Below are 121,896 nucleotides of genomic sequence, written 5' to 3'. Positions count from 1 at the left end.
TGCGGCTTCTTGTTTATGATCGGGGACTTAACACAGTTGAAATTTGATATTTGCTAATAAAAAAAGTGTACAAATATTTGCGCTTTCATTCGTATAATGCACCAGCCTGCAAATATAACAGAAGAATTGCCGAGCACATCAGAAACAGCAATTGGAGTTGAGGTAAGTGGTGAGGTACAAAAATGCTAGACGACGCCACAAAAAAAACTAGCCTTTGTCATGTGTGTGTGTTTGTGGTACTTCTAGGTCAAAAAGCCGGAGACGCAAACAGATAAAATATACTCACGTTGTCAAACAATTGTATCTACCGAAGACGATTATAAATTAACTGTTGCAGACGCTTATGAAAAACAATTGCAGAATTTACGTAAAGAATTGAATTATATAAGTGAAACAGATTGGTTGTATGAAGCTGTGGATAGGAAGGCGCTATAACTAATTAAACAAAAATTGTATTTGGTGTTGTAATAAGAATCAAAGTTTTGAAATTTAGCAGCAAGATGTTATCGTTTCTCAAGAATCTGTGGGATTCCATGGATGCAGAGAAGCAAAAGCGACTCTATGCGGAAAAACTAGAAGAAGAACAGCGACGTTTGGATGTAGAAATTGAAAAGGAAGAAATTGATAAAGTAAAAACTGGAGATAACTCAGGCATGCAAAATGTGTTGCGTGCAATTAACGGTTCAACAAATGATAACGGACAAACGCAAGGGCAGGAAGATGACAAGTGTTTCGAAAGGCGTGGTAAGTACAATGGATGGCAGTGTACATTTAAAATATTGAGAATTGCTCATTTCCAGGCGTTATAACAACATTGAAAAGCAATCACGGTACTATTGACCATTCTATATTTTTTGACATAAGCGCAGCTGGTGGCCTTGCTAGCGAATTAAAAATTGGTTGTCATGTAAAATATTTAGCATATCAGCAAATGCATAGTGATCATATTAAAGTGGTGCAAATTAAAGAAGTATCGGAATTATTCTGGGATGATTCTGCCCCAACCACCGAAAAGGTAAGAAATCCTTAGCATAAATATTGTAACGAATTAACTGAAATTCCTCTTATTTGCCACCTTCTGCTAACGTTCGAAAAACTAAACTGTTGAATAAATAACTCCACTATTCAATAATGCAAAATAGCCTTTATTCAAGTCCTTCATAATAACACTACTACTTCTCGACAGATAGCGTGCTTAAATCAAACTGATACTGTTTGGTTTCCTCGTTGGCATATTTCTAAGCGTTTCTATTTCTAGAATTTACTAGATAGTTCCCAGCTATAACTACGTTTATAGCTTCTCATATGCGCGTGTATATGTGAGTGATACTTGCACAAATTATTGGTTACTTTTGGGAGTATCTCAGATATATGCAAGTGTTTTTGCGTTGCTCTCCGCTGCTTGTATGGACATATGTATAGATATAATGATTGATTTATTAATGTCCATACAATTCACTGCTTAGTATTGGCCTAGAGATGATAGTATCCCTTAATGTTGCTGATATTCGTCACAATATTTTATGTGCTCGAATTTTTATTTCAGCCAAATGTCTTCCGTAATAACCACATAAGCTAACTTGAATATTTCTTCAGTTTTCACTGCAAACGTTGTATCAATAAAGAAAATAGAAAGACAAGCAAGCCGTAGTGCTCAGTTTGCAGTCGCCTCTATTGGTTTAAATAATATGTCTCAAGTAATATAGTATTGTAACGAATTTACTGCAATTCCGCTTATTTCAAATCTTCTACTAAGGTTCGAATCACTAAACTGTTGAATAAATAACTCCAATATTCGATAATGCAAAATGGTCTTTATTAGACTACTTTCAAAATAACACTTCTATTGCTCGACAGATAGCGTGCTTAATCAAAACTGATTCTCGCGCCTCTACTGTTGTCGCCTTTTATACTGTCTGATTTCCTCGTTGCATACTTCTAGGCTTTTCCATTCCAGAACTTACTAGTTGGTTATCAGCTACAAAATCACCAGCCACAACTACGTTTATAGTTTCACATATGCGCCTGAGTAACACTTGCACAAATTATTGCCCTCTCTTGTGAGCACTTTAGATAAGATATATGCATGTGTTTGTCCGTTGCTTCCCGCTGCGTGTACTCACATATGTGTAGACATAATGATTGAATTATTTATGTGCATCAAGTGACTGCTTAGCATCGGCTTAGAGATGATAGTATCCCTTAGTGCTGCTAATATTTGTTACAGTATGTAAGGTAATTTAATTTCAATATATCAACTCCTCAGAGAAACTTTCTCCAAAAATAAATACGGGAAACTAACTTCACTTTAGTGTCACTATGTTCAAACGACATAGATGAACTTTATGACGAGCTTTAAACATACGTTTCGGCTACGCAACATTTAGTTCTGCTGGAAAAATTATGGCTGTAAATAAATCCCGAAAGCTGCCAGTTAGAATTTATGCCTTAAAAAGAGTTGAATCAAATTTGAGAAAAACCCCCAAAAAACAGCCCCAAACAGTTATAACAACTGAATGGCTTCCGAAAACAATGTCCAAGCTATTGATCCGGTTAGCCCGCGATGATTTTAGTTTAATATGCCCCACCAGACCACATGTTTTTATTTGTGACCCAAATTCATCGATCTATAGGGACCAAATCTCAAAAAAAGCACGAAATGCTTTTTTTGTGGTATGCAATAATGTAAAATGGATTTAAAAAATGAACTATATCATAAAAAATAAACTGTTATATAATACTAACTGGGTCCCGGCGTTGCTCCGGTTGGGCAGATACTAATCTAAATAAGAAAGTGTATTTTAATGCATTCCTTCCGTTACTCAAAGTCAAAGTAAGGTTTTATTGATATTCTTCAAAATGTATCTCCCAATTTTTCTCATTCTTACCTTTTATAATTTCCTTATCTCCCCCTCTTCTTTTTTTACACCCTCTACCTCTCTTTTTCTTAGATTCCCCTAATTTCTCATTCTTTGCTTTATTTTTCAAATTTTATTTTGCCACACACATACTCAAAATCTCATACCTTAATCAAAATATTTTAGCTGCATAATTTTTGTCTATCATCTCATAGACAGCTATTTTTACATTGGAATGCTTAAATTTAATAAAAACTTTTAAATCACTCAATTCAATCGCTTAAACTTTCAATGCTAAGACCAAACAAATTTTCTGCACTTAAGTACGTACATGGCGTATGAGTAACTTTTGCTGGCACACAAAATTTGTCGCACCACCCCGTGGGGCACGTGAAATTGAAAAAAAAAATTTATGTAAAATTCTTAGTTCTGAAAAACTTTCGTCTTGATCGAAGGAACCTATGGCCAAAATTTGGTGATGATTGAAGTGTGGGAAATACGTTTCCATAGGGAACACACACAGAGAATTTCATTTTTATAGATGTATGTAGATAGACTGAAGCTAACAAATTTTTTTAACGGCGGCAGATTACTAAACGTCCAAAAGGAATAACAGCAAACTCAACAATGCAGTCAAACTTTAGGTGTTAAAATAACCTAAGTTTGTACGGCAGCCATAGTTCTGAAAAATCCCAATTGCAGGGAAGATGCCACGTCCCTTTTTTCCCACTTCCACATTTTACTGGAGGTGTTAGGACTTAACGTCATATAGCTGCTTACCAATTTTCATTAACCAACCATGACTACATCCAGAGATATGCAGTATGATATATTCCATTTGTATGGGAGGTGCCACGGTCCCCTTTTTCCTAATTCCACATTTTCTTGATTGTGTTAGGGATTGACCTCATATAACTCCTTACTGAATTTCCGTGTTCTGGCATGTATACCTTCAGAGTTATACAGTACCAAAGATTCCATTTGTAAGGGAGGTGCCACGCCTCTTTTATATATCGAAATTACTTTTAGCCTAAAACCTTCGTAAACCTTCGTGTTGATCGAAGGAACCTATAGCCAAAATTTGGTGATGATTGAAGTGTGGGAAATACGTTTTCATAGCGAACACACACACATACACACAGAGTTTGAATTATATATATATAGATATTATTATTTTTTATTTAAATAGTTAAAAAGCCTAAATTTTATCGTTTGAGTGAAAATAGTTTTCGATAAGTGATCGTATGTTACGATTCCATAGCAGTTTTACATTGTTCAATGTGTTTGGGACACTTATTTTGCTTATTCTCCGTGACAAATCTATAATTTTTCGAACACATATTGATGATATCTTTTTGAAAACAAACCGGTAACTCGGCGATTAGAAATCGATTTAATAAAAATTCATTGTTTTATATTTATTAATTTATTTAATTTAGTTTAACTTAATTTAATTTAGTTTAATTAAATTTCATTTAATTTATTCAGACCGTTTAAATAAAGATTACTCGTTCAATTGTATTTGTATTTGTATTTATTAGGCAATTCATCCCAGCACAACAATTTGGCAAAAATTATTTTATAGTGCTAGTCGGTAAAAGGCATAAAATAGGAACAATTTAAAGTTGAAACTTAAAGCTAATGACTATGGCTAAGAAAAGGTTACAATAAATAATATATTTAATAAATAATAAATAAATAAATAAACGAATGATAGAGTATATTTGCTTAGAAGAAATCAGTATTTTAATTGTCTAGGTTATTATAGAAACTTGTTAATTCTTTATTGAAGAGCAGAGCATTGCTTATAAGCCTAAGTCTAGAAGGGAGCGAGTTCCAAAGACGTATGGAAGTAATGAAGAACTGGCGATCAGATATTAGCATACGATGTCTGAAGTGGGTAAGGAGAACAGATCTAGACGACTGGAGAAAATTTAGCCTCCGATACAGATAGTCAGGTTCCTTCCTATATATTTATTTATGTAGCGTAGTGAGCGTTTTAAGTTTAATAAGGTTATCGAAAGAAATGTTTAGCAACCTGTAAGCATGATGAGAGACGTGGTCAAGTCTTTTCAACCCATAGACGTATCTAGCAATGTTGTTATAAACAACATTAATAAGTTTCCTATTACATACATAGTCACAATTAGAGTAAACCTCACAACCATAAAGGAGCGTAGGTATTAAGTACGCTTTTGCTATTAGTAGACGAATATGTAACGGAGTAAAATATTGATTACTTAAAAAAAAAAATTATTTTTTACGATTATTGAAAAAAATCGAAAGTAACCAAAAAATGCGCTCACGATATACCATTACATCCATCAATGTACTTGTATTTGCAAAACAATCAGTGCATAGCCATAACGTAATCCAAAATAGTGGAGTTATTTATTTTATGGATATAACAAAATTGGCTAGACTTAAGGAAGAAACCACAAAGAATGATTGGTAAATGAAAGCTTTTGGACGCCAGCCTATGAATCTAACATTTTTAAGGTATTGCATAGATTTTATCGCGGGCTTGGCGACTAAATCAAAAAAAACCCGTAACGGATATTTGTCAAAAAAGGTTCGAAAATGTTCGAAAAGGTTCGAAAAGGTTCGAAAAAGTTCGGTGTTAGCAACAAGCCAAATACATAAAATTGGATCTCTATCATAAAGTTAAAGTTAAAGTGAATGTTAAAGTTACAGTGAAAGTTAAAGTTAAAGTTAAGGTTAAAGTTAAAGTCAAAGTTAAAGTGGAAGTTAAAGTTAAAGTGGAAGTTAAAGTTAAAGTTAAAGTGAATGTTAAAGTTACAGTTAAAGTTAAGGATAAGGTTAAAGTTAAGGTTAAAGTTAAAATTAAAGTTAAAGTTAAAGTTAAAGTCAATGTTAAAGTTAAAGTTAAGGTTAAGGTTAAAGCTAAAGTTAAAACTAAAGTTAAAGTTAAAGTGGAAGTTAAAGTTAAAGTTAAAGTTAAAGTGAATGTTAATGTGAAAGTTAAAGTTAAAAATAAAGTTAAAGTTAAGGTTAAAGTTAAAGTGGAAGTTAAAGTTAAAGTCAATGTTAAAGTTAAAGTTAAAGTTAAAGTTAAAATTAAAGTTAAAGTTAAAGTGAAAGTTAAAATTAAAGTGAATGTTAAAGTTAAAAATATAGTTAAAGTTAAAGTGAAAGTTAAAGTTAAGGTTTTTTTTTTTTGTGCTTCTGCTCAGGTTTAGGTTGCCTTGGATATAAACAATCACTATTGAATTGAGATTTTGGCCTTTGCAACAGCGAGTGCCGTTCTGAAAATGCTGCATGCTCCAGATCCAGGGACATGATCGAGCTTCTGTGTATTGCACAGGTAACATTTTGGAGCTGCGGTACAGGCCGAAGCTTTGGGGCGGCTTTGCCCACACTTCCAGCAGGCGTTAATCCTGTCTGGACCCTTGCATTCAGCCTTCCGGTGTCCATAGCCGAGACACCTAAAGCAGCGTTGCACTTCTGCTCGCTGTCTGATTCGGCACTGTATCCATCCGATAGAAATTTTACCTCTTCTGAGTAGAGCGTTGCCAATATTCTCGTCCACTTCGACGACCGCCATTTTCTGTTCTCTTTGGTTTGCTGCGAACACAGAGACACGGAGAGGTCTAGTGATTTCTTTTTCTCCGACCTCGCTTCTTATTGCGTCTTGGATTTCTGTTTCAGTTGTGAGACAGTCACTTCCAACTTCATCCGCTTGGAAAGCTGTTGTGCTTCACCGACCTCTCCTACTGCACTACCTATAGCTGCTCTGAAGGCCGTCTGGTCACTGCAGCGCGCCGTTTCAATCAGTACGTTACCAGATTTGGTTTTTCGTACTGACCGTACCACCGTACCTGTGTCGTTAGGGCGGAGCTGGCCGCGTATGGCCCCTAGTACCTGGGCATAGCTTTTGCCTTCCACAGGTTTTACCACAAAAGTTGCTGCTTGTCTCCTCTTTCTCGCCCGTGTTTGAGCTTAAGGAGCTTGGACGGGGGTTGCCTGCTTGGCTGGCTTGGCCCGCTGTTTTAGCCTCCGGCGCGCTACATTGGACCAAGACTCACCTTGTGAAAGCGTATTTTCTTTCATCTCGTTTCTTTTTGGCTTCCAAGTCCTCTGAATGGGAATCTTGTTTTTTCGGCCTGATTCTCTGCTCTCATCTACCTTTTGGGCCCTTAACGATCCCATGCAGCTTAACGCTTCTTCGAGAAGAGCCATATCGGTTTTGATGTCCTTGGACACGGTCTTCTGCTTGAGAGCGGTTTCCTGCATCTCGCGCAGCACTGATACCGCGTACTCCAGCAGCTCGTCTTGGCTCTTCCCTTCGAGGCTTGTGTATGAGAGTGAGCCTCTTGGCGGAGTCGCACGTTTCTCCTTCCCAACAGCGCGCTGTGCAACGACACTGGGTGAGCTGACCCACGCTTTTTCCCTTGCATTAGCAGGTGTTCACTGGCTGGGGTTGTCGCGCAGCTGTGTTTTCGTCGCCTGTGTCTTTTCCGCCGATTCGATGCCTTGTGTGGGCATTACCGAAAAGGTCGCTTTAGCGGGGGTTGTTAAAACCGGCGATCTCAGCACTTTAGTGCTCTTTTTGAACACCACTTCATTGCCCTTTCTTTTTCGCTTTCTCTACTTTTATCTGCGTTTGTTGTTTTTATTTTGTTGTTCATTTTTTCTATTGGGTCTCCGCTTCATGCCGCTATCTCCGCACGATGTGCAGTCGCCGTCTTCAATTCCCGTGGTTATCTTTGCAAAAGCAGGGAGGCCACGCGTGGGTTGACACAGGTCCTTATGGGAGTCTGTGTACAGAGCCAGAATACAGCGTTAGTCAGGAGTCGTCTCAACTGAGCCTGCACTACCAACTTAATGGCGACGTGCTTCGAACGTACTTGAAGACCTGCCAAGGTTTTTACGAGACGGAGACGTTGCCGATATTAACCTACCAGCCGTTTCGGCAAGGTGTCACCCTTGCTTATTAAGGTTGTTGTTGTTGTTGTGCCTATCGTCATCTCCAGCCTGTAGGAATCATTTCATAATCATATTTCCAGTTCTGGTCAACAGGATCTTACTGGTCTCGATCCTGTGGATGCTTGATGGGGTATTTTAGGGCTGCATCCTATCGCCCTTCCACCGGAACTTTGGGATGTGTTGCCCTTAGAGCAACACATTCCCATTTTTCCACTGGATTGCTCGTTTTGGTTTGCCCTGAGTAATTCACTCAGTACCTCCCGTCTTGTGGGAAGCGTTCCTCTATCCACCACCTGAGGAGGCGCCCGGTAGGGGACCGATACCCCCGCGGGTAAAGTTAAAGTTAAAAATAAAGTTAAAGTCAATATTAACTTCTCATTTATTCAATAAAATTAAAAAATTTGTTTTCTTATCGGTCACCACGCTTAAAAAGTGTAACTTGAATTAATATCAAAGACAAAACTTGAATTAATATCAAAGAAAACAAAATGTTGCATAAATATTATAATTGCATAAGTTGATAATATGCAATAGCTTTACCGCGGCAGTCCCCGAGTGCCACACGTCCTTTTTTTTACATATTGCCTTGGCAATTAAAAAAATCGCCGTTTTCGATCCCTCATTATTTTATATAATGAGTGTAGCAAATTATGCGCATGTGTATATACTTATCTGAGAATATGTTTAAATCAACCATCCAACTCGCCCTATATGTTGCATGTTTCTATACGCCTAGATAAACGCTTACGATTTACTATTGCATCCTAAAATGTACTTGTATGTAGATATTATCCCGTGAACGCAACAAAGGAGACTTTTTTAAGCAAGCGGAAGAATAAAAAAAATCAAATATTTATAATAAAGACTTTTGTTTACTATTGACCATATTTGATTTTTTTGCAATAATCGGAAAAAATCATTGTTTTTTTCTAATAGTAATCAATTAGTAATTACTTTTTTCAGGAAATAATTGAAGTATTCCTTGTCCATTAATATAGGCATCTAATTAATTGACTACTAATGCTAATGCAAATTATACATGACTGAATTTATTTTAGTTCAATTTAATTTCAATTAACTTAATTTAATATAAATTTGCTTAGTTTAATTTAAGTTGAAGAAATTAATTTAATAAAACTTTGTTTTATTTTATTTCATTTTTTATATTTTGTAATTTTATTTTATTATATAAATACAAGTTAAATATCTTAATATCTTAAGAACTATGGCTATGGTGATCGTAAGCTAATTTCAATTGTACGTATGTACATATTTACATTTCATTTTGTAATTTAGAATTTAGTGTTGTAAATATTTATTGTGTTATTTATTTTTATTTTTTTTATTTGAAAATAAAGTCCTGTATTTATTAGGAATTTTATTACTGATTCTATATTTATTATTGAGGGGTTATTAAGGAAGTGGGTTGGATTAAGACAGTGGGATCCCCTTGTTTCTAGAATAGTGAAAGGATGGGCATTCGAAGAAGATATGTTATTGTGGGTGGGGTTTGAAATACATTTTTTTTTTATTTCATGTTATTTTATATAATTCTGTTGCCTTTTTTTTTGTTTTTATTTTTTTGGTTAATTTGTTTTATTTCTTTTAAATTTTTATTTTGTCTTTGTGCAATTATGTACAAATAAGTTACAACTAACAAAACTCTAAAAAGAAACGAATCTCACGTTGGATTTTGTACACATCTATCAGCCTCTCAACGATTTTGAGCAGAAATGATGTTAATCAGAACAACATAACAGTGGGAAAGGAAAAAGGGAGCTTAAGTTAGCGATAATTATTTATTGATTAATTCAATTTATATATCATACAAAAATATATTAAAGTAATCTTCTGAGAAAAAAATAAAAATGTGTGCGGTAAAAAAAAATTAAAGATGATTAAAAAGAACTCACTAGAGATGAGTAGTTCACCATTAGAATGTATAATGGTGTGTTCACAGTTTCTGGTAAATTATATGTATTCTTTCACCGCCTCTTAATTTAATAGAAACTGTTTTCCTTTTTTTTTTCTTTTTAGCAATTATATAACAATTTGAATTATACAACTCCATTAAAATGTTTGACAAACGTTAAGACAAAATTCAAGAGAAATAAAACATCAAATGAAATTCAAATTTTTTCGATGTTGAATAAATAAATTTCCGCCGAGTCCCTTTGTCATGATGTCCGCAACTTGTTTTTCTGTTGGTTTGTATTCGAGTTGAGCCTCCCTACTTGCAATGGCTTCGCGAATAAAATTGTATTTTATGTCCAAATGTTTCAACCGGTTTCTTTCTTTTGGCTCGTTAGCGATTTTTATACACGATTGGTTGTCATCGTATATTATTGTTGGCTGTTCGTGTTTAATGCTTAACTCCAAAAATAACTTTCGAATCCATCTGAGTTCACAAATTGCTTCAGCCAATGCTATATACTCGGCTTCCGTTGACGATAAGCTGACAGTTGCTTGTTTGCGTGATGCCCAGCTGACCGTGTTTCCAAACAATTTAAACACGTATCCCGATGTTGATTTTCCATCATTTTTATCGCCTCCCTAGTCTGAGTCGCTGTAGCCTACCACCGTTGGCACAGTTTCATTTTTAGTGTATACTAATTTCAGATCCACGTACATATGTACCGTAGAATGCGTTTTGCATGATTGAAATGAGTTTCATTGAAACAGTTTTGAAACCGACTGAAGTATCCTGGGGTAGCACACAAATCAGGTCTGGTGGTAACAGTCGCATAAATTAAGCAACCAATTAGTTCCCTATACGGGTGGCTTGTGCAATTTTTATCGCCTGGTTCCAAATGTAAAATTTTCTTTATTGGCGTTGCCTTCGGCTTACAATCTTGCATATTGAACTTTCACAAGACTTTCTTTAAGTAATTTAACTGGCTCAAAATGATCATTCCATTTTCTATACTTTGTTCAATACTCATGCCCAAAAATGTATCTGCCTTTCCCATATCGGTCATTTCAAATTCCTTTAACATCAATTTTTTACGACATCGATTGTTTTCAAATCGCTGCAAAACACCAGTATGTCATCGACATATAGTAAAATTATAACCAAAATTTCATTTTTCCTTTTGACATAAACACAGTGATCCGATTCACACTGCTTGAATCCAATTCGAATCATAAATTTTTTGAACCTTTCATTCCAGGCACGCGATGCTTGTTTTAATCCGTAAAGTGCACGATTCAATTTGCATACTTTGTTTGCTTGTTTGTATCCATCTGGAAGTTCCATAAAAATTTCTTCTTCTAACTCCCCGTTCAAAAACGCACTTTTCACGTCCATTTGATGAATGTGCATGTCCATTTGATTCGCAATTGAAAGTAAAATTCTGAATGTCACCAACTTTGCAACTGGGGCAAAAGTTTTTGCATATAATCAAATCCGTATTTTTGCGTAAAACCACGCGCTACAAGACGCGCTTTATATTTATCGATCGAGCTATCAGATTTTCGTTTTATCTTGAAAACCCACTTGTTTGTGATTGCCTTTCGATTCTTTGGTAAGTCACAAACTGTCCAAGCACCATTTTTTATTAAGGATACGTACTCACCATGCATGGCCTCTTTCCATTTATCACCAACATTACGCTTAATAGCATCGTTAACTGAAATCGGATCATCATCAACAAATTGTTCAGCTGATAGTGCAAAGTGAGCTGTCTCAGCCCATTCACCGTTTCTATCTGGTGCTCGTCGTTTAGGTTCGCTTCTTTGTGGAGTCTCGCTATCTGTATTTTGGATCCAATCACTTTGGATATTTTCGTTATTACAAGCATTGACGACATCCATTCCATCAAAATCCAAAACATCGTTTTTCGCTTCATCGCGACCATAAGCATCAAGCAACTTGTCGTTTTTCAAATCTTCCATAGACGATGTCGATTCAATGTCATCTCGTTCCAGTTTGCTTCTAAAATTCATCTTATTCGGTGCCCCCTCTGAAATTTGCAATTCCACCAATTTAATTTGATTTAACACAGAGGCCTCATTAAACGTTACGTGGCGTCCAAAGACTAGTGTGTTTTTTTCGTATCCCAAAGCCGACATGTGCCCAATAATGCACCATAACCAAATATTATGTATTTAGTTGTCTTTGGACTGAACTTTGAACGGTGTCTTGATGATACATGATTATAACATTCTGAACCAAATATGCGTGTGACAAATTCGCTTTTTGTTTGAACCAAATTTCAGCTGGTGTCTTTAAATAAAACTGCTTACCAATTACCATCGTTATGGATCGATTTTTAAGATAATTCGCCGTCAAATTGCTCCATTCCAGAATTTTTCATCCAGATTACTTGCCAATAACATGGTTCAAGCTTTTTCTTGAAGTGTTTGATTTAGCCTTTCCGAAATGGAATTCATTTCAGGATTATATGGTACAGTTGATTTCATTTGAACACCTTTTCTCTTCAGATATTGCTTAGATTCGTTGGAAATGTATTCACCACCATTATCAGTGGTAAACTTTGCAATTTCTACGCCATGAAAAGCTTCAGCCATTGCTTGAAATTCCTTGAATTTTTCAAGCGCTTCACTTTTCCTCCGAATCGAATAAATCATTGATACCCTAGAAAAATCATCGATATAAAGTACCTGGAACTATCGTACGCTGTTACTGGCATCGGGCCACACTCGTCACTGTGAATCAATTCCAAGATGCGGTGTGAACGCGCATGCTTGTTCTTTGGAAACGGCATTCGAGTTTGTTTCCCAGAAAACGCATGATTCGCAAAATTTCGATTCTGTGTCAATACTTATCTCATTTAGGCCTTCAACCATTTTACGCGCAACCATTTTCTTCATATCATATGCGTTCAGGTGCCCCATTCTAAAATGCTATAAATTTTGTGAAAATTTGTTTAAATTCTTTTCACCTGTTACTCCAGCAAACATATTACGATCAATATGTAATACTACTTCATACAGATTTCCATTCAGGTATGCAACAAACATTGTTTTGCCGTTTTTCGATACGAACGCTTTTTCTCCCTTGAATACAACACAATACCTCTTCTTCGCTAAACATCGGATTGACATTAAGTTGCAGTGCAAATCTCTAACATACAAAACGTTTTCCATTACTTTTGTAGATGAATCATCGTCATTGAACGTCTTTACAGAAATTTTACCAGAGTCAAGCGTGAACTTAATGTCACCCATTGATCGCCGACTTTTGCTTCTTGAGCTGCATGCACAACTAACTGTGAATTGCACGAAACTCTGTGATCATTCTTGGCTGCACATAATGTAGTATGATTCACACAGAATGCTTTGTTCGCGCTGCTCGGACGTGTATGTTCCTTCTTTTTCGAATAACCGTTGGATTTTATTGAAATCGGTTGAGTCATTCCGTAGTTATCACAGTTTAAAAGTAGCTATTACCGTCATTTTTCACGTATTTTTCACAACTTTTGACACCTTGTCACTCCCACAATTTTTCAAAAATGCATTTTCTAAAAATGAGGTTGTGTTTTATAGGTAAATGGTACCCGTATGCAAAATTTCATCAAAATCTGAGCGGGTCGGGTTCAATGCATATCATTTTCCACAGAATACTACATTTTCCTAACTTTTACTGACTCAAGTCAAATCGTGCTTGTAAATTATATTCAATCTTATTAATTAACTTTTTATTTTACAAATTGCAGATCGAGCAACAAATTGCAGAGTTACGAAACGAAAAGCCAACATTCTTTAACACACATCAACGTAACATACTTGGTCTCATCATGGAACGTAAACCGGATGCTATTGTTGTTGATACAGAAAATAAATTTATGACCATTAAATTAGACACAGTTGAAATTGACTTCATACCACAGGCTGGCGATCGTGTCTTTATATGTTGTAACGTACAAAGTGATGAGCATTTTGTTAACCGTGAAGGTGAGGTATTGCAAGAGCAGAGTGTACATCCAGCTCGCATGCTTAAGAATGAAAAATGCGAAGTGCGTCGCTTGAACACTGATTGGGGTGTATTAAATGATGATTGCTATTTTACTTTTGATATTATGCCCAATACATGTAAACTTGATATTGGAGATATTGTGATGGCAGATCTAATTGAATGTGAACGGGTAAGTGGTATATTTGAATAAGCAGCTCGCCAAATTTATTAAATAAATAAAGTAAATGTAAGATGCGATAACCTCCGAAGAGATTATAGGCCGAACTTCTCTTCCAATTTGCGTCGTGCTCCTTTAAATGTTTTCCTAGAAATTGGCCGGACGGGACCTACATGTTTTATGAACGACTCCGAACGGCATCTGCAAAGCATGATGAGAAACTTTTCATAACAGAAACACATCGGAGTGTAATGTTCATTCATAAGCTTATTATTGGCGAGATTGATTCCCCTGACCTGGTCAGTCGACTAAATTTTGTTCTCGTTACAATGACGTGTACAACTCCTCTACTTTACTGTGTATTAGAGCTGGATTCGATTCGATTTTTTGGGGAAACGATTTTTTCGATTCGATTATCAAAAAAAAATCGATTTAATCGATTAAATCGGGCTTGAAAAAAGTTGATTGCTGCTCAATTGTTTACCAAGGGTGTACCGCTACATAAAGCTCGCCAGTTTCTTTATCTTCTTCGACTGAAGCTCTTTGGCAACATCAATGAGTGCCACAGGGCACAACATCACTTGTTCCTCCTATCGGAGTGAGATTGATAGTGTAGTCGATACATGCTTTCTGTGTTTTATTTAAATTTTGTGCGCAGATATTTCTTCAGCCTTCTCTGCAATATTAGCTTAGAAATCTAAATGAGAACAACTTTTGGCTATAAACCTCAATTAATCTCTGATCATAGCTGCCGTATCGAGAGTCGATGGCATGGCTCTTTGAGTTGTTCAAGAGAAAAGTCATGTCGATGAATTATGGTCATCTCCGTTGAACCAGCAGATAGCTCTTGTTATGGGAATGCATGAAGAAGTTTCGACACAGCAAGTATTCCTATCGGCACCCGTATTTGGAAACAGACGAAGCGGAAGACCTCTATTTTATTTGGTCTATGAATATGCGCCAATAAAGCTCAATTTATAAAAAATTACAAAAAAAAATTATTTTCTGCACGTTTTTATCCAAACTTCGAAGGCTAAAAAATCGAGCGATGCTATGAAGAAAATCGATTCTTCATTTCTTAAAAAAAGATCGATTGAATCGATTAAAAATCGAATCAAATCCAGCTCTACTGTGCATAATATTTTAATATTGTTAATTTTAATACGAGGATTGCTATTTATATTTTGAGCCTTGGCAACACTAATTGTTTGCCGGCGCCATCTGACGTTTTCAATTGAAAGTTTGACGTTTTTAAGCATAACCTTCTTCAAAAAACTTTAACATTTGAGCACAACTTGTGTTGTTTACAGTGACTTAAAAATTGTATCTCAGCGAAAAAATGGAATTAACTCGTGAACATTTTCGTGCGATGATTTTTTACGTCTTTCGACGTGGATTATCAAGACAAGAGTGCTTTGAACAAATTACTTCCACTTTTGGTGATGAAGCCCCATCCTTTGCCACTGTGAAACGCTGGTATATATTGCAAGATCGTCATATGACTTTTTGTGAGATTGAGGCATCCCTGGGCATTAGTATGACGAGCATCAATAAGATATTGCATGAACATTTAGCTGTGAAAAAAAATTTGTTCGCGTTGGATCCCGCATAATTTGACCAAAGCTCAATTCTCAATACCTCAATCGGAGTGGGAAAAGTGCTACGAAAATTGGTTTGAACGCATGCAAAAGTGTATTGATTATGGAGAATACTCCGAAAAACAATAAAGCCATTTTCGATAATAAATTAGTCTCTTTTCATTATTAGGCTCAAAATATAAATAGCAACCCTCGTATTGTTACTTGTTGGCTAATATGTTATTTTTAACACGCTTATATTTGCTTCATTTGTATGTATGCTTGTTTGTAACTCTAGGCTAGGCGCGCAAAGGAGAGTTAGACCCATCTAGCGGCAATTATTGAAGTCTGGCGTGTTTAAATAACCCGCTACAAAACGTGTTGTGCTTAATAGCGGAGACACGAACCTCTGTGCTACAGTGATATCAACATCAAATATCTAAGTGGATTTTAGATACTAAAACGGCACCATATTTGGGTGTTTTATAGTTTTTTTAAACTATATTTATATTCTTATGTACTTGATTTTAATTCTTTATTTAAGTTTTGGCTTTGTAATCATATATATGTTCACTGCGGGGGGCCGACGCCGCTTAGAAAAAATTTCTTCCAATTGAAAAAGCTTGTTTCTAAAATTTTGATGTTGCTTTGGCGGCCGTCAAATTTATTACCCTATATAATTCTTTTTTACTGTAATACGTCTTTGGAACTCCCTACCTACAAGTCTCCGACTCTTAAGTAATGATATGGACTTCAAAAAAGAGCTAACATCATTTTTTAATGTCTCTTAAACTGGATCACAACTTGTTGTTGTTAAACTGTACATTTCTAACTCCCTTTTCCTTTCTCTGTGTCTTCTTTGCTTCTTTATTTGTTAAATACTATCTATCTTTAATCACCCAATGGTTATTATCACTACTGCTGTCTTTTATTATTTATTAATTACTTTTCTTTAGTTTTAAGATTTAGATATACCTACATACATATTTACTTATTATTTGTTTAATTTAATTTATTATTATTGTCACGAATATTAGCATCACTAAGCTGCTACTAAATAAATGCACAACAAGGCCTGAAGGTTCAATGTGGCCATATAAATCGTTCCCGAGATGGTCGGGCCAGCACCTTAATGGTGCTGTGTTACCGGAGCGTATCGGATCTGTATCCGACAAAGGACCATCACATCGATAACACTCCCCAAAGCCTTCGGGGAGTAACCTAATCGCTACAACAACAACAACAATAAAGCAGCCACTCTTATGTAGAAGCCGACGAAGGCATATCTCACACACACAAATATGTAGTCATCAGCCGAAGTAGTTACTCACACATACCCACGCATATGGCTATGGGAGAGGCGTGGACTGCAGATATACATGTATATAGCTGGTAACTAACCAAGCATGAGCTACAACTGTTCGCGAAATTACTAGACCTTAGCAGATGCGGGTGAACGAGGAATCCGAGAGTATAAAATCAGCACAAATTGAGTAATAATCAATCAGTTTTGATATAAACACCCTATTGTTTGTGAAGTATAATTGTGAAGTACTACTCCCAAAGTAATCTCAATAAAGACCAGTTTGCACGTTAGCAGAAGGTTTCAAATAAGCGGAATTTCCCTTAATTCGTTACATTATTAATGTTAAATTTTTATAGCTCATGCTATTCTAGACTAGCACTGTTAAATAATTTTCGAATTGTTGTGCTAGGAACTAATTTTGAAATAAATACAAATACAAATATAAATAGAAAATTGCTTAGTCAAAAATGTATGGGACACCCCTTTTTGGTTAGCCTGCGGCAAAGAGTTGTGACAACCGAAACGATGAACAGATTTGGATGAAACTTGGAACACATAAAGCTACTAGGTCAGGAATAAGTTTTAATAAATTTCGAAGTACTTGGGTATTGTTTTGGCATCATATCGGATCAACTGCGGAATAATTTAAGGGCTCTCTTGCATTATTTCGGACACTATCCTGATCATTTGTTACTTTTTGGGGATAATAATTCAGGAGTTTATACAGGCCATTTTCGGAACTAACTTCGAATAATTTTAACAGGGTTTGTTTCCGGATCACTTCGGGGCAAATTACGTTACTTAGGCTATTCATTCGAATAGACTCTAGCGTGTTCAAAAAAAGTTCCTGCTGTTTGCTTTGTTCTAATTAAGGTTTGACGTACCTATTCGGTCATATATTTGTCGTTGTAGATTGATTGATGTGTAAACTCTTGAAATTAGAAGGACGATTTCTATGCTAATATTCGTACATGGCCTACTCAATGGTAATATTGATTGCCCTCCCTTGTTAGAACATAAAGCTTAATGTTCCAGATCCTTACGTCAATCTGGTCTTTTTCATATTGAATGTTGTAGGCGCATTTATACTCACCAATGCTACAAGGCTAACTGCCTTTAACTCATTATGTAATAACAATATTCATGTTTGACTATTCTCCAGTTTGTCTATTGTTAGTCTCCGCTTGTTTCAAGTTTTTTTTTTATAATTGTAAGTTTAATTTTTTATTGTATTGTATAATTTATTGTACTGTATAATACTGTAACGAATTTAGTAGGGGGAATCATGAAAGCATATAAACTTATAAGGTGTAAAATTATATTCATTTACACACGCTGTTATATGAACGCACCTAGTAATACTCTTGATAAACTTGATTGTTTATCAGCTGTATAATTCCAAACAAAATTTTTTTGATTGTTGTACAAATTAAAAAATGCCAAGATCAAGTGAAAAATCAAAACTAAAACGCCTTTACTTGCTGATATTGGAGATTTCTGATGAAAATGCATGCTGTAATGTCTGCAACGTTGCATTGCTTTGAGTTTACCGCGTTTACACAATGAAATATGCGCGTAAATTTATACAAACTGTGTAAATGATTTTTCATACAAAATTTGACAGCTCGTTTACGCACTAGATAAATTTATACGTTTACACACTTTATAAGGCATTTATACGGTTATATGAGTCCCCCTAGTGATACTCCGCTTATTTTACACCTTCTACTAACGTTCGTATCGCTAAAATGTTGAATAAATAACTCTAATATTCAATAATGCAAAATGGTCTTTATTAAAGTACTTCACAATAACACTGATACTTCACAACTGATAGCTTGCTTATTTTGTTTTGTTGATTTTCCGACAGGGTGGATAAATGATGTATATTGGAACGATTTTCCGTCATCCCTTGTCAAATTTGGTTTCGAGACAAACCGGTTTCGGCGTTGTGCAATCATCAGTGTCGGTTACGAACGAAAAATCGTTCCAATATACATCACTGATAGCTTGCTTAAATCAAACTGATTCGCATACTTCTAGGCGTTTCTTCTTCTAGAATTCACTACTTGTTTACCAGCTATAAACTACTAGCTTCTCGCATATCCATATGCGCGTGTATATGTGAGTGATACTTCCACCGATGATTGCATTCTTTTATGAGTATCTCAGATATATGCATGTGTTTGTGCATATCTCTCCGCTTCTTGTATGTACATATGTGTAGACATAATGATTGATTTGTTTATGTAGATACAAGTAACTGCTTAGCATCGGCTTAGAGATGATAGTATGCCTTAGTGTTGCTAATATTCGTCACACTGTCCTCCACCTAAGTCTGATCGTCCCGATCAGACAAATTTCTTGATCTAAACGCTGCTAGCATCTCCAAATGAACCACCCTTCTATTTCTTGGTTTCCCAATGGTTTGTATGCGGTAGATGGTATAACTGATCTTCTTCACAACTTTGTACGGGCCTTCCCAACTGGACCAAAATTTGTATGGAACACCTTTCCGCGGTGAGGGTTATATAGCAGTACCAAATCTCCCTCCAAGAAACCTTCCGAATTATTGTCTTGTCATACCTGTTTTTCATCCTAGTACTCATTATCCTGATTCGTCCCCCCACACTCTGTTGTTTGGCCAATGAACTACTTCGTAGAGCTTGCGCTTGACGGATTGGCTTTGCATAATCAGTATCGTTCCCACGTTTCACAACAGTAGTGCGCCCTGGCTTGGAACTACCCTCGCATTCTTTCTGGGAAATTCTTTCCTTCGTTTTTGTGGGTCCATTTGGTTTTGTCAATGCTAGTGTTTCTTTCGCAGGTAACTTTGATTCCGCTTTATTTGGCCCATTCGATCCATCAACCTTTGCCCGCCTTACTTTCTTTGACTTTTGTGGTCTCTGTTTAATCTTCCTCCACCAGCACTCGCTTACTGCTGAACCCTTTCTCAAAACTGAAGTTGAGTGGTACATCCTGGTTCTTATAACGCATAACTCTTCTCTGCATATCGATCCTGATGTCATGGTCAACTAAGAAGTCCACTCCCAATATGAATTCATCAACAATCCCCGCCACAACGAATTCGTGTAGAACCATGACCTTCCCAACTAAGATTTCACAAATCACTTCTCCCCGGTCTTGGTTATACTCGCCAGTGACTGTACGCAACCTCCAGGTAATGGCTTTACTCTCCTGTTGACCAAATCAGATCGGATCAAGGAATGAGATGCGCCCGTATCTACAGTCAGTACACGTTCTTTGCCATCCACATTCCCTCTGACGGTAAGACTGCTTGATTTCCCTCCCATTTGCGACACAGATATCACAGCACATTCAATAGCTGGAGCTAGCTCTCGATCTCTACATCTTACTCGCTCTTGCTCATCCCCTCCAGCTTTGTTATTAAGACCACCCATGCTGTTGAAACCACTAGGATCAAGATCGCAATGACGTGCAATGTGACCGGGCTTCCCGCATTTGAAAATTCTTTCACTCCGCTTTTGCGATTCTTTCAGCGCCTCCAATATTGTTTTCACCCAGTCTGGCCTTTCTACCTCCACACGGCGTGCTTTGAACACTTGCTTACACAGAAGCGATGCTGTTTCCTGAATCAGAGCATGTGATACCGTTTCTGTGAATGTAGGTTTTGGGTTTGCGTATGTCGCTCGCTTCGCTTCGATATCCCGTATTCCATTAATAAAGCTCTGGATTTTTACCCTTTCGGTATATTCCACGGGTGCGTCCGCCTAGATGGGCCAGCCTTTCAACATCCGACGCAAACTCCTGCAAAGTCTCATTCGGTTTTTGGTAGCGGTTTTGCAACTCAATTTGATGCTTCATAACTGTTCCGTGCGTACTCTGGAATAGTCTGTAAGATTTCGGCAGCTCGTCCTTTCAGTGCTACGAAAAGTGCAGCAACTTTATCTTCCACATTCCAATTGTTCACTGCTGACGTCTTCTCAAATTGAAGCTTAAAGACCTGGAAAGGAACAGAACCGTCAAAGGATGGTGTTTTTACCTTTGGATTACTCGCTGAAACTACTTGGCGATTTAGTTGCTCCATACGACCTTTTAAATCGTCGACTTCTGCCTGAAATTGAGCGATTTTTGCATCCTGCGCTTCCAGTTTTGATGATACCCTTGCTTCCTGTTCTGACAGCTGCGAAGATATGCGAGCCTCTTGTGCTTTCAACTGCTCGGCCATATATGTCTTCTGTTCTTCTAGCTGTGTTTCCATCTTGGATGTTACGCGTGTCTCCTGCGATTCCAGTTGGCATGCCATATATGTTTTCTGTTCTTCCAGTTGAGATGACCTACATGTCTTCTGTTCTTCCAGTTGAGTTTACATCTTGGATGTTACTGTCGACGTTTGTGCAGATATTGCAGCCAATATCATGCTCGTAACTGTCTGCGATGTTTCATTTTTCTCTTCAGTTTTTGTTGTTGTCGTTGAAAGACATACTCCTCCACATTGATGCCTTCCGACTCCATAAACTGTCGTAGCCGTGCTTGAAGTTCGATCTTATTGACGGTTGTATTCAATCCACAGTTCTCCAACTCCTTTTTCAGTTGCTGGATCCTTAATTCACTTAACTTCGCCATGTCCTTGTTGTTGTTGTTGTAGCAGTGCTTCGCCCCACCTAACAGACGCGACCGATCACAAACTGTCATCAATAGCCTCTAACGGGAGTCCAAGGAAACTTGCTGTTTCAACACGGGTGGACCATAGGGAAAGGGGTGTTAGAGGCGTTGGTTCCACATTACAATTAAAGAGATGGTTGGTGTCATGTGGGGACACATTGCAAGCGGGGCATACATTTTGTATGTCGGGGTTGATTCTGGATAGGTAAGAGTTTAACCTGTTACAGTATCCAGAACGAAGTTGAGCCAGAGTGACATGCGTTTCCCTGGGGAGTATGCGTTCCTCTTCCGCAAGTTTTGGATACTTTACTTTGAGTACTGGGTTCACCGGGCAATTCCCGGCATAAAGGTCCGACGCCTGTTTGTGGAGTTCACCAAGGACCTGCCTGTGTTTTTTCGCTTCATACGGCTGTGTTCTCAGATGCCGTATTTCCTCAAAATACTTACGGAGATGACTCCTTAAGCCCCTAGGCGGTGCTGGCTCGTCAATCAGATGTCTGTTGGGATGCCCAGGTTTCTGGGTATTCAACAGGAACTGTTTGGTCAGCATCTCGTTTCTTTCCCTGATGGGGAGTATTCTCGCCTCATTATGTAGATGGTGTTCTGGGGACATAAGAAGACAGCCCGTGGCAATTCTGAGAGCAGTATTTTGGCAGGCCTGTAGCTTCTTCCAGTGGGTAATTTTTAGGCTTGGCGACCATATGGGTGACGCGTAGCACGTAATCGGCTGGCTAATTGCTTTGTATGTAGTCATGAGCGTTTCTTTATCTTTTCCCCAGGTACTGCCAGCAAGGGATTTGAGGATTTTGTTACGGCTCTGAATTCTCGGAACAATTGCGGCTGCGTGCTCACCAAAATGTAGATCCTGATCAAACGTCACACCCAAGATTTTGGGGTGTAAGACAGTCGGTAGCGTAGAGCCATCGACGTGGATGTTCAAAATGGTCGACATTTGGGACGTCCATGTTGTAAATAAGGTCGCGGAAGATTTAGTCGGTGATAATGCCAGGTTTCGCGAGGCGAAAAAACTGGAGAGATCAGGGAGGTAGCCGTTTATTTTATTGCATAGCTCATCGATCTGTGGGGCCTGTGGCCATTACTGTGCAGTCATCGGCGTAGGAAACGATTGTGACTCCTTCCGGTGGTGAAGGTAGCTTAGATATGTAGAAATTAAACAAAAGTGGGGATAGGACACCACCCTGTGGCACCCCTTGTTTAATTCTCCTTGGCTTTGATGTTTCGTTTCTAAATAGCACCGATGCCTGCCGACCACCCAGATAATTTGCGGTCCACCTTTTAAGACATGGGGGAAGGGTAGACCCTTCCAGGTCTTGCAGTAACGAGCCATGGTTGACCGTATCAAAAGCTTTTGATAGGTCTAGCGCTACGAGTACTGTTCTATGGTGGGGGTTTTGATTTAAACCGCAATTTATCTGGGTGCTAATGGCATTTAGCGCGGAGGTAGTGCTATGGAGTTTTCTGAAGCCATGCTGATGGGAGGCTAGTTGCAAATTTGCTTGGAAATAAGGGAGCAAAATGGCTTCGAGCGTCTTTGCTACTGGCGATAGGAGAGATATCGGACGATACGACTCTCCTATGTTAGCTGGTTTACCAGGCTTTAGTAGCGGGACCACCTTGGCCATTTTCCATTTCTCGGGTATGACAAAGGTGGAAAGAGACAGGTTGAAGACCTGCGCTAAATATTTGAAACCATCTTTCCCTAGGCTTTTAAGCTGTCTTCTTATGTCCCCAGAACACCATCTGCATAATGAGGCGAGAATACTCCCCATCAGGGAGAGAAATGAGATGCTGACCAAACAGTTTCTGTTGAATACCCAGAAACATGGGCATCCCAACAGACATCTGATTGACGAACCAGCACCGCCTAGGGGCCTAAGGAGTCATCTCCGTAAGCATTTTGAGGAAATACGGCACCTGAGAACCCAGCCGTATGAAGCGGAAAAACACAAGCAGGTCCTTGGTGAACTCCATAGACAGGCGTCGGACCTTTATGTCGGGGATTGCCCGGTGAATCCAGTACTTGAAGAAAAATATCCAGAACTCGCAGAAGAGGAACGCATACTCCCCAGGGAAACGCGTGTCACTCTTGCTCAACTTCGTTCTGGATACTGTAACAGGTTAAACTCTTACCTATCCAAAATCAACCCCGACATACAAAATGTATGCCCTGCTTGCAATGTGTCCCCACATGACACCAACCATCTCTTTAATTGTAATGTGGAACCAACGCCTCTAACACCCCTTTCCTTATGGTCCACCCCTGTTGAAACGGCAAGTTTCCTTGGACTCCCGTTAGAGGATATTGATGACAATTTGTGATCGGTCGCGGCTATTAGGTGGGGCGAGCATTGCTACAACAACAACAGGCTTTTAAGCATCGGCACGGCTATGCCGTCTGGGCCCACTGCTTTGGATGGTTTAGCGCGACCAATGGCGTCCTCAACCTCTTTAGCGGTGATGGTGATTGGTGACGCGCTGAATTTGTGTTTATGTGCGTGTCTGTTGGCCCCCCGTCTAACTTTGTCGACCGTAGAATGCATTATATATTGTCGGCAGAAAGCGCTCGCGCATTTTTTCGCATCCGACAGCACTTTGTCGCCAAAGGCGATGGAAACTTTGTCTTTGTGCTTAGTCGGATTCGATAGGGACTTTACGTTGGACCAAAGTTTACCCACACCGGTAGAGAGGTTACAACCTCTTAGGTGCTCCTCCCATTTCGCCCGCTTGTGTTCATCCACAAGCAATCTGATGCGTTGGTTTATATCCCTTATTTGGGGGTCGCCTGGATCAAGCTGCCTTATAAGGTCACGTTCTCTCGCTAAGTTTGCGGCCTCTGCCGGGAAGTGGGGCCGGATTTCGGGAATTCTCCCGGCGGGAATGAAACGTGCCGAGGCGGATTCAATGACCTTGCGGAAGGCACGCTCCCCTTGGCGGGCATCAGTCGGGATAGGGAGGGCAGCAAAGAGGTTGTCTGTAAAGGATTTATATTCTTCCCACTTTCCTTTTTTAAAGTTTATGAAAGTGCGTCTTTCGGTGACGATGAAGTCGGCGGTACGCTCGAACGAAACAAGTATAGGCAGGTGGTCGGATGCCAATGATACCATCGGCTGCCAGTTGACGCAGTTTACGAGTTCTGCGCTCACGATTGAGATATCTGTGACAGCTTCCTACCATACGTGTGGGGGCGTCTCCGTTTATAGTGCAGAACGTCGTTTCTTCTATTTGATCCGCCAACATCTCGCCCCTACTGTCCGCCCGCAAATTTGAATGCCATAGATCATGATGGGCATTGAAGTCGCCTAAAATAATGCGATTGTTTCCAGTGAGTAAGGCTCTGATATTATGGCGGTATCCACCGGGGCAACAGGTGGCAGGGGGATGTAGATGTTGATGATTTCTAGGTTTGCATCGCCTGACCGGACAGATAGGCCTTGACGTTCTAAGACGTTGTCCCTGCGGTCGATGCCAGGATCAAATATGTGATATTGCACAGAGTGGTGTATTATAAACGCGAGGCCGCCTCCATTTCCGCTCTCGCGATCTTTTCCGTGGACATTATACCCAGAGCAGGTCTGCAATGCAGATCGTGCTGTGAGTTTAGTCTCTTGAATCGCAGCAATGCGGATGTTGTGCCGCTTCATGAAATTGACTATCTCCGTAATCTTCCCAGTTAGTCCATTACAGTTTAACTGCAGAATTCTGAAGTGCATGAGGGGAGACGTCGCCACTCTGGGGGTAAGTGACGGGTGACTACGCCTGGGTTGAGGAAGGCCAGGACGCAATTGCTGTTGTGGCCCTGGGACTGGGCGTCCTTGGGCAAGCATTGGGGTACCCGGATGATTTGGGTTTGCGATCTGGCAACATGGCGCGATGAAACCCGTCGAGGGCTTGCCGTCGCGGAGACCAGAACATCTAGGAAAGTGGCACCACCCAAGGCAGGAGCTGCATTGGGCGGATGTCGCAAACATATATATTCTGTGCTGGCAAACGGTGCAAACGGAGGTAGGGACTAAGAGTCTGTTTCCCTGACCTACACGATTGCTGCCGGAAAAGAGGGGGGAGAAGACGGGGGCAGGGGCTGTTGCTCAGCATTGCATCCGACTCTACTACGAAGATTGTAGTTATGAGTGGTAGCAGCTGTTTGAGTTGTTGGCGCCGTAAGGCGCGAGCAGCAGCGGGTACTTGTTGTGGCTTGCTGAGCAGCGGGGCTGCTGGAAGGTAATTGGGGGGCGCTTAGACGTAGACTACGGGGCGCCCTTGGGCGTGAACAGCAAGGAGCCACAAAAGATTTATAAAAGTTACGTGGACGTCGGGTTTTGGGATCAAGCCCAGAACAACCTGTCCGATGCAACCATCCTTTACACGAGACACACTGAACAGAGTATGACCGTCCTAAAAAGATTCTTTTCCGGCAGATGCAGCAAAACCATTTCTCAGGACCGGGGTCAGGAGACGGACCCGGATTGGATTCGATACCTTCCCGGAGCAAGAGAATATGGAGCAGTCCTGCTGCAAGGAGCTGCTGGGAGGATGACAATTTGTGGGAGGGACGAAACAAATTAAATGGGGTTACACTGAAATGACAGTCCTTGGTCGGGAAAAATCCCGAGTCGCTCCGGTACATAGAACCGACTGCCTTGGGAAGCGATGTCCTTGTTGTGCTCTGCAACTCTGGAATTTATTCAATTCCTCTTCTGACACCAATTGTAACGAATTTAGTGAAACTCCGCTTATTTTACACCTTCTACTAGCGTTCGTATCGCTAAACTGTTGAATAAATAACTCCAATACTCAATAATGCAAAATGGCCTTTATTAAAGTACTTCACAATAACACTGATACTTCGCAACTAATAGCGTGCTTAAATGAAACTGATTCTGCTTACTCAGCATTTGCTCCTTTTATACTCTCTGCTGTGTCGTTCGCATACTTCTAGGCGTTTCTTGTTCTAGAATTTACTACTTGTTTACCAGCTATAAACTACAGATGCACGTTTATAGCTTCTCGCATAGCCATATGCGCGTGTATATGTGAGTGATACTTCCACCGATGATTACATACTTTTGTGAGTATCTCAGATATATGCATGTGTTTGTGCATATCTCTCCGCTTCTTGTATGTACATATGTGTAGACATAATGATTGATTTGTTTATGTAGATACAAGTGACTGCTTAGTATCGGTTTAGAGATGATAGTATGCATTAGTGTTGCTAATATTCGTCGCAATACATTGGTAATTAGTATGTAAGATCTGTAATACCATAGCCTAAATAAATAACGGAATTGCTTTAGAGATAATTTCGAGACCATTTTCGTTTTGTTCTAATTATTTTTCGGGATAGTTTTTGGCATAGTTTCGGAATACTGCTGAATCATTTGGAGACTATTAGGATAGGCATTTCGGGTTTACTTCAAAACCATTCCGGGATTGTTTCCGACCATATCAGCACTGTTGCAAATATCATCAAGCATTTATAACTCATTAAAATTTACAAATGCATAATACCGTTTTCACACAGAAACTTAGTCGAATCACAATTCTGTTTAATGAAATAATTAAGTTTCTCTCTTCATACAGGGTCTTTTGTTTCATTAAGCGAACATCTGTCAGCAGCCCCAAACAGATATTTCGTTTTTACAAAAAATAGTTAAAATTGAAAGCAGCCGTTTTCTTCTTAACTATAAATACAATCAAAATAAAACAAGTAAGAAGGCTAAGTTCGGGTGTAACCGAACATTACATACTCAGCTGAGAGCTTTGGAGACAAAATAAGGGAAAATAATCATGTAGGAAAATGAACCTAGGGTAACCCTGGAATGTGTTTGTATGACATGGGTATGAAATGGAAGTTTATTAAAGAGTATTTTAAGAGGAAGTTGGCCACAGTTCTATTGGTGGACGCCTTTTCGAGATATAGCCATAAAGGTGGACCTGGGGTGACTCTAGAATGTGTTTGTATGACATGGGTATCAAATGAAAGGTGTTAATGAGTATTTTAAAAGGGAGTAGCCCTAAGCTGTATATGTGAATGCGTTTTCGAGATATCGACCAAAATGTGGACCAGGGTGACCCAGAACATCTTCTGTCGGGTATCGCTAATTTACTTATATATTTAATACCACGAACAGTATTCCTGCCATGATTCCAAGGGCTTTTGATTTCGCCCTGCAGAACTTTTCCATTTTCTTCTACTTAATATGGTAGGTGTCACACCCATTTTTCAAAGTTTTTTCCAAAGTTATATTTTGCGTCAAAAAACCAATCCAATCACCATTTTTCATCCCTTTTTTCGTATTTGGTATAGAATAATGGAATTTTTTCATTTTTCGAAATTTTCGATATCGAAAAAGTGGGCGTGGTCATAGTCGGATTTCGCCCATTTTTATTACCAAGATAAAGTGAGTTCAGATAAGTACGTGAACTAAGTTTAGTAAAGATATATCGATGTTTGCTCAAGTTATCGTGTTAACGGCCGAGCGGAGGGACATACGGTCGACTGTGTATACAAACTGGGCGTGGCTTCAACCGATTTAGCCCCTTTTCACAGAAAACAGTTATCGCCGTAGAAGCTATGCCCTTACCAAATATCACAAGGATTGGTAAACTATTGTTCGACTTATGGCATTAAAAGTATTCTAGACAAATTAAATGAAAATGGTCGGAGCCACGCCCTTTTTGAAATTTTCTTTTATTTTCTAATTTTGTTGCACCATATCATTACTGGAGATGAATGTTGACATAATTTACTTATATACTGTAAAGATATTCAATTTTTTGTTAAAATTTTTTTTTAAGTGGGCGTGTTCGTCATCCGGTTTTGCAAATTTTTATTTAGCACACATATAGTAATAGGAGTAACGTTCCTGCCAAATTTCATCATGATATCTTCGACGACTGCCAAATTACAGCTTGCAAAACTTTTAAATTACCTTCTTTTAAAAGTAGGCGGTGCCACGCCCATTGTCCAAAATTTTACTAATTTTCTATTCTGCGTCAAAAGGTCAACCCACCTACCAAGTTTCATCGCTTTATCCGTCTTTGGTAATGAATTATCGCACTTTTTCGAAATTTTCGATATCGAAAAAGTGGGCGTGGTTATAGTTCGATTTCGTTCATTTTAAATAGCGATCTGAGATGAGTGCCCAGGAACCTACATACCAAATTTCATTAAGATACCTCAAAATTTACTCAAGTTATCGTGTTTGGACAGACGGGCGGACGGACGGACATGGCTAAATGAATTTCTTTCTTGGCCCAGATCATTTTGATATATAAAATTCTATATCTATCTCGATTAGTTTATGTCGTTACGGGGTACCGTTATGCGAACAAAGTTAATATACTCTGTGAGCTCTGCTCAGCTGAGTATAATGAATGCGCATCTACCCATAGATGTTGCACCGAACCAAATATGTGCCTATTTTCGAAAAAGCCATATTACCTTTCGCAACAAATGCAGCAAAAATTAAGTTTTGAATTTTGTCGTGTTTTTCTATTTTTCGTAAATTGTTGAAAATAATTTTTTTGATTGTCATTTGTTACATTGACAATAAAATTCGAAGCACCCAGCAAAACTGACTGGATTTTTCACTCGATTAGGCATTCAATAAAGCAATGATGAGATAATTAAGAATTTGTATTTTGTATGGAGGGCTGAGTTCAATTAGGGCTTTAATGTAGAAAACTTGACTAATTATTGCATTAAGCCTCTGTGTGAAATTTGCATAAGATAAAATACGCTTAAAATTTAAAATCATAAAACATTCAAATTAACTCTTCAATTAAATTGTAAAAATGTTATAAAAACTTGCAGGATCCCTACATATGGCGTTGTATTAAATTATCTGTAGTGGAACGCATAATGCAGCCTTCAATTACATCACCATCCATACCAGACACTCCAACACCAACTTCCAATAACGTCAAACGTTCCACGCCAAAATCACGTGAAAGTAATCATGCTATTACTGTAACCGAAGATCAACGTGTCGTCTTTGCTGGCACTTTTAAGACTCAAACCCTTGAAATGATCATAAAAAATAATGTGGAACGTGTTATGCGTGTACAATCCATTGAATTTTTGGGACGTCGACGCGATTCACAAGCCAAACTTGTTGATCCAGCAAAAGAAGATTGCTGTTTTGAGTTACCCGGAAATGGTAGTCGTACATTACGTTTTGAAATCGAATCAAAACTCTATGGGGAATCGCGTGATGTTTTTGTTATAAAATTCGAAAATTTTCGTGTAAAGCGTTCGATTTTGGTTGTGGTATGTGAAACCGAAGAAGAAGCCGACATTGCACGCTCTCAACCAAATCAACTAAATGCAGCATCCAATAATGGCTTGCATAATCTACGACAACGTTCACGACATTATGCAAATCAAGTTTGGTCGAATAAAGGCGAGGTTATACCGGGTGTAGCATTAGCAACAAAAAGGCGATTTTTAGCGCATAGAATTGCTTTTTATGAAGTACCAGAACGTTTGCGTACTGCATATTTGACGGCATCAAGTCGACAAGAAATGATAGATAATGTGGAAAGTATGTTTCCGTGTTTGAAGGAAGAACTTACCATAAGAAATTATGCAATACGTTTTCAAACACTCGTTTATCTGGAAGAAATTGAATATTTTATGAATTTTCGAAATTATGATCGAGAGCGCGCACATTTTACGCGTGATGGTGAGTTCTTATCGCTTACCATTGAAAATCTATCCGAGCGTCGACCATCACTCGTTATTGGCGATACTGTGCGTGCCGTTAATCCATGGAGTGACGAGAATGATAAAAGAAGCTACGATGGCGTCATACACAAAGTACTTTTCAATCGTATATTACTCAAATTTAATGAAGGTTTCCAATCCAAATATAATGGTGAAGATTTTCGCTTAGAATTTTATTATTCACGTTTTGCATTTCGCAAACAACACTATGCAGTTAATCGTATCATCAAACATGTTGGTGAACAATTTCTATTTCCATCGCGTGTTTATACGCGTGACGAACCACAACTGGAAATTGAATTGGATAGCAATGAGAATCTTATGTTACAAGATACGTTATGTCCTTGGTTTAATTCTATGTTGAATTCTATACAAAAACGTGCCATACGTAACATTTTACGTGGTGAAGCACAAAATATGCCCTACGTAATATTTGGTCCACCAGGAACGGGTAAAACAATGACATTGGTTGAAACTATGATACAATTGATAAAGCTTTTGCCAAGTTCACGTTTACTAATTGGCACACCGTCTAACGGTTCGGCTGATTTGATCGCAACGCGTTTGATAGATAGTGGGCAATTACAGCCTGGAGATTTTGTGCGTTTGGTATCACAAAATCAAATTGAAAAAGAATTGATACCAGAACATTTGATGCCGTATTGTGCTACGGTCGACATGGCAGCCGATGGCACTTGTGACGATTCGGTTTGTATTAAATTAAATTTAGGTATATGTGTTGTACATATGTATAGCGGGCGTTGTGGTAAAGCTTATATCGGCTGTCCGATGGAAGACTATTTCTGGCTTTTTCTATTCGTTTTTGTGGTAGACGATGGGTGGGCTTGTTAGTAAATAAAAAAAATGTAAGGCGCGATTAGGCCGAGCTTCTCTTCCAATTTGCGTCGTGCTCCTCTTGGTTTTTCCTACAAATTGGCCGGACGGGACCTACATGTTTTATGCGGACTCCGAACGGCATCTGCAAAGCAGATGAGTTTTCACTGAGAGCTTTTCATGGCAGAAATACACTCGGAGCGCTTGCCAAACACTGCCGAGGGGCGACCCAGCTTAGAAAAATTTTCTTCTAATTGAAAAACCTTATTTCTAAAATTTTGGGGTGTGAACCCAGGGCATAAAATGTGGTAGGCGGAGCACGCTACCATAACACCACGGTGGCCGCCGCAGCTTGTTAGTACCTACTGTTAAGCAAATAATCGCTGTCGGCGATGAGGTTTTCAAAAAATCTTTAATGATATAATACGCAACGTTGAATTTTTAAAGATAATTCCTACCAAATATTTGTCGACATACAGTTTTTTAATGTTAATAAAAATCTTTAAATAAAAAATTTTAATTATTGATATTAGAGAAAAATAGCAAAGTTTACAAACGGTAGGCCAAGCGCAATTTCTATTCTCATATATTTTACAGGTTTTTAACTTGGTTGCCACTCTTACAACTTTAACAATTCCCCATTAAAAAAAAAAAGACGTGTGGCACTCGGGGACTGCCGCGGTAAAGCTATTGCATATTATCAACTTATGCAATTATAATATTTATGCACCATTTTGTTTTCTTTGATATTAATTCAAGTTACACTTTTTAAGCGTGGTGACCGATAAGAAAACAAATTTTTTACTTTTATTGAATAAATGAAAAGTTAATATTGGTTAAGAAAATTGTATTATTATCTTACAAGATATGTACATACGTAGGTTATTCTGGAATATTTATAATTGAAATTATACATAGGTTTATGGTAACTGAAATAGGAAACATACGTTTGAGACTTGATATCCTCTAAATATCTTGAAAATACCGCGTCAATGGTGGTCCCATATTTTGTTGTGAATTCTTTTGGATCATTATTTATTTTCAAATTGAATTTTTCAAAAAGAAAACTTGTCAACCGCTCTGATTTTTTTCAGCGAAATTGATGTTGAAATCGCCGGCCAAGATAACTAATGAAACTTTAACTTTAACTTTATTATTAACTTTAACTTTCACTTTAACTTTAACTTAATTTTTAACTTTAACTTTAACATTCACTTTAACTTTAACTTCCGCGTTAACTTTAACTTTCACTTTAACTTTATTTTTAACTTTAACTTTATCATTCACTTTAACTTTAACTTTATCATTCACTTTAACTTTAACTTTCACTTTAACTTTAACATTCACTTTAACTTTAACTTCCACTTTAACTTTAACTTTCACTTTAACCTTAACATTCACTTTAACTTTCACTTTAACTTTAACATTCACTTTAACTTTATTTTTAACTTTAACTTTCACTTTAACTTTAACATTCACTTTAACTTTAACTTTCACTTTAACTTTAACTTTATTTTTAACTTTAACTTTAACATTCACTTTAACTTTAACTTCCTCTTTAACTTTAACCTTAACTTTAACTTTAATTTAGCTTTCACTTTAACTTTAACATTCACTTTAACTTTAACTTTCACTTTAACTTTATTTTTAACTTTAACTTTCACTTTAACATTAACTTTAACTTTAACATTAACTTTAACTTCCACTTTAACTTTAACCTTAACTTCCACTTTAACTTTAACCTTAACTTTAACTTTCACTTTAACATTCACTTTAACTTTAACTTTCACTTTAACTTTAACCTTAACTTCCACTTTAACTTTGACTTTAACTTTAACCTTAACTTTAACTTTCACTTTAACTTTAACATTCACTTTAACTTTTACTTTAACTTTCACTTTAACTTTAACATTCACTTTAACTTTAACTTTCACTTTAACTTTAACATTCACTTTAACTTTAACTTCCACTTTAACTTTAACTTTGACTTTAACTTTAACTTTCCCTTTAACTTTAACTTTATTTTTAACTTTAACTTTACCTTTAACTTTAACTCACTTTAACTTTAACTTTATTTTTAACTTTTACTTTAACTTTCACTTTAACTTTAACATTCACTTTAACTTTTACTTTAACTTTCACTTTAACTTTAACATTCACTTTAACATTCACTTTAACTTCCACTTTAACTTTAACTTTCACTTTAACTTTAACATTCACTTTAACTTTAACTTCCACTTTAACTTTAACTTTGACTTTAACTTTAACTTTCCCTTTAACTTTAACTTTCCCTTTAACTTTAACTTTAAGTTTAACTTTAACTTTAACATTAACTTTAACATTAACTTTAACTTTGACTTTGACTTTAACTTTAACTTTATTATTAACTTTAACTTTATTTTTAACTTTAACTTTCACTTTAACTTTAACATTAACATTCACTTTAACTTTAACCTTAACTTTAATTTTAACTTTAACTTTAACTTTAACATTCACTTTATCTTTAACTTTAACTTCCACTTTAACTTTAACTTTGACTTTAACCCTAACTTTAACTTTAAATTTAACTTTCACTTTAACTTTATGATGGAGATCCAATTTTATGTATTTGGCCTGTTCCTAACACCGAACCTTTTTCGAACCTTTTTGACAAATATCCGTTACGGTTTTTTTTTATTTAGTCGCCAAGCCCGCGATAAAATCTATGCAATAGCTTAAAAATTTTCATAACTTGCCATCTTAATATTATAAGAACGCTACTCGCTGCCGGTCTGTCGTAATTGTGATATTTTGCGGAAATATTCTGAAATTTTAATAAAATATTCCAAAATCAAATTTGAATGATTTAACTAAACAAAATTTGAATAATATTGATAGACTGTCGTGTGAGCTCATCGAAAAAAGTACTTGAATCAACACCGAATGGCCCTTAACATCTCTCTCAAACTTTTATTTTTAAATTTACATATTTCCTCTTACAGATGATTGTCACAGAATCTGGCATGAAATTGCGTTGTCAAATGAAATATTTAGGACGCCATCGCATCACCATCAGCACATGCACTACACTTGGCAATTTTCTACAAATGGGTTTTCCACCTAATCATTTCACGCACATATTAATCGATGAGTCTGGCCAATGTACCGAACCCGAAGTTATGGTACCTATTTGTTTGGTTTCTCAAAAGCGTGGCCAAATAATTTTAGCTGGTGATCCGCATCAATTGCAAGCAATTGTCATAAATCGTTTTGCGTCTGAGAGTGGTTTATCGATTTCCCTGTTGGAACGCATCTTATTGCGCACACCTTATTTGCGCGATACGATACGTTTCCCTGAAACGTCAGGTTTTGATCCACGTTTAGTTACAAAATTACTTTATAATTATCGTTCATTGCCATCCATATTGAATGTGTACAGCGAGCTTTTCTATGATTCGGAACTGCGTCCAATGGTAAGTGAAAAAGATTCGCGTGAAGTTGAAATGCTGCTGAAACTGGATGCATTGTTGCCACCATCCGACAAGCGCCCCAAAACACATGGCATATTCTTCTATGGCACACGCAGCGAAAATAAACAGGAATCAGATTCACCTTCATGGTTTAATCCGCTGGAAGCAAGAAATGTAAGCAAACCTATTTTTTAAATTTATTATCCTTGTTATTAAAGCGTTTTTTTTATGAAATAATAACCCATAAATATTTTAATGCATCCTTCAGGTATTTTTAATGACTATAAAATTGTATCGTCAAGGCATCGAACCAGAAAATATCGGCATTATTACACCATATATGAAGCAAGTAAAACATTTACGTACATTATTCATAGAGGCAGATATTGCTATGCCAAAAATTGGATCTGTAGAAGAGTTTCAAGGACAGGTTTGTAAAATTCATACATATATACATGTTCAAAACTTTTTGAGAAGGAAGTTTAAAACAATTTATCATTCGCTATCAATAGAATAGTCTTATGGGTGTACCACAAGGTAGCATCCTTGGGCCTATTTTGTTCTTAATGTTTATTAATGATGATGGCTCATGCATAAACAATTCAAATTATTTGCTTTATGCCGACGACTTAAAAACTCTTTCGGAGGATCTCCTGTACCTCTGATGCATTACGTCTACAAGAAGATCTAAATGCTATTAACAACAAAATAATCTACGACTCAATATTAGTAAATGCTGTCATACAATGCCTTAGTGCGTTCAAAGCTAGAGTATGCTTCAGTCATCTGCAATCCGATATACTCTTCACACTCGTTAAAAATTGAAAGAATTCACCGCAAGCTCATACGATTTGCTCTTCAACCTCTACACTTTGATAATCCCCTGCCATCCTACAATGCTAGATGCATGCTTATCAATGTATTGCCACTTGAAGTTAGGCGTTTTGTTCAAAACGTAATGTTTATTTTTGACATAATATCCTGTGTCATTGATTGTTCAGAACTACTTGGGCAGTTTACTTTCAATGTCCCTAACAGAGCTCTCCGGTTCCACAGTACATTCCGCTTTGAAGTGCTGCGTTCGAATTACTTCAATTTCGAACCTCTTCTAAGAGGTATTGTAGAATTTAATCGCCTATCCAGATCTAGATCTGGACTTTGCCATGCCAAGGTCTCTGTTTAAGGCACGCATTGAGTCTTATTATTTATCTCCGTAAACCTCATTTTAAAATTGTTAAACTAGCACTAAGTTAGCCTGTAATCTAGTCAGTAAGGTTGGTACCATTTGACTTAATAAATATATGTGACCCGGCCTATGAAAAGGTGGCTTACGACTCAAAAAAGAAATTGCGGGAAACAGCTGTTAAAGATAAACAATTCATTTCTTCAGTTTCTTAGTAGTTTTTCTTTTGCATTATGAACAGTCATGCCCAAAAGGCAACCAAAAAGGGCAAAATAGCATAAATGAGATAAGTTCGTGTGTGTATATAAAGAGCGATTTTTTTTCAATGCAAAGCACAAACCAGTTTCTGACCGAAAAAAAACGTGTGAGTGCTCGGATTTAAAAGCAATGCTGAACGAGTAGGGCGTGTGTCGCTTGTGAATAATGTCTGTCGAAGAAGAATTTAGCGAGGTTTTTCAAACATATTTCTGTGAAAACGAGGAGAATGATGATGATTCTTTCGATGATGTTGGTATCAATTACGAGGACGAACTACAAGCATTGTTTCAAGCTAAAGGTCATATGGAATAGAGATATACACCGCCGATAAACGCTGCTGCCGCCGCCGATTTTCGTCGTTTTTTTGCACGCCCCCGCCGAATGTCAAAAATATCGGCGCGGCGGCGGCGGCGTTCGGCGCGTTACTATATTCTCTACTCGTTTAAGACTGTTTAAGGCATTTATTGTTCATGTCGAAAATTGGTCCGATATGGTCGAAAGGGGTATCAACGGATGCGCATCACTGCTAGTTATAAGAATCCAATTGCGAAATTTAACTCTTTCGCCCATTCAAAAGTTATGCCAGCTTAACACGGATTGTGCATCACCCAATTCAGCAAGTTATATATTAAAACAAAGAACTAAAAGAAACGTTATATAAAAAATTTAAATGCTTACCTTGCATAATTTTTTCAAAAAATTAATAAGGTACAATGAATTGAAATAAAATGACCCAATTCGAGCATGTTTTCAAATTGTCCTTAAGTTGTTAAAAAGCAAGTTACCCGAAAAAAGTGCAGATTTTTTCACGTCATCATTCAACACCCAAGTCTCCTGGTTTGCCATTTCCTCAAGTTGGCGGCCCTATCCCCAACTAGTCCCTTGGAGTCAATCACATTGTTTATAGCTTACCAACAAAGTTTAAATATAACCTACGCGTTACGGCTCCTGTTACATGTTACATATGTGAATACGTAGGCACATATATTTACCAGGTGAGGCTTTGTCCTTCGCAAGAACACTCAAATTGGTGAAGCAAAGGCTTTGCCAAGACAGTCAAACTAATAACCGTGTGTGCTACTACCCTAACGTATTGAACAGACGAACGAGGCTGAAAACTGAAGCTACGCGGTTATTTATAATGAATTCTTATATCAAAAGGCATGAAAACAATAGTTTGGACTGAGCCTAACATTAACATCTTTCAACTTAAAATCGGTCGACTTTCATTCTTAAATATCGTTTTGGTTTAACGAAGATTACTGAAATCAATGTTTCGAACACAAACGTCTGCAAATTTTGGTCTACATTTAAAAAAAATTATCCATGTCTTTGTTAAATTTATTACGTAGGATTATACTATTTGCTCCTATAAGTTACGCAATAATATCCACTTTGACTGCTTATGATTTCGAGGGCGGCATCCTTGGCCGAATAGTTACTCCCTAATGTTGTAAGGGTTTTCTCTGGTAGTGCTCGGCATCATAAATAAACAAATGTAAGGCGCGATAACCTCCGAAGAGATTTTAGGCCAATTTGCGAAGTGCTTTTAATTTTTCTTACAAATTGGCGGGACGGGACCTACTCCGAACGGCATCTGCTTCTTCGGTGTGGTAGGCACGCTACCACGACACCACCTCGACAGCATAGCGCGGCAAAAAAAAACAGTTAGAAAGTCTTCGGTGTTACACCTAGAGCTCCTAGGAAAGTGACGTCGACGAAGGTATGAGTTCGAAGTCGCAGTCCTATAGCTTCTGTGCTGGCATGTGGTGTGAGGGCCAGGAGGCGTGGTAGTGACTGGTGGTGGACAGGATTACTACTGTTCGCACATCGGGAATTATAGCTCTTAAAACAGCCGAAAAAACTAGAGGCGCCCTTTGCCGCGATCAACAATAGTCCAGCGTTGGTGTTAATCGTTGAAACTGTGCCAAGAGACATGAGTATTAAAAGGCCATTAATAGCAACCGCAAGTGCGTGACCAGAAAGGGGCCACAAATAATTTAAAGAAATCGTGTGTACAACGAGTATTAGGAGTTATACAAGAACATCTCCTTTGGTGAAACTACGCTTTGTACGAGACATACCGACAAAAGTGTGACCATTTTAAGTATTTAAATTTTTTTCGACAGACGCAGCAGTACCAGTGCCTTAGGGTTAGGTTCGAAGCCTCCCTGGAATGCAGGACATTCCCTCCGTAAGGAGCAGAATGATCCACGAGACTTTGAGAGCAAACCGTAGGATCTTTCCGAAATGGCCAAAACGTTGATTTCCTTAAATACATACAAACATAACCTTTCCTAAATATTATTTTTTATAGAGAAAAATCAAGCTTTTAAAGTAAGAACACCGGCGTAGGCCGGCGCGCCGCCCACGTTGTCGCCGCCGGTATATAATAGTGCCTACGCCGCCGCCGCCGATATAGTAAACCTCTAAAATGGAAGTGGATGAAAATATCATCTCCAGAACACTTCTAAGCAAGTTAGGACTTTCTAGTTTTCACCACGTGAAAGAGTGTCTAAACTATCGAAACCAGAAAAAAAGTGGACAATTTTTTTGAGTCATAAGCCGGGTCACATATATGAAATATGAAAAATATATATGAAAATATATGTACATAAAACCCAAAAAATGTCTCGTATAACTCTTTCCAACATTTTATTTTTATTACACAGGAACGCGACATTATACTCATCTCCACAGTGCGTTCTTCCAAAAAGCTGATTGGCAGCGATTTGCGTCATGCACTCGGCTTTGTACAAAGCGCCAAACGAATGAATGTTGCTATTTCACGTGCCCGCTATCTAATGTTCATATTTGGAAATCCACATTTACTCTATTTAGATCATTGTTGGCGTAGTTGCATCAAATATTGTGTTGACAATGAAGCTTATTTGGGTTGCGATTTGCCAGAAGATTTCGAGACTAGACCTGAATTAGATGAGCAGCAATTGCTTGACGAAAGTGAAGACATCACTGATAATTCGCCGGAAAAAGCACACATTGTAAAAGAGTGAACAAAGGGAAACAACAACTACCAAGCAAATATGTAGCAACTTTCATGATATTATTAAGTTTTGAATTTCATTGATTTTTTAATCCATTCTTTTACATTAAGCATATACGTTTTAATTTAGATGCGGTTATCGCTTGGGGTTAAATTTTTGTGAGAAATTGATCATAAGCCCATAGACTTAACCAATTTTCAAATGATGATTATACATTTTGTTAGATTTAGAGAACTAAAAGTTAGATGACCAAGCATTGCTGTAAAAATTTTATAATTTATATTCAATTACATTAAGACTTTGAATTGATTATCATTCACGAAATATTAAGGGTAATCACAGTTGCATGGTAAAGTTATTGTGTGGCATCTTAAGCAAAATTATATGCACTGCTTACGTCCCCATAGGTAATATAAAATTGCAAAAGACCGTCCCTAAGTTTGAAGCTTATGCTGGAAGGTTTGTTTGTTTCCTTGCAAATACAGCAGAAACTGATTTTATATGAAATCCGATTTTTAAAATTGTTGTTGTTGTTGTTGTTGTTGTAACAGTGCTTCACCCCATCCAATAGGTGCGACCGATCACAAATTGTCATCAGTATCCTCTAACGGGAGTCCAAGGAAACTTGCTGTTTCAACATGGGTGGACCATAATGAGAGGGGTGTTAGAGGCATTGATTCCACATTACAATTAAAGAGATGGTTGCTGTCATGTTGGGACACATTGCAAGCGGGGCATACATTTTGTATGTTGTTGTTGTAGCAGTGTTTTTACACTGAAATGAGTCCTTGGTCGGGAAAAATCTCGAGTCGCTCCGGTACATAGAACCAACTGTCTTGGGAAGCGTACACAAGTCTGAAATTACAGAAGGGTTGAAGAAACTGATTGAAATTTGAGCAATTATATAAAAAACATTTTGTATGTCGGGGTCGATTCTGGATAGGTAACCTGTTACAGTATCCAGAACGAAGTTGAGCTAGAGTGACTCGCGTTTCCCTGGGGAGTATGCGTTCCTCTTCCGCAAGTTTTGGGTACTGTTCTTTGAGTACTGGATTCACCGGGCAATTCCCGGAAAAAAGGTCCGACGCCTGTTTGTGGAGTTCACTGAGGACCTGCTTGTGTTTTTTGTGCTCATATGTCATTATAATAATGACCTTTAGAGAAGAAAAATTAGTTGGTGTGTTTTCTACGTAACAACAGTTTTAGATCCCCATACTTAACAAACTTCCACCTTTCAAAAGCTCTGCGAATAAACACAATCAAAAAAATAAAGCCATGAGAAAATTTTTAACGCGCCATAAATGCCGTCCGTCCTATCAGCAACAGTGTGCCCGTAAACGTATAGATAGAACCGTCGCCCCCTGGACCAGTATCACATTGCTTCAATGTTATTTCTACAAAGTTGCTGATTTGTTGTCACTTTGAACCGCTCGGCATTTTCGCTGTAAAGCTAGAGAGAGTGAATTGGCCAACCTTTCTCTTGAGCATTTGTCGATTCTGGCTCCATCGCAAGCATATAAAGGTGTGTTCAGGACTGTTTTTATCTGCTTCCCCGTAGTCGCATTTTTAATTTTACTTTTTATGTACAAGTATTTTTTGAAGTAGCCATGTTCAAAGAGTATTGGGGTAACGGTGTTTACCTCACCAAAACTTCTAGTGCTCAATACTTGAGAGATGTGTTATAATTTTCGCAGTCCATATGCCTTGACATAGCGTTAACCTTTCCTTCCTGCTTCTTTGGCTAACAACTCTCATTCCCTCTTGATCCGTCTGCTTTTATGCTACGCTTAACCTTTCAGTGCTGTAAGGTCGATGGAGATGGGGTGTCCATCAGGACCCACGTTTGACTTTCTGCGCGGGTTCTTCTTAGCCGGAAGTCTAATCTTACGCCTAAATTGAATAACTTCTTTTAGGTTATTACATATCAGGACAAGGTTTCAAATGCAAGTTCTGGCGGTTTGTGCCTTTTCCTGTCGGCATAAATTTCAATACCATCGTAGCTGACGTTACATAAGTAAGGACCGACAATTGATCCCTGTGCTACTCAGCACTTGAGTTTCATTGTCCGATCTCTTAAATGGCTGTTGCTGACGGGCTTCAGGTAGCATGTGATTTGGAATGGTTACTTCTATGTGTACTTATCTCGCGCTGTTGAATAGTCGCTTGGATTTGGTGTTACTTCGCTGTGTTAATTCAACGCTGGCGAGAACGTATTTTCCAAGCTTAAAGACGTGTTGCCGGATGATAGACCTCCAAACTGTTCTGTGTTCGGCAAAACGTGGCTTTGGGTCCCTTGCCAATTACCATCGTCACGTAGGCATCTGATGGTTTTCCGTTGTTGTTGTTGTTGTAGCGATAAGTTTGTTCCCCGAAGGCTTTGGGGAGTGTTATCGATGTGATGGTCCTTTGCCGGATACAGATCCGGTACCACAGCACCATTAAGGTGCTAGCCCGACCATCTCAGGAACGATTTATGTGGCCACATTAAACCTTCAGGCCATCCCCTCCCTCCCCAACCCCAAGTTCCACGAGGAGCTTAGGGTCGCCAGAGCCTCGTCTGTTAGTGAAACAGGATTCGCCGCGGATAGGTGAGGTTGACAATTGGGTTTGGAGAAGCTATATATTGCGGTGGCAACCTGAAGGGTTGCGCTACACAGCCCCTTGAATTTGGTATTTTAGTCGCCTCTTAGGACAGGCATATCTACCGCGGGTATATTCTGACCCCCTAACCCGCTGAGGGCTTTATTGTATTTTAGGCTTCTTGCTGCAGAATTTAACTATGCTGTCAAACTGTGAGTACCCGAACTTTGGTTTACTTTCGACACTATTCAATGCATATTAAGAATATTGAGTTAGGAGATTTATCAAATACGCCTGACCAATTTTGAAGATTTTTTTTTTTTTTATTGAAAATATTTGTTTGAGTCGTACCACATCCAATCGGCTTAATCGACGATATTTCAAAGTAAACTCAAAAAACTGGAGGAAATTTAAATTTATACTTTTTGTTAAAAGAAAACGTGATAAACATTCACCAGAATCGTTAGATTAAGCTTCCAGCTTTGGCAATTCGATGTGGAATGACGCCTATACAATCAATAATAACACTTTAGCAGCATACTACAATATTTGTTTGTACTGCTAAAACAGGAGCGAATTATCAGCTCCTATGAGAGCTGTATTCAGCAATGATTACATAAACTTGCGGTTTTAGTCCGTGCAACGCTTAAAGCAGCATTTCTAGTGTGATGTGAGAATGGTTAGTGCCATTCAAATTTTTTAAATCAAAGATCCCACTTAATCTGATCAAATTTTATTCGAAAGCAGGCAACAATTGTTACCGCTTTCTTTTCTTTCTTAACTGTAAGTCTTTGTATTTTATTGAAGAAACACGATACCGAACCGCTTAGTCTAATGGCTTAGCTGTTATAAAAAATACATAATTAAGCAACAATTTTTAAATAATATCAGAATATTGTGAAATGTAAGTTTAAATACTCGACCTGTAATAACTGATTAAGTACTCAAAGAAGAGCATTCAAGTTAGAACTTTGTACTTTCCTAGTGGAAAGTTTAGTTAATAAACTTGACGCAACTTGAAAATTTATGAAATTTTATAAAAAAGGTGAATAAGTTTTCTTCTTAAACTACTTCGCTTAAAGTCCCTATTTCTCCTTGTTTTATTTTTTAGTTTTACTTATAATCTTTAATATATCTTTTCAAATCCTTCAGGTATTTATAGCAATGTTTGTGTCTAATCGCCAATAAAGAGCGTTTGGAAATGTTTAAATTAGGGTAACCATAGTTGTATGCGAAATTCAACTTGTGGCATCTTTACCCATATAATACACTATCTGTGAGCGATAGATCTAAACAAGAGGAGGTACTTGGCATCAAAGAAAGAATCGACACTTTCTCACATTGGCAGCAATATGACTTTTGACGCATATAAATTCAAGACTATGAAGATCTTCGCCCATCTAGAAACCGACATACAATGTCAGCTTTTAAATCAAACGGTGCATCACTTTTGGCAACAAATGCTACTTGGACTGAGTAAGCAATTGAAAAGAAAAGTCATCTCTCGGTAAACCAAAGTTATGATGATATGTTCCCAAATCGTCCATATTTCTTCTTGCTATATAATTAAATGCACGTACAAATGTGTTTAATCAAGTTCTGATTGGATTAAAACTACAAATTTAAGATGTAAACATGCATTCATCTGTAATTGATTATATTCATTAAAATAAACTATACAAATATTTTTAAAATAAAATTTCGTACTGCATTTATTGAAAATTTTAGCATAAACAGAGTGTTGTGGAACAAAATGTTAAATGTAAAGAATGCGCGAACATCGACTTTTAAAACCGAACCAAACTCGTATTTAATACTTGTTACATCTAACATATAGTTAGAAAATTATACATATAAAAAAAATTATTTTTGAAATATGAGAATATCCAAAGCTGTAGCGCGGGGTCGACATTCGCGCATTCTCTTATGAAATGCATACAAAACCGTACTAAGAATACGTAACACATAAAATATAAATATAATTTTCTGCATTAAAAGAAAGCTAAAACATGTCGGCGACAAAACGACAGTAGCAAACAAATAAAAGAATAACACGCTGTATTCACAGCTTTATTTTAAGATAAGTTCAGGTAGATTATTCTCGAATAATTTTACTGGCACTGTTATACGTTCGTTTTCCATCGAAACCTGCAAGATAAGAATAGCACAGAATATATTTACAGCGTTATAATGCGTTAAGCATCACACTTCACATACCGTTACTTGTAGCGGTTCCTGCCCATTACCCCACGTCAATTTGTCCGACAACAAATTCACTTCCACCTCTAAATGTCCGCCATCTGGTTCAACATAGCCTTCCGAAGGCGTTAGGCGCAATACATTTCTACGATTTGAACTTACTTCAAAATATTGTCGTGATTTAAATGAATTACAAATAAAAAGAGATGAGCATAATTTACGTCTTTCACCATTTAAATAAAATGTCAAAGAATTGGGAATAACTGACCAACAGCAAGCTTCACCACGTGATGATGAATTATCACTACTATGCGTTTGCTCAATTTCCTCCTCAGTCAATTCATCCACACGATCTAAAACTTGCGCTAAACCATCAACATTGCTTGGTGATGGACTGCACACAGTACGAAATAGCACAGTTTCATCCTCATCAGGAAAATAAAATGAAGATGTTGACTTTATTGTCTCGTCCAAATAATCATCATTAATTGTGAGCGCCACCTCGTGTATGCGCATATGTGTTAGTAAATCGAATGTTATTGTTGGTGATTCTTTAAATAACTGCAAATCCTCAATAACCTTTTCGCCGGGAAGTTCCTCCCACAAAGCTTCTAATGATTTTGATGATGTTACATTCGAACGTTCTTCAGGTGACATGCGAGCTACCAAGTGGCGCATGCGCTGTCTGTTCGCCTCGTCACCTGATATCAAACGCAAATTTCCTAGGGTTAATACAGATTTTGTTTGACGCGTAATTTTTCGCACATCTTCGCGCTGTGGACGAAATACTACACGTAATGTTGCTGAAGTACCAGGTGGAATTAGCATAGCGGCAGGTTGTATTTCGAAAGCATTACTTAAACGCGGTAGACACAGACCAACCGAATCGATTGAAGCCAAAGCGAAGCCAAGTAATGGCCCTTTATTATAAATCCGTATTGTACGTTGTATGGGTTGTGAGAGTTCATGCAGATAACCCATTTGCAGGAAAGCTATACCAACAGGTGGTATATGCACTTCCTGCGCAACTATACTGCAATGACCACCATATCCATACAGTGGGATATCCAAAAATGAAGACATGCTTGAGGTAGAGGCACTGTTATGCGCTACACATGGTGCATAAAATGATAACTTTCCTACGGCTGCACCAATAACAGTAGGACAAAAGCTTACACAAATCGTTCGACATTCCATCGACTGTAACGTTAAACTATTATTGCCTTGCATATTGACCAGCTGATAACCGGGACCATGTACATCTATACGTAGCGTAAGCTTTTTATTAGCAGTATTCTTTACTTGCATTGACTTATGTGCGGAATTCCTTAAGCGTGTACTACCCCAAGATAACTCGAGAGCTGTTACTTTTAAAGGAATTAAGTTTCCATCTCTATTACTAAATTCGCTACTACTGGAACAACGTGATGCACTGCGAATAACGCCGCCGGGGTTGCCAGTATTACTGTTGCTGCTTTTCAACGAGAATCCACTAAGTGTACGCTTTGGTAGACCACTTTTGGCACTACTGGCCTCACTTGCCGATGGGGAGGATGGCATTCGTTGTAATATAGCGTTAGTTGTGGTAGTTTGAGTTTTGACACGCATTTGTGGTGAACAATTTTCACAAAGCCGACGTGTATTATTATCATTATCCTCTGGATTACTAGCTGTTGGCGATGCAGGTGGACTTTGTAAACCAGCAGACAGGTTGCCGTATGGACTGCCATTAGCTAATAGGGTACGTTCAGCTGTATTATTTTTGGATGGAGTTGCAGATTTGGATACATTTTGGGATATGACAGCAAGATCACATTCACTTTTCTGGTCATCAAATCGCGTAGAGCTTAACGGCCTTTGTAAATCTAATGAAGGGCTCAGTGAAGTTGGTGAGCCATTATTACTACTGATTTTATTAACTGTTTTTGTTTCACTACGATTTGATGATTTTCTCGATTCATTTTGCATATATAATTTTGTAGAAGAACTATTACGGTTTGGCGAATTAGTTTGATATTCAATTTCATTTTCGATTTCATTCCGTGTGAGTCGTAAATTAGGTATGTTCAAAGGACTTAGAGGTGAACGTGGTTGTGCTATGCTGTGTTGTAACTCCTTCAAATCGCTTGAATTCAACAGCGAATCGGTGAAACTCATTGTTTCAGCTTGAGATTCCCTACCGCGAATTTTTTGTGGATCCCAATTCTCCTTGTTCTCTGATAGCAGTTCCTCGAGTGTAGTTAGACTGTTTGTATACTGCTCGACTGAGTGACGCATGCTCGCATTTGTAGCCAGTTCTTTAGCTGTCATTGGCATATTTTTTGGCGATAATGATTGATTTTGTACCGCATCACTTTGTTTGCGATTTTGTGGCGATTTGTTCTTTTTTGATTTTTTTAATAAGTCGATAAGATCCACAGACGAAATGTTTTTATCAATGTTTTGGACTACACAAAATATATATACATATATTAAAAATTGCTAGATTCCCCCCCCCCCCCCCCCTTGATTGTACTTACTAAATGCCTTCTTTATTTGAGACAGCGACAGTAGATAAGAATCATCTTCTTCTTTAGTACCATTGCCAGAGTCCTTACTCTCATGTTTATCCCCGTTTTGACCTTGATAAGCGACAACGATATGCTGCAGAATATTCGGTGCTTTACTATAGGTTCTGTTATCTATATGAGGTGTAACATCATCGTCGCTTGTTAGCTCACTTATCTTTTTATTGCCTTTAGGGGTACTAACTCCAATACTGCTTTGTGTATCGTCCACTAAGGCGATTGGTTTACGCAAGCGTTCCGGGCTCAAAGAACGAACTATATTTTGTAAATTTTCAGAACGCTGATTGAAGAATCGCCCCATTGAGAAATTCGGATCACGAGCAAATACTGAGCTATAAATAAAAAATTGGTAGCTTGAAAGGGTGCACAGAAAAACCAAGGATAGAACTTTGAAGGATAGATATAAAATATAAGAACTACAAATTTATGATACCCTCCTCGCATTCAAAACAAGTTATTCAGGCAGACTTCCCTTCCCCAATTGGTTGTTCTAGCGATAAAAGACTATCGCGGCTGATTAGGGGGCTTTGAATATACCTGCGGCAGGTTTGTCTGTCGTAAGAGTCGACTAAAATACCAAATTGATTCAAGGGTTTTGCAGCGCACGCAACCCTTTCAAAGTTTTTTTTTTTTTTGTATTTATTTATTTATTTAAAGTCGACACAAAAAGAAAACGGTCAACTGGTAAAGTATAAAATTTGAACAAAAAGTATTAAACCATAGAATATCAGACCATGAAACGATTTGCTTCAAAATGTCCGTTCAAGAAAGACACAAAATGAGAATATATGAAAATCGCGTATGCTGGGAAAATTATTCAAAGGAAAGTCTGATTGCTCTCCTTACGAATTACAGTATATCGGAACTGAATAAATGTGATATAGGACTTAAAGTTCAAACTATTAACACTATCTTAGGGGATATAATGGCAACGCTTACCTATGAGAAACGTTTGCAAATTAAATTAGTAAATAAATGGTATGACCGAGAGCTTACGAGAGCTTAAACAAATTAAAATATGAGCTCTACAAAATAGCACAGAGTACAAATGAGTGGGATAGTTATAGTTATGCAAAACGTAAATATAAAAAACTTGTAAAAATAAAAAAGAAGCAATACATGGAAAATAAAATAGCGCTTAATTACAACAATCAAAGACTAATGTGGAAATGTCTTAAAGATGCCATAAACATGAGTAACAGCCCAAGTAAAACGTATAGTAATAAATAATACAGCCATTGAAGGAGACTCCGATATCGCGGCCCAATTGAATCAGTTCTTTATCGATAGCATCACAACAATATGTAATACCATTGAACAAGCTGCAACAGATGAAGCCGCAGAGGATATTAGGGGAAGTGTTTTTGAACTGAAGCAAATAAATGTGGAACAGCTCTTGCGAATATCATCTAACTTAAAAAATAAGTTTGGAGGAAAACAACTGGTATCAGAAAGTGTATATAAAGACAGTATGGAATATTTAGCTTCTCCAAACCCAATTGTCAACCTCACCTATTCGCGGCGAATCCTGTTTCACTAACAGACGAGGCTCTGGCGACCCCAAACTCCTCATGGAAATTGGGTGTGGGGAGGGAGGTGATGGCCTGAAAGTTTAATGTGGCCACATAAATCGTTCCCGAGATGGTCGGGCTAGCACCTTAATGGTGCTGTGGTACCAGAGCGTACCGGATCTGTATCCGGCAAAGAACCATTACATCGATAACACTCCCCCAAAGCCTTCGTGGAGCAACCTTATCGCTACAACAACAACAACGATGAGGTGAAAGACACTTTTTATGAACAATTAGAACGCACATACGAGCGGTGCCCCCGTCATGATATAAAAGTCGTGCTTGGCGACTTTAACGCCAGGGTGGGCAAAGAAGGTGTTTTTGGCCCTACAGTCGGAAAGTTCAGCCTACACAATGAAACTTCTCCTAACGGACTGAGGCTGATTGACTTTGCCGGTGCTCGAAACATGGTCACATCCAGCACGAGGTTCATGCATAAAAAGATACATCAAGCTAATTGGCTATCTCCTGATCGAAATACTCGCAATCAGATCGATCACGTTGCGATCACAGTGTTTTAGATGTGCGCACGATCCGAGGACCTAACATCGACTCGGACCATTATCTCGTTGCAGCCAAAATACTCACCCGCCTCAACGCGGCTAAAACCAAGGAACAAAAAACAAAAGGAAAGCTAGACGTCGAAAAGCTTCAATCACAACAGACTGCAAATGATTTCGCAACTCGACTCTCACACCTGCTCTCTGAGAGCACAACTCATACTGAAGGAATACAGGAGCAGTGGGAGCATATCTCCAAAGCACTTCGTACTGCCGCCGAGGATAAAATTGGTTACCGGCGGCCACGAAAAAACAACTTGTACGATGAAGAATGCCGCGTCGCAACCGAAAGAAAAGACGCTGCCTATAGGGCTACGTTAAAAGCGAGCGCGACAAGAGGAGTATGTGAACGCTATCGTGAGCTGAAAAGGGAAGCGAGACGCCTTTTCAGGAAGAAAAAAGCAGAAGCAGAAAGGCGTGAGTGCGAGGAGCTTGAGCTGCTATCCACCAGGTATAACACCCGAAAATTTTACCAAAAAATACGGCGACAGACGGAAGGTTTTAAGACCGGGGCAAACTCCTGTAGGAACGAAAACGGCGACCTTGTAACTGATGTCCAGAGAGTGCTAAGATTATGGAGGGAACATTTCTCTGCTCTCCTAAATGTAGGCAGCAATTCACCGCGCAGAGATGAAGAACCCGATCCCGCAATCGATGATGATGGAATATATGTCCCCCCCCCGCCCGATTTTGACGAAGTTAGAATAGCAATAACCAGATTGAAAAACAACAAGGCCGTGGGCGCTGATGGATTGCCTGCGGAGCTATTCAAGTACGGCGGCGAGGAGTTGGTAAGGCGCATGCAGCAGCTTCTTAGCAAAATATGGGCGGACGAGTGCATGCCCGACGGTTGGAATCTAAGTGTTCTTTGCCCAGTCCACAAGAGGGGGGATACTGCAAAATGCACCAACTATCGTGGAATCAGCCTTCTTAATATCGCATATAAGGTCTTTTCAAGTGTATTGTGCGAAAGATTGAAGCCCACCGTGAACCGGCTGATTGGACCTTATCAATGCGGCTTCAGACCTGGTAAATCTACCATCGACCAGATTTTCACAATGCGCCAAATCTTGGAAAAACCCGTGAAAAGAGAATCTACACACATTACATCTTCGTCGACTTTAAAGCCGCCTTCGACAGCACGAAAAGGAGCTGCCTATATGCCGCTATGTCTGAATTTGGTTTCCCCCTAAAACTTATACGGCTGTGCAAAATGACGTTGAGCAACACCATCAGCTCAGTCAGAATAGAGGGACCTCTCCGAGCCGTTCGAAACTGAACGAGGTTTCAGATAGGGTGACCCCCTATCGTGCGATTTCTTTAATTTGATGCTGGAGAAAATTATACTAGCTGCAGAACTTAACCGCACTGGAACAATATAACATAAAAGCGTGCAATTACTGACTGGAAAAAGAACCGGTAGAGATGGGTTTGATGGTGAATGAGGACAAAACGAAGTACCTGCTGTCATCCAGCAAAGAGTCAGCGCATACGCGCCTTGGCAACCACGCTGCTGTTAGCAGCCATAATTTCGAAATAGTAAAAGGCTTCGTTTATTTGGGAACCAGCATCAACACTAGCAACAACATCAGCACTGAAATACAGCGAAGAATCAATCTTGGCAATAAATAATACTTTGGACTAGGTAGGCAATTGAAAAGTAAAGTCCTCTCTCGGCGAACGAAAATCATACTCTACAAGTCACTTATCGTACCCGGCCTGCTATATGGGGCAGAAGCATGGACCATGACAACAGCAGATGAAGCGGCCTTGGGAGTGTTCGAGAGAAAAGTTCTTCGAAAGATTTATGGACCTCTACGCGTTGGCGATGACGAGTACCGAAGAAGATTTAATGATGAGCTGTACGAGCTATACGCAGACATCAACATAGTCCAGCGAATTAAAACGCAGCGGATGCGCTGGCTAGGCCATGTTATGCGAATGAAAGATGATGCTCCGACCAAGAAAGTGTTTCTGTCGCAACCCGACTATGGAAGCAGAGGTAGAGGGCGGCCCCACTCCGTTGGAAGGACCAGGTGGAAAACGATTTAAACTCCCTTGGTGTGACCAATTGGCGCCGGTTGGCGGAGCGAAGGAGCGACTGGCGTGCCTTGTTGGACGGCCATAACCGTTTAGACGGTTAAGCGCCAATTAAGTAAGTAAGATACCAGTTGAAAAAGTTAAAGGGACTGAAAAACCAGAGGAAATACGGCCTATTAATACGTTGCCTAGTGATGAAAACATGGTAGGAAGCTGTCATAGCTCGCCAGATATCTCAATCGTGAGCGCAGAACTCGTAAACTGCGTCAACTTGCAGCCGATGGTAACATTGGCATCCGACCACCTGCCCATACTTATTTCGTTCGAGCGTACCGCCGACTTCATCGTCACCGAAAAACGCACTTTCATAAACTTCAAAAAAGGAAAGTTGGAAGAATATAAATCTGCAACAGACAGCAGCTTTGCTGCCCTCCCTATCCCGACTGATGCCCGCCAAGGGGAGCGTGCCTTCCGTAAGGTCATTGAATCCGCCTCGGCACATTTCATTCCCGCCGGGAGAATTCCCGAAATCCGGCCCCACTTCCCGGCGGAGGCCGCGAGCTTAGCGAGGGAACGCGACCTTATAAGACAGCTTGATCCAGGCGACCCCCAAATAAGGGATATAAACCAACGCATCAGATTGCTTGTGGACGAACACAAGCGGGCGAAATGGGAAGAGCACCTAAGAGGTTGTAACCTCTACCGGTGTAGGTAAACTTTGGTCCACCGTAAAGTCCCTATCGAATCCGACTAAGCACAAAGACAAAGTTTCCATCGCATTTGCCGATAAGGTGCTGTCGGATGCGAAAAAATGAGCGAGCGCTTTCTGCCGACAATATATAATGCATCCTACGGTCGACAAAGATAGACGGAGAGCCAATAGACACGCACATAAACACAAACTCAGCGCGTCACCAATCACCATCACCACTAGAGAGGTTGAGGACGCCATTGGTCGCGCTAAACCATCCAAAGCAGTGGGCCCAGACGGCATAGCCATGCCGATGCTTAAAAACCTAGGGAAAGAGGGTTTCAAATATTTAGCGCATGTCTTCAACCTGTCTCTTTCCACCTTTGTCATACCCGAGAAATGGAAAATGGCCAAGGTGGTCCCGCTACTAAATCCTGGGAAACCAGCTAACGTAGGTGAGTCATATCGTCCGATATCTCTCCTATCGCCAGTGGCAAAGACGCTTGAAGCCATTTTGCTCCCTTATTTCCAAGCACATTTGCAGCTAGCCCCTCATCAGCATGGCTTCAGAAAACTCCATAGCACTACCTCCGCGCTAAATGTCATTAGCACCCAGATAAATTGCGGTTTGAATCAATATCCCCACCATAGAACAGTACTCGTAGCGTTAGACCTATCAAAAGCTTTTGATACGGTCAACCATGGCTCGTTACTGCAAGACCTGGAAGGGTCCACCCTTCCCCCATGTCTTAAAAGGTGGACCGCAAATTATCTGTGTGGTCGGCAGGCATCGGTGCAATTCAGAAACGAAACATCAAAACAAAGGAGAATTAAACAAGGGGTGCCACAGGGTGGTGTCCTATCCCCGCTTTTGTTTAATTTCTACATATCTAAGCTACCTTCACCACCGGAAGGAGTCACAATCGTTTCCTACGCCGATGACTGCACAATAATGGCCACAGGCCCAGGCCCAAAGATCGATGAGCTATGCAATAAAATAAACGGCTATCTCCCTGATCTCTCCAGTTTTTTCGCCTCGCGAAACCTGGCATTGTCACCGACTAAATCTTCCGCGACCTTATTTACAACATGGACGCCCCAAATGTCGACCATATTGAACATCCACGTCGATGGCACTACGCTACCGACTGTCCTACACCCCAAAATCTTGGGTGTGACGTTTGATCAGGATCTACATTTTGGTGCGCACGCAACCGCAATTGTTCCAAGAATTCAGAGCCGTAATAAAATCCTCAAATCCCTTGCTGGCAGTACCTGGGGAAAAGATAAATAAACGCTCATGACCACATACAAAGCAATTAGCCAGCCGATTACGTGCTACGCGTCACTCATATGGTCGCCAAGCCTAAAAACCACCCACTGGAAGAAACTACAGGCCTGCCAAAATACTGCTCTCAGAATCGCCACGGGCTGTCTTCTTATGTCCCCAGAACACCATCTGCATAATGAGGGGAGAATACTCCCCATCAGGGAGAGAAATGAGATGCTGACCAAACAGTTTCTGTTGAATACCCAGAAACCTGGGCATCTCAACAGACATCTGATTGACGAACCAGCACCGCCTAGGGGCCTAAGGAGTCATCTCCGTAAGCATTTTGAGGAAATACGGCACCTGAGAACCCAGCCGAATGAAGCGGAAAAACACAAGCAGGTCCTTGGTGAACTCCATAGACAGGCGTCGGACCTTTATGTCGGGAATTGCCCGGTGAATCCAGTACTTGAAGAAAAATATCCAGAACTCGCAGAAGAGGAACGCATACTCCCCAGGGAAACGCGTGTCACTCTTGCTCAACTTCGTTCTGGATACTGTAACAGGTTAAACTCTTACCTATCCAGAATCAACCCCGACATACAAAATGTATGCCCTGCTTGCAATGTGTCCCCACATGACACCAACCATCTCTTTAATTGTAATGTGGAACCAACGCCTCTAACAACCCTTTCCTTATGGTCCACCCCTGTTGAAACGGCAAGTTTCCTTGGACTCCCGTTAGAGGATATTGATGACAATTTGTGATCGATCGCGGCTATTAGGTGGGGCGAGCATTGCTACAACAACAACAACAACATGAAAACGTTATAGAGAAAATCGTAAAAGACCAGCTTCTCGATTACCTGAATAAAAATGAAATTATCATATGTGAACAATCAGGGTTCAGAACCAAATACTCTTGTGAAACCGCGCTAAACCTGGTTATAGCAGAATGGAAAGAAAGCCTGTCAAACTAGTTAGTAACAGTGTCGGTCTTCCTGGACCTAAAAAGGGCATTTGAAACCATCGATAGAGTCATCCTACTGAGGAAACTGCATAACATTGGGGTACGTAATACAGCACTGCAGTGGTTTAAAAGCTACCCTACTGGCAGAAAACAGAAAACCGTAATTAGAAGCGCATCGTCACCGGAAGTTGATGTTCACATAGGTCTTCCACAAGGATCTGTTCTTGCTGCAATATTATTCATTGTATATAAAAACGATATAAGGAACTGTCTTAGCCACTGCAAGATACGACTCTTCGCGGATTATGCATTATTGACAATTAGTTGTTCTGCATTGCAGACCTGCTCTGGTTATAATGTCCACAGGAAAGACCGCGAGAGCGGAAATGGAGGCGGCCTCGCGTTTATTATACACCACTCTGTGCAATATCATATATTTGATCCTGGCATCGACCGCAGTGACAATGTCTTAGAACGTCAAGGCCTATCTGTCCGGTCAGGCGATGCAAATCTAGAAATCATCAACATCTACATCCCTCCTGTCACCTGTTGCCCCAGTGGATACCGTCCTAATATCGAGGCCTTACTCACTGGCAACAATCGCATTATCTTAGGCGATTTCAATGCCCATCACGACCTATGGCATTCAAACTTGCGGGCGGACAGTAGGGGTGAGATGTTGGCGGATCAAATAGACGAAACGACGTTCTGCACAATAAACGGAGACGCCCCCACACGTATGGTAGGAAGCTGTCATAGCTCGCCAGATATCTCAATCGTGAGCGCAGAACTCGTAAACTGCGTCAACTGGCAGCCGATGGTAACATTGGCATCCGACCACCTGCCCATACTTATTTCGTTCGAGCGTACCGCCGACTTCATCGTCACCGAAAAACGCACTTTCATAAACTTCAAAAAAGGAAAGTGGGAAGAATATAAATCTGCAACAGACAGCAGCTTTGCTGCCCTCCCTATCCCGACTGATGCCCGCCAAGGGGAGCGTGCCTTCCGTAAGGTCATTGAATCCGCCTCGGCACATTTCATTCCAGCCGGGAGAATTCCCGAAATCTGGCCCCACTTCCCGGCGGAGGCCGCGAGCTTAGCGAGGGAACGCGACCTTATAAGACAGCATTATCCAGGCGACCCCCAAATAAGGGATATAAACCAACGCATCAGATTGCTTGTGGACGAACACAAGCGGGCGAAATGGGAAGAGCACCTAAGAGGTTGTAACCTCTACCGGTGTAGGTAAACTTTGGTCCACCGTAAAGTCCCTATCGAATCCGACTAAGCACAAAGACAAAGTTTCCATCGCATTTGCCGATAAGGTGCTGTCGGATGCGAAAAAATGAGCGAGCGCTTTCTGCCGACAATATATAATGAATCCTACGGTCGACAAAGATAGACGGAGCGCCAATAGACACGCACATAAACACAAACTCAGCGCGTCACCAATCACCATCACCACTAGAGAGGTTGAGGACGCCATTGGTCGCGCTAAACCATCCAAAGCAGTGGGCCCAGACGGCATAGCCATGCCGATGCTTAAAAACCTAGGGAAAGAGGGTTTCAAATATTTAGCGCATGTCTTCAACCTGTCTCTTTCCACCTTTGTCATACCCGAGAAATGGAAAACGGCCAAGGTGGTCCCGCTACTAAAGCCTGGGAAACCAGCTAACGTAGGTGAGTCATATCGTCCGATATCTCTCCTATCGCCAGTGGCAAAGACGCTTGAAGCCATTTTGCTCCCTTATTTCCAAGCACATTTGCAGCTAGCCCCTCATCAGCATGGCTTCAGAAAACTCCATAGCACTACCTCCGCGCTAAATGTCATTAGCACCCAGATAAATTGCGGTTTGAATCAATATCCCCACCATAGAACAGTACTCGTAGCGTTAGACCTATCAAAAGCTTTTGATACGGTCATCCATGGCTCGTTACTGCAAGACCTGGAAGGGTCTACCCTTCCCCCATGTCTTAAAAGGTGGACCGCAAATTATCTGGGTGGTCGGCAGGCATCGGTGCAATTCAGAAACGAAACATCAAAACAAAGGAGAATTAAACAAGGGGTGCCACAGGGTGGTGTCCTATCCCCGCTTTTGTTTAATTTCTACATATCTAAGCTACCTTCACCAACGGAAGGAGTCACAATCGTTCCCTACGCCGATGACTGCACAGTAATGGCCACAGGCCCAGGCCCACAGATCGATGAGCTATGCAATAAAATAAACGGCTACCTCCCTGATCTCTCCAGTTTTTTCGCCTCGCGAAACCTGGCATTGTCACCGACTAAATCTTCCGCGACCTTATTTACAACATGGACGCCCCAAATGTCGACCATATTGAACATCCACGTCGATGGCACTACGCTACCGACTGTCCTACACCCCAAAATCTTGGGTGTGACGTTTGATCAGGATCTACATTTTGGTGCGCACGCAACCGCAATTGTTCCAAGAATTCAGAGCCGTAATAAAATCCTCAAATCCCTTGCTGGCAGTACCTGGGGAAAAGATAAAGAAACGCTCTTGACCACATACAAAGCAATTAGCCAGCCGATTACGTGCTACGCGTCACCCATATGGTCGCCAAGCCTAAAAACCACCCACTGGAAGAAACTACAGGCCTGCCAAAATACTGCTCTCAGAATCGCCACGGGCTGTCTTCTTATGTCCCCAGAACACCATCTGCATAATGAGGCGAGAATACTCCCCATCAGGGAGAGAAATGAGATGCTGACCAAACAGTTTCTGTTGAATACCCAGAAACCTGGGCATCTGATTGACGAACCAGCACCGCCTAGGGGCCTAAGGAGTCATCTCCGTAAGCATTTTGAGGAAATACGGCACCTGAGAACCCAGCCGTATGAAGCGGAAAAACACAAGCAGGTCCTTGGTGAACTCCATAGACAGGCGTCGGACCTTTATGTCGGGAATTGCCCGGTGAATCCAGTACTTGAAGAAAAATATCCAGAACTCGCAGAAGAGGAACGCATACTCCCCAGGGAAACGCGTGTCACTCTTGCTCAACTTCGTTCTGGATACTGTAACAGGTTAAACTCTTACCTATCCAGAATCAACCCCGACATACAAAATGTATGCCCTGCTTGCAATGTGTCCCCACATGACACCAACCATCTCTTTAATTGTAATGTGGAACCAACGCCTCTAACACCCCTTTCCTTATGGTCCACCCCTGTTGAAACTGCAAGTTTCCTTGGACTCCCGTTAGAGGATATTGATGACAATTTGTGATCGGTCGCGGCTATTAGGTGGGGCGAGCATTGCTACAACAACAACAACAACAGTTGTTCGTCGGAGATAGAAGCTATGTCTAAAAAGCAAGCGGACTTGAATGCTGTATATAACTGGTTGTGTCAAAATAAGCTTAAAATAAATATTGAAAAAACGTAATGGATGATCATGAGAAGAAAGAATGCAGAAGAAAATAATATAGCCTTGAAAATAGCAAATAGTACCATACAACAAGTCAAAGAAATCAAATAACTAAAAATCATAATTGATGACAAACTTAAGTTCGATGAGCATCTTAAATATGTAGTACAAAAATTAAAACAAAAATTGGATTTATGTTCCGGACATGCAAGCACGTCAGCAAATATTATAGAATTATGGTTTATAGGTCCATTATAGAACCTCATTTCATATACTGCCCTACGATATTATTCATGCTAGCCGACTCGAACATTGCAAAGCTAAAGGTGAAGCAAAATAAAGCAATGCGGTTTATTCTTAGAAAACGATATATCCCAGTACATGAAATGCTAGAAAGTTTGAAGTGGCTGAGTGTAAAGCAACTCATTGTATACTACTATTACAAATCACTACCATTTAGATAATATCTCATACATACATGTACCTAATTTAGGTCTACAAGACCGTAAATAAATAAATAAATTATAAGAGTAACATTAAATAAAAGTAAACTTATGCATTTAACAATTCGAATTAATTCAGAGAGAATATTAAACTATAAAATATCAGGTCAAATTAGAAAGTATCAGGCAATTTAATGCAGGAAGCGAACATTCGATACTTATACATTTATACAGCTCATTGTAGTGCGCACACCAAATCCGCAGAGGGTCACTTTTTGCAAAGTTTATGCGACATAGCGGCAAAAGAAAAGGTACATAGTGTCTCGACGTCCTAGCGGGAACAGCGAAATTAAGCCGAGCTAGCAATTCAGAAGAGTCAATCTCACCGATGACCAACTTATGGATGAACAACACCAGATTGATGAGAAGAAGCCTACTTCTGTAAGGTAGAAGATGAATGCTAGAATCCCAATTAAGACCGCGACGTGCAAATATTAAAAATTGTTTCTGCACAGACCCAATCCGCGTTATATGATTTTTTTGTCCAGGACACCAGACACACGAGCAATATTCAAGTACCGGGTGGACCAAGGAAGTGTATAGGATCTTCGTGAGATAAGGATCTTTAAACTCTTTCGCCCAACGTTTAACAAAGCCAAGTATACCCGTTGCTTTATTTACAATGGATGAAATATTCGTATTAAAATGTGGTTTTGGGTCGAAAAGTACACCTAAATCATTAACGGAAGATAATCGCTCCAGAGGTGTAGAATTTAGAGTATATAGTGTCAAAAATGGTGAAAAGTCATAAGCTTGCATTTTGTGCAGTTTAAAACGAGAAGGTTCGCTGTGCACCAGCTCTGAAATGAATCCAAATCAACTTGAAGGAGGTTCCCCACTAAACAAGTCCGAGGGCAAGTATGTATGGCAAAGTTTTACATCATCTGCATACATAAGAGTCCGGGAATGTTTAAGTAATAATGGTAAATCATTTATGAAAAGGGTAAAAAGCAATGGGCCCAGATGGCTACCTTGAGGTATGCCAGATATTACATTAATTATCTTAGATGCAATATTTTTATACAGAACATACTGAGTCCTGTTTATAAGGTAGCTTGCGAGCCATAATAATAATCGCTTCGGAAAACCTACTAGGTCAAGCTTGTGAATCAGTAGCTTATGGTTGACAGAGTCGAAAGCTTTACTAAAATCGGTGTATATTACATTTGTTTGTTGTTAATACAGGAAGCCGTCCCTTACTATGGAAGTAAACTCCAGTAAGTTGGATTCACCTTCGGCCCACAAAACTGTGTTGGCAGGAAGATAATAAAGATTTGCACATATGTTAAAGCTGGCAAGTAACTATATACTTGCGGCCCACTGTACAGAGAACGGACACCAACCAGATTTTATGTATGTATGGAAGAATTGTATCCCAATTGTACTCAGTTTTATATGTGAATATTTGTTTGTTATTGTTATAGCCCCTGAAGACGATCTCCGAAGGAGATTGAAATATATTGGGAAATATTTAAAAACATGTTTTATTACATTGGACCTTGAGCCGGCAAAAATCACAGTTTAATAAAGTCAAAGTAAAAAGGTCGCTACAATCATATTTTATTTAAAAATAATTTCACTTTAAACTTATTAATATTTTCACAATCTTTTATCTCAGTAGGTAGTTCATTGTACATTTTGTACCCAGTGTATTCTAAAGTCTTCTTTGCGAACTCTGTTCTTACTTTAGGCAGTCTTATATTATTGCAGTATCTAGTTCCATAACTATGGATCTCGTGATTATATAATATTTTATCGCACAGGTAACTCGGTAGCATTCCTAATCTTACATGATGTATAATTTTCAAAGTGAAGTAACTTATTGACTGTTTTATACTAAGCCAGTTTAACCGATTCAGCATTATAGTTTTTGATGTTCTTGGGAGACATTTTAATATAAATCGCATTGCCTTGTTTTGTTGTATTTGTAGTCTTTTAATTTGCATATCACTCGCTATCAGCAGAATTGTAGGACAGTATATAAAGTGCGGCTCAATAATTGAACGATACACCATTATTTTATGACGTTGACTAATATGTTTGCATGTTCTGTACATGAATCCTATTTTCTGCGCAATTTTTCTTTTAAGATAATTTATATGTTCTCCAAAATTCAGGTTTTCATCAATTAAAACTCCTAGGTACTTCATTTCTTTTACTCTTTGAATTAAATTGTTTTTTTATCTTCAGGGTTATATTGTTTAAATCGTTATTACGTATGATGTTCTGGTTTTTGCAAAATGCCATGAACTTAGTCTTATCTATATTTAACTTCAATTTTTTAAGGCACAACCAGTTGTATAGAGTCAAGATCTTCTTGAGCTTTCTGCACTGCACAGTTGGCATATTTCTTTGTTGATTATGGAAGTGAAAGTTTGAACTAGCAACTAAATATTTTCATTAATCTTCAGATGCCCCAGATCTCTTAAAACGCTTATAAAGTCTACATTTAATGTTTTTTAGTCTCACAAGGTTCCCTGAGAACCAAGGTAGCTTATTAGTTTCGACGCTAGCATAGTGAACAGGAACACAGTGTGTAAAGAAGCTGTTGAGCGATCTGTAGAAAATAGACGTTGCAGACACGATGTCATTACATGCATAGATTAGATTAGATTAGCGAAATTGGTCTTATGAAAGCACCTTGAGCGAATACGAGTTATTCTTCTAGCTTTAGCAGTCATCTTAGGCTGAACAATGTCAAATGCTATCTCGAGTGTAGTGTGATGAGGATCCTTAGGAAGAGATAACGGGGAAACACGACTTATGGAAAAACCCTTAGGTTCGCCACAAACAGAACTGAATCCAACAACTTGTTGTTACAGTTTACCACATTGTTTATCTGTAGGAGAGGCATATCAAGCAATGAATGAACAAAATCATGATGAACGGTGGGAGTCAAGAATATCGACTCGCTAGAATTAATCCAGCGCAAAATATAGCTATTTCAACCCAACTGTCAACCTAACATACCTGTAGCGAATCCTGTTACTTTAACAGCCGAGGCTCTGGCAACCCAAAGTTATCGATATGTTATCGATGTGACGGTCCTTTGCTGGATACAGATCCGGTAACACAGCACCAGTAAGGTGCTAGCCAGACTATCTCGGAAACGATTTATATGGCCATATTAAACCTTCAGGCCATCCCTGCCTCCCCACCCCGAAGTTCCATGAGGAGCTTGGGGTCGCTAGAACCTCATCTGTTAGTGAAACGGGATTCGCCGCTCGAAGGTGAGGTTGACAATTGGGTTTGGAGAAGCTAAAAATTGCACTGACAACCCGAAAAGTTTGCGCTACACAACCGCTTGAATCTGGTATTTTAGTCGTCTCTTACGACAGGCATACCTACCGCGAGTTATTCTAACCCCCTAACCCGCTGGGGGTACATATATGTTCTCTATATGTGCTATGTAAATTCTAGAAACCACACAAAGAGTGACATGAAAGTAAAATCCCACCTACTTTTATGAATATGTATTTAATCTAGGTCTACAAAACCGTATATAAATAAATAAACACAATTTTATGGATGACAGTAACATCGCCACAATCACGCAAGAATTTGCGTTTGTAAATATTGAGGAACTTTATACTTAACAATTGAAACTTATTTTGCATGGCCCATTCACATACAAAATTTTGCAAAGCACTGTACTGTTATAACCATCCTCACTATACAATAAACATATTTTATGGATGACAGTAACATCGCCACAATCACGCAAGAATTTGCGTTTGTAAATATTGAGGAACTTTATACTTAACAATTGAAACTTATTTTGCATGGCCCATTCACATACAAAATTTTGCAAAGCACTGTACTGTTATAACCATCCTCACTATACAATAAACATATGTAGTCATATTTTGTCTCCTATTCTTTCGTTAAAATGCAGTTTTTAGTCACAGACGTAAAGCTATAGAGAATCGCCACCGACGGACAGCAATAGAAATTGCTAAACTGGCGGTAGGTAAATCATATTACCTACTTGAAGATTAGCAAAAAACGCGGTGTTTTCATCAAAATTTCAAAAAAGTTATTAAAAACGTTAAAAAATAGTTAAATGTGATTATTATATCAAAATAAATTGATTCTAGCGTTGGAATTGAGGAATTGCATGCCACATTTCCCCAATGGTGAAATACGTACCCGCGATTTGATGGTTTACTGTTTCGTTCTGTTGGCGGTTTTTATTAAAAATGGGGTCACAAAATAATATTGAGATACCTTACAAAATGTTTGGAAAATAGTACCTGTTGGGATTAGATTGTACATCAAAATCATTTTCTTTTACATTTTTGATTTGCGCCGCTGTTGGAATAGTGGCAAATTCTTGCGCCCAAGCAATTTCATCCATCAACAATTTGGACTGCATATTTTCTGCTGGCTCAAATTCATCAGAGTTTACTCCTGTACAATTTGTGGAAGTGAATGATGAAAACTTGCCCATCACTGCTTTACCAAATGTGGTATCCGAATTACTAAGTGACATATCAGCTGTTCGTAGTAAAATATTGGAGTTATTTAGACTACCTAAGGTAGAGCTTGCTACAGATGCACGCTCTCCCAAGGCACCGCTAAGATTTCGCGCTTTTGGCGCAAATGATGTAGCAAGTATATCTCCAACCGATAGTCGACAATTATTTTTTGCTGCCATTTGTTGCGATTTGCGTTCTGTACAATGCGTTGATCGCCCAGTTATTTCTGAGGGATCAAAAGAAACTTTTGTATTGCTGTTGGTCGAACATGTGCTCTTATAATTTAAATTAATGCTTTCATCAGTTATTAATTCGGATATATTAATGGAGTTCGGTCGATGGTATGGTACATATTCGGTGCGATTCAGATCTGAAATAAAGCTAATTTAACTTGAGTCTAACTATACAATAAACACCTTACTTGATGTATTGGTTAATATTGCGGTTTCGGGTACTTTTAAATAATCTTTCTTAATAAAATTTTGTTGTATAATTTTATTTACATCAGATTTAATCGATTTGTTCGCCTTCTCTAATGTTTCCAAAGCCCGTAAACGCTCCTTCTAATAAAAGTATAGTTTCAAAGCAAAGCCTGTATGATTCATAAATCGTATGAAGGTATACTTACATTTAAGCGTTCATTGACTGACTTGCTGCTGATAGTCGAGGTATTTGTATTATCGCCAAAAACTGTTAATTCGAAAAAAAATTGATAATATGTAGTTATAAGATGCATATTATATTGATTTGTTTACCGTTCAATCCATCTAAATTCAAAACACCAAGTGAATCGGTTAAATTATTTAATTCTGTGGCACGTTCATCCATGATGTCCTGCGCGCAATAACAAACATTAAATTCCTTTAGATATGCAGATAGACTTCCCTTTTAACCTTCCACTGCACCGACTTTTTTTTTGTTGGCAACTAATTATAATAATAGCGGTTTGGTTTGTTTAAGATAAGTTTTGTAATTATTTGTCCAATTTTTACTTGTATTTACCAAGAAAAATTAAAGAGTCTGATTAAATCTGAAGTTGGCGCAAATCGGGTTTCAAATTAAAATGGTGGATAATTGAGCTGTCGTTTCTTCAGTGTTGCATTTTAGAATAGGGTGAACCCAATTTCGTAAACTTGAATGTGCTTAGTCAAATAAGAATCGTTTTTACGGTAGAAAATTTTGAATTAGGTGCCTCGATTGTCCAATTTTTTTGTTTGTAGGGGCGGGGGGTCCTAAAAATGACAAAATAATAATTCGGAACTCTAGGAAAATCTTAGTTTATGAAAAAAAAGCTTTTAAATTTGGTAATATTACAACTTAAGTTTTGCACTGGAAATTCGCTTCAAACTTGTCGAAAGTGGTACCCAAAGAGCGCAATTTTGCCAAGATTCCGAATCCGCAAGAAGAAATGATATTTTACAACTCGTTTAAAAGTTATTGGCAAAAACACGGTCGGTACTATAGTCGCTTTCTTCGTTGTTGCAATTAAATAAAGCAAGGCGAATTCATTACAGGTGGTGTTATCCCATCAGCTGATTGCTTCTTCTTGATTATTTTCCATACAGCGCCTTGACCTTTAATATTCAACCAATTCGCTGTGCGGAAGAATGTCAAGTCAAAAGAAAATTTTCATTGATTTCGATTAACTGACATGTTGTAGTACAAGGCACTGTATGGAAAATTATCAAGAAGAAGCAATCAGCTGATGGGATAACACCACCTTTAATGAATTCGCCTTGGTTACAAGCAAAGCATAAGAAGAAGAATGTGACATTTGTTTTGGTTAAGGGTTGACACACTTTGCAAGTGAAATTATTTTTCCCACTGGTTGGTAAATTTTCTAACATTTTTCGCAGGTAAAAACTGTAATATAACAAATGAATACGACACAAAATATGTTAGCAAGTATCTTTGTTGCAGGCATGCTTAACCAACGAACCGATATCATCTCGTTACGACAATTAACGTTAATAAACGAAACAAAGTCATTTCGTTTCGTTTATTAACGTTAAGATCGTCAAATTAACGAAATGATTTTGTTTCGTTTTCTGCCATATCAAAACCAAATCAAATCGTTTATGTTGATTATTGATTTTAAACTATGCTGGCAAAGCAAATTGATGGCGGAGTCATTAAAGGTAAAAGCATTAGCCAAGCTGATTGCAACTTTTCTCATGAATTTTGACAGTACGAACATTTCTCAGAGTATTTTTGACATTACCACCAACGAATTACAAATTACATGGAGTTTGTGTGTATGTCCGCTCGCTGTTACCACCTTACGGCTTCACCATGGCTATAGCATTTCCAGCACAATTCAAACATAAAGTATCACGTTTTTGTTAATGTTTTTAACGTTAACGAAAGTGTTATGGAATCGCATTTACCGTGGAAGCAGTAAGGAAGGCGGTCGGCATGATGTGTTGGTGCACAGTGGCTAGTCATTTTCGGCTGGGGCGGGTCCTTGCCAACCTTACTGTTCCTGCGCCATAAACAGAAAAAAATTCCTATCATGCCTATCAAAACTCAACTGTCAAAAAGCGCCGAGACGACTCAAAACGCTTATAATTCAAAATAAAACAACATCCGGCCGAACCGGATGTCACGGACAGACCGTTAACATTCAAAACTTTAAATTCAAATTCAAAAAGAAGAAACTCAAAAAAAAAATCTAACGCAAAAGGAGACAAAGCTAACCGAACCGGAAATGACCGGTTACTAACTGATAAAATTTTAAAATCAAAAAAAACGCTGAAAATAAAATTTAAAAAAAAGCTGAAAAGGGAAAATAAACAAAAAGGGCCGAATATACATGGAGGCGCCGCGGGTGGTGTTGCGACGCCCGGTGCTTATGTCCCACCCTCAAAAAACCATGGCCACCGACGCACCTATAATTTCGGTGGCCCCTTACCTGATAACCCTACGTGCCTTCTAAATGAGCCAGAACACCAGCATTCCCATTTTAATTACAAAGTTTATTCAAATTTCATTATTATTAACGTATGTATGCTACAAAAAAATTTTACGGTAGTACAGGTTTCTTAACCAAGGCTACCGCCCAGGCTCCAAAGCCAAAACAAGGCTGCTTATAGCATCGTCCAAAGACAACTTCAGAACAAAAAAAAAATTTTTGAACTACGAGCAGCTATTTACGCTATGAAAATGTATGTAAGTGCGTGTAGCATATAAAGGAAGAAAAAAAAATTATCCAACAGTTTCCCACTTTATTGGGCCGAAAGTGAAAATGAAATCTAATTTGAATATTTAAGTCTGGCTAAGTTTGTCCTGTTGGGGGTTCCTTTCTTTTCTCTTACTTTTGCTCGTAATATTTCAAGCTATACCTATATTTATGTCACCCCCTTTTTTTTTTTTTTGATAAGGGTTATAAACGCTTGGTGTGAGAAAAAAAATGTAATTAAATGTGCTTATGGATAGTAAATATACTACATACAAAGTAAAAATTTGGTTTAATGCCCTTTTTTTGTTATTCAAAAAATATATTTTAGGGCTATAAAGTTTGGATACAAATTCCTATAATTGGGGCCCCCTTACAAAATTATTATGCTGTTGTAGTAGAACTTATTTTGAGTTTAACAAAATATCAAATTGGTATAACGCATAGTATAATGACACTAATATGTAATATGTACTAAGAAAATTTGTTATAAAGCAATTAACGGAATCGTTTTACATGCTCAGGTAAAACGTGAACTTTTAAATTTATAGTAAAATTAACGAAATCGTTTTACATGTTCAAGTAAAACGTAAACTGTTTTGCATTGACCAGTCAGTGCTGGTATTGTTTTGTTTTTTTTTTTTCTTGGGTCTAAGTTAATTAAACCTCTTTAACTTAACATTATGTTACGTCTACTTTTTTAACTTTACTACAAGTGGATGCTGCTTGCTCTCTTTAACTTAGGTATATGCATGTATGTATGTATTACATGTTAAGATTCTATACTAGGGTTGTAGCCTTAAATTTGAATATGTTTGTATATTAATACTATATGTTGTTGCAGAGTCATAAAAAAAATGAAAGAACAAGGTTGAGGCTACAAATACGTATATTTAGTCAGTATCGGAACAAACTTACCGCTTAAACCGCTGATATTCGTTGTCGTAATCGGGATGGCCGCAGGCCTAGGTTCGCTGCCCTGCGGTTGTTGTTGTGGCTGGTATTGTTACGCTGGTATCGTTGTAGCCTGAATGGTCGTAGCTGATAAGGTTGCAGCTAGTATTGTTGTAGCCGGTACGATCGTAGCTGATAATGTTGCGGCTAGTATTGTTGTAGCCGGTATGGTCGTAGCTGATAAGGTTGCGGCTAGTATTGTTGTCGGTGGTACCGCCTGCTATTGGTGTTAACATTAGTGGCCGCAGGCCTATGGTCGCGGCCCCGCTACGTGCGTTGCAACTGGTGGTGGCGGTACGTCTGGTGGTTGTTGCGCCCGTGGCTGGCGCTAATGAAGGGGTTGGGGGAGGTACTACCGATGGTGATGCCCGTGGTAATAGTAGGCGCAGTTGGTGGTGGTTGACGCTTTGGTCCGAGGTAACCGAATAACCCGGGTGGCGATAAAGCTCCGTGCTGGCCTTTACGAGCCGGATGACTTGGCCATTTTGACGTTAGTTGTATTACGCGGCAGCGTACTGTTGGCCCTGGAGGCGGAGTTCGTGTCGGACGCTTTTCCGCAGGTGATAGTGTTCTTCGTAAACGTAGAGGTAGGGGTTTATCTCACTAGGTGTGACTGTGAACGCCGACCTACTCCAACTGGATCTTGGGTCAACACAACACAACCGGTGTAAGGTTTATTACCACCCAAAATTAGACGCTTAGAAGCGAGGTTTGTCGGAATGAACGGTTTCGGTACTTTGCGCTATCGAATCCTTCCTAGTTTCTGGGCATTTACCTGAGTATTTGAGTATCGTTGGGGAGGCGCAGTTGAAGTGAGCAATAAAGTTACTGACACAGTATATTAACTGAGCTTGACGCCTTTGCTGTTGAAGTTGTGTCCCTAACTGTTATATGATCCCTTATATATAATTGCAGGGCCGCCAAAAATTTTGCTCAAGCAATTTACCAACCTTCCTCCTTTTTTTCTTGCCGGAAACTCATGGCAATTTTCGCTAGTGATCGCCGGTCTGTTTTTTTCTTGTTTTCGATACTTTTGTATCGCAACTTTCGCCCCATCACTAGGTGTGTTCGCGCGAACACGCTCCCAAGTGGACCGTAACCGTAGACCGTAGCAGCAGACCCTAACAAAAGCTTTTCGTTTCGGTTAAAAACGAGGTAAAATTTATCTTGATAATTCCTTTATGGATAATATTTCGAAGTGTTTCAACGGAAACGGTGGACATTTATTGATAATCGATTAGCTTAACGTTAAGGTGCATCCCTGCTTTGTTGTAAGGGGATAATGTTTATACCAGTGCTTCGCGAAATTTTGTATGTGAATGGGCAAGGCGTAATAAAATTCAATTGCTACGTCTGAAGTTCCTTCATATTTACAAACGCAACATCTTGGTTATCTATATGAAAAATGCCATTATGGCACCGCCTTTAATGTATCTTGTTTTTGTAATTCTCTGAATAATATGTAATTAATGTATTTAATTTAATCAAACGCAAGATTTTAAATTAAACATTTAAATTTTTTATAAGAAATTAAAAAATTTAAATTTTTTATGATAAGAATTTGGAAAAGGGGTATTTTTATTTGTTGTACAGTTGCGCCGCATGCGAAAATTTTTTCATAAAAAATTGCGCGATTTTGTATTCGAAATTTGCTTGTTTTTTTTTATCATACGAATTTAAAAATAAGGTAATAGTCTAGTTGAGGGGTCGACTGCTAATACGCTACCAAATATTAAGAGAGGTGTCAAACAACGCGTCTTGACATCAGTATTAATAATCCGAAGGCGGAAAATAAAAATATTAACTCGTTCAAAAGATATTAATGAAAAACCGAAAAGACCCTCGGGTACCTCCGAAACCGGGGGTGGGATCCATAGTATTTTTGCGCAGAACACCGTTCTGAGTTTGCGGCCTTCGGCCGCGCTTATAAAAAATAACCCTGGGCTACGCCATGCCCAGTCCGGGTGTGTGGTATAACCGTGGCTACCGCCACGGTGATGCACAATTTTTTTTGTGGGTACAAACACAACAACAACCACATGAAAATCGCCAACTTCAACTGCAAATATCTCCGGACATAGATAAAATTTTTCTTTTCCGACATCGGATTATTGTTCTCGAGATTAATACGCGTCTTTTGACACCTCTCTCGATATTTTTGGTAGCGTATTAGCAGTCGACCCCTCAGCTAGACTATTACCAAAAATAAAATGTTTTTGAATGTGTTGAACAAAAGCGCCGCAGGCGAAAGTGAAGACAAGACAAGTCAATACAAGACAAGACAAGTCAAGACAAATCAATACAAGACAAGAGAAGAGAAGAAAAGTTAATTTTTTAGTGACATTAATTGGTCAAAACAGTGAATGAATCAATTATGGTTTACCGCGAATAACTTTTAAACGAGATAAAAAATATATTTCGGATTCTGACTCTTGACGAAAATACTCGTCTTTACCCACAAAAAAAATTGTGAACATAAGTGTTTTGCGCGGATATAGTTTTGGTCTTCAAACCGGTGTTGGACACAACCCAGCGGGTTAGGAGGTCAGACTATTCCCGCGGTAGGTATGCCTGTCGTAAGAGGCGACTAAAATACCAGATTCAAGGGGCTGTGTAGCGCAACCCTTCAGGTTGCCAGCGCAATATATAGCTTCTCCAAACCCAATTGTCAACCTCACCTATCCGCGGGAATCCTGTTTCACTAACAGACGAGGCTCTGGCGACCCCAAGCTCCTCATGGAACTTGGGGGTGGGGAGGGAGGGGAAGGCCTGAAGGTTTAATGTAGCCCATAAATCGTACCCGAGATGGTCGGCTAGCACCTTAATGGTGCTGTGGTACCGGATCTGTATCCGGCAAAGGACAATTACATCGATAACACTCCCCAAAGCCTTCGGGAGCAACCTTATCGCTACAACAACAACAACAACAATAGAGGTGTGGGTTCCACCTTACAATTGAAGAGATGGTTGGTGTCATGTTTGGACACGTTACATGCAGGACATATGTTTTGTATGTCGGGGTGGATTCTGGATAGGTAAGAGTTTAACCTGTTACAGTATCCAAATCGAAGTTGAGCTAGAGTGACTCGCGTTTCCCTGGGGAGTATGCCCTCCTCTTACGCAAGTTTTGGGTACTGTTCTTTCAGTACTGGATTCACCGGGCAATTCCTGGCATAAAGGTCCGACGCCTGTTTGTGGAGTTCATTGAGGACCTGTTTGTGTTTTTTTGCTTCAATCGGCCGAGTTCTCAGGTGGCATGTTTCTTCATAATGCTTACGGAGATTACTCCTTAAGCCCCTGGGCGGTGTTGGACCATCACTGCTAAACCGCTACCAGATGTCTGTTGGGATGCCCAGGTTTCTGGGTATTCACAGGAACTGTTTGGTTAGCATCTCATTTCTCTCCCTGATGGGGAGTATTCTCGCCTCATTATGTACATGGTGTTCTGGGGACATAAGAAGACAGCCCGTAGTGGCTCTGAGAGCAGTATTTTGGCAGGCCTGTAGCTTCTTCCAGCGGCGGCCACCGTGGTGTGATGGTAGCGTGCTCCGCCTACCACACGGTACGCCCTGGGTTCGCACCCCGGGCAAAGCAACATCAAAATTTTTGAAATAAGCTTTTTAAATTAGAAGAAAATTTTTCTATGCGGGGTCGCCCCTCGGCAGTGTTTGGCAAGCGCTCCGGGTGTATTTCTGCCATGAAAAGCTCTCAGTGAAAACTCATCTGCCTTGCAGATGCTGTTCGGAGTCGGCATAAAACATGTAGGTCCCGTCCGGCCAATTTGTAGGGAAAATCAAGAGGAGCACGACGCAAATTGGAGAGAAGCTCGGCCTCAGATTTCTTCGGAGGTTATCGCGCCTTACATTTTGGCCATAACCGTTTAGACGGTTAAGCGCCAATTAAGTAAGTAAGTAGCTTCTTCCAGTGAGTGGTCTTTAGGCTTGGCGACCATATCGGGGACGCGTAGCATACAATCGGCTGTGTCCCTGACCTACGCTATTGCTGCCGGAAAAGGTGGGGGGGGGGGGGGGGGGGGGGGAAAGACGGGGCGGGGGCTGATGCTCGGCATTGCTCCCAGCTGTGCTACGGAGATTGTAGCTGTTAGTGGGTGCGGCCGTGGAAGCTGATGGCGCCGTGCGGCGTGAGCAGCAGCGGTAACCCCATTTAGATTGCATCGTCGCGTGAAACTGCTGTATAAATGGCGGATGCACGTCCTTCCGTTCCAGAGTCCACCAATCGATTGTGACAAAGAAACATTGCGCGTTGATATGAAGTATGCGATTAGAACCAGCACCCAAACGATTTTGTGGATTTCGTTTGAAGAGAGCGCAGAGGAGTGACTGTGGTTCAGGTGATAGATTTTCTGGCATACCTAACTTGGAACGCAATATTTGATTCAATATCTCATGTCGTGTTTGCCCATGAAATGGTAAATTGCATCGTACATAAGCAGACCAAAGGACCACCAGTCTGCAGCAAAATCGTGTCCTTTACGATTAACTATCTCAGGCGCCATTTACTCGACGGCTCCACAAAAACTATGTTTTTGACCCATCCAATGGTTGTCAAATGTGATGATGTTCTAAGCTGCTTGTAATGCTGTTTGTTGCAGTTGTTGTTGCTGTGCCTGCTGTCTGAGTTGCGAATAACGTTACTGTGGTACTGTGGTCACACGCCACTCTCTTACTGTGGGTGTATGTCCATTGGCGTTACGGCTGGGCTACTACATCCCGACGATGTGATGTGCACACGTTGACACAGCTGTTGTTGCATTGTTAGGCATGCCATTGGCATTTTCCAAATGGGCGTTAGCTCCTCCAGCAGCAGCAATGCCAACACCTAGCTATTGCTGGCGTAAATCTTTAAATCGGCCAGAAACGCGCGTTCGCGTATTTTATTTATTTTTTTTTGTGTGGATATGTACGTATTCATATGAATACATCTGGTTGGTCAAGGTGTTTGTAAGGTACACCTTATACACCATGTTGCAAAACTGTTGTAGGGTTGCTTATGTTGCCAAAATCCTCCATTGGACGTTTTTGGAGTGGATTTACAATATTTTTTTATTACTGTATATATTTATTACTGTATATATATATATTACTCTAACTTATATACTAACTAATTTTAACATATTTTCTTAAATTCTACTTAAAATATACATTTATCTTGTGTATATATTTATTTACATTTGTATGTGTTTTTATTTAATTGGAGGATAACGAGAAAAAGAAACATCTAAAAGATTAAAAAATAAAGCGTTCTAAAAAATATTTACCAAAAGTGGTGGGGACACCTTATAGCTTTTTATCCAGCTGTGCCTCATGAATAAATTGTATGAGTTCTTCACACTTCTTAGTATTTTTAGATTTCAATAATTCAATTAACGATGTGGAATTCTTAAATATGTTAAAATTGTTTCGCAATGTTTCGAAATTCGTGCATTCAAATATACGATGGTCTGGCGTTTCAATGGAGTTGCAGAAAGAGCATAGATTAGACATATTCCGCCTGAAACTGCATAAATATTGTTTGGAATATGTATGCCCTGTGATCAGCCTATGTATAAGCTTGATGTCCATTAAAATTTGTTTATTAATATACCATGGTTTTTGGTGAATATCAGAAACTATTGCTGCAAAATGAATACCTTTATTATTGCCTATTATTTGAAATTCATTGTTTCATTCATTTGCTCTAACTTTATTTATTTTTATTAGAGCTTCCTGTGGTGTGAGGGCAGTTTCTATAACTGCCCCTCTTGTAGCAGCTTCCTTGGCAGCAAAGTCCGCCTTCTCATTGAATGGAATTCCTACATGACTTGGCGTCCAAATAATGAGAACTTTATCAAAGCCTGGGTTCTGTAATGTATTGTGAATGCTTGCTACTATGAAGTTATTTGTAGTTTTCTTTTTCAGGGCATTAATAGAGGATAAGCTCTCTGTGAAAATGGCAAGTTTTTTGCATTTTTCTCTAGATGCAATTTTTATTGCTTGTTTAATCGCTGTCATTTCGCCAAACATGGACGAGTATTTGTCATTGAGCTTATACATGTAAGATATATTTTTCTGAATGTCATGTATACTGCAACCTGTGCTGCTGTCTGACACAGATGCATCTGTTGCAAGTAGGAAAAAGTCTTTTTTGTTTAGGTCATCTATTCTTTCATTATATATTGCTTTTAGTTGTTCCTTAGAGTATTGATTTTTTGACTTTACAAGGTTGGTACCTAATAGGTATAACTTTTTATGTCTTCGGAAGATGATATTCGTATTAATTTTGTCAAAAATCTCTTTGAATTTGTTATATATGAAGCTATAACTCGAGTTTATCTTAGGGGAACTTTGTAGTTGTCGTTTGAGTGAATCATTTATAAACCATTGTTTGGTAAGTTCTTTGGCTGCCAACCATTTAGCCCTTACCAACGGCGGTAATTCTCCCGACAGAGCATATCTATAATGAATCGGAGTATTGGGGGGTACTCCCAAGCACCTTCTAATAGTTTGATTTGCAATTGTTTGTAATTTTGAAATGTAGCCTTTAGGTGCGTTTGCAAATGTAGTGCAGCCATATTCAATCTTCGTTCTTACAAATGCTTTGTAAAAGTTTAAACTATGTCTTGGGCTCAGGCCTGCCTTGATTGTGGTTAGCTTTGAGATTAGATTCATTGCATTCTGTGCAATGTTGTTTTTTGGCTGATGTCATGTACATGAATTTTGTTTTTGAAAAGTTGAAAGATAAGTTTAGTGAGCTACATACATTTTGAAATTGACTTATTTTGTTCTCCAGTCTTTTAATTGCCCTTTCTTTAACATTGTCATGGCTGATAATATTAAAATCATCTGCATATTGGTATAGTTGGGTGAAATCGTCATTGATTGAGTGTAAGTGTCTAGTATAGAGATTAAACAAGATGGGGGACAGACAGCTACCTTGAGGTAGTCCATTGTTAATTTCTACTGATTGTTTACCTAACATGTAGTATCTTTTTGAAAAGAAATTATGAATCCAATTAATTATGGTAGGGTTAGTTTGTATTTCTATGAGCATGGAATTTAGTACTGATAGATCTACGCAATTATACGCATTACTCAGATCTAGAACACATATGAAAACATGCTGCTTCTTACTTTTTAGGTCAGAAATGTCATGTATTATTTCATTTAAGCACATAACTGATGATCGATTTTTTCTGTAAGCGTAAGTTTTGGCTGGTATTACCTGATTTGATTCTATATGCTCCACTAGATTTTCTTTTACTAACAAGTTTACTGTTTTGGCAATCACTGAAATAAGGGGTATGGATGGTAGTTTGCAATATCATCTGGGTTTTTATTGGACTTTAAAATGGGTACTATTTTTATTCTCCTCCAACTGCCTTTAACAATGTTTGTATTAAGATGATCTTCCAACATTTTTGCTAGCGCATCTTTAGCACTTGGTGTGAGTTTCTTCAACATGTCATATGTTATTCGGTCTAGGCCCCCTGCCGTAGACTTTTTCTTAAAAAGTATTTGTTCCAATTTTGATTTAGTAAAGTTTATGTGGTCGTCGCTTTTTGGTTGTCTGGTCACTGAAATGTTATGTGTCATGTCATTAACCTGTTCTTTTAAAAAGTTAAAATATGGAATGTTATTTTCCTCTGGCCAGTTACAATGTGCAAAGCTGGCATTCCCTTTAACATTTCTAACAAATTGCCATGCATTTTTACTGTGTGGGTCTTGATTGAGTTTTTCAATTCTGTTCTTGTAATTTTGGCTCTTTGCTTGTTTAACTAATTTTTTCCATTTTTTTTTCTTCTAGTGCATCATCTATGTCCTCAATTCGACCAGTAATTCTAGCCTTTTTAGTTTTGGCAATGAATATTCTATAGTATCTTTCCATTTCATCATTCCACCACGCTTTCGGGGTATGCTTAAAATTGGTCAGGTTGATAGTAGCAGTTTTGATCGCATTTTTGATAGATTTCTCTATGTTGCTCAAGTTATTTTCAGCAGATATTTTTGCTAGTTCAGTACACAGTTTATTTTTTGCGATGAAATGGAGCGGCTGTTTACGAATATCTGCTATGTCTATTACAATGGGGTGATGATGGCTTCCTCCAATGAAAGATTGGATACAAGACCAAAAAACATTTAGATTTAGATTTGAAAAACTTAAGTCCAAGACGGAGCCCGTGCTTGACGCTATGTTGTGTGTTATTGTCCCATCATTATGGCATTTAAAATTGTATGTCCTAGCTATGTCTTCTAAAAATCGTCCTTTTGTAGTAGTTGTTGCGTCTCCCCATGTTGAGCATCTTGCATTAAAATCACCCAGGATTACTACATTGTCACACCTGGACAATGTGTCAAAGAGCTTTGTCAATTCTTGCTGAAATGTGTTACTATTCAAATTAGGAGGAAAATATATTGTGCATACTGTTATATTAGTTTGTAGGCTAGTGGTTTTCATCATAAGTATGTCATATGTTATGGTATATTTGATTTTTTTTAAAACGTATATTTTGTCTACAGCCTATGGCCACACCTCCATAGCCATCAGGCCGAGTTTTTTTAATAAGATTGAAATCAATTAATTTGTGATTTTTAGTTTTATTGTCATGTGAAAATATTTCTTGGAGTGCTACTATATCAATACTATATTTTTGGACGAAAAAATCAATGTAGTTTTTGTTAGCTTTCAAGCTTTGGCAGTTATGTTGTAGGATCCGCACCATTAATTATTGTAATATTTCTTGTCCCATATGAACAATTGGCTCTTCTGAATCTATTTGGATTTTTTGACCTAAGAGTGTCACTAATTTTTCAATTTCTGATACTTTAAACCAGTCATTTGAGGCATATGAAGGAATACTTTTTGGAGTGTCGTTTGTCATTTGTCCTGTGTTTTTTCCCCCTGTCCTTTTGTTTTTCTCTGACATTGCAGCCACTTTGCGAATTTTCTATTGACCATATTGTCCCTGTTGACAGTTTTGGGTTCTGAAGTCGGAAGAGTTGGAAACAATTCTTCATCAAGAATGTCAAATCTATTGTTGTAGTTGTTAATTTGAGTATAAGTGTCATAAGCCTCCTTTCTTAACATTTTTTTGATGGTCATGATCTCTGCAATATTTTTTTCCTGAGTCCACTTTTGACATTTGTTTTGGTTACGAGAGTCATGCCCATTTTGACCACACAAGATACATTTATTATTATTTGTTACGCACGTAGAGACACATCCAGTTTCGTTACCACATAGTATACATCTATTCTTAGATTTACAAGTTTTCTTCGTGTGTCCAAGTCTACCACAGTTGTAACACTGTCTTACCTTAGGTATGAAGTGATGAACTTTCATATCCACAAAGAATACATTTACCGATTCGGGTATGTCTACTCCTGCAAAACCTATTTTAACTGTAAATGTGGGTAAGAGATTTTCCTTGTTGTCTATGTCTCTTCGAAGTAGTCTTGTCACAGAGGTCACTTTTATGTCAGAAATAATATTTTCCATGATCTCTTTATCTGAAAAGTCTTGGGGAACTTCCTTTATGACACCATAAGTCTCTACCATGCTTCTTGGTATAAAGACTCTGATGTTCTTTTCTTTCAGCTGAATATTGTCTACTGTATTATTTGCCTCTAGATGGGAATGGAAAAACACTTTATATAGAGATCGTCCGATAGCTTTTAAAGTTTTGATTCCCTTTATATTGCATCTTCTTATTTTATCCATTAAGAATAGTCCATTCTTAATGGACGTGTTGTTAAATATATCACTTTTAGACGTATCAAATAACACACAAAACTCACCTCTGTGGGATATGTCATACTTGAATACATCCTGGGAGGCGTTAGATTGGTTATTAATGTTTATGTCACTTTTTTGTGGTATATCTACTGCTTGACGTCTGTGTATTTCCCAAATGTTGGAAAGTTGCTAAGGTAATCCTAATCCCCAAGCAAAACAAGGAGTATAGGCCTATAGCTATTCTGCCTTTCCTTTCCAAGGTCGTCGAACGAATTTTGCACTGCCAGATAAATATTTATGTGCAGAATAATAACCTTCTCACAGATTCCCAGTCTGGATTCAGGTCAAATCGTAGCTGTAAAACGGCGCTCCTATCGGTGATAGAGGATATTCGAGAACAAGTTGACAAAAATTTTACTGCTTTCCTGACTCTTTTCGACCATTCAAAAGCGTTTGACTCGGTCGACCACACCGTTCTCTGCAAGAAGCTGGACAACCTATTTAATTTCTCCAACTGTGCAACAGCCCTAATCAGATCGTATTTGGCCGACCGAACTCAGGCAGTAAGTGTTGGTAGCAGAAAGTCTGACTTCGTCAGTGTTTTAAGAGGAGTCCCACAAGGCTCAATCCTTGGTCCCCTGTTATTTGTTTTGTATATAAACGATTTGCCTGGTGTTCTCAAGTATTGTAATATTCACATTTATGCTGACGACGTACAATTGTATATGTGCTGTCCTAGTGATCGTACCAGTTCATGTATTAATAACTTAAATTACGATTTGTGTCAAATTGGTACGTGGGCTTCTATGAACGGCTTATGTCTTAACCCTAAGAAGTCGAAATGTATAGTCATTCATAGAAGGTCACTAGATAAAAGTGGAATGGAAAATTTAATTTTAGACAACACTATTATAGAATACGTTGACACGGCAAAAAATCTAGGTATAGTTTTTAACAAAACCCTGACATGGAAAGATCACATCTTCCGCACAGTGGGAAAAGTGTATGGGATGCTTCGTACACTCTGGCTTACACAATATTTTACTCCGTTACATATTCGTCTACTAATAGCAAAAGCGTACTTAATACCTACGCTCCTTTATGGTTGTGAGGTTTACTCCAATTGGGACTATGTATGTAATAGGAAACTAAATGTTGTGTATAACAACATTGCTAGATACGTCTATGGGTTGAAAAGACTTGACCACGTCTCTCAACATGCTTACAGGTTGCTAAACATTTCTTTCGATAACCTTATTAAACTTAAAACGCTCACTACGCTACATAAATTAATATATATGAAGGAACCTGACTATCTGTATCGGAGGCTAAATTTTCTCCAGTCGTCTAGATCTGTTCTCCTTACCCACTTCAGACATCGTATGCTAATATCTGATCGCCAGTTCTTCATTAATTCCATACGTCTTTGGAACTCGCTCCCTTCTAGACTTAGGCTTATAAGCAATGCTCTGCTCTTCAATAAAGAATTAACAAGTTTCTATAATAACCTAGACAATTAAAATACTGATTCCTTCTAAGCAAATGTACTCTATCATTCCTTTATTTATCTATTTACTATTTATTAAATATATTATTTGTTGTAACCTTTTCTTAGCCATAGTCATTAGCTTTAAGTTTCAAGATTAGATTGTTCCTATTTTATGCCTTTTACCGACTAGCACTGTAAAATAATTTTTGTCAAATTGTTGTGCTGGGATGAATTGCCTAATAAATACAAATACAAATATTCCACAGTAGGAACATCTTTCGAGATATTAATTGTTCCAGATTGTACTGTAAAACTGTCTTTGCTAACTTCATTGGAAGCTTGCCTTGAAATCGTTTGGTCACTGTTCTTGTTATAGTCCAGGGACTGTTTTTCTTGCATTCTGTCAACATCTTGAACTTCTATTTTACTCTTATTTTTGGTGGATAAGTCAGTAAACTCAATATCTTCCATTATTTTTTTGTAAGTTCCTCTCGGCACTAGCATACCCTGCATGGGAATCTTTGGTACGTCCGTTAAAGCAGTTTCCTTTTTTTTGATTTCTTCTGGTTTACATTAATTCCTTTATTATCCATATATGGATGGTTTGATGCGCAGCATTATTGTTTCTTTTGGAATTCTTCTTTGATCCTCCTTGAGTATCAATTTTTTTGCTTTCGGCGTCATACGACGCCGAAGCGTCCGCCATTTTGTCCCCTATTAAATTGAATGCACGTTTTTCTCAAAAACTTACCAATTTTAAGGTTATAAATGATGACTAAGGCACAGCTTCTTTATTCTTTTTCTCTTTATGTTGATACTATTAAAAACTATACTATCCTCAATCAATAAAGAAATCCTTTACTCATACACTTATATAAAATACAAATTTTTTATCAATTTTTTTTTTAAATTTATTTATCCACTCCATGGCGGAACGATACAAGGTGGCAGCATTGTGACATACCTACAAACATACATAAAAATTCCATTTACTTTGTTTTTGTAAATTCGATGGACCAATGTCAAAATCTTACTGCGCCGGAACTTGATGTATCAAATCATATAAAATAAGTTAATAATCAGCTGTCCCATGCTGCCACCTTGTATCGTTCCGCCATGATCCACTCCTTGAAATTACGTCCTTCAGTTTCTGCGGTTGATCCATGGTTCAATTATGTACAGGTTGGCTCATCTCATCAGCTGATTTTATTTATGTCATTGCATGGTCGAAGGGATTGTCAAAAGGAGATGGCAAACTCAAAATGAAACCAACACATTGGCAACATTTTACTTACACATACAAAAACTGCTAAGTTTTATGCATGGTCAATTATGTACAGGTTGGCTCATCTCATCAGCTGATTTTATTTATGTCATTGCATGGTCGAAGGGATTGTCAAAAGGATATGGCAAACTCAAAACGAAACCAACACATTGGCAACATTTTACTTACACATACAAAAACTGCTAAGTTTTATGTTTCCATTCCATACCATTCGCACCATCACCAATACACAGATTTTTACAATTTGAACAGACATATTTTGTTGCTTTACAGATGAGCCAACCCGTATATAGTTGAACCATGGTTTTATGTTTCCAGGGTTGATCTGATCTGTTATTATTTTTTCATTTCATTTCCTTTGACAGTTGGAAAACGCAGGCTACTACACTGCGAGAAACTTTTTCAATGAGCTCTGTTGAAATAACATTATTGCCTATGTAAATACAAGAGCTCTGTTCAAATAGCTCTGTTGTTCTGTTGTTATATTTCCTTTTCCACTACGATACGTCAACGAAGCAAAGCGAAGCATGTCAATCACGTTCCGATCATAATTCGAATTAGTTTTTGCGTAATATACAAGAAAAAGCTTTCAGTTAATTTTGTTCTCAACAATTTTTATTCAGACAATCATTAAAAAAGAACTGTCTCCTGTGCTAGTGTGAAGAGAATTGGTGCGGTTAAAGATAACTTTGCAAATATTTGCAATCGGGGGATTCATCTCGTATACACGTGTGTGAGTTCAATCGAGAGTACGTACGCGCCTGGAAATCTAGGAAACAAGACAAGAAGTATCATTTAAGGTCAAAAAAATAAGTGTATTTCTTACTAAAAATTTTGATAAAGAGGAGCAGTAATACTATATTGGGGAAGAAGCACGTTTAAAAGACAGCAACAAAAACTTTGAAAATGGAGCAAATGACTCAGATTATAACCAATTTGCTATCTTCGGATAATGATGTTATAAAAAAGGTAAGTTTAGAATTGTTAATATGGGAAATTGTAATATATGTATGTGAAAATATTTGCAAGTGCGATTGTGCCTTTTCTGATAAATTACAAAATTGTATATGACCGAAGAAGTTGGTGCCTCACATGAAGCACGTGGGACCCGCCACCCGCCACCATAATCGCTTCGGTTTATCTGCCTCGTTTCGCCAATTGCCATGTTGTCTTCTCGCTTTTTTCTTTCCTCCGAATTTATTGCCCATTATCTTTTTTTGGTTTCATACATCGTGCTTATGCATTTTTTAACTTTATTTTTCCGGCATTTGACATTTATTCACCCATTCAGTTATATGGGAAGAGCATGAATGCCTTAGAAGTTTTGGGCCCAGTTTTCCTTGCACTTCTAGTGTTTTACTTTGATTTTTTTCGGTAATAGTCTAGTTGAGCGGTCGACTGCTAATACGCTACCAAAAATATCGAGAGAGGGGTCAAAAGACGCGTATTAATCTCGAGATATTTGCAGTTGAAGATGGCGATTTCAATGTGGTTGTTGTTGTTTACCCACAAAAAAATTGTGCATCACCGTGGCGGTAGCCACGGTTATACCACACACCCGGACTTGGCACGGCGTAGCCCAGGGTTATTTTTTAGGTAATAGTCTAGTTGAGGGGTCGACTGCTAATACGCTACCAAAAATATCGAGAGAGGTGTCAAAAGACGCGTATTAATCTCGAGAACAATAATCCGATGGCGGAAAAGGAAAATTTTATCTCTGTCCGGAGATATTTGCAGTTGAAGTTGGCGATTTCCATGTGGTTGTTGTTGTGTTAGTACCCCCCAAAAAAATTTTGCATCACCGTGGCGGTAGCCACGGTTATACGACACACCCGGACTTGGCATGGCGTAGCCCAGGGTTATTTTTTATAAGCGCGGCCGAAGGCCGCCAACGTAGAAAGGTGTTCTGCGCAAAAATACTATGGATCCGACCCCCGGTTTCGGAGGTACCCGCGGGTCTTTTTTCGGTTTTTCGTTAATATCTTTTGAACGCGTTAAAATTTTTATTTTCCGCCTTCGGATTATTAATTCTGATGTCAAGACGCGTCGTTTGACACCTCTCTCGATATTTTTTGACGCGTATTAGCAGTCGACCCCTCAACTAGACTATTACCATTTTTTATAAGCGCGGCCTAAGGCCGCCAACTCAGAGAGGTGTTCTGCGCAAAAATACTATGGATCCCACCCCCGGTTTCGGAGGTACCCGCGGGTCTCGGTTTTTCGTTAATATCTTTTGTACGAGTTAATATTTTTATTTTTCGCCTTCGGATTATTAATACTGATGTCAAGACGCGTCGTTTTAGCAGTCGACCCCTCAACTAGACTATTACCTTTTTTTCATACGACGGTAGATGCTGATGAGCTTAGGATGTTTTGTGCCAGCCGAGCCTTGCTACATCGATAAACTTTTTATTTAACAATTTATGCTGGAGAGGAGACTCAATTTGTTCCGTAGGAATTTTGTTTTGGCTATAAGTACGATGCATATCTATCTATATGTTCTACAACAATGGTCATCAAACACGTGTTCGTTTAAGGTATAATTTATAAAAAAAGTATCCGGTAATAGTGCAGTTTACGGTACCCACCGAAATTTGGGCCAAACTTTCGAGTGAGGTATCAAAAGACGCGTATTCACGTCTAGATCAAGAATCCGAAAGCGGAAGTTAACTTTTTTTTACCCGTTCAAAAGATATTACCGAAAACCCGAAAAAAACCCGCGGGTCCCTCCGAACCCGGGGGTCGGATCCATAGTATTTTTGCGCAGAAAACCTTTCTGCGATGGCAGCCTTCGGCCGCGTTTATAAAAAATAACCCTGGGCTACGCCATGCCAAGTCCGGGTGTGTGGTATCGCCAACTTCAACTGCAAATATCTCCGGACAGAGATACAATTTTTCTTTCCGCCTTCGGATTATTGATCTCGAGATTAATACGCGTCTTTTGATACAACACTCGAAAATCTTGGCACTACTACCAAGTATCCATGTATACGTAGGCTATAAAATGTATAATGAACTACCAGCAGAGATAAAAGACTTGGGGATTCAAGGGGTTGTGTAGCGCAATATATAGCTTCTCCAACCCAATTGTCAACCTCACCTTCGAGCGGCGAATCCCGTTTCACTAACAGACGAGGCTCTGGCGCCCCAAGCTCCTCATGGAACTTGGGGGTGGGGGGAAAGGGATGGCCTGAAGGTTCAATGTGGCCATATAAATCGTTCCCGAGATGGTCGGGCCAGCACCTTAATGGTGCTGTGTTACCGGAGCGTATCGGATCTGTATCCGACAAAGGACCATCACATCGATAACACTCCCCAAAGCTTTCGGGGAGTAACCTAATCGCTACAACAACAACAACAACATAAGAGACTGTGACAACGTTGTTAAGTTTAAAGAAAAACTATTTCTATATTGTAAAAATTTAAATATTTAATACTAGTTAAACAATGAATGTACTCATTTCTTTTTAATGAAATAGTTTTAAGAAACAATTATGAATTTTGTAAATTGTACTATACAATGAATTAGGCTTTTTTGGCCGTAATAAATAAAATAATAATAATAATAATAACAAATCTTAGGAGGGTCCACATTTTTTTATTATCTCCATGCTTAGAAAACGTTCCAACTTTATGCCAATTGCAGACTCATTCTTGTTTCGACTGGTATGTAGCACACCGGTTAAGTCTAACAATACATATACATATGTATACAAACCGTGTATAATTAACGAATTTCGCTTCTTTCAGACCTTAGGCAGCACATATGTATATGGAAGCCAAATATTCGCTATGAAAATGGTAAATAGTATTTAAATGCCTTAAATTGAATGAAAAATCGGTGGTGAATCAAACATTCGGCTATGTACATGCATATGTGCGCATCTGTGGGGTGGGGCCACAAAGCGAATAATAGCCACATAATATTCTGTGATGGCAATAATAAAAGTTCGCTTAGTTGTTGACTATGCAGAAAAAAAAAATATATGTATATTTTATATTTCAATAATTTGAGCGGGTGGTAGAATCACGTCCTTACCAACCTTCTAGACAACGCAGCCCTACTTATTATGTGTTAAATATACATCAGCTGCTCGAAATCATATCCATTCCGACATCACTAATGATCAATCCCCATCACAGTCCATCCCGACAACTGATTTAATAAAATACATATGTATGTATTCTATTGTATTTTCGTTCACTTTGTGTGTTTCTTTTCAGTAAATCCATATTTATAGTTAGTCCAATTAATTGTTAAATTTTATTATTATTATTATTGATTGTTAACTTATAATTAAAATTACAAGCTAGCGGTTTTTAAATCGGAGCAATGGCAATTAAGGCCTTCAGCTCACCAGGTTTTAGATTTGCCACCGTAAATATGGATATATACATAATGTAGAAGACTTAGATAATATGACTTAATGTCTATTGATATGTGTATGAGATCGTGTTTTTATTTTGTGGTACTGATTGAAAATTTTAAATTGTTATTTAAATAACGTAATAAAGGCCGGTGGATTTTAAGAATAATATAATTTTTGTTATGTTTTCTGCATTAGGGGTTGATAACATAATTAGGGGGTTGTTGTTGGAAAATGCTAGGGTACCTTGAAAGCGTGGCCATTCAGTTAGGAGATGGGGGAATAGTTATAGGTACTCTGGAGTTGCAGTAGTTACAGTCTTTTGGAGGTTGGTTTTCTATGTGATATCTGTCTGTAACATGTGCGTAACCTAACCGGAGACGTTCAAATTTTACTATATCAAGACGGGGTATGTTGTCTATGTGACGAAGAAATGTGTTCGCGTTGGTTTTATTACTGTTAATATATTGGTACCAGGTAGATGTTTGTGAAAAGGTCATTATGGGCTAGTCTGTAAAAATGTGAAATATGCCTCTTTATGTCCTCAAAAGGTTATGAAAGGTCTTGCACAATAGATCTGCACAAAGGTCGCAGTGCTTCCAGAACTATTAATAATAATAATATGTCCTTAAAATTGTTGTTTTGTGTAACGGTAAGTGGAGCTAGGTGACCAGACTTGGCAGTTTGGTCAGCTAGTTCGTTACCTAGAATATTAGCGTGACCGGGTATCCAGATCAAAATGAATTTGGGAGAAAATTCTGTTAGTAGTATTCTTATGTTATTAGCATAGTATTCGTTGTTAAGTGGGTTTTTTACCGAATCTAATGTAGAAAGCGAATCTGAGCATATGGCATATTTTCCTGGTGTGTCTTTGTAATAGTGTAGGGTATTAAAAATAGCTATGATTTCAGCGGCAAACGCGGATAAGTATTATGGTAGAAGAGATGTGAGTATGATTTCGGAATTTGTTGTGATACTATATGTGGCAGATTGTTGGATTTCGATCCATCGTTGAATATAAACTTATAATCGTTATATTTGTTTGATATTCCTGAGAATAGTTGTTGATATACTGAAGATGGGGTAGATGACTTGTTGTGAGGACGCGTTGAAGTTACTACAGCCGGTGCGATAAATTTCCATGGTGGGATATTTATTTATTTATTATTTATTTACGTACCAATGATGTGTAAAGGGTCTTGGTTAAATAAGGATCATTTTCATTTATTAACAGAAATAAATATTAGCACAGTAAGATCATGTACTATCTTTTATAGTACAACAGACATTAAATAACAGGTAAATAATCATCATCAAATTCTTTAGCCCATCTTTTAATAAATCCGAGTACACCCGATGCTTTGTTTACGATAGATGAAATATGCATGTTAAAGCTCAATTTCGCATCAAAAAGAACACCTAGGTTACATACTACAGATATACGCTCCAAAGGAGCACCATCTAGCATATAGGATTTTAAAACTGGGTTGACTCTGTGAAATATCATTATTTTACATTTGCAGCAGTTCAAAACTAGTAGATTTACTGTACACCATAATTGAAATGAGTCCAAATCGGCCTGAAGTAGATCCAAAAGGGAAGAGTCAGAAGAAGGCAAGTATGTATAGCATAGAATGTATAGCATAGTTTAACCCAGTAAGTCAAGTTTATGAGTTAAAAGCTCATGATTAACAGAATCAAATGCTTTGCTGAAGTCGGTATAACTAACATCGGTTTGCTTATTGGATAAAAAAACCATCCATGACTAGAGAGGTGAACTCAAAAAAGTTGGTTGTGGTTGATCTTCTACGCACAAAACCATGTTGGCGGGGTGATAATAAAGAAGTACATATATATTGAATTTGGCAGGTGATGATCTTTTCGAACATTTTAGGAATAGCCGAAAGTGATTGCTTCCAAGTTGAAGGGAATACAGAAGATTCAAGAGATAGTGTAAATAATTTAAGGATCGGCTTAGATAAGTTGACAGCGCAAAACTTTAGAACACAACTAGGAACACCATCTGGACCCGGAGAGGAAATTGGTTTCAACTCCAGAAGACTCTTCAGAACAGTATCTATATCTATGACAGGATTTAGAATACAATTAGAACTATCTAAGGTGGACGGATAGAGATCTGATTGAAACGGCTGAGATGAATAGGTCGACTTAAAGTATTCAGCAAATAAGTTGGCAACATCATCATCCGAGTTTGCGTTCTTACATCCATAGGCAAAAGCAGACGGAAATCCTGCTGATTAAGACGATGAAAGTTTGACCTAGCAACTAAATATTTTCTGTAAGTCAGGGTTCGGAAGAGTATGGAATATTTAGAAGGGAGCATTGATGTATAGATTTTTGGAAACAACGGACTCAGGATTTTTGTTTTGTCTGTTTTGTAAAATTGTCGATTATGTTGTGGATAGGAGTGTCATGGCTAGTTAAGAGGTTTTTGAAGAGATTTGTTGTGATGAAGTCGTATCGGTTGTTTTTTATTGTATGAAGATTAGCTTTGTACATTATGTTACGGATGCGCGTGGTTCGGAAGGCTCCCAAAGTTAGCCGTGCTGCAGAGTTAATGGTGGATTGAAGTTTTGTAATATTTTTTTCAGACGTACATATATCCGTAAAGGAATATGCCGTAATTGATTTTTGATTCAGTAAGTGCCTTTACGACTGATATGAGAGTTGAACTTAGAGCTTGATAAACATTTTATGATCATTAACCTATTGTAACGAATTTGCTGCAAATTCCTCTTATTTGCCCTTTTGCTAGGTTCGTATCGCTAAACTGTTGAATAAATAACTCCAATATTGAATAATGGAAAAATGGCCTTTATTAAAATACTTCACAATAACACTCAAACTGTGCAACGAATAGCTTAATAACCAAACTGATAGCTCAAATGAAACTCCACTATTGGCCGCCAGATCGCGTGCTTAATCAATAACTGATTGATTGCTCAACTCAAACTGAATTACAGCGCCTCTTCATCTGTTGCCTTTTATACCCTTTGGTTTCCTCGTTCACATTTTTCCAGAATGTACTAGCATTGTCCATGAGCTCTCAAACTTCTCAGCTATAACTAAAATTGCACAATTTTATACATCTTTTAGGCGCTTCCAGAATCTACTAGTCCAGTAGCTCTCAAACTTCTCAGATATATGCATGTGTTTGCGCATTGACTCTCCGCTGCTCGTATTCGTACATGGTACATATGTGTAGACGCAATTATTTATTCGTTTATGTATATACATAAAGATTGAATTATTGATGTGAATGTTTGTAGTTTACAGTCTCGCGCGCACATAGGCATATAAGTAAATGCATCTGTGTGTGACATCTCTCTGGGCTGTCTTATATATGTGTATACTTGATTTGATTATTAACGTAGTAAATACTGCTTGGCATGGCCTTAGCATCGCCTTAGTGATGGGATAACTTAGTGATGCTAATATCCGTGACACTGCCCTCCACCTAAGTCTGATCGTCCCGATCAAACAAATCTCTCGATCTAAACGTTGCCAGCCTTTTCAAATGGATCACTTTCATTTTGGTTCGTGGTTTACCGATGGTTTGTATGCGGTACACTACATCGTTGATCCGTTTTACAACTTTGTATGGGCCTTCCCAATTACACTGCAATTTCGGGGACAAACCTTTTTTACGTTGTGGGTTGTATAACAACACCAAATCTCCTTCCTGAAAGCCTTCTGAATTAATTGCTTTATCATATCTGGCTTTCATCTTGTCACTCATAATCTTTGTTCGTTGCCTTATCAGATCATGTATTTCTCTTAGCTCTTCTTCCAAATCACTAGTGGATTTCCTGACATTTCTCTCCGAATTGGCATCTATCCCAAACTTCAAATCAGCTGGCAATCTAAGGTCATTGTCAAAAATTACTTTTGCAGGGGTTTGGCCCGTTGTCTCATGCACTGCTGATCGGTAAGCCATCAAGAATAATGGTATGCGGGTATCCCATTCTTTATGGTACTTGTCTACTACTTTCCTTAAGTGCTCCTCTAATGTTCTATTGAATCGTTCTACTCTACCATCGGATTGAGGATGCAATGCAGTTGTCCGTGTTTTTCGAATGCCCAATGACTTACACATTTCCTGGAACACAGCTGATTCGAAATTCCTGCCTTGGTCAGAATGTAACTCCATTGGTACACCATACCTTGCAACCCATTCGTTTTTAACCACTTCTGCTACTGTTTCTGCTTCTTAGTTTGGGATTGGGTATACCTCTGGCCATTTACTGAAATAATACATAACCACCAGTACGTATTTGTTTCCGCAGTTGCTAGTAGGAAATGGACCTGCGACATCCATGGCGATCCTTTCAAATGGCGCACCTGAGTTATATTGCTTCATCTGACTTCGTATTCTGGGCCCTTTCGCTCTGCTGCAAACCTCGCAGTTCGCAATCCATTCAGTGACCGACTGACGGCAACCAACCCTATAGAATCTCTGTTTAATCTTCTCGAGCGTCTTCGTGATTCCAAGATGACCTCCGCTTGTACTATTATGCAGCTCGCTGAGCACGTCAGGAATCCTCTTTCTGGGAACAACTATCAGTTTATTCTTGTATTTACAATCCTCACTCTCCCATACTCGATGAAGGCAACCGGATATCAATTCTAAACTGTTCCACTGTGCCCAATATGACTTCGCAATGGGACTCTCTGCTGACATCTCTTCTCTGTTTGGTCTTTCATTTCGTTCGAGCCCTTGCATAACACGTGACAGATCTGCATCTTCTAGCTGGCACTTACTTAGTTGTTCCTTGTCCCATTCATCTGTACATGTTATATTCATTAGCCGGACATCTATAATGTCTTCTTTAGCCTCGGCTTTTGAACAGTGCTTGCATTCCAAACTACATGGTCTTCGTGACATTGCATCAGCATTTCCATGGGTACTTCCTTTTCGATGCTCAATGGAAAAGTCGTAGCTTTGTAGTCGCTCGATCCACCGTGCCAATTGTCCTTTCGGATTACGGAACTGCAGAAGCCATTTCAACGCTGCGTGATCTGTCCTGACACGGAATCGCTGGCCGTATAGGTATTTGTGAAAATGTTTAATGCACTCTACCAATGCCAACAGCTCTCTCCACGTAACACAGTAGTTCCTCTCTGGTTTTCCAATCGAACGGCTGTAATATGCAACTACCTTCTCCTGTCCATCGACCAGTTGTAATAAAACGCCTCCTATAGCATATCCACTCGCATCTGTATCTAGAATAAATGTTGCTCCTGGAATCGGATATGCTAACATTGGGGCAGTGCATAAACGCTCCTTCAATGTTTGGAAAGCCACTTCTTGCCCCTTCTTCCATTCAGAAGCTTTGTTTTTTCTTGTAAGCTCATGGAGGCTATGGGCTACGCTGGAAAAATTTCGTACAAATCGGCGGTAATATGTGCACAGCCCAAGAAAACTTCTCAATTCATGTAGGTTCTGTGGTCTTGGCCAATCCTTTACTGCCTCTATCTTTTCATTCGCTGTACAGACACCTTCTGTAGTTACCTTGTGGCCCAAATAATTTACTTCCTTTTTAAACAGCGTACACTTTTTGGGACTTAACTTCAGACCAGCGCCAGCTATTCTCTGGAAAACTTCCTCCAAGCTCTTAAGATGTTCATCAAAACTCTTGCCCAATACGATGATGTCGTCCAGGTACACCAAGCATGTTTTCCAATGTAGTCCTTTCAGTACCTGATCCATGAGTCTCTCAAAAGTAGCTGGTGCATTACAAAGTCCAAAAGGCATCACTGTAAATTGCCAAAGACCATCACCGACACTGAAGGCTGTTTTCTCTTTATCTTCCTCCTTTACCTCAACTTGCCAGTAGCCGCTTTTCAAGTCCAGTGTGGAAAACCATTTCGTACCAGATAGCGAGTCCAGAGTGTCGTCAATTCTTGGCAACGGGTAGCTATCCTTTTTCGTAACGTCATTCAACTTCCGGTAGTCCACGCAAAACCTCATTTTTCCATCCTTCTTCTCTACAAGTACTACCGGTGAGCTCCATGGACTAGCTGATGGTTCGATGACGCCGCTGTCACTCATTTCTTGTATGATTTGACTCACAACTTCCCGCTTCGCTAGTGGAACACTACGTGGAGCTTGACGGATCGGCCTCGCATCTCCAGTGTCAATTTGATGTTTCACAACATTGGTGCGGCCTGGTTTGGAACCATCCTGGTCAAATATGTTCGCGTATTTTATGAGCAGTTGTTTTGCCTTACTCTGATAGGCTTCCTCTAGCCCATGCGTCCATGCCGTGATATCATTTGAAAGATTAGTATTATTAGATGAAACGTGTTCCTGGAGCTGTTCACAGTTAATAACTACTTCGGCCTCTTGGCATCTTCCCAAAATAGCTCCTTTGGTCAAATTGAATGGTGACTTGAACTCATTAGGTACTCTTACCGGAATACGTCCATCTTGTTTTGTCATAGCCAGGGTTTTTCCTACACGTATGTTCAGTGCTGATTTATTTGCTGCTTCGACAACCCACAATTTGTTTGTCCCACAATCTCCATCAACCTTTGCCCAGATGACTGCTTCTGATTTTGGTGGTATTTGCTGACTCTCTTCCACCAGCACTCGTTTACTACTGTAGCCTCTCTTGTAGCCGAAATTAAGTGGCACATCCATGTTCTTATATCGCATCGTCTTGCTTTGCATATCGATTTTGATGCCTTGGTTGATTAAGAAGTCCACTCCAATTATGATTTCATCAACAATACCTGCCACTATAAAATTGTGTAGTACCGTGACGTTCCCAATTGCTACTTCACATTCTACTTCTCCAATTACCTGGGTGTCTTCTCCAGTGGCTGTACGCAATATTGCTCCATTCAATGGTCTTATCTTCTTGTTGACTAAATCCGCTCGAATGATGGAATGAGATGCACCCGTATCTACAGTCAGTAAACGTTCTTTTCCATCCACATGTCCTCCGACAGTAAGATTGCTCGACCTTCTTCCAATTTGTGAGATAGAGATTATGGGGCATTCAATTGAGGGAGTCAGCTGTCGCCCCTTGCTGCTGACTCGCTTTAGTTTAACGATTGATTTGTCTTGGAGATTTGCTCATCTCTTTCTGCTCTGCGTTTACGACCACCCACATCGTTGGAACTGTTAGGGTTGGTGTTGCAATAACGCGCAATATGCCCTGGCTTTCCACACTTAAAGCATTTGACTGCATCATTATTCTTCTGCTGCGTACCCTTCAATGCATCCAAAATTGCGTCTACCCAGTCTGGCTTTTCCACTTCCACGCGATGAGCTTTGTACGCTGGCTTACTCAAAAGTGAGGCTGTTTCCTGAGTCAGTGCATGCGATACCGTTTCAGCAAACGTTAGTTTTGGATTCGCATATGTAGCCCGCTTCGTTTCCACATCTCGTATGCCATTTATGAAGGTCTGGATTTTTACCCTTTCAGTGTATTCCACGGGTGCGTCTGCATTTGCAAGATGAGCCAATCTTTCAATATCTGAAGCAAACTCCTGCAATGTCTCATTTGCTTTTTGGTAGCTGTTTTGCAACTCAATTTGGAATATCTGTTTCCTATGCTCGCTTCCGTAACGTCTCTCTAAAGCGCTCATCAATGTTTCCGCTCGTACTCTTGGATGGTATGTAAGATTTCCGCGGCAGGCCCTTTCAGTGCCACGAACAGAGCTGCAATTTTATCTTCAGCATTCCATTGGTTCACTGCTGCGGTCTTCTCAAACTGTAGCTTAAAGACCTGAAAAGGAACAGAACCGTCAAAGGATGGTGTCTTTACCTTTGGATTACTCGCTGAAACAGCTGGGCGGTTTAGTTGTAACTGCTCCATACGACCTTTTAACGCTTCTATTTCGGCATCAATTTTGTCCTCGAGTTGTAAAATTTTTGCATCCTGCTCTTCCAGTTTCACAAAGAGCTGCGATGATACCTGTTCCGAAATTTGTGCCGACATTTCAGATATACGTGCCTCTTGCGCTTCCAGTTGAGATGCCAAATATGTCTTCTGTTCTTCCAATTGTGTTTCCATCTTAGATGTTATCTGTGTCGACATTTCTGACATACGCGTTTCTTGTGCCTCAATCTTCGATGTTATACGGTTCTCCTGTGATTCCAGTTGAGATGTTATATCTGTCTTTTGCACTTCGAGCTGTGTTGACATATCGGTTGATATTTGTGACGACATTTGCTTCAGCACTGCTAGTATCGCGTTAGTGTCTACACTCGCCAATGGATTCGGAGTCTATCTTCTCTTCCAATTTAGTCGCTGGCTCTTCCACATCGGGATAAAAGACATACTCGTCCACATCAATTCCTTCCAACTCCATTACCTCTCGTAGCCGTGCTTGAAGTTCGATCTTATTGCCGGTTGTATTCAATCCACGGCTCTCCAACTCCTTCTTCAGTTGCTGGATCTTCAATTCACTGAACTTTGCCATGTCCTTGTAGTCCTCTGGAATTTATTTAACAATTCCTCTTCTGACACCAATTGTAACGAATTTGCTGCAAATTCCTCTTATTTGCCCTTTTGCTAGGTTCGTATCGCTAAACTGTTGAATAAATAACTCCAATATTGACTAATGGAAAAATGGCCTTTATTAAAATACTTCACAATAACACTCAAACTGTGCAACGAATAGCTTAATAACCAAACTGATAGCTCAAATGAAACTCCACTATTGGCCGCCAGATCACGTGCTTAATCAATAACTGATTGATTGCTCAACTCAAACTGAATGACAGCGCCTCTTCATCTGTTGCCTTTTATACCCTTTGGTTTCCTCTTTCGCATTTTTCCAGAATGTAATAGCATTGTCCATGAGCTCTCAAACTTCTCAGCTATAACTAAAATTGCACAATTTTATACATCTTCTAGGCGCTTCCAGAATCTACGAGTCCAGTGGCTCTCAAACTTCTCAGATATATGCATGTGTTTGCGCATTGACTCTCCGCTGCTCGTATTCGTACATAGTACATATGTGCAGACGCAATTATTTATTCGTTTATGTAGATACATAAAGATTGAATTATTGATGTGAATGTTTGTAGTTTACAGTCTCTCGCGCGCACATAGGCGTATAAGTAAATGCATCTGTGTGTGACATCTCTCTGGGCTGCCTTATATATGTGTATACTTGATTTGATTATTAACGTAAATACTGCTTGGCATGGCCTTAGCATCGCCTTAGTGATGGGATAACTTAGTGATGCTAATATCCGTGACACTATTTTCTAGTGAGGGTGAGAGATAATTAACGTGTGAGAGCCATCTGTACTTGGAATTGACTATGACTCCTAGAATTTTTAGTTCGTCTACATCTGTAAGACATATGTTGTTTGCTTGATTAATACATTTACAATTTCTTTTCCTGCATATATGTATGTAGATGTTTGCATTTTCCCAAAGATAACTCAGTGCCAGAGTAATCACTCCAGTTCAAAATTTCCGTTATAACATAAAATAAATGTAAGGCGCGATAACCTCCGAAGAGATCTAAGACCGAGCTACTCTTCCAATTTGCGTCGTGCTCATCTTGCTTTTCCCTACAAATTAGCCGGACGGGACCTACGTGTTTTATGCCGACTCCGAACGGCATCTGCAAGGCAGATGAGTTTTCACTGAGAGCTTTTCATGGCAGAAATACACCCGGAGCGCTTGCCAAACACTGCCGAGGGGCGATCCCGCTTAGAAAAATTTTCTTCTAATTGAAAAACCTTATTTCTAAAATTTTGATGTTGCTTTGCCCGGGGTGTGAACCCAGGGCATACGGTGTGGTAGGCGGAGCATGCTACCATCACACCACGGTAGGCGCCAAAATTTAAATTTAAATTGATAGCTTGGTTTTTTTTTTGAGTCGAGTTGGGCTATGATATGAAAGTCGTCTGCGTATGCTCAGAAACTTAACTCCCTGTTTGTCGATATGATATTTGCGAGTTTATTGTAAGCAATTAAAAATAGTACGACTGATAATGGAGATCCCTGAGGAATTCCATTGAAAAGGTTCTTTATGTTAGAGTATGTATTACCTACTCTGACTTTGAGTTTCCTGTTTTTCATAAAGTTTGATACGTAATTTATTATTTTTTTTGCCAACCTTCCATTCTTGAAGTTGATCTATAATGGTGTGGATACCAACTCTGTGGAATGCCTTTGAGAAATCTAGCGATATTATGGATATATGTTTTTGGACGAGAGAGAATCAGTTATCATGTAGTCTAAATATATTTGACTATCAGTAACTGATCTCCCTTTCCTGAAGCCTATTTGATGGCTATTAAGTAGCTTGTGGTTTGTAACAAACCACCATAGCCTGTTAGATATAATTTGGTCTAAGGTTTTTGCAATTACAGGGTTTAAAGAAATTGGCCGATAGGAGTATACGGCAGTTTTGTTGCTACTTGGTTTTAAGATAGGAATAATTGTGTAGCTGTCAAACATTTTATTATATAGAGAAACTAGGCGAATTTTAGCTGTATGTGATAATTGCTTTACCATCTGGCATGTAATTCTGTCGAAGCATGGGGTGGAACAATTGGTTCAGCGCTATGCTTAGCTCTGTACAGATAATAGATTTTTCAATTTCTTCCGCTTTTTCGTCAGTAATGTAGTTTGGTGGGTTTGTCCTGAGAGTTTCCTTTTTAGACCTAAATGTGTCCGGGAAATTAACGTCGTCCGATTGTTCAGACCAGTGGGTACAAAAAGTGTTGGCTATTTCAAAGTTGTCCAGCTTGGTAGCATTGTCATGTGTTAAGCAGTGTATTCCGATGCGGGGTTTAATACCGCAAAATCGTCTCGTGGGAGTAGTGGGTTTGATTTGAGAGGTAAAAGCAGATATTGAATCTTTTTTGGCTATTTTTATTTCTTTTTTTAATTTAGAGGCTGCTTTTTTATAGTTTAAAATATTTTCGTTAGAGATAGAACGTTTGAGTTTTCGCCAAATATAGTTTTTATGCAGTTTGAGTTCTTCTAGCTTTTTGTTCCACCATGGTACAGATTTTTGTTGTAAATTTTTGAATGTCTGGGGGATAGAGAAGTGGGCGCTTTTTAATACTATTTTTTGCATGTTTGCGGCTTCTTTGTTGACAGTTTCACATGTTGGTATATCGTTACAAAACTTTTCTGAGGGATTATGATACTTCTCCCAATCAGCGCGAGCTATAAGAAATTTGGGTTTCAAGGTATTGTGCGACTGGTTAGTAGAGTGAAATAGTTTTGTTAAGATTGGGTAGTGGTCACTTCCTAGGAGGTGATTTTCCACCTTCCATATTGCATCTATAGCTAATTGGGGAGAACAAAAGGTGAGGTCTAGGTGAGAGAAGGTGTTATGTGTATTGAAGTGAGTGGCGAAACCGTCGGTGAGAATAGTATAGTTAGAGTTATCTAAGAAGTTAGCGATTAATTTCCCTCGGGAATTATTGCGTGGGGAACCCCATTTTTGGTGCCAACTGTTGAAGTCACCGGTGATTATGCTGGGTATCCGGTTTGAACTGAACGCGTTGAATAAGTCTGATGGTACAAGTCTCATATTATGGGAGATGTATACTGAAAAAATGGAGAATTTAATTTTGGAATAGATTATTGCTGATATTGATTCGAAGCGTGTGTTTACTTCTTTATATTGAATTTTGTTATGGTCAAGGAGTGCGACTCCTCCATACGTAGTTGAGGAAAGATTTTTGTGCCATAAGGAAAAGTTTATGGGGATAGTGTGTGTGGGTTATGTTTTTTAATTAAGATATCGGCAACTCTTTGTTCCTAACCCGCTGGGGGTAAATAAGTAAATTAAGTAAATTCGTAGTTATTTTTAATTTTTTATTTATTTTGCCTTCAGCATATTTCAAAGGAGTTTTTTAATGACATCAAACCAAACTATTTTCGAGCATGAGTTTTGATTTCCAGATCGTATATTAGAGAACTATGGTATGATGGCAGCGTGCTCTGCCTACCACACCAAGGTTCTGGGTTCAAGCCCCGTGAAAATCAACATCAAAAATTTTGAAAAAAAAAATTTTTTTTAATAAAAAAAGTTTTTCTAAAGGTGATTGTTGTTGCTCACGTCAGTAGTTTGGCAACCCCTCCGAGTGCATTTCCTCTGTGAAAACTGATTTGATGGTCTTTTGCCGGATGCAGATCCGGTACGTTCCGGTAACAAGCACCATAAAGGTACTAGCCCGACCATCTCGGGAGCCACATGGAACCTTCGAGGTCATCCCGCGTACCCATCCCTAGATCCATCAGGAGTTCAGGGTCGCCAGAACTTCGGCTGTTAATGAAACAGGATTCGCAGCGGGTAGGTGGGGTTGACAGTGAAGTTGGATTCAACGGGTTGTGTAGCGCAATATATAGCTTCTCCAACCCAATTGTCAACCTCACCTTCGAGCGGCGAATCCCGTTTCACTAACAGACGAGGCTCTGGCGACCCCAAGCTCCTCATGGAACTTGGGGGTGGGGAGGGAGGGATGGCCTGAAGGTTCAATGTGGCCATATAAATCGTTCCCAAGATGGTCGGGCCAGCACCTTAATGGTGCTGTGTTACCGGAGCGTATCGGATCTGTATCCGACAAAGGACCATCACATCGATAACACTCCCCAAAGCCTTCGGGGAGTAACTTAATCGCTACAACAACAACAACAACAGAAGCTATATATTGCGCTGGCAACCCCTTGAGAGAGTTTCGCTACACAACCCCTTGGATAAATTTGGTATTTTAGTTGCATCTTACGACAGGCATACATACCGCGGATATATTCAAAGCCCTCTAACCCGCGGTATAAAACATGTAGGATCGGTCCCGCCATTTTGTACAAAAAATTAAATAGGAGCGCGTCTAAAATCACAGTTATTGACTTCACAAAAACTGCTCGACCGTCTATTGAACTTTCTGGCGCTCAACTCCTTGGACATAGTCTGTAGAGCGCAGCGACTACTTCTGCAATTGGTCACTCAATAAATAAAGGAGCCAGTTTTCCATAAATCTTCTGATCCATACACAGCTATTTGGCGTTTTCTCTTCTACACTTCAATGGATCATGCTGACGCTGAAGTGTTGTAAAGGCAACTGCAAAGATGTGGTATCTTTGGGTTTCTAAAAATATTTAAGCGACTGATTAAGCGAACTTTTGTTAGTACCCTACTATGTATATGCAAATATTTAGTATGCATAGGCATTATTTTATTATTTCTTATTATACACATAAATTCATCTTTATATATGTGGTAACATTCTTTTGCGTACATATATAAATTTGTATTGCATTAATTGTGTTAATTTCTATTGCCCTATTATTTTTTGGATGACTAATAGTTTACGTTGTCAGCGTGTTTTATTAATTTATATGTCGGTACATGCTCAGCGGCAACACCGAAGATTTTCCGCAAACTTCATCTGCTTACATATGCCGTACGGAATTGGCATAAAACAAGAAGGCTGCGTCGAGCCTATTTTTTAGGAAAAATATAAAAGAAGCACGACGCAAATTGAAAGAGAAGCTGGGCCTTTAACAACTTGGCGCCTTGTACTATTTTTTAACGTGTATTTGTTCATACATACACATATAAATATGTGTGCTCTAGAGAAATGGTGTTGTCTAGTCATAAAATGTTAATACATATTCATATGTATTTCCGTTCGCCGGCTGCTGCTAATTTAATGTATGTATGTTTTTAGTTATTTTTCTAAATTTGGCAAGTTTATCATTTCAAAGTCACCTTTCCTTCATGGGCACTATTAAACCAGACACTGTAATTGTTTTTCATGACTGCACAACGATTCCTAGGCTTACTGGAAGATCACCAACGACCGAAAAACTTCTATCAAAAATGATTTTTAAATGCTCTAACTTCATAAATGTTTTAATTAAAATCATGAAATGGTAAATGAAAATTTTTTCAGGTAATATAAAGCGTTTTTCACAAATATGCAAATTGTTTTATAACCTGCAGCCGAGATGGTGTGATCTTCCAGCCTTCCAAAAACTACGCCTATTTGAGTTTTAGATAATTGAAATAAATTCTGGGGGAATCGCCAAATACAAAACCAATAGGTATCATATTTTTTAACCAATTTCATAAAAAATTGCATACGAATTTTGGTGCAAAAATACGGCTGTACTGGCTGTTTTGTAAATGAGTGTATCAGGATTCGGAAAATCACTGGAAAACTTTAGATTATTCCAAATGTAATCTCTTGAAATACATAGTTGCAAAAACATTTGTTTCAAAATGGTGCCGGATTGATTACAAAATTTTTGGAAGCGATTCCGAATCAGTATTGAATTGATCCCGATATGAACCAAACTGTTTCCAACATGGCCGCAAAACAAAAGTTTCTGCACCCAGAAGTTGTCCCACAGATTCCTAGAAATTCCCGGAAAAACCGTAATTTGTACACAATGATCTCGAAAAAATTTATTTGTGGGAAAAATCCAATTTATTTACTAACCTTTAGCTACACGAAGAAAAAGAAATACCTTGATTCAAATATCCGAAACTCAGATTGGACTTCGATGTATGTGTACCACCCATTTACTGAACGGATACCAAATGAATTGGATAACAAAACAATCAGGAAATGTGCTGAAATAGTCACCAAATAATCTCCAAAATAATAGCGACAACCTTTAAATTCCGAAAGGTTCCCAAATTATCCGCTTATGACCATTACAACAATCCTTAAATTGTCTTTAAATTATCCCGAATTAGTTGAACTTGAACAAAAATGATGCTGAACTTGACAAATGCCAATTTGGACTGAGTAAACTTTTGAAAAACATATTAAACATCACCGAAACTCTTCCAAATTAGTCCCACATCTGAGTTTCCCGAAATTGCTTAGACTTTTATGGCGTCCTTATATGTAATTCGAAAATTGTTTTCTTTAAATGACATCTTATAAAGCTTTATGAACGGAACTATTTGCAGGTTTATAGTAATATTTTATCCATTTTTAGGCAACCGCTGATTTGCAGGAAGCTTACAAACATCCCGAAACTATTCCAGCACTTTGTGAAATTGCTGTGTCCGCGCCGGAGCCGCAAGTTCGACAATACTCTGCGGTGCTACTCAAAAAGCACTTGGCTAAGCTGCGTCAATGGAACAAGGTGCCAGTTGAACAACAGCAAATGTAAGTAGTTTAGTGTCCTTTACGTAGCAACGTTTCAATCTGAATCTTCCCATTTCATTTTACACAGCATTAAACAAGGCATGCTGAATGCACTCATGCAGGAACAACAAAAATCTGTACGCAAAGCTATTGCCCAATTTGTTGGGGTATTAGTTCGTCATGAAGCTAAAAAGGCTGATTCATGGATGAACGAAGTACTCAAATTCATCTATAGCTATTGTTCTTCGTCTGATCCAAACCAAAGTGAGCTTGGGTCTTCAACATTCGCTATTTTAGCCGATGCAGCACCCGATCAATTCTTACAACATATGGAATCAGTTTGTGAAATGTTTACGGCTGCGTTGGTAGCCACTGAGGCCACTGGCAATATGGCAACGCCTGTAATTTTCAACATATTAACTGGCATGACTTATTTGGTACCATTCACATTGGGCCACAATACAGCCGAACAAACTTTACAAAAGTCCATTCCTTTAATTGTTAAATCACTGCAAGCATTCGCAGTACAACCTGAAGTTGATCAATTTGTACATGCATTTGATATACTCGAAAGCATGGCTGATCTTAATGCTAAGTTGCTGAACAATCATATAAAAATGTTATTGGAATTCTGTTTGGAGGCAGCTAATAATTCACAACTTGATAGCGCTGTGCGCATCAAAGCCGTGGCTTATGTTGGTTGGTTGGTGCGTCTTAAGAAAAAATTAATTATAAAACAAAAATTGATTGAGCCCATTATACGTGTGGTTTTCAATTTGATGGCTACAGAACCAGAGGATGAAGAAGGTAATTCTTTTAGAGGCGCATAGTTAAAAATAAATATAATTTTAAATGTTTCTTATATGCACTTCAGATGATGAAGAGTATTTCTTGGCTGATGATAACTCAAATCCAATGACCACAGCCACTCAAACAATGGATCTACTCGCCTTAAGTGTACCACCGGAGAAATTAATACCACCATTGTTGCAATTGTTGGAACCTGCTTTACAAGGTCAAGATCCACTACCGCGTCGTGCTGCCTATTTAAGCATGGCTGTTATTGCCGAAGGTTGCTCAGAGGCAATTTGTAATAAATATCTTGAAACTATGTTGAATATAGTTAAAGTGGGTATTACCGATCCTACACCTCTTGTGCGTAATGCTGCCTTCTTCGCACTTGGGCAATTTTCGGAACATTTACAACCAGACATTACTAAATTTGCACCACAAATACTTCCGATACTTTTTGAGTTTTTGCATCAACTCTGTAATGAATTGCGGGTAAGTTTGCAAAATGAAGAAGTAAGACATTCAATTAAGTTTAGCACATCAATTTTGAAGCAATTACATTCTACTTATACGTAGTTTATTCAGAAATGTACAGTTACAACAAACAATTAGCGTTATTACTGCTTGGTAACTTTGTACAATCTTGGCTTTCTTTTATCGTTTTTTACCCTTTTCATTAATGCTTACCGAAAGTCATCGTGGCCAAATGATGTGATCACCGAGTCATGGCCGCCTAAAACAGACACAATACTTTATATGAATCAGCTGCAAATCAAGCGAAAATCCATTTTAACTAATTATGTAGTGAAAATTTATATACTAAATATGCTAGTTTTTTATGCTTTTTCGTTCTACACTATTTGGAAAATGAATAGTTGATTCGGTTTTTATTTTGCAAGCACTGAAAGTTTGCTTTTTATACATTTTTTTTTACTGATTTAAGTTGAATTGGTCAATTTAATACCGTGTTTTCATATCTTCTCTATCTAGAGTGGCGGTACAGAACCTAAACACATTGATCGTATGTTCTATGCACTGGAAACATTCTGTGAAAATTTGGAAGATGAATTGGTACCACACTTGCCGGTGCTGATGGAAATGTAAGTTGCTATCAGAGTCAGTTCATGTCAAATTGGCGATTGGTTTAAATTTTTATAGAACAAGAATTCCATAACTCGGTTTAAGTTATTTGCCGCTAAAGCTGGGATATGGGCTCTATTGATCACTTCCAGTTTTCCACTGCAGTTCAACTTTTTCCAAATTTCAAATATTTACATCTAAAAAATCCAAATATTCTCTAAAGATTTCTACCAAGGCGAATACTCAATCCGTCTTTTTTCTCCGATTAATTATTCAATAAAAGTTTAGAAGTTGGTCTTTTTACAGAAGAAACATTTTTTTCTAGATTGGGGAATAACAAAAAAATTTGAAAAAAAAAAATACATTATAAATAAAATGAGAAGTAAAAAATTTAAAAATTAAATTAAAAAAATTTATAATAAATAAAATAAACAAATTTTAATAAATAAAAAAGTAAAATAAACATATACTAAAGAAACTAACACAAGCGAAAAAATAAAGTCAAAGTAAAAATTCAAATTACATAATAAACCTAAATGGCGGCCACCGTGGTGTGATGGTAGCGTGCTCCGCCTACCACACCGAATGCCCTGGGTTCAAACCCCGGGCAAATCAACATCAAAATTTTAGAAATAAGGTTTTTCAATTAGAAGAAAATTTTTCTAAGCGGGTCGCCCCTCGGCAGTGTTTGGCAAGCGCTCCTAGTGAAAAATAAAATTTAAAAAGAAAATAAAAGTAAACAAATATATAGATTAAGAGAAAAATATCAAATAAAATAAAAAAAAAAATATACATTAAAAAGCAGTACAATAAAAAGCAATATATAAAGAAATATTTATAAAAAAATGTATATAAAAAATATACATACATATATGTATAAAAAAAATGTATACAAAAATATATAAAAAACTAAAAAAAATATATAAAAAAATAAATATATATATTTTTTAAACTAAAAAAATTAAAACGAAATTAAAAAAAAAATCAGAAATTTTCGCACAGAAATGAAAGAATTTTCGGACATCCAAATCCAAACCGTTCCGTAATTTTCCCCGCAACATTTACTTTAATTGTAATCTTTCATTCTAGCTTATTTGAGGCTTTGAATCCCAACAATTCCGTACGAGTGCGTGAACTTGCTTTGAGCGCCATCTCAGCGGCAGCTAATGCCACCAACGAGAATATGCTGCCTTATTTCCCCCGTTTGATCACAATTTTGCAATCCTATTTGGCACCTACTGAAAATGAGGATATAATCAGTTTACGTCCACAAGCAATTGATACTTTGGCCGCCTTAGCCCGTACCATTGGAAAACAAAACTTTATGCCTTTAGCCACCGATACAATGACGTTCGCATTGACTTTACTTGAAAAAGCTGAGGATCCTGATGTACGTCGTGCACTCTACAATCTAATTGCTTCATTAGCTGAAGTGGTCAATGAAGAAATGGCAACCGTCTTTCCAAAAGTAATTGAACGTATGTTTGATTCTATACTTTCAACGGAAGAGGTAGTACCTGAATTTAAGGATAATGATGGCGTACCGGCACCCGCAGAAGAGGTTGATGAGAATGAAGATGATATTGATATTGAAAATTCAGATGATGAAGATGATTTGGATAATATTGCTGGATATAGTGTAGAAAACTCATTTTTAGATGAAAAGGAAGAAGCTATCTTAGCATTAAAAGAATTTGCCGAACACACTGGCACAGCTTTTATACCGTACTTGGAGAAATCCTATCAAAACGTTTACAAAATGATTGATCATCCTCAGGAGGATATACGCAAAGTGTCAATTGATGCATTGAGCTCATTTGTTATTGCGCTTTTCAAGCAGCAAGATTTGCAAGGTGTCTCCAATGCTATTACAATTTTGTTACCAAAATTGGGACAAATTGTACATGATGATGAGGAAGTATCGGTTGTGCTGTCGGCACTCGAAGGGTTGGGTGATTTATTGAAAGAGTTAAAGCAGGTTGCTTTGCCCACCCCTGAACTGCGTGACGTTATCTTTGCATGTATAACCGATGTATTGCAGGGCAAAGTTGCATGCCAATTTGATGAGTCTAATGGCGATGATGATGAAGATGCGGAGGAAAGTGAATACGATGAGGCAATTGTTGAGGGTGCTGGTAATATGTTGCCATTGTTAGGAGCAGCAATGGGAGCTGATCAATTTAAACCCTATTTTGAGCGTGCATATCCGATTATTTTGCAAAAGTTGGTAAGTGAGAATTAAAACTCGTTTCAAACAACATTTGACCATATTTAATTTTAATTTTGAAACTGATTCCCTAACCTCTCACAAAGCCTTTTGGAAAAAGTCCATTTCAAAGCGAAAATGACATTTTTATTTGTTGCAGCAAAAAGCTAAGAAAAATGAAGATCTGGAATCACAACGCGCCTTTGCTTATGGTGCATTAGCTGAGTGCTTTGCACCACTACAAAAACACACTGGTGCATACTTCAATACATTCTGTCCAATTATGATTGCTGGTCTAAATGATGATTTCGATCAGGCACGTCAAAATGCAGTATATGGCCTGGGCGAATTGGTGCTATATTCTGAGGATAAATCATATGAGTAAGTCATATTTTTTAAACATTTTTTTCGAAAATGTTAAAATATTAATTTATTTTTTATTTTTATTTTTTTCTCACGCAGAGCTTATCCGCATATTTTAAATGCGCTCTCACAGGCCGTTGCCAAAGAGAATAAACCAAGTGCATTGGATAATATTTGTGGTGCTATTGCACGTTTGATTGTTGTAAATAGTGCATTGGTGCCACTTTCGCAAGTGCTGCCCGTTTTTATGCAACATTTGCCATTGCGTGAAGATTTTGATGAGAATGCATCAATATTTAAATGTTTAAAACAGTTATATATACAAGCGCGTGATGCAATTGCAAGCTCAATGGAGCAAATTATAGCAATTGCCATACACGTGCTATATAAAAAGGAATATACTGAGAAGGAAACATACGATAATGCATTGGGTTTGTTGCAGGAAATCCGTGAAAACTATCCCGATAAATTTAGTGCAGTTGCTAATTCGAATCCAGAAATTATTGCATTCTTGCAAACACTGTAAGCCTAGCTTAAATTGTGTTTTTAAATGTAGGTTTTGTAAGCAGTGATGCATAAATTCTATTTAGATTATAATTTGTGTTTTTCAAAATATTTTGGAGCTATTTTTTAATCAATGAATGAACGAAACTATAAGTTTGAAAAAAAAAATATATAAATAGTTTCTATTCGCCGCATTGCAAACGAATTTGAAGAGTGTATACGTTCCTATGATAGCACTCACCGCCAATTTACTTTAACGGTTGCAATGAAAACTAATTGTTTGAAAGTAATTTCGTTATTGAAAAAAAACTGCTAAATTAATACAATTGAGACTGCACGCATTTTTATTTCCTCGAAATGAAGTTCAAAACTTGAGTGGAACTGCATACATAACGGTATCAAATAAACGACAAACTTATGAGCAGGGACAGTTATTTGTAAAGGAAAACTATGTGTTAATTAATGAGTTTTGAAAAAAATTAGTTATACTCAATTCTATGTTAACAAAATTAAGGGCCCCATTCTCTATTACGAAACGATCGTTTGTTTCGCCTCAGAGATGAATCGCTAGTGTACGATGTTAAACGATGGCAACATATCATTTGCCAATTGCTTTCGCCGCCGTTGCTGTTTGACATAAAGTAAAAAAGGAAAGGCCAAACGAAAATGATAGAGAATTCCATTGCTAGACAAAATCGCTATCGTTCGCAATACAGAATGAAGTTCTAAATATTGGGGTATTTACGTCAGCTTGTAACTTGTCAGCTTAAAAGTCATTTGTTGCCAGTGATTTTTTTTTTGTAAACTGTATAAAAAGTAAAAGTATAACCACGTAATCGTATAAGCTGATAACAAGGGTCACGTGAATGCGCCCATTGTGTATTTGTGTCAAAATTTACAATATATTTGGCATAACTCATGAAACGTATATAGTCGGAAAAAACTATTTTATATTTTAAATTAAGAACAAATTGTTGCATAACATGTAAACTTAAATTTGTTGTAATTAGTTTCCAGGGACTTTTTGTTTTTGTAGTTTATTTGAGCTTTAGTTTGCTATACTTTGATTACTACTTTAGAATATTGAAGAATTAAATTAATTTGCAATCTTGTTATATTATGAAAAAATTAAAAATTGTCGGCAAAACTTATAAAAATCAGTCCCTGTATCAAACTAAGCAATGCCTTAAACAAATTTTTATTTGTATGTTTCGAAAAAATAACATTTAACAACTATGGTTACTTATATTTTCTTAATTAAATTTATAAAATAAAAAAAATTTCAAAATAAAATATAAAACAATTCCGTTATAATGTGCTGTTCGAATTATAATGCGAAAAGACAATAGCTCGGTTTTGGATTTTATTTCTTGAAGAAATTCAAATAAAAAAAATTGTAATTTTCACTAAATTACAAAATTTATTATAATCAAATTTATTATAATCATCTCAAATCTTTTCCTTTTTTAATATGTGAAATACAAACCAAACCGAGCTTAAGCCTTTAAATAACTATCAAAGTCGCAAAATTGTACGTTATATAAGCAGCCAAATTGATATTTTTGTTGAACCAAAAAAATTAAAAACCCTTAGTATTCTAATATACATATGCGATTTAAGCAATATGCAAGTTATTGAAGCATTTGTTGCTAAAAAATAAAATCAAGTAAAATAATACTGTATGTTATGCAAAATAAAGCATTATAGAATGAATGTAATTGCTGTATACACTGCAATCGTTAAACGTCCATATAAGGCAACTAAGACACAAAACAAAATATTGCCACATAAACGTCTAGTATTTTGTTCTTTTTTTTAACTTTTATGTAGGATTCAAATAAACAATGAGATATACAAACACACATAAAAATGCCTTAGATTTTAAATTTTAGTTTTTGTATATTTAAAATATACACAAGGAGAAGCTTCCCATATTATAAAATTCCATCTCCAAAATTCCTCAAAAAAAAGAAGAAAAAAAAAAACAGCACAGCAAAATAACTCTTTAAATAAAAATTGTGTATTTCTTTTTTGCTTGTAGCGTTTCAATTTGAAATACTCAAATATTTGACTAAAAAAGTGCGTATACATGTATGTGAAATTATATAAACGTACACATATTTGTATATGCATGCCGAATCTTCGCTGCCTTTTGAAAAATGGTAGTATTTTAATCTCCAAGTGAATACATATACATAAATATATATAATATATATATATAAAGGCTGTGATATGAACTCTGTGTCAACTTGTTATAGACAAAAGAAATGAAAATTAAAATAAAATAAATATAAAGCACGTTTTTCAACGCATTTTTCAACGCATTTTTCGTTTTGTGAACCACTCACAACACTAACGAATATAGAGAAAAACTGCTGTGAAGAAATTTGATATTTTCTTTAATGTTTTTCTTAAATAGTATATTAATATTAGCTGACATATGCTCTTTTTTTATACACAAAAATAATATAGATATATGTATAGCTTTGTGTACTAAAATAAAATAAAATAAATTCAAAAACGGCAGTTTGTTTTCTGCTTAAGAGAAGAAAAATATTTTTAATATAACAAATATGCTACGGCATGCGATGAGAGACTGCAGTGTGTAGACAGACATATGTCACGTCAATTCCTCCCGTATTTGTTTTCATATTTATTTATTTCTCAATCTATTTTACCAACAAAACACGTACATTCTTTATCCTTTATCCATCATTCACGCAAATAACATTTCGGAATCACTGCAGCTCTCTGCTACACAGTCAATTAAATTATGATTTTAGCCAAAATCTAAAGCTTCGCTGTGTTTTAGCGTTGAAATTCTCGCTGTTCATCATATTATCTTTCTTATTCGTAAGTAAAGCATTGTCAGCACACATGCTTAGAATTTTTAATTGCTTTGTTGCATTTCTTTTAATAAACACTTCAAAAAATTCCCCTTTTTTCATTATTACATTTTAGAATATAAATACAACGCTTGGATTTTTAATAGATATGCTTTATTATTAATTATTAATATTATTAAAATTAATTGCATTAAAAAATGTTAACGAAATTTTGCGTATTTTTATTCTTAAAAATATTAAATAAAAAAATAAACGATTTGTAGCTTTCAATACGAAATATGTTCTTTATTTTGTAAAAAGTACTTACACCAATTTCACACAGAAGCTAGGTGAGGTTAGGTTGCGAGAGCTGAGCTGAACACTATGTTGTTGTTGTTGTTGTTGTTGTAGCGATAAAGTTGCTCCCCGAAGGCTTTGGGGAGTGTCATCGATGTGATGGTCCTTTGCCGGATACAAATCCGGTACGCTCCGGTACCATAGCACCATTAAGGTACTAGCCCGACCATCTCGGGAACGATTTATGTGGCCACATTAAACCTTCAGGCCATTCCCTCCCTCCCTACCCCCAAGTTCCATGAAGAGCTTGGGGTCGCCAGAGCCTCGTCTGTTAGTGAAACAGGATTCGCCGCGGATAGGTGAGGTTGACAATTGGGTTTGGAGAAGCTATATATTGCGCTGGCAACCTGAAGGGTTGCGCTACACAGCCCCTTGAATCTGGTATTTTAGTCGCCTCTTACGACAGGCATACCTACCGCGGATATATTCTGATCCCCTAACCCGCTGGGGGAACACTATGAAAGCAGACCATTACTTAGGCCACCAATGGGCCCATTGTAGAACCACTTCGTGGAATTTATATATTTTGCTAGAGCCTTGACTTCATGATTAGAGACCTCAGCAAGGTCATGCAGAAAAGGTTTACCAAGGATGGCCAACCTACGCCTACTAAGCGCTGGACACTTACAGAGAAGGTGCTGGACACTCTCCTCCTCCTCTGTACATCTGCAGCTGCGACAATAGTCGAAAGTCATTACCCGCATTCTGGCACCATGCGTGCCTATTAAACAATGACCTGTTAGAACCCTTATTAGGGACGATAGAACTATTTGTTTAAAACCAGAAGCGCTCTTGTGCGCCCCTTGTCATATGAGTGCCAGGTTAGCCTGGATGTTGTTGTTGTTGTTGTTGTTGTAGCAATGCTCGCCCCACCTAATAGCCGCGACCGATCACAAATTGTCATCAATATCCTCTAACGGGAGTCCAAGGAAACTTGCCGTTTCAACAGGGGTGGACCATAAGGAAAGGGGTGTTAGAGGCGTTGGTTCCACATTACAATTAAAGAGATGGTTGGTGTCATGTGGGGACACATTGCAAGCGGGGTATACATTTTGTATGTCGGGGTTGATTCTGGATAGGTAAGAGTTTAACCTGTTACAGTATCCAGAACAAAGTTGAGCAAGAGTAACACGCGTTTCCCTGGGGAGTATGCGTTCCTCTTCCGCGAGTTCTGGATATTTTTCTTCAAGTACTGGATTCACCGGGCAATTCCCGACATAAAGGTCCGACGCCTGTCTATGGAGTTCACCAAGGACCTGCTTGTGTTTTTTCGCTTCATACGGCTTGGTTCTCAGGTGCCGTATTTCCTCAAAATGCTTACGGAGATGACTCCTTAGGCCCCTAGGCGGTGCTGGTTCGTCAATCAGATGTCTGTTGGGATGCCCAGGTTTCTGGGTATTCAACAGAAACTGTTTGGTCAGCATCTCATTTCTCTCCCTGATGGGGAGTATTCTCGCCTCATTATGCAGATGGTGTTCTGGGGACATAAGAAGACAGCCCGTGGCGATTCTGAGAGCAGTATTTTGGCAGGCCTGTAGTTTCTTCCAGTGGGTAGTTTTTAGGCTTGGCGACCATATGGGTGACGCGTAGCACGTAATCGGCTGGCTAATTGCTTTGTATGTGGTCATGAGCGTTTCTTTATCTTTTCCCCAGGTACTGCCAGCAAGGGATTTGAGGATTTTATTACGGCTCTGAATTCTCGGAACAATTGCGGTTGCGTGCGCACCAAAATGTAGATCCTGATCAAACGTCACACCCAAGATTTTGGGGTGTAGGACAGTCGGTAGCGTAGTGCCATCGACGTGGATGTTCAATATGGTTGTTGCTGTTGTTGTTGTAGCAATGCTCGCCCCACCTAATAGCCGCGACCGATCACAAATTGTCATCAATATCCTCTAACGGGAGTCCAAGGAAACTTGCCGTTTCAACAGGGGTGGACCATAAGGAAAGGGGTGTTAGAGGCGTTGGTTCCACATTACAATTAAAGAGATGGTTGGTGTCATGTGGGAACACATTGCAAGCGGTGCATACATTTTGTATGTCGGGGTTGATTCTGGATAGGTAAGAGTTTAACCTGTTACAGTATCCAGAACGAAGTTGAGCAAGAGTGACACGCGTTTCCCTGGGGAGTATGCGTTCCTCTTCCGCGAGTTCTGGATATTTTTCTTCAAGTACTGGATTCACCGGGCAATTCCCGACATAAAGGTCCGACGCCTGTCTATGGAGTTTACCAAGGACCTGCGTGTTTTTTCGCTTCATACGGCTGGGTTCTCATGTGCCGTATTTCCTCAAAATGCTTACGGAGATGACTCCTTAGGCCCCCAGGCGGTGCTGGTTCGTCAATCAGATGTCTGTTGGGATGCCCAGGTTTCTGGGTATTCAACAGAAACTGTTTGGTCAGCATCTCATTTCTCTCCCTGATGGAGAGTATTCTCGCCTCATTATGCAGATGGTGTTCTGGGGACATAAGAAGACAGCCCGTGGCGATTCTGAGAGCAGTATTTTGGCAGGCCTGTAGTTTCTTCCAGTGGGTAGTTTTTAGGCTTGGCGACCATATGGGTGACGCGTAGCACGTAATCGGCTAGCTAATTGCTTTGTATGTGGTCATGAGCGTTTCTTTATCCTTTTCCCAGGTACTGCCAGCAAGGGATTTGAGGATTTTATTACGGCTCTGAATTCTCGGAACAATTGCGGTTGCGTGCGCACCAAAATGTAGATCCTGATCAAACGTCAAACCCAAGATTTTGGGGTGTAGGACAGTCGGTAGCGTAGTGCCATCGACGTGGATGTTCAATATGGTCGACATTTGGGGCGTCCATGTTGTAAATAAGGTCACGGAAGATTTAGTCGGTGACAATGCCAGGTTTCGCGAGGCGAAAAAACTGGAGAGATCAGGGAGATAGCCGTTTATTTTATTGCATAGCTCATCGATCTCTGGGCCTGGGCCTGTGGCCATTATTGTGCAGTCATCGGCGTAGGAAACGATTGTGACTCCTTCCGGTGGTGAAGGTAGCTTAGATATGTAGAAATTAAACAAAAGTCGGGATAGGACACCACCCTGTGGTACCCCTTGTTCAATTCTCCTTGGTTTTGATGTTTCGTTTCTGAATTGCACCGATGCCTGCCGACCACCCAGATAATTTGCGGTCCACCTTTTAAGACATGGGGGAAGGGTAGACCCTTCCAGGTCTTGCAGTAATGAGCCATGGTTGACCGTATCAAAGGCTTTTGATAGGTCTAGCGCTACGAGTACTGTTCTATGGTGGGGGTATTGATTCAAACCGCAATTTATCTGGGTGCTAATGACATTTAGCGCGGAGGTAGTGCTATAGAGTTTTCTGAAGCCATGCTGATGAGGGGCTAGCTGCAAATGTGCTTGGAAATAAGGGAGCAAAATGGCTTCAAGCGTCTTTGCCACTGGCGATAGGAGAGATATCGGACGATATGACTCACCTACGTTAGCTGGTTTCCCAGGCTTTAGTAGCGGGACCACCTTGGCCATTTTCCATTTCTCGGGTATGGCAAAGGTGGAGAGAGACAGGTTGAAGACATGCGCTAAATATTTGAAACCCTCTTTCCCTAGGTTTTTAAGCATCGGCATGGCTATGCCGTCTGGGCCCACTGCTTTGGATGGTTTAGCGCGACCAATAGCGTCCTCAACCTCTCTAGCGGTGATGGTGATTAGCCTGGATGTCTCACACGATGATATGGGTGACCATCGTCCATTTGCAATTCTTATAGTGCTTGGCCATGGGTATACCTACCGAATCATTTCCCGGAAGAATATGATCGGTGGTGCATCTTCTGGCCAGCTAATCTGCTTTGCCTTCAATATATCCCTGTGCTCAGGTACCCATATAATGCTGATACTGAAGTGCTGAGCCATCTCGTTAAGAGATCTGCGGCATCCCTGTGCCCAGGTACCCATATAAGGCTGATACTGAAGTGCTGAGCCATCTCGTTAAGAGATCTGCGGCATTCAGTGACCGACTTTGCGTTGTCGACGAATGAGTCCGGGGCCTTTAAGGCAGCCTGTCTGTCTGAGAAAATAAGCACCCGTTTACCATCCTTAGGCATAGACCCGAGATGATTCACAGCCCTGTGTATTGCCAGCATTTCCGCTTGGTAAACACTACAGTGATCTGGTAGGCGAAAAGAGACCTCTAGACCCAGATCCGGTGAAAAGAGGCCTGCTCCCACCTTCCCGACAGAAGCTAATCGAATCACAATTTTTTCTCTAGCTTCAAAGTTTTTTCTGCTTGCTAAAGAAAATGTTTCAATTGAAAAACAAAAACAAATTGAATTACTTATTAACCCGCTGTGTAAAATTGGTCAAATTGATCTAAGGGGGAAAACATTGGGTAAATCACAAAAGCAAGGGAGTTTGTATGTTGGTAAAGAAAACAAAATTTTTGTAAGCTGCTCTGATTGTTATTCTGTAGCGATAAGGTTGCTCCCCGAAGGCTTTGGGGAGTGTTATCGATGTGAAGGTCCTTTGCCGGATACAGATCCGGTACGCTCCGGTAACACAGCACCATTAAGGTGCTAGCCCGACGATCTCGGGAACGATTTATGTGGCCACATTAAACCTTCAGGCCATCCCTCCCTCCCCACCCCAACTTCCATGAGGAGCCTGGGGTCGCCAAAGCTTCGGCTGTTAGTGAAACAGGATTCGCCGCGGATAGGTGAGGTTGCCAATTGGGTTTGGAGAAGCTTTATATTGCGCTAGCAACCTGAGGGGTTGCGCTACACAGCCCCTTGAATCTGGTATTTTAGTCGCCTCTTACGACAGGCATACCTACCGCCGGTATATGCTGACCCCCTAACCCGCTGGGGGGTTGCTCTGATTGTCATCCCCTTTTGTGTGTTTGGAAAGTATAAAAACTCTCTTTCTTACTCCCTAAATAAAGAAGGAAAGCTCCTATTATTACAACTAAAGTATAAGTATATGCGGTCGAGCTTCTCTTCCAATTTCCGTGGTTCTAATTTTTCATACAAATTGGCGGGACATGTTTGCTGCCATCTCCGCAAAGCAACTGTACGGTAAATAAATTTTCGCCGAGAAGTTTTTCATAGACAAACCACTGCCGACTTAAACTTTGGTATGATAGGCGAGCGTACACCACGGCAGCCGCCATCTAGACATTCCCTTAGCCCAACCTAAAATATAAGATTGATCACTGACACTACTTCTGCAATGCAATTCAAAGAGCAAAAGTATCCTTTAGTCTTAGTCTTAGGTCAAATCCCATCTCAAGTTGATCCTTAGTAATAGAAATCCTTTCTCCATGCATGGTGAATGATGATCAGCAATCAATTTGACAGAAAATTTCGGTAATCCGTAAAATAAACCCTATCCTTTAAATTCATACACAACACAAAATAGTAATTCAACTCAATAAAATTTATTTTTGTATTGTTTTAGCTATACCAGCGCTTGCATTAAATTTCTTACGCTTAGCTGACATATGCTTTTGATGATTTTTCGCACTAAATTTCTGTTCTCGTTTGTCTTCATCACCGTCTGTGATTTGTTTGGAAACTTGCAATTGCAATTTCTCCATAAGAGACATTTTTGAAGGATCTCTACTTATCCAATTTGCTTTACTCTTTGCCTGCTCTTTACGCATTAATTGTGAGCGTTTATCCTGTTCAAGCTTCTTGCGTAATTCCTGCAAAGCCAATGTATACGGTTTGGCATATTCAGTCTCAATATCAGACTTTAATGTAATTTCATTCGTCAACATTTTCCCGACCTCTCCGAGGAGCCGCTGTAAGATAGCATATTAATAAAAAATTATTAAGTGTTAAATTTTTTTAAATACTAACTTACGTTAAACTGTTGTAGCTCCTCTTGTGTTAACATTGTTATCGCTGTTCCTACGCTACCTGCACGTGCTGTACGTCCAATACGATGTATATAGGTTATAACGTGGCGTGGGAGTTCATACGAGATGACGACATCCACATCGGGTATATCAATGCCACGCGCAAGCGCATCAGAGCATACAAGGCTGTAAGAATTTATAGTTTTTGCTTTATGTTTGTCGTTAATTTTCGTCGTATATCATGTATGATATGTACAACAGGAGAAGGATCAAACGGTGTCAAAACTGATCTTACGGCTGAAAAGGTCTATATCACAGCAATTATTGACTTCCACGTACAGAACGTAATGGGCACTTCTGTGAAGGAATGAAATCAGGGCTTATGGAGTAGTAGGGACGTTACAGTCTACATGGTCCAAAAATTAAAAAGGAAGGCTGGGATGTTCGCAAAGCACCAGCGCAACAATTAGTCTCACTCTTGCAGTATCCTCTAACTCGGATGCTGCAGGACAGTATAGTGGCAGACTGTCTTAAAGGCATTAGGATCCTACTTGTTACAAACGGATATACGAAGCTGTCGAGCGTCCCTGGTGTTCATAGAGTATCTCAATGGTTCCCATTGTTGGTTCTCCGGGCGTGGAAATATTTATGAAAATGAACTGATCGTCAAGTTCAAAGGTTACAATTGGATAGGGCTCTGTTCGACATTTCTGGGCGATCTCTCGATTAAAATCGAAGAATATCATACTAGCTGTGCATCAACTGGGATGACTTTGGGGATGGGAGAGGATCAAGGTTCTTCCTCAATATAAAAAAACCTGCAGTTACGAGTCCTTATCCCATTGTTGGTTCTCCGGGCGTGGAAATATTTATGGAAATGAACTTGACGATCACCGAAGGTTACAAATTGGATAGGGCTCTGTTCGATATTTCTGGGCGATCTCTCGATTAAAATCGAGGAATATCGTACTAGCTGTGGATCAACTGGGATGACTTTGAGGATGGGAAAGGACCCAGGTTCTTCCTAAAACTAAAAAAACCTGCAGTTACGAGTCCTTATCCGTTATTAGAGATCACTTTGCTGTTGCACCGCTTCGGCTGTGGGGTATAAAAACAAGCTAATTCTGCAGAAGAGGAGTCGAATGTTGTTGTAGCGGTACTGATACACCCCGAAGGTTTTGGGGGTTGTTATCGATGTTGATGTTGCTTTGCTGGGTATAGATCCGGTACGTTCCGGTAACGAGCTCCATAAAGGTACTATTCTGACCATATCGGGAACCATTTAATATGACCACAAGCTCCTCATAGTACTTGGGTGTGGGGAGGGAGGGGTGGTTTAATGACGGTTGGTAACTGACGGTTTAATGTGGCCATATAAATCGTTCCCGAGATGGTCGGGCTAGCACCTTAATGGTGCTGTGTTACCGGAGCGTGCCGGTTCTGTATCCGGCAAAGGACCATCACAACGATAACACTCCCCAAAGCCTTCGGGGAGCAACCTTTTCGCTACAACAACAACAAAAACAACCACATTGAACCTTCCAGACCATCCCTGCCCCACCCCTAGTTCCACAGGGAACTTTAGACCACCATTATATTCACGTTTGTTACAGGATACTCCTCCGGTTGTGCGGCTGCCGTGGTTTGGTGATCCTCCAATGTCCTGGGTTCAAGTCACGGGCAAAGCAACATCATAAGCTTAGCACAAGTTTTTCAAGTGGGGGGTTGTCCCTCGCCAGTGGTTTGGCATACACTTCGAATGTATTTCTGCCATGAAAAGCTTCTCAGCGAAAATTGTCTGCTTTGCAGATGTCGTTCAGAGTCCTAATAGGCCCAGTCCGGCCAATTTCCAGAGAAAAATTAAAGAGCACGACGCCAATTGGAAAAGATACTCGGTCTAAATCTGCTCGGATGTAAATCGCACCAAGTATTTACTTTTATTGTTTTTTATATATAAGATTCTCACACAGTTCCGATTAATGGTGCCTTTTAACGGAACGTATACAGTTTCGAAATAAATCTTGCTCACGTCCTTTGGGAATTTCGAGTACAATTTGAACTTACTTACCCCTGTATAAGACCACGTGCGAATTGACTTAAGATATTAGCTCGTGCCTTCGGACTCATGGAAGCACTCAGATCGCTGACGGCATAATGACTATCAAATAATTGATTTAAAACAAACGACAATCTATAAGAGAAAGGTTTATCATTTTAATTATGATTGTTAAGATTTTAAAGTTGGTTTAGTTAACTTACCGCTTCGACGAATCAGCGCTATTTGTGAAGCATAAGAATTTTTTCCATTCATTTTCACAGATCAAAGCGAATAATGTTAAAGGTTTAATACGATTTTCTGTGATACAATAGCGTTCGGTAAGTTCAGCTGGCGTTGTATATTTCCCAATGAATTCACCTCTATTTAGCTCAGCATTTTGCATTTCATTGCTAGCCAACTTCGCTTGCAATTCGGTAAGATTAGCAAGCACTGAAGTGAATAATTTCGGTTGAAATAATCTCAAGTTTTGTAACTTCTCTGGATCTTGCGAGAGCGTTGCTGAGAACAGTAGTTTATGAGGTTGTGTTAAACAACTCGCCTCCAATTCACGATAACAAAGTGATGCTGTACGTCCGGAAAACAATTGATCTGACTTTGCACGTACATGTTCATCCATATGATAAAGCCAATTTTGAAAAACTGCATCCATTATACGATCCGCTTCATCGATAACAAGAAAACGTAAAGATTTTAGGCAAAAACCTTTCGTACTATGCAAATGATCAACCAAACGTCCCGGCGTTGTAACAACAATATCAACTTTAGAATAAATTTGTCCTTTATAACATTCAACAAGTTTTTCTTGTTCTTGTGCGAGTGTAAACTTTTTCGAGAGTAGACAAACAGTTAAATCAGTTTCTTGACACAACTTTTTGAATACTTTAAAAACTTGCCATGCTAATTCAGTCACTGGCAGCACGACCAGTGCACGTATTTTGCGCACAACACGATTGGCCAGCAACTGTACAACGGGTATGGCAAAGGCTAACGTTTTTCCACTTCCCGTTGGTGCCGAAACGCATATGTCACGTGGACGGAATGGTGGCGGTTTGGTGTGCACCTCCAGCAGCCATGGTATGACTGCAGTTTGCACCGGGAATAAGCGTTTAACCTTTAATTCTTTAAGTGCGTGCCGTATATGTGGTGACAAATAGGTTATATTTTTTATAGCTGCTTCGTCCGGAGTGTCATCCTTTGGTGGAACTATAGTTGTGGATATTATAGTTGGATGTGCTAACCATGCGGGTAACACCATATTTACAGCCACCGGTTTGCTAACATTTACATCTTCACCTAGCACATGAAAGTCGTCTGGGTCAATACTGAGCGTGTCGTCTTCCGCAATGGGATCAACAGCGTTATCAAAATATGCGCCCTGGGCATCTTTTGGAGTTTTGCTGTCAGTATTCGACAAACAAGATTCTCTACTTTCGGGCAAACATTTTATAAGATTCTCTGCATTTAGTTGTTGCACGATACTTTTCTTCCTCTTACGTTCCTCGACCTTTTGCAGTATTTTTTGTAGAATTGCATCCTCGTTTTTATTGGATTGGTCAATTTTTTCTTCCGTGTAACTGTTTTTTCGTAAATAAGTGAATTATTTTTTGTATTAATTTTATGTTAAACTCACCGATTTATTATAAATAACTCCATTTTGCTAAACGAATCAGAAATCCACACGCACAGAAATGAAATAATTGTAAATTTTTCCAAGTAGCGCAACTAACAGCTGATCGGTAAAAATTCGCACATTCACACGCACAGTTCTCGACTCAGTTTCAAAAAAAAATTTAGATTATTTAATTCAAATTTTAAAGTGAGATAATCCTTACAAATTTATGTATACAGAATATATATAGCGTTGTTATTAAAACAATAGTTTTATTTATATTAAAGCTTTTATAATTTTTTTTTTTAACTTTGAAAAATCTCCGAACACCTTTCATTCATTATATGGCATTCGACTGCCTAGTCCACTGCCTTCCACTCTATGCGCAACATAACCTCTACTTAAGCTGCCAAACTATATGTGACGAATTTAGGAGATACCACTTATTTGAAACTTACTACTAACCTACTAACGTTCGATTCGCTAAACTGTTGAATAAATAACTCCAATATTCAATAATGCAAAATGGCCTTTATTATACTACTTTGAGAGTACTTCACAATAACTCTTAACAACCAGTAGCGTGCTTAAATCAAACTGTATACTGACTACTCCGCTTGTGCTGCTTCATTCGCATACCCCTACTAAGCTCTAGTAATTTCTCGAATTTCATGCTTGGTTACCAGCCATAGACACGTATATTTGTAGTGTGTAACCATATGCATGTGTATATGTGAGTACTACTTCGGCTGAATATTATATGTGTTTGTGCGTATCTCTCCGTTGCCTTGAATGTATGTGAGTAAATTATGATTGATTTGATGTACACAAGAGTGGCAGCTTACTTTATTGTTGTTGTGCCTTTATTTACTTAATATCAGATTAGTGATGTGAGTATCACTTAGTGATGATAATATTCGTCACAATATATACTATTTCTAATTGCTGTTTTTATGTACGCTCTTATTTGAAATCCTATAAATAAAGTTTTGGTTGTAAAGATGAAGATTCGGGCTATTAGCGAGCTTTGGGCAATTTTGGTCGTAGATCTTTTTTTAGCCATATTTTATTAAATTAATTTGTTAAAAATAAACAAATGTGAGCACACAAAGATATCTGTTGCCATCATCCGGTGGCAAAAGTCCTGAGCCAGATAAATAATTTTGCATGTAATTGCAACAACAACAATTTGATAAATCCAGATAGAAGTCTGGTTCAATTTGTGAGCCGGTTAATTTGTTAATTACTTCTTTTTAGTTTGGCAACGCCGCCTTTCATAAGCCTACTTTTTCAAAAACAGATGTCGCTGCTTAGCCTTTCGCCGTATGAGTTAAATGAAAAACAGCGGCGACATCTGTCTATCACATTTCACGTATGCGAAAATTTCACGACATCTGCTTCTCAAGTCTCTCAATGATCCAGAGCATTCCCGTGAGAATTGAGCGCGAGCCGGAGCTGTAAAACTCACTGGATGACGGCGTATTTGTATTATGGAACTATTGTGAATATTTGCACTGCATTACCGGCAGTTGCTATTATACGCCAGATGGCAGCTAAGAGACTTTTATATTTGTTGCGCAAGATGCGCACGAGTCCGGCTCGTTTTACTAATTTTCTATTCTGCGTCATAAGGTCAACCCACCTACCAAGTTCCATCGCTTTATCCGTCTTTGGTACCGTACTTTTTCGGTTTTTCGAAATTTTCGATATCGAACAAGTGGGCGTGTTTACAGTCCGATTTCGTTCATTTTAAATAGCGATCTGAGATGAGTGCCCAGGAACTTACATACCAAATTTCATTAAGATACATCAAAATTTACGCTAGTTATCGTGTTTACGGAGAGACGGACAGACGGACGGACATAGCTAAATGAATTTCTTTTTTCGCCCAGATCATTTTGATATATAGAAGTCTTTATCTAACTCAACTAGTTTATGCCGTTACGGGATACCGATATACGAACAAAATTAATATACTCTGTGAGCTCTGCTCAGCTGAGTATACAAATTTGTATAAAACCTAATATGATGAACATTTTCTTACCAAAATAAAACAACCTAAAAACTTAAGATTGGCCAAAAGGATTGGACTACTAGAGAGGATATACATGTACATTATAACAATAAATTTACATTGGACAAACACCAACAAATTTTAATGGAAGATTAATAATGAACAATTGTCGGCGCTGGGACCTTTGAAACACTACAAACAAAATCAAAAGATGCGAAGTCTGAGATAGGGATTGTCCTTCTGAAGCCAACCGCTGTAAAATATAGAAGTATACTACAGTTGCGACTATCTCGGGAACGAATTGTCACGTCCACGTTGGATCTTCTACACCATCAATTTCGGAGGTCCCTACAATGTCTAACGAAAGAAGTAAAGGTATGTTGTTCTATTTAGAAAGAGGAGCCGTACTATCTATGTTGAAGTAGCAACAATAAAAAAAAAGAGTTTGGCACTCGCTGTTGTAAGTCATTTCCCGGGGCTTAGATCCTGAGACTCCGGGTACCACTTTAATATAATACCTGACAATCTCGGGACTGACTTGATATGACCATTTTGCTCCACGGTCTGGGGCATATGGGATTCAAGGGGTTGATAAGCGCAATACAAAACTTTATAGCTTCAGAGCTTAAGCAAGGTAATTGTCAATCAACATACGCGAAAGGAATCCTGTTACAAATCTGAACGTATCATACACATTTTTAGCAGGCGATGCTCGGTGACCACAAGCTCCTCCTGTGGTTTCCGAGATTGTCGGGCTAGTACCTTAATGGTGCTTGTTACCGGAAGGTACCGGATCTACACACTCCAAAATCTTCGGGGAGTGTCTTTATCGTTAATACAAAAACAACCTGGTCAGAATAACTAGAATGGGAGCTCCCAGGAAGCGCTGTCTTGTTGTTGTTGAAGACACTCCCCGAAGGCTTTTAGGAGTATTAATGGTCCTTTGCCGGGTAAAGATCCGGTTTGTTCACCGTAGTAGCTGAAACCTTCATCTATACACACTAAACCCAAAAAATATTCCATGTACGTCCCTTATGTAGTGTGTTCTCGTACAAACGAAAACGATGTTGACACTTCATAAGACCCGTCCACTCACCGCAAGGCAGGGTGAAGTACTGCTACAACAACAATGACACCATGTTACCGCGATATATATCAAAGTTGAACTTTTCGACATTTCACTCATTTACGCCTGACCTGGCATTCTACCTACGGCACGTGTTCAAGGGACAACCCATTAGGATATGCAGACATCTATCTTGGATATTTCCTCCTGTGAGTTGATTACGTCTTGATCGAGAAATTTACACATTGTCCCCGCTGGATAGCTAAGTAGCAAGTGACTGGATGTCTCCATCTCAAAGTGCTTCTTAAAGCAAACAGAACATCGGTAGACACTAAAAGCTCCGCTGAGCGCCTAGCTCTGAGTCTGAAGACGCCGACACATGGAAAGAGGTAGTGTTATCTCCGCCCTTGCTTTGCTATCTTGAGGCCTAGAAGTAGAGGGCAAGTTGTAAGCGGAATTCCAAAGGCCGTAGTGCCAGGCACGTTGGATAAGTCTTACATACTTCGCTACGACCAGAAAATACTCTAGCAAGTTAATTGGCTGTCTTCCATTCAAAAACCGGGAAATAAAATCGATTAACTCGTAATGGGTCGCATGAATGTGCCTACAGTTCCCAATACCGCGAACGAATTGGATCATCTTCTAATGACACCTTAGATACACATGCGCTGCGTTGCGAAGAGAAACTGTGAAGGTCGTTGTGTGTTAGGGAGCCAACTGCAAAATCGACAGTCATATCAGTCTATTTTCAATAGATCTAGGAATTCCCGCAGTGGACTCTAGTATTAAGGTCCCCCTTCGACGGAAAAAAATTGTACTCGTCCTTAGTTATAGCACGACAGGACGATTGATGATTATCTTTTGCAAGATGCCAACGGGAAGTATCGAAACAAAGTTTAGGATGAGCGAGCTTTATGCTGGGATAAGTTATGCGTGCAGACAAACGGGAAAATATTTTTCACGTTGTTGAGAATTAATATATATTTCGGGTTCCCAAGAGCACGTAGGGATGTTTTGTACTGCCCGTTACGCTGTTTTGAACCCGATCTTCGAGTTTTCCGCAATTGTTTTTGGTTTTTTTTCAATTCGAAGGCTTAGCTCTTTTTGAGGTAATTTTGGAATATTTTACTCGTACTTCTGCAAGTAAGAGGCTTTTGTTTTTGAAAATAACGGATTATATGGTTCCGATTTAACGGTTGTTTGCATCACTAGCATCCACTACTTAACTACGCTTTGACAAAGTCGTCGAAAACGGAAGATGCAAATTATGAATAATCACACAGAAAACTTAGAATACATCACAATGTCAAGGCGTTAATCATTGTTCACAAATATAATCCCGCCCACTTTCTAAATCTAATGCAGATTTGAGCTCAACAAATGAATGCACGTGTTTCTGTGTAGTCCCTATGTCACTGTAGTTTTAAAAAACTAGATAGGTATGTATGCTGTGATATCGCCCACAAAGTCTTGGAATATTGCATAGCGAGTCAGATATATCCGCTGTAATGCATTTCTCAATAGATAAGGCAAGCCATCGCGCAAATATACGGGCACATTAACACAAGTACGACATTTAGCGTCACCCCCACAGAGGTTAAAGAAACCGTTTAAAAGGCCAAGCCCTCCAAGTCAATAGGCCCAGACAGTATAGCCATGGTGATGCTTAAACGCGTTGGCGATGAGGTAGTAGGCTACCTGCCGCACGTTTTCAATTTGTCGTTGAAATCCAGACAACGAAGATGAGTTAAATCATACTCTTACCTGCAAGACACATGCCTTCTAAATTTTATCTAAAGTACAATGCCGCAACAAAACCCCCAGCGGGTTAGGGGGTTAGAATATACCCGCGGTAGGTATGCCTGTCGTAAGAGGCGACTAAAATACCAAATAGATTCAAGGGGCTGTGTAGCGCAACCCTTTCAGTTGCCAGCGCAATATATACATACATAGCTTCTACAAACCCAATTAACAACCTCATCTATCCGTGGCGAATCCTGTTACATTAACAACCGAGGTTCTTGCGAGCCCGAACTCCTCTTGGATCTAGGGGGTGGGAGGGCGGTATGGTCTAGAAGGTCGCATGTGGTCATAAAAAATCGTTCCCGAGATGGTCGGGTTTGGTACCGGATCTGCATCCGGCGAAGGACCATCAACATCGATAACACTTCTCAAGACCTTTGGGGGGTGTCCTTATGGCTACAACAACAACAACAACAAAACCCTCAAGTCGCTTGCCGGCCGTACTTTGGAAAAGGAAAAAGAAACGCTGCTTACAACTTACAAATCAATTGACCGACCGCTGATATAAAAAAAAAAATGAAGGCTGCAGACCTGCCAAAATACTACCCTCAGAACTGCCACCTTATGCCTTCTTATGACCCCTGAACACTTACATAGTGGGACCAAAGATCTCAATATAAATGATAATAAGCATATTGACAACTGATTTATCTAGTCCGGTCCCCCAGAGGGATAAGGAAACATATCCGTAATCAGTGCGTTGAGATCCGGCACCTGCCAACTCAGCCAGTGAACCCCAATATCAATGTCGATCGATGGATGCAGAAGAGCAAAGAAATAAGTCATTCTAAAAAAACTTCGTTTGGAAATTTCCCACAACCGCAAATTTATTTTGCGGTTTTGTTATAAAATCAGATCAAAAACGCTTAAGGGGATTCCCTTTATCTGTTTCAAGAGTGATATGTAAATATACAAATGTCACATTACGTACATATGTACATGGGGGTAACATATGTGAATTTCACCGTAAAATAAATATTTATACACAGATATGAATATGTTTAACAAGTTTTCACTACAACTCGAAAACACAAAAGAACACATAAAATAACTAAATAATTAAGTTTCTATAAATGCGTCATCAATAGTTTGTCTAAAATGAGGTAAAATACATCCCAGCAGAAAAGAGAAGGAGTGAGCAGCACCACTTACCGAAGCTGTTCTCCAGTAGCTGGATGTCCTAACCATCTAGATTCGTTGGAAAAATTTTGTTTTTTGCTGCTGCATATTATCTTCTCCAGCGACCGGTTAAGTTAATGGCACTTATCCAAGCCCTTTTTCTACTGAGCAGAGCTCACAGAGTATATTAATTTTCTTCGCATAACGGTAATCCGTAACGGCATAAACTAATCGAGATAGATATAGACTTCTTTCTATATATCAAAATGATCTCGACAAAAAAAGAAATTCATTTAGCCATGTCTGTCCGTCCGTCGTCCGTCTGTCCGTAAACACGATAACTTGAGTAAATTTTGAGGTATCTTAATGAAATTTGGTATGTAAGTTCCTGGGCGCTCATCTCAGATCGCTATTTAAAA

General features: G+C 38.9%; 4 protein-coding genes across 5 annotated transcripts; 2 read left to right on the top strand and 2 right to left on the bottom strand.

Moving 5' to 3' along the window:
- Nucleotides 1-355: 355 nt before the first annotated feature.
- Nucleotides 356-42,576, top strand: armi (armitage). Its single transcript, XM_067789923.1, has 7 exons — nt 356-744; nt 801-1,015; nt 13,484-13,912; nt 29,268-30,887; nt 33,995-34,636; nt 34,731-34,892; nt 38,576-42,576. Exons 1-7 carry the CDS (start codon nt 501-503, stop codon nt 38,915-38,917), a joined length of 3,654 nt encoding a protein of 1,217 aa, XP_067646024.1. The 5' UTR covers nt 356-500; the 3' UTR covers nt 38,918-42,576.
- A 595-nt stretch (nt 42,577-43,171) lies between these two features.
- spd-2 (spindle defective 2) lies at nt 43,172-62,806 on the bottom strand. 2 transcript variants are annotated; one of them, XM_067789921.1, is made up of 7 exons: nt 62,488-62,806; nt 62,361-62,422; nt 62,154-62,292; nt 61,508-62,102; nt 46,207-46,586; nt 43,706-46,134; nt 43,172-43,636 (listed from the first exon to the last, which is right to left on the bottom strand). In XM_067789921.1, the coding sequence occupies exons 1-7, from the start codon at nt 62,558-62,560 to the stop codon at nt 43,559-43,561; spliced, it is 3,756 nt and encodes a 1,251-aa protein (XP_067646022.1). In that variant the 5' UTR covers nt 62,561-62,806; the 3' UTR covers nt 43,172-43,558. The 2 variants fall into 2 exon arrangements, with proteins under 2 accessions (XP_067646022.1, XP_067646021.1); XM_067789920.1 differs by having other exon boundaries at nt 62,154-62,295; nt 62,488-62,804.
- Nucleotides 62,807-78,854: 16,048 nt separating this feature from the next.
- Nucleotides 78,855-105,920, top strand: LOC137253278 (importin-4-like). The gene is made up of 8 exons (XM_067789911.1): nt 78,855-79,336; nt 97,701-97,873; nt 97,941-98,659; nt 98,727-99,136; nt 99,635-99,744; nt 100,814-101,951; nt 102,091-102,311; nt 102,393-105,920. The coding sequence occupies exons 1-8, from the start codon at nt 79,274-79,276 to the stop codon at nt 102,817-102,819; spliced, it is 3,261 nt and encodes a 1,086-aa protein (XP_067646012.1). The 5' UTR covers nt 78,855-79,273; the 3' UTR covers nt 102,820-105,920.
- Nucleotides 105,921-111,368: 5,448 nt separating this feature from the next.
- Nucleotides 111,369-115,715, bottom strand: Dbp73D (putative ATP-dependent RNA helicase Dbp73D). Its single transcript, XM_067786324.1, has 5 exons — nt 115,497-115,715; nt 114,067-115,440; nt 113,876-113,998; nt 111,813-111,993; nt 111,369-111,750 (listed from the first exon to the last, which is right to left on the bottom strand). The coding sequence occupies exons 1-5, from the start codon at nt 115,517-115,519 to the stop codon at nt 111,385-111,387; spliced, it is 2,067 nt and encodes a 688-aa protein (XP_067642425.1). The 5' UTR covers nt 115,520-115,715; the 3' UTR covers nt 111,369-111,384.
- Between the last annotated feature and the right edge of the window lie 6,181 nt (nt 115,716-121,896).

This window comes from Eurosta solidaginis, chromosome 5 (assembly GCF_040869045.1).
Source record: "Eurosta solidaginis isolate ZX-2024a chromosome 5, ASM4086904v1, whole genome shotgun sequence".
NCBI classification, from domain to species: domain Eukaryota; kingdom Metazoa; phylum Arthropoda; class Insecta; order Diptera; family Tephritidae; genus Eurosta; species Eurosta solidaginis.
Note: the sequence above shows the minus strand (reverse complement) of the source record. Positions and strands in the feature narration are given on the sequence as shown.

Coding starts and splice junctions, on each gene's coding strand:
- LOC137253278 (XM_067789911.1), top strand. CDS start 79,274: ATGGAGCAAATGACTCAGATTATAACCAATTTGCTATCTTCGGATAAT. Junction 99,137..99,634: donor AACTCTGTAATGAATTGCGG/GTAAGTTTGCAA, acceptor TTCTCTATCTAG/AGTGGCGGTACAGAACCTAA. Junction 102,312..102,392: donor TCTGAGGATAAATCATATGA/GTAAGTCATATT, acceptor TTTCTCACGCAG/AGCTTATCCGCATATTTTAA.
- armi (XM_067789923.1), top strand. CDS start 501: ATGTTATCGTTTCTCAAGAATCTGTGGGATTCCATGGATGCAGAGAAG. Junction 30,888..33,994: donor ATGGCACTTGTGACGATTCG/GTTTGTATTAAA, acceptor TTCCTCTTACAG/ATGATTGTCACAGAATCTGG. Junction 34,637..34,730: donor ATCCGCTGGAAGCAAGAAAT/GTAAGCAAACCT, acceptor TGCATCCTTCAG/GTATTTTTAATGACTATAAA.
- spd-2 (XM_067789920.1), bottom strand. CDS start 62,560: ATGGATGAACGTGCCACAGAATTAAATAATTTAACCGATTCACTTGGT. Junction 46,587..61,507: donor GTACAATCTAATCCCAACAG/GTACTATTTTCC, acceptor TTTTATTTATAG/CTCAGTATTTGCTCGTGATC. Junction 46,135..46,206: donor TCAAATAAAGAAGGCATTTA/GTAAGTACAATC, acceptor TATTTTGTGTAG/TCCAAAACATTGATAAAAAC.
- Dbp73D (XM_067786324.1), bottom strand. CDS start 115,519: ATGGAGTTATTTATAATAAATCG. Junction 113,999..114,066: donor AGCGCTGATTCGTCGAAGCG/GTAAGTTAACTA, acceptor TTTCTCTTATAG/ATTGTCGTTTGTTTTAAATC. Junction 111,994..113,875: donor GCACGTGGTCTTATACAGGG/GTAAGTAAGTTC, acceptor AAATTCTTACAG/CCTTGTATGCTCTGATGCGC.